The sequence below is a fragment of the Watersipora subatra genome, chromosome 11 (genome assembly GCF_963576615.1).
Source record: "Watersipora subatra chromosome 11, tzWatSuba1.1, whole genome shotgun sequence".
Classification (NCBI taxonomy): domain Eukaryota; kingdom Metazoa; phylum Bryozoa; class Gymnolaemata; order Cheilostomatida; family Watersiporidae; genus Watersipora; species Watersipora subatra.
This window is the reverse complement of record NC_088718.1, coordinates 2999473-3130432: the sequence shown is the minus strand read 5'-3', so window position 1 is coordinate 3130432 and position 130960 is coordinate 2999473. Positions and strand designations below refer to the sequence as shown.

The 130960-nt window shown below is 37.1% G+C and overlaps 7 protein-coding genes across 8 annotated transcripts; 4 read left to right on the top strand and 3 right to left on the bottom strand.

Annotated features, from left to right (window-relative positions):
• Positions 1-9776: 9776 nt before the first annotated feature.
• Positions 9777-50758, bottom strand: LOC137407731 (THO complex subunit 6 homolog). 2 transcript variants are annotated; one of them, XM_068094113.1, is made up of 12 exons: positions 50655-50758; positions 22307-22439; positions 19904-19968; positions 19363-19466; positions 16124-16161; positions 13754-13799; positions 13568-13639; positions 13184-13280; positions 12288-12406; positions 11758-11871; positions 10161-10289; positions 9777-9950 (listed from the first exon to the last, which is right to left on the bottom strand). In XM_068094113.1, exons 2-12 carry the CDS (start codon positions 22420-22422, stop codon positions 9870-9872), a joined length of 981 nt encoding a protein of 326 aa, XP_067950214.1. In that variant the 5' UTR covers positions 22423-22439; positions 50655-50758; the 3' UTR covers positions 9777-9869. The 2 variants fall into 2 exon arrangements, with proteins under 2 accessions (XP_067950214.1, XP_067950213.1); XM_068094112.1 differs by lacking the exon at positions 50655-50758 and adding an exon at positions 50528-50635.
• LOC137408710 (uncharacterized) lies at positions 40143-44428 on the top strand. Its single transcript, XM_068095286.1, has 2 exons — positions 40143-42219; positions 42348-44428. Exons 1-2 carry the CDS (start codon positions 40143-40145, stop codon positions 44426-44428), a joined length of 4158 nt encoding a protein of 1385 aa, XP_067951387.1.
• LOC137408709 (uncharacterized) lies at positions 44878-45681 on the top strand. Its single transcript, XM_068095285.1, has one exon. The coding sequence runs from the start codon at positions 44878-44880 to the stop codon at positions 45679-45681; it is 804 nt and encodes a 267-aa protein (XP_067951386.1).
• An 82-nt stretch (positions 50759-50840) lies between the features above and the next one.
• LOC137407732 (uncharacterized) lies at positions 50841-63730 on the top strand. Its single transcript, XM_068094114.1, has 4 exons — positions 50841-50979; positions 59768-59814; positions 60849-60967; positions 62844-63730. Exons 1-4 carry the CDS (start codon positions 50852-50854, stop codon positions 63327-63329), a joined length of 780 nt encoding a protein of 259 aa, XP_067950215.1. The 5' UTR covers positions 50841-50851; the 3' UTR covers positions 63330-63730.
• Positions 63731-65139: 1409 nt separating this feature from the next.
• Positions 65140-96890, top strand: LOC137407730 (RNA polymerase II-associated protein 1-like). Its single transcript, XM_068094111.1, has 23 exons — positions 65140-65881; positions 66453-66475; positions 67053-67287; positions 67814-67957; positions 68326-68469; positions 69981-70096; positions 72234-72440; positions 75121-75288; positions 76381-76504; positions 76803-76916; positions 77232-77351; positions 78372-78522; positions 80178-80405; positions 81046-81181; positions 82705-82895; positions 83405-83654; positions 84042-84310; positions 85483-85626; positions 86966-87091; positions 87550-87701; positions 89341-89633; positions 94116-94340; positions 96023-96890. The coding sequence occupies exons 1-23, from the start codon at positions 65659-65661 to the stop codon at positions 96146-96148; spliced, it is 3909 nt and encodes a 1302-aa protein (XP_067950212.1). The 5' UTR covers positions 65140-65658; the 3' UTR covers positions 96149-96890.
• A 2521-nt stretch (positions 96891-99411) lies between these two features.
• LOC137408708 (uncharacterized) lies at positions 99412-100203 on the bottom strand. Its single transcript, XM_068095284.1, has one exon. It carries the CDS (start codon positions 100201-100203, stop codon positions 99412-99414), a length of 792 nt encoding a protein of 263 aa, XP_067951385.1.
• A 2089-nt stretch (positions 100204-102292) lies between these two features.
• LOC137408704 (uncharacterized) lies at positions 102293-102775 on the bottom strand. The gene has a single exon (XM_068095280.1). It carries the CDS (start codon positions 102773-102775, stop codon positions 102293-102295), a length of 483 nt encoding a protein of 160 aa, XP_067951381.1.
• Between the last annotated feature and the right edge of the window lie 28185 nt (positions 102776-130960).

Genomic DNA, 130960 nt, shown 5'->3' with positions numbered 1-130960 from the left:
AAGCTTCTACTCGCCTGTTTGCAGGTAATGTAGTTTAATGCCAAACTATAACTCGTTATGCAGATGGTTATGCTTTACAGGATCAATTTTATAAAGTTGCCTATAAATGAGAGCCTACCAACTTCAATTTTCTGTTTCATTTTACACCGCAATTTCCATGAAACGATCAAAAATTTACTTTTCAGTTTTGAGAGTAAGCAAATCAAGTCTACTGTCTCGTTTGCATATGCATGCGTAACTGATTGCTTGTCTTACCAATTATGTAATTGAAATCATACAAAAGGCCATCAGCACTCTAATTAGGCTATTGCAAACGTGTAATGGTTTCTCTGAATTTAGCAAATTTGTGTTTTTATGTTTTATTAGAATTTATGCACTTGAAAATGAAAACCCACAAGTTTCGCTTTGCTCACCCTTAAAATGCTTGACATAAACAATTTTTAATCTCAAAAGTGGTAAACGTATAAAACTTAGCTGATTTCACCAAACGTCAATAAAATTAGTCCATATTTATGGCAAAACGAGTTCATTATACAGTACATATCTAGAAGCAAAGACTTGGCGCCATGAACTTCCATTAACCTCGACCTAGCTATAGCTAACATACATTATAGCAGAGACTTTGCGGGACAATCGATAAACAAAGGCATACCTTAGTTTAACGGACATTTTGCAAAAGTTATTTTGTCGTGAGCCCATTTCTAACAGTCGTGGAGTGGTGTGCCAGGCTTCAATAGAAAAAATCGTGGTGTGGGACTAGTGCTGAACGATAACACGAAATAATTCGATATGACGATATATTTCAGTAGATGATTTTATATTCGGTTAGTTTTCAAGTCGATATGAATATCGAAGACAATATTTTATCGAAATTTCGGCAGAGTTATTTTGCAAAAATGGAATTGTCTATTCTCCTTATTGTAAAGAGGGTACAACTCCTGTTTTTTCAACCGATATCAATCAAAATCCCCTCATTTCGTTCATATTAAAGTCTAACACTACATATCGAGAAAAGACAACTCCAATGTTCGATATTATTCGATATATTTTGAGACCAAATAATCGAATGTACACTGTACATGCAAAGATATCGGGCAGCACTACGTGGGACATCTCGGTCATACCTGCCAACTTTCACGCATTGGACGCGAGACTCACGCAATTACCCCAAAGAAAAAATGAGAATGCGTGAGAAATGTGTGAGATTTTTGCCCCAATTTTCACAATTTTATATATACTATGATTGATACATCAATTGCCCCAAAACCAAATCTCAAGCATTGCCCCACTCTTGGGTTGGCAGACTTGATCTTGGTTACTCTACTTCCCGGTTTACTGAACCATTTTAGTATAACTGTACAGATAAAAATTTAAGAGGCATTCTATATGTTTTATATTGAACACTTTTTCAAAAATTATCTCCGTATAACACGTATTAAATTTTTTTCCTGCTCTTTTCATTACTCAAGCCTGTTTCTGTCATACTGCGTAGGGAGAAATTTGTTATTTATTTAAATTTAATTAACTTATACTGATTAATAGATGAAATGTTTTGTTTTTCTGTTAAAATAATTATTGTAATAGTTGTTTGAAACTTTAATAACAATATAAAATGTATTGTTTTTGTGTTTTTTAGTAAATACTACAATGGTTCTGTGTGTAATGTTTAACCTCTGGACTTTGAGTCCAATTTCTCCCAAGACAAATTTTGATTGCAGACAAAGGGACACTTGTGCCGCACAAAAATCAAACAGTTGCTATGGAGCAAAACTCAGTCAACAAATCAATCAAGGAAGATGGGCGCTACTATAACTTTCCTTGAAATTTTTTTGACAGTATTACGCTGTTGCTGATAATGGGTCCAAGTATCAGTGCTCACAACAAGTAGTGTTAGGATTGTAAGGTCTGCAACTATCTGCAGGTAATTATCTTATAATCGGTGATAACGCAGTAGTGGTTTGTTTCCAAGTGTCTGTGAACTCTATTTTCTTCCAAAGGTCAAAATAACCATTATTCTGTCAAGACTTACTAGCTCAAGCAAAAATAACAATATGCTAGTATACTTACCCCTATTTGTTATGGCCTTACTAGGCTCAATGAGTATTTATCTATTAGGCATGCAGCGGTAGCTCCTTCTGCTGGCAGGGGGGTAAATAAACTCTCTTATCAGGGTTTTATAGCTTCCTGGCTTGCCACCTCTTTGGCTGAATCGTATTTGCTGTGTATTTCCTCGCGAGCTGTTTGCTGCCGGCTCTTTGGTTATCTTAGGCTTCTGTTAGTCTTCTCCTGTCATGGCTCCTTTCTAGTGCTTCCTCTCTGCTGTTTGGCTTGCTGCCAGTTCCCCCTTCCGCTGTTTGGCTACTGCCAGCTTCTCCCTCTCCGCTATCTGGCTGCTGGCAGCTTCTCGCTGCCTTCTCGTCGATTTTGCCCCTCTTTTATACTTGTCCTTGAGTCATTGCCAAAGGTCATTGGTTGGTTGTGTTTTGCATGTGGTTCTTGCATCATTTCTTGCATAATTTTTGTTTCAGATTTGCCGCGATGAGCTAAAATTCCTTACTGATCTTGGATTCCCATGACGAAAAGCGAAAAATATTCCAAGTCTGGCAACAAATTGTACAAAACTGGCCATAACTCAAAAACTAATAGTAGTAGCATTGTGAAATTGATTTTGCAGTGATCCTCTAAGACGCTACTAGCTAGATAATTTATATGAAGCAAGAAAAATGTTATCATTTCATGCCATTCTTTTCGCATTCATTCGTCAATTGTTTTGCATGAAATACAATATCTTAGTTAATGAAAAATTATGCTATATTTTCTACTGCTATACAATACAATATTTTCTAGACTAAAATGATGATTTAAGCTATATCTAAATATACTAAATTAAGTGTTGTAAAAAATTGTCTCGCTGATTACTGTTTGCTGATCTGGCGAATGCTGACTGCTACTTCGCTCCAACAAGTCATAAAGCTAGCTGGCTCCTGTAATATTGGTGATATACCTCGCCTTGTGCTTGACACTGTTTAGAGTTGTTTGCTTCACTGAATATCCATTAGTAATTGTTGTAGCCAGGTGGTGTTGATCTTGTTGTAATTAGGTGGTGTTGGTCAATAATAATCATGATTTAGTAGCAGTTTTGTGCTGTTTTTCATTCATAAGCTCTTCGTTATAATGATCAGACAACTCCCAATCCAGCTGATGTCCCATATATTAACATTGCATCAGCTGTGATGGTTGGACAACTCCCATGTATGATATGTCTAGCAGCATAGCAATTCCCCTAGATTTTTATGTTTGCTTGTTGATGTATCGCTGTTCTTGCTGCAATGTTTTGCAACAGTTGTGGTATTCCGTGATCCCACAATTTATTATTATTTTTGACTTATTGGTCATCTTTCATTTCAAACCCTGACAATACAATAATCATAGGTCTACCTGCTTTTGTCATGCACTAAGACAGTTGGAATATATATATTGTAGAGCATTGATAAACATGATAACTAGTTTGTTACTATCTGTGAAAATTCCATTCTTTAACAAGGATGCATTGCAAAACTGTTTAGTTGACTGAAACCAGCAGATATATGAGGTTACGAAATGTTACGGTAAAACACTACCATTTGCTATATTGTCCTATGTGAACAAATTAATCTGGTAGTGGAAAATCTTACCAAAAAAATCAATGACATGGTACAGTTGTAGCAGTATTCTATGACCCATTCCTTTAATTAGCATATGATTCTGACAGACTTACTGTGAGTCTAATACAATTAGCCCAATAGCTGCCCAACATTTTTTTGTTTCACATCAGGATTATATGTCTTGGTTTGTTAATTAAATGTTTATAGGAATATGTGGAACACAAAGGAGACATCAAAAAACCTTTTAATTGGTCAGTCAAAAAGAAATTTAATCAGTTGGCACATACATGTATATTTAGGCCTATATATTGTACATGCATGTATATCTAATAGATGTACAACGAATAATCAGCTGGTAAAATTTCTAGTAGGCCGAATTTCACAAAAGAAGCCTTAAGCAACAAAGATTTTTCTAGAAGCACTTGAAATTGTTTGTACAAATGTTTTATGATCTACATTTAGTTGGTATGCTTTTCTAAATGTATTAATAGCCTCAATTACAAACAAAGTAGCTGATTGAAAATTAAAACACCATTTCTGTAGCGCACAATACAAACACAAGAATTAAATTTCAGAGTTTAAACTGTTCATCAAAGTCTGCATTTTTCATGTGGCGTATAACTTTTTTATGTATTTTTTGTATGGCACTGTTTGTACACTTTTGGCATCACTAATATCTTTTCATACTATGAATGCAGGACTTTTTAATTATTGAGTTTATAATTTGGGAATAAATGTAACCCCAAAATGGGGCGATCATAAGGGCTAATTTTTGTACTGTTTTATCACCATCCAATCAATCTACCATTTTCGGACTGGCGCATTTTGAAAAGTTGTTGTTTGTGAGCTGCCTCTGCTATGAACTGTTCTTTGTGATACAGGCATTTGTAAGACAAAGTGTTCACAATATCTATACCACACTCAGCTCATCCCAAATCAGATTAAAATATAAAAATAAATCATTGCTTTTAGTCGAGAAGGAAAAGCAACTGCAAAGGGCTTGGTATCTTTGTCAGTATGTACATACGCTTTGTGAAGAATCCTGTTCGACAAGAAAAGTGATCTTTTGAGTATTTTGGGTAATTAAAAATTGTCCAATCCAGCAGTTAATGAGTTGTATGCTCATTAAAAAAATCCTTCAAAAATAGTTCAAGTAGAGAATTATGGATACAAGGATTTTTCTTGCCAGTCATACACACTGTATCCGACAATAACTTTTTATAGTACAGTAATCCCATCTACCTCACAGTGGTATTAGTGGTTACTTCCCAGAGCCATCAAAAAAAAAACTAGAGCTTTTTGAAGTGTGAGCCATTATATTAATATTTCAGAACTCTTGAAGCGCTTTCTACACTTCCACAATTACTAAACATGTAAGGACATGTGAACATGACATACTTCTATGGTACGTTGGAGAAACCAAGAATCGTTGCATTGATGAGAATTCTTCGATAATACATCAACGAGGCAAAGTCAATGCAAAATATTTTTGCGCCAATCAGTGTCAGAATGAAAAAATGCTGGCAAGCGGTTATTGCATCTCTGTAGATGAATGAGAAGGGTCTGTCAAATTCCACTAAATAATTGAAAAGCACTCTCAAGCGGTTTTTGGTAGAGATTATATTTTGTAGCTGATATCAACCAGCTTATTGCTCTGGGACTTTTATATCAATAGACTGTGTGGTCCTACTCATGCCGTAGCTATGAGATTGACAGTGTTTTGCTATATGTATACAAATAAAAGCCTCAGACAACTCGCGATACAGCGAAGCTGTGATAGTTAAAGCCGTCAAGTAGGAGAGTTTACTGTGAATTCAAAGGTGTGTGTAACCTGTAACTAAATGTTCTAATCCTTGAACAACTGTTTTAGTAGCCCTAATGTAGTGTCAGCGAAGGAGGTGTCGGTAGTGTTTTCTTAATATTACAAATGCAAGTAATGCTAGATAACGAAATGATTTACAGTGAGCTTCGCGGGTAGGTTATATAATATTAAACAAACTGAATACAAGATTTATGTCCCAAATTTGCAAAAATACTTGAAAAAGTTTTTAAAGATGTTTATGTTTCCAGCTAAATGAATGGTTATTAGTCTATCCTGATCGTTACCATATCCTCTCAACATATACTAAGTTTTTTAACCTAAGTGTTTTATCACCTATGGAAACCATCCTCTGAACTCGGCAGGTTGTAAAAAGAGTATAGTTTTGATGTGTAAGAGTATGTAGATTATCTGCTACTTGGTAAACACATTCATGACATTAAGAGCTTTAGCTCATGGCAATGGCATATTTCACAAATAAATATATACTAGATTAATGCCCTGCATTGCACGGGTAATAAAAACTGGCTGTAAATATTACATGTACCTTACTTACTACATTACTTTCACACGACACTACCTGCAACTGTTTATAAGATGTTTTTATTACCAGTGCAATGCCGAGCATTCATTCATGAGTGCATGAGCAGTGATGTCATGAGCCGTGAGGCCAGAGTCGTGAGGCCAGCTAGTAATCGCTACATGCGACTCAACGTCATTATGCGTATTTTAATCGATATAATGAATATTTGTACTAGTCTTGAAGGCGTAGTCTAATGGGGAAGATTGATGAGTCTTGAACTGGATGTTCCAAGATCAAATCATCTACGATGAGGATTTTTTGTTACTAAAACTTTATCGCTAACAGACGGAGAAACACTCACACTTATATAATTTATGTAGACTAGATGAATGCCCATCATTGCCCGGGTAACAAAAAAGTCTTTGCGCAGAAACTTATTTTTGTTTATCATATACAACATTCACCATTCTAACTTTTAAAGTTCGTATCATGAGAAAAGTGTTTTTGTTTAGCTAAAGTTAGTTAAGAGAAAAAATGAACAATGGGTACATGGACGTGTGTGCTTAAAAAAGGTTCCTGTCGCAACAGAAGCTTACTGTATTCAAAGTTTTGATGGATGATACTGGTACCTCTTGATACTGGTACAAACGTAAAAAAGAGATACAATCCACCCTCAGATTACAATGGCCCTGTTATACAATTTTTTGGCAATGCAATGTAAAACACGCTGATTTTTCGCCATCTCCATACGAAATATTTTTCACCATCTAAAATCAACAAAAAAATTTCTCAAAATTCAAATTTGGCTGTTGGTGTGCTGATTACATCGGAATAAGAAATACAGTGCACCCTCAGGATACGATTACCTGATATATGATTTTTTCACCTTATGAAGTAGAACATGATGACTTTTTCATCTCACTATACGAATCTTTTTTCGCCATATGAATTCAACAAAATTTTCACTTGAGTTCAAATTTGGCTGTCTGTATGCTTATTATTTTATCAAAATAGCCAAAATGCTGATGCCGCATTTATTCTCATAATGCCTGAAAGGAACACAATGGCCGATTCCTTTGAGTTCAGCAAATCTCGCATGTAAAACGGTCATATTTTCCCTTTAAAACCAGTAGCAAATTTGAAGTTGCGATTCTTTCCTACCGAAGGTGTAGTGGTCAGACAACTTTCATTAACTTGCTAACAAAAATCCGCTTCATTACGAAAACAGCATCGTTCGGATTTTTTCACCAAATTGGGCTGAAAATGCTTTTAAGCAGATCCGCTAAAAGCTATCGCGAAAGCGAAGACAGAAACTGATAGGTGATAAATTTTAGTGATAAAAGTTGAAATTCAGCAAAATAGTTGAAAATGCATGCTAAAGCTTAGCTTTAAGTGTGTGTGTGTTTAGTAAGCTAAACCTATTTGAGGTGAATTCAAAGTTTATGTTATATGTACATCTATCTTGAAGGTTTACTTGCAACAAAATTCACACTACAGTTATTTTGTATCAAAAGATTCACCATGTCTTACCCAGCTGTGTCAGAAGGTGCAAAATATGTGGAAATGTGATTACAAGCTCTTAAAAGCTCAAAAACCAACAGTTAATCGCAGCCATCACAAAAACGCCGTAGATTGAAATCCCTTTTCAAAATGGCTATGGGTTTCTATACCTCTCCAATTTTTGCCCTACCATGCCAACACCGGAATGAATTAAAATCATATGGCAAGGGTCTGCTGTATCGTACTTTCGTTATCTTATACTTTGTCTTAACCGACTAGCGAGAGAATGTGGAGGCAATTCGTACTCCAGATAATACAATATGTCCACATGAAAAGCATTTAGCTTTTACGGATTTGTCGAAACCGGAAATATGCATGTAACGGCACATTTGAAATTGAAACAGCACATTTGAAAATCATAAATTAAAACAGTAAGTAATAGAAAAAAATTAGCTTTTAAAAACATTTCCAAAAACTAACAATTGCAAAAGGTAATGTTAATTAATAACAAAAAGTGCACATTTAGCCAGTGCAATCCTTAAAAAGATATACAGTATGTGGTAAAAGTGATGGGAATGATCATAACGGCGTAGCCTTGTGGTTACACGCTTGTTAGTAGACTGGTGATTTGCATGTTGCCAGTTCAAATCCAGTACAAAGGTGATTTTTGTTGCTAAAACTTTATTGTTATAACTGAACAGACAGACGACGGACAAATTCTGAGATTTATATAGATTAAATATTATAATACTATATAGTTATAATATTGCCCTGCTAGCAGAGCCATATGGCTGTCTGGTGCATGAGTTTGCAGGCGAAGGTTCATATTGCAGTTACTACCTCAATTACTTACAATGACAAGGTTGAAACTAACTTTTTTCGCTAGAACTGGTCAGACAGATAAACTCTGAGATTTAAATATACAGTTGCAGGAAAAAGTGATGTTATCCGCCTAAATGAAACATTCAAACCTCAAACTATGAACTTGTTTCATTCTAATACTTACCATGTCTAAACTATCTCGGCACATAATCATACAAGAATTCATGGTGTTTTATGGGATTTGCTTAACAGCTTAAAAACTTACCAACAAATACTCTAGGTAATTAATCTACAAATAGCTTTAAAAATGCATTTTATAAAACTGAAAAAAAATCGAGTGGAGAAGTTTTGTTAAGAAAATCAGGCAAACAAAGCAATAAAAAGTAGTTTTTATTGTTGTATTGCTTTTTTGTTAAAAATTGGGGCATTAAGTGGTGATTATTGAGTTAACAGAAAACGAGCAGTCTGTAGGCAGAGTTCACAACAGATAAGGAGCCTCACTTACACTACGTAAACCATGAATTATTATAACTTTTTCATGCTTTATGATTTCATGTTTGATAATTTTTTATTATTTTGAACAAGCATTAACCCTTAGAGTTCTTAAATTTTTAATCAGATAACCTGCAGAAACCAAGCAGAGTTAGGAAACCAAGTATTTTTGGCGACCAGTGGAAAGGACAGAACATAAGCGGGTGGAGTTTAGATGAAATCGGACAGAAAATTTGGAAATGCAAAGCATTTATGCATACCAACAGACAGACACAATAACAAGGTGGGATTTACTTATAAAGATTATCATTATTTTTATATTCTGCAATAAAAATGCTATTACTTTAGTTTGATATTTTTGTTTGTTATTTTCCATAGATTGATATATGTTGTAATACCAAACTCAATCTTTACTATAAAAGTCATATCGTCCGTCTATCTGAAGCCATGCCAAGAGCTTTAGGAAAAGAAAAATTCTCTCTGAGAAAATAAAACCTGGATATTCGGTTTCCCAGTGATGTATGCTACCATCTAAGATACTCAACCACGTTTCCGCATTTAAGAATAATTATGCACAGAGTTATTACATATAGCAATCTCTAATGGCATATGGGTCTGCCAGTGTACTAGTTACCTATATAATATATATAATATACCTAGTTACCTAAATATATATAGTCATGTTTACAACCTACATCAATTATTAACAAATGCATTTGTTTTAATACTACATGTTCTGCATTGCCATGATTTAGAAATAAAATAAACTCCAGTTTGTTTTAATTATCAAACCAAACAAAATTTAGGGTCGGACAGTCAACAGCCGCCTTCTCAGGCTCATCTCCGACATTGGCCAGCACTTCTTTTATGACATGAATAAATCACATTTCATTTTACTACACCATCTTATTACCAACAGAATTCACCAAAGTGCCAGCAACAAATCAAAATGGAATTATCTTTCTAGTGGCTAATCTGTGTATTCATCAGCTATATATTGCAAAATATATAATCACTCGACTTTATACAAGAAAAGAATATTTTGGACAAAAGAAGAAATTTCTCAGTCCTATATTTCAAAACTAAATGCTCGATAACCATAGTTAAGACAGGCATCCACTTTACATCCCGTACCGCATGCCGTCAGCATCTGCAAAACAACAACAGAACATCTTTGAGTTGTTAGTAACATTTTTTTGGACTAGAGGTGTTGCACTGCCAGAAGCTGGCATCGCTTCAGTTGCAATGTAAGGGTATTCATTGATGAAACACATGATGCATGCAGGCAATGTCTATTAGTATGTGCAAAAGGCTATCAGCAAACAATAGTAAAGAAATTAAAATATGTTAAAAGTGTCACCTTTTTATCAGCACTCCTATCATTGGTGCTGATGTTATATATGGTATCAGGAGTGACTGGGAGAGATCTCTTGCGCTCTCCATTGACATACCAATGCTCTATATGCTTCCCTGTTCCTCCAGACACAAGCTGCAAGTTAGACTAATATAAATCAAATACCTCTATACATATACATTGTTGTATGGTGGAGTGGTGGGGCCCGGGCTACATTGACATCTGAAGTCAAGGCAGTTGTAAGGTCATGGCAGTTGTATTTGCGTCTACATCATTGAATGATGTGTGGATGTGTATTAGTGCACGATGTTTTATTGCGCGTAATTTATAGGTAAAGCATAGCAAATAACAGAAATACAAACATAAAGCAAAAGGGATTGGCTCGATAGTTCGAGACTAGCAGCAGAACACATCCAGTTTATAGAGTGTGGCAGTTTGTAGAAGAACAGGCACAGTTATAGCATCACACAGATGACCGTTGTACATAATACAAAGTAATGTATACATCGTATAGATCTCTGTATACATTGTTGTATGATGGGGTTATAGTGCCTAGGCTACATTGATGTTTGAGGTCATGACAGTTTCAAAATGTTGAAACCAGGTCATTATGTAATAAAACTAGTATGTATATAACTGAGTGGCGAGAAAGATGACCGTTCTTGCAGATTACCACTCGTAAGTTACTTTCCTTCATACAACATACATATTAGGAACCTATTAGAAGGTAAGTTATTTTTACCTTTATTCATGACCTACTAATACTATTTTATGCTTTTTTCTTCAATTTTGTTACACTGAATATATGACTGTTTTATGAATCATAACTTAATGGATAATATAACATAATAGAATTATAAAAACTTGAAATAGTCCTTTTGCCATCAATTAAAGTTTTAACTAGCATTTTCTAGATTGCTAACTGCAGGCAGCCAAGATATTAATTAATTTCCTCAACTCATTCAGTACAACAGCGCGTGGGATGTTATAAAGTAAGACAACTCCATTGAATAGCGTTTTGCAAAAATTTAAATTTGGGCAAAATTTAATTTTGAAACGATGAGCTTTAAAGTTTGTATAGATATTTCTGTGGCCAAACCAGACTTTCCGCTTTACTATTATATTGTATATTATACTATATATAAATATATATTGTATAATATACAATATATATATATTTAGCACTCATAGTGTCTGATGAGTGCTAAATATTTTAACATCTTTTTAGCATGAAACCTTGAGTAATACAGTTTTTATCAAATTTTATACTGCTCTTCTATTATCTATTTTATATATATATATAGAGTACTTTGTTGGCAATAATTTCTATTATATATATATAATATATATTATATATAATATATAAGTATATATATTATATACTATACGCTTTACTATTATATTGAGTTTTACTATGATAAGTCGAAATTAATTTTTATTCCACTGATTCACATACAAAGTATCGCTGAATTTTATGGCTGAGCCAAGTAAACCATTTGGGCTCTGAATAAGCGCTTTCTAACCAGACAAGCTATTTTTGCGCCAAACACTTTCCAGGTCTATAAAATAACAAAAAGGTAATAAAGCTATCAGATGTACCTACCACGTGGTCAGTGAACAAAATTGCATGCTGTGTAGTTACTCCTGTATCCATAGAAACCAAAGGTGAGAGAGTTCTTAAGGACCAAAGGCTAAGTTTAGGAGCTCCACCACATGCCTAACAAAACAGCAGCATGCAATAAGCCAGATACAACAGCTATAAGCAACTACAAATTCAGCTGAGTAAATGGGTCTGGTGCCCTATAAGTAAAATATGAACAATTTAGAAAAATGGCTGTGAGAAAATGACAAACAATGTTATTATTTTATAATTATAATATTTTATTCTTAATTTCAAGCCTTCTAAAATTCAAAAACTGCAAAAAGTTTCCTGAGAAAAGGAAAAAAACAACAATATCAAGCAAAAACAGGAATGATTACTGATCATAAGTGAATAGCAAAAGGAGAAATATAGAATAGAAAGATCTAAATAGCAAGACAACTTTGCGCTAAAAATAATACTGGAGTGTTTATTTCAAACCTTAACAGCAAAAGCTTGTGAACGTGGGAGGCAGACAACTCCTACAAACTTACCACCATGTCATCCTGAGAGCAGACACAGGCTAACCAGCTACCAATAGACGGTCTATCGAGGCTTTCATCCTTACTAGGAGTCATGACATGCTGTGCTTGAGCCTGACTCACTCTTTTGTCTAATGAATACATGAATCTAAGTGCAATTATCTCCTTCAACTAACATTGTCATTAAAGATGAACTTTCACAACATTTTCGTATAGTTTATCCAAAAATACGTATCGGTATTTCTTATTCATTTACGATTGTTTTTGATGTTTGAGGTGATCTGACTGCTAGGATGTTTTAAGAATAAAATCGAAAAAAATTAATTGCGGTTAAAATGTTCAGATCAAGCGAAGTGTGATTATGATGTCTATAGTTGCGAAGAGACCGACAGAATAAAGACGCATAACGCTGCAACTTGAATGAAATAGCCGATAGCAACTAGTGACATCATTGTGCATTTTTTTTTCTGAGCGTTTCAACTATGATCAAGTTTTGTTGATTTTAATCTTGAAACATCCTGGCAGTCAGATCACCTCAAACATAAAAAACAATCGCAAATGATAAAAAATACTGACACCTAATAAAATCTACTAAAATATTCTGCATGCTCATCTCACCATGGCAAACAATAGCTCATTCGAAAGCCAAGACTCTGATGTATTGAAATATACAATAAAAAAATTATGTAATTTATGTGCTTTAAACCAACAAGATAATACCAAAATATACAATTCGAGTCATAGGGGTGCTTGCTTAACAATCAGACCCTCAAAGCTGACAGACCCAGTTGCTGTGAGTTCATGTCTTGACATTTCCCAAACAGCAGCACAAACTTCATATTCTCATCTAATATTTGCATCAAATACTTCACAATCATCAAGTATGGAAGGACAAAAAGACCCCTTACCCCAAACTCTAACTGTGCCGTCCTCTGAGGCAGAATAAATGAGATTCTCTTGTAGGTTGATTGACTGAATGACATTTGTGTGGCCTGAGAACCTGGTCTAAAAGGAATAGAGTACCAAACTTAGCATTTCTACTAGAGATGCTATTGCAGCCGTTCCAAAACAATTTGTGAGTGGCCATATATTGTTATACGATACCAAATGAGCAGAGTATAAAAGGATCAGCAAAGAACACAAAAACACGTTGAATGATAAATAACAATAAGCAAAGGAAGAAAAATCTGATCTTCTGCTAAAAAGCCTGAAGGCAAGCTTTGGCAAAAAAGTTTTGCAAGATAATGGTGCAAGTTACATAATTATACTTCTCAGTTGCAACAAAAACATACCTGATAAACACCTGTTTCTATGTTCCACTGATGTACCAATCCATCTCCACAGCCTGCATAAAGCCTTGAACTCTATAAGACATAACTCCAAGTTTTTACTGGTTTGAGTGCTATAACAATTGGTTAAGCTAATATATAATATAAAATTACAAAGGAAAGAGGAGTTAGGAGAAAAAAGATGTTTACCTCTTGACAAACAGCGAGGCAGTTCGCTTCAGTTAGGCAACTTCCTCTACAACAGGGAGACATTCCATGAGCATAAATGCTGTAAAGATACTTTTTTTACCGGTATTGGTTAAGAGATAAATTATTATTAAGAGATGATTTAATCTCACTTTGTAAGAGACAGTTTATTATTATTTTTTACGATACCAGATTCTAAAAAATCGCAAACTCACCACAAATTCTTCAGCAGTTAACTTGCACTCTCTAGTCGATAAATTGAGCAGCAGATGACATTATATTTTTATCAGCCAATCAAACAACAGAATAAGTAAATCAGAAGAAACTTGTTAATCAGTATTAAAAGTGGAAATATTTTAAACCGATAATCTTTATTAATAAATCCAACTTTTTCATTGTGTTAGTCTGTGTAAACACTGAATTTTGACATGTTTTGACCTATTTAATGCATAATTCAACCATACGCTTCAAACCTCATAAGCTTCGTGCCTTCCGCCAAAATATTTGGTTACAAGTTTCCATCTGGTTCCTGAGAATCAGCCTCTCACAGACCCACCTGCAGGCAATCTGGTTGACAATGAAAGAGCTCCTGTTCATCACCAGGTCTACCACTGATCACTAACATCACCGGGCTTAATGTTAGTTATTATATAATAATTAATTAAATCAATTAATTAATTTAACTTATATTGTTTATATTGAGACTATTTATGGTATGCATGCATATTATAATTTACATCCAGGATATGTTACGAATGATGTATTTTTGTTGCAAAAAAGAGCCTTATGACAAACTGCAAATCTACATCATATTCCAGCTCCTCTTATTCCAACGAATGATATTTTCTTTCTAAATCTTTGTATCGTCTCACTTTACCTATGCTAAATATTGATTTTACACTAGTTACAGGTTTCAAGACTTTTTAAGGTCTGTGTCCTTTTTTTATGTGACAATTACAGATTTCCAGCTAATTTCAGATCATGATATGAACAAATTGCACATTGCAACTCCTTTAACAATGCTCTATTTAATTAATATCCGTTCTCTTAACAGAGAAAGGTATTTTAAATGCTATAAATCAAACCATTTATTTGATTGACTAACCATTGCCCTTTTTATAATTTTTGTGGGACATAATTTGGAACGATGGCTTTTTGAAATGAAATTATTGCCAATAACATTATAAAACCAAACACTAGTAATTTCTTTTGAAGTTTTTTTATTTGAGAATTAAACCAAGAATGAGCTAGTCATCTTGAAATAGTAGCAGTACTATAAATAGAAATCAACTAGTTAGTCTGAAGTAGAGACGAGGCCTACAAAGTTGTCTTCTCCGGACAAAAAGATAATCTGTGAGCAAACGCTCCTTTCAGATTCGACTTCTTTTGGCCACTAAATGAAAAGAAACTAAACTCAATTTAGTAATTATATCACTAGTGAACAGGCTTGCTTTAATGCATTCATATCTTGTCGCAACTACCAAATGTTAAAAGCAACTGTGTAGAAGTACGGTTTAGCCTGTCAGCAGTATGCAGAATCCTCCTCAATGTATTAGACAGTTGAAGACATTACTAAGATTCTCTAAGAGCAGAAATAGCTGAAGAGTGACATGTTGCGGCAACTGTCCTTGACACAAATTGGATTGAGAAAAGGTTGATACATCAAAAGATCGATAAAAATATAACCGTGGATCGGCATCGTACCTGCCGAAATTGAGAGAAATCAGAATAATGTAATTGTCGTAAACAATTTTAAAATTTTAAATATTGAAATCATGAAAAAATATTGCTCATTAAAGAAATTCAGCCTAATTGTGCCAAAAATTGACTGTAACGTCGCAAAGCAATAAATATGGCCGACATTTCGCCGACACACAGATTGTTGCTACTGACCTTGACACACCATTGGCTTGTCTACCACATATATTAGTTTTATGTTTATCAAAGCACAGAATCAGACATCATGAGTTGGATTAAAAACAATCGACCTTATGAAGTGTCATGCATCAACCGATAATTATCGAAACTTCACATTTCTGCTAGATCGATCTTTTTGTGTCATACATGTGTCATACAGTGGGATACAGGAGCTGAATATTACCAGTAGACAAAAAACCCAGTGCTAGAACCACCACGTCCACCCCCTCAGATGATTCTCGAAACTTTGGAACTCATTCTACTACGGACAACCAGTAGTAGCCAGTCTGCTCAACGGGTGAAGTCATCATGCTGGTCTTGCCAGCTAAGGATTTAGTAACTCACGGTAACAGCAGCAAGACATTTTTTTTAAAACAAAAAATTGCTTCCAGTATCAATCCTTAGAGGTGGATTAGTTTAGTGTGATACAATCCGTAGTATTCATGTGTTACTTACTCTGACGGCATCTTCACAGACCACACTATCTTCGCTGACTACAAGTAGCAGGGTAGACTGTGTACCACAGTTTTTAACAAACAAAGACAGCAAATTGAGTAGTAAAGGGCTAGTAAAAAGGTGAGTGAGCAGAGACACAAGGTAATTTGACAAAGCAATGAGCACACAACTCCTAGTTCACATGTAGATTTGATGCAATACAGACGGTTCCCTACTTACGAACATTCGAGTTACGAACAACGGCACATACGAACGTATGTACCGTTGTTCGTAACTCGAATAACTTTCGAGTTATTTGTTTGAACTTTGTTTGAACTTTACATACGTAGTGTAAAGGGATTTGCCGGCCTTTACTTGGCATGATCTATACTAATAAATAAAGAGAAGAGAGTGCGTGTAGTTTCATTCAGCTTGTAATTAGCGATGGAAATTTCACTAGCCGAAGAGCGTACGGCTATCTGCTCTGCTCAACTAAATGAGCGCACTCATGTATATACAATAATATCAACCGTTCCGGCTAATGGCAAACGGTAAGAACACCGGCTAACAAGGTGAATAAATAGGACCGCTAGCGTGTTGGTATGACAACAATATAAGTGACGATAAGTGATAGTGTTATGACGGTATATCAGATATAACAATAGCATAACGAGTGAAACAACGATATAATAAACGGACAACACATACAAAAAATAAGACATCAATGATAAGTGATAGCATAATGATTAAAACAATGATGTAATAAAAAGGACAAGACATACAATAAATAAGAAATGCAGTGTCATGGCCCATTGCTAGTCTATCATCTTTATTTTCAAGTTTAGTTTTAGGCAATCGAGATATTTTTGAAATAAACTGCTAAGTTTGGGCAAAGTATTTTTAGTAGCATTTCTAATATGTCTACAAGCAATAAAACAAGACTTGGAAACACATATGGAAAGTTCTGGAAGCAGACCATGTTGCTGATTAAAATGTGTTTAAATTTTATTCAAATACTCGAGGGAATATAGGAGACAGTACTATTACATTGTCTAACAGTGTTACATAAAATCTTTCAATTACAGACGGTTCCCTACTTACGAACATTCGAGTTACGAACAACGGTACATACGAACAGGTCTGCGCGTAGGCACTACTCAGAAGCACCACCCAGCATCCACCTTTCTCTGCCCAGTTCGTTGCAGTGCATAGGTGTGTGAACGTATCTCCAGTGCGCAAAGAACTTTTTTATTTTTACTGTACGTATTGTAAAGGGATTTGCCGGCCTTTACTTGGCACGATCTAGACTAATAAATAAGGAGAAGAGAGTGCGTGTAGTTTCATTCAGCTTTTAATTAGCGAAGGAAATTTCACTAGCCGAGAAGCGTACGGCTATCTGCTCTGCTCAACTAAATGAGCAGAGCACGTTAACCGTTCCGGCAAACGGCAAGAACACCGGCTAACAAGGTGAATAAATAGGACCGCTAGTGCGTTGGTATGACAACAATATAAGTGACGATAAGTGATCGTGTTATGACGGTATATCAGATATAACAATAGCATAACGAGCGAAACAACGATATAATAAACGGACAACACATACAAAAAATAAAACAACAACGATAAGTGATAGCATAATGATTAAAACAACAATATAATAAAAAGGAAAACACATACAATAAATAAGAAATGCAGTGTCATGGCCCGGCATCCACCAAAGTATTATCTCCCTTTTATTAAATATTTTTTTCAGTACAAACCAATACAGGTTACTTATACAAGCCTTAAACATACTTATATAAACCTTCAATATACTTATATAGGCCTTAAACATAAATTATAATACAAAATATAGCACTGAAGCAACTTACGAACAAATTCACCTCACGAACAATAGTTCGGAACGTAACTCGTTCGTAGGTTGGGAACCGTCTGTACCACCAATTATAATTCAGGTACTATGGATTCATTTGATATGAACATGAAACCATAGGCCAGTTGAGTCCTGTCACTTTCCTGGATAGACCCAGTCTCTACTCTTACAAATACTATACATTGCTAACTCTTATCACTTTTAACCTGTTACCATACTAAATCTATAGATATAAAAGAACTTGTCACTAAGGCTATATGTTATAAATATGTAACATAGCACAGTAGCAAAAGTTGCATAGTCTATGACTAACAGAGCTGCTAAAAGTAAGTTTCACAGCATGTCCAAAGATACAGGGCTATTTCTCTGATTCCTAAACTAACTTATTTTAAAAATTATTAATCTCTTTCGAATCTCTATCTAATATTATATAATTTCTTTCTAATCTTATTTAATCTCTATCTAATCTTATATAATCCCTATTTAATATTATATAATCCCTATCTAATCTTATATAATTACTGTCTAATCTTATTTAATCACTGTCTAATCTTATTCAATCTTTGTCTAATCTTATATAATCACTGTCTAATCTTATTCAACCTTTATCTAATCTTATATAATCACTGTCTAATCTTATATAATCACTGTCTAATCTTATGTAATCACTGTCTAATCTTATTCAATCTTTATCTAATTTTATTTAATCCATCTAATCTTATATAATTTTGACTAAAGAACAATCATGTTAGAATACACTTGTTTAAAAACATCAGTGTGGTGATCACTGACTCATCATTAGAACGTTATAATGGACTCATAGGAATGCATCAATCACGAATTTTTATAAAACTATGATTAAACTTAGGCATTGTTTTAAAAGTATGTTAACTTTAGTTAACGACGATTAAAGTTGATAAAAATGGTGAACTACGAGAGGTAGCCAATGTAAAATGCACTTAACCTACACAAAAGATAGTATGTTGGCTGCCATTTTTAATACATGCCCTTGCTAACAAATGGTTGTCCCTCAAACAGCGTGTATGATTGGTCAGACCAGAATACAACAGCCAGTTGACCTTCTGACCTCCAGTATTTTGACTACAGAGGTTTTAGCTGAACCATTTAGCCGTTTAATACCTTGAACATTTGTTGAAAAACTAAAACTGTAAGAATAGCAAAAATACTGTTGCCCACATGATCAACAGACGAGTGAGCCACTTTAGCGGTAAAATTAAAACAGAACTTATATCAGCATCTTAATTATTTTATTAAAGTTGTTGAAGCAATTTATATAGAGAAATAAAGAGTAAAACTAGACATGTTACAATCAACTTCGGATATGTTTGAGATTTCAAGTCATCATATTGATCAAGTACAGCCTTACCTCATCTATGATTGTTGTCCATGACCAGCAGGTCAAAGCTTTCTTCCCTCCACATATAAGTTTACCATCATTTGTTAACAGACTATAAATTGCGTAATCACTCGCTAAAAACATAAAGTTAAAGATCAGATCTTAAACAAGAATATGAAAATGAACTATGCTATGATATAACTTTTTCATCTAGTCAATATTTGATCTCTGGTGTACATGAATTCTATCCTCCTATGAGTATGCACACAGCATACTCATACAACATACTATATATACCTACATTGCCAACTGTCAAACATCTGCATGATGACACTATATAATTAAATACGATATCTTATGTTGTTGTTTTACATGTTGTTTATTAATTGGTTAATGGCCTAGAATTGTACAACCATTAATAAGGAGAATGCTATATTATGCAATCAGAATATAATCCCATGTATGAATAGTTGAAAGCTTAATAATCATGTAATGCTTTTTGACTTCAAATAAAGCCCCAGAACGGTCTTTTTTGGATACTAGATAAAGAGAGGCAGTTGTCGATATTTACCTTTAAATGTGTAAAAAGGCTTATAGGATTCCTTCTTGGGATTTGGCACTAATGCAGAGCTCAGCCTATAACACAGATTGTGCTTCCATCAAATGTTTGGCATGCATTAACAACTCATTACAGAAGGATGGTACAACAAAATATCCTTACGATTTAATTTGAGTATGTTGTGTTTGTTATCATTTATTTTATTAATTAAGACAAAATTCAAAGGAAAAAAAATTTACTACAATAATAAAAAATTATGTAATATTGGAAACAAGGTCAAGAGCATAAATAAGAAGCATAAACAAATAATGCAAAGATGAACAGAAAAGTATCCTGGATTTGTGGCTAAACCAAAATCTTAAAAAGTTCAAGCATTGTCAAGAGCGGACAACTGCTATTTACTTGTAAGAAAATTGTGTTGCCTTGAAGAGGCTCCAATGAGATGTCCAAACACTACAATTATCATCTTATGACTAGACATTATAACAGGGTTGCAATTTTTCCTGGAAAAACTCAATATTTTCCAGATGGCCGGGAAAAATTGGGATTTACCGTGAAAATTGGCAAAAACTACAGGTAACAAAAATTATTTTTGTTATCAAAATTACACTAGTCTTTCACAGTATGGTGGACGTAATGCCATTTACAAACAATCGACAATAAAATAAGTTTGTACTTAGGCTGACATGTCACAGAGTTTCACATTAGCAGTATAGTAATGTAATATACGGTATATGTTGCTTGGTAGGCAGAGCACGACTAAAGAAACAACATTCCAAAACCACTCGCACACAAGACAATAATATTGATGTGGTCAAGTTAAACTATCGTCGGATACAACAGCCATGTGTTCAGTTTGTAGCAAAAATGGAGAATAGTTTTGCTGAAGAGGCCATTGATTTTAGTTTTAAGAAAACAGGATGAAACTAATAAATGTTCAGTGGGTTTGAACTGATTCTTACCAGTTGTTTAATGTACCAGATGTTAGTAAAGTGGTGCATCTTTTAGAGGGTGTATTAAGTTATGGTTAAATCAATAGTTACGCGATTCGAGAAATCTTATTAAATATTACTAGTGCCCTGACAGTCCGGTCCGCTGTGAGAAATCGTCAGGTGTGCTGATAAACCACAGAGAATAAGCATAGACTTACGCAAAAGTTTGGATCCACCCCCTATAATTTTCATACATTTGACCTTATTTATGCCAAGCTCAAATGTAATGAATTTTTATACATGTATTCTGAATTTCAAGACTCAATAAGTCTCATATAATCAACTTGCATATAGCAAAGCTATATATCATTTTAATCTTAACATGTTAACAATCCTTATGTTGTATTTTTTGTGAGAGAAAATTTTAAGCCTCCTAATTACATAGTATTCTCACCCAGCGAGATCTAGCCGGTTTTAATGAAACAGCAAAAGTTGATTGGTGTCAACTATTTCTAGCAAGCCATCGATTAAATCCTTTCAAGTTTTTCAAAAGTTTGACATTTTCCTAGCACTTTTTTAACTACTAGCATACTTCCCAAGCAGTATAACTTCAGTCATTTTTGACCGTTTAAGCATTCATTTCTCAAAACAGCATTTAGTGAAAAAGAAAATTTGACACTGCTTAGCAATATAACAGTCAGAATATTGTTTTTAAGGATTAGTAAATAAGAAAAACAGATAGAGTGGATAATATCTTGATATAAATTTTAATTTTAATATTTTATTAATATATTATATTAAAATATTAAAATTTAATGTGTATTAAAATGATACCAAGTTTTTGTATTCTTGTCCTTTTCAAGACAAATTACAACTGATTATATATGGGTAAGATTTTTTATTATGTAAATTGCCGAGTTTCAGAATTTCCTATTAAGATTTGACTGAAAATTTACTGTAACGTGTAATTTTACAACAAGGTTCTACATTTTCACAATTTCCGCATTTTATTCTATCATAAACTGTACATACAATAAAAAAAGAATTGACTTGAAAAAGAAACAAAAAAACTTTTTGCTGGTCGTTGAGGTCGCGATGGTAGTGCATCTCAAAATATTATGCAGTTTTATCGTTGTTGTTGTTCTCTTTATAATGATAAATATATGTTTAAAAATGTTCTTAAATTAAAGTAAAACAACTTTTGTTACAGTTTAAATATAATTGGCAATACATATGTATTTCAAAAACACTAAATTATTGTAGGTGCTTTCATACTTTTGCACATAACTGTATATGCCCAACTATTCTGAAACGTTGAAGAAAAGTGGGTGCTTTGCCTGTGTTGGGCTGGTAAGGCTTATGTCACAAGTTTGAATCCCGTGCGAAGCAATCTTTTACCCTAGCTTCTAACTGTGGCCTCATACAGACGGACATGACTTTTATTACAGCAAAGATTATTGTGGTACATCTGTACTTCACTAACCTATAGACAGAGACAAAGCCAAGGTTGTCACAAACAGCAAGGTAGTTGCCACACTCAGAGAAGCTCTGATCAAAGATAGTGGTGTGTACTTTCTGTATAGGAGTCCTTTCCAACATTTCTGTATTTGCTTAATCTGCAGATAGTATGACATTCTATAACAGGTGAAACCTAAACGTGTGAAGAGTGATGTTAGGTGATTGATATTAGGGGAGGAAAGTTTATAACTGGTAACCTAATCATAAATGGGTTGACTAGTTTGCTTATAAAAGATCCATTTGATATTAGTCTTTACAATAAATTCCATCACCCCATTAGTGTATGCACACTTTAAAAAAGTAACGGCTTGCTGGTTAGGCAGACCATTCCATAATTTCAAGAGCTGCCAACCAAAGGTTTGCAAGGACACCAACAGAATAACAAATAAACCTATAAGTAGTTTTTAAACTCTTTTACAACAATTGAAGTACATAGACTTTTAAATTACAGATCCATTTACAGTACTATACAATAAACGGCTTTACAATCTTCATGGAACATATTTGATTTTGGAGTTATCAGCTCTTACAGGACAATTTTTAAGGTATAAAAACCTTTGTTTGAATTCTTTGGTGGTTCCAACTGGTTCAAATGGGTTTCAAACACTTTTCAATAGTCAATGATTTCTGCCAGCTATATTTTGCATCTGCAACACCAAAGCCTGGTTCCCATATCGATTGCGAAACTCCGGCGGTAACTTGCACAGCAAAATATTTGCGACGTTAGGGTTGGCGGCATATGTTTACATATAAGCTTCATCGCTAAACATAATCGCGTAATCAAATAAAATGTTTGCTCGCTGTGCCGTTTCTATAATGGTGACTTTCACCTGTACAGTGTATTTCGGGAAGGTTTTGCCTGCGGCCTTTTACGAAATTTGAACAGCGCTAAACTATTGCGTTGCCGCCGGCAACTACCGGCGGTCCTCGGCGCGTGTGTTGCCCGTTCCCTGCTAATAGTCTGCGGTGCTATTGCCAGTGCTTTGCGACGTATATGGGAACCAGGCTTTAGGATCTCTTACATACATAACCTCACAAGGCCAGACAACAAAATATTGCTGGCCAGCCATCGGAGGAAGAAAAGGGAAAGCCTCACCCATGCATAAAAAAGTACGAGAGACAGAGCAAGGGAAAGCCTCACATTATACAGCTGATTGTATGCTCACACTCTTGACTGCATCACATATATTTATTGTAAATGTATACTTTATACTTGAACGAAGTGACAGGTCCTAAGTGGAACAGTAAAGGTTCATGGTAGATCCTTTACACGTGAGATTTTAGCTTGATTGCTGACCTAATAAACCTCTACCCTACCTTCTTATTAACCTCATATTCTGCCTCACATATTTTAGTAGCTCATGTCAGCAATACCTCATCATTATAGACAAGGGATAATTTCTAGAGTACTTGTGATAATAATGTGCTGTTTTTCTGACTTGATGATGAACTTTTTAATTTAATAATAATAACAATAATCACTTTTAATATACAGTCAGCAAGCATTGTTTGAATGTACAAATGCACAAAAAGTAAGCCAAAAGAGACAAACTTGAACTCAGTTTTAGCATAAACTAGTTGAATACCCCGCGTTGCCCGGGTAATAAAGTCTTTGGACAGAAAATTTATTTGTTAACATATTACAACATTTGCCATTCTAACTTTGAGTCTGTTAAACAAAACCAAAATGCTTGAATGTGATCAAAATCTTTAGTGTGATGACAGGTCTCTCAATTGAAGTGCAAGTAGCAAATACTTTCGGCTAATTGTTTCGAATTGACAAAGTGGAGTCCTAAATACATCCGTAAGATGCTATGTGCTAACTCTTTTCTATTTTTTTAATCTAACAACTTTGGCTCAATCAAGATACCGGCAGCTTAACCTTTACAAGCAATAAAACAAAGTGTTATCACCCTTGGATGGCAGGTTATGAAATTCTAATGTCTTGTAGCTGCAGTCACCTGTGTGAGTAAATCTGTCTATTTTTCTACTTCATTTGAGTATAACAGTGCAAAAGCGGAGACGCTTTGATAGATCTGTATTTAATCAAATACAGACATATCAAAATTGATAAAATACAGACAACTTGTCGTAGGCACAAAATGATTGATATTTTTTCAACTCAATGCAGAGTAATACATGCATATAATCATAATATAATCATGGTACAAAAATGAATCTTAGGACCCTTGCATGAATATCAAGATAGTTTTAAAGCATCGCAAAAGAAGATAACCTTTCCCTCACTTCATATTTTTGGCAGAATGGTTGATAAATATATATGGCAACAATGACAGCTTTTTAAAAATTTCCTGACCACCTAATTGTGTTTTTTTTTGGAGCATTTTCTGCATACTTTGTATTTGAAAGTATGATTAAAAATTTTAACAATTGTTGCAGTTGAAGAATTTATAAAAATTGTATCTACTGTATTTTATTAGTTCTGTCTATACAAAAGATATTTCCCTGAAATATTCTGCTGTTTTAAATTCATCAAGAGTAATTTGAACAACCTTTTTGCAACCAGCTATAGTTACAGATTTGGCGTTCGATCGCTTTGCAAATTCAACTGCTTAGGAAATTTTGTAGTGACTAGAATGCCAAGATGAGTCGGTTTTCCGTGTTGATCAGGACTTCGTGGTGATTGAAACTCTACGATTAAAATCAACCATCTATATATGACAATTCGTTTAGATAGAAAGCTATACAAATGTGTTTTGCGGTTGTGCAGTTACTGAAAGCAATCTTCCTTATTATACCAATGCATGAGGGTGATAAAACTCAACTGTCAAAATACATAATGTACATTTGTCATGGACTGCTGTTCTTGTTGGTGGGTGTGTACATATAGGCTCATCTCCAATCATAGAAAACCAGCTGTGCTTGATAATTATTTTTTTACATGTCTCACTTCCTTAAACTGGTGATTACGTGACATTAGACAGCTGACATTTGTTGTTGTAGTTGGTAAATAAAATATTGCAGGCTTTACTCTCTGTATAGAAAGTCTGTTACATTGAATTACTGTTCTTTATAAGTATCTTTGCATCGTCAATTGTTTAGTCATATGATTTTTGACGGTTTGCATTCTTAGATTTAGCTGGTTTTATGTGTTGCGATGTTATATAGAAGTATTAGTAAAAGCAGATAGCGTAATGGAGAAATGACTAAACACCGGAAACATGCAATATTACAATGAACATGACACCTAATACATTAGAAGACCAGCAATAAAGACAGTCATCATATACTCATCTACAAGCAGCTTAAAAACCTCTTGTGGAAGGAGCTCATGAGGAAAGAGACATCAATTGACATGCCAGGAAACCATTAAAAGATATCAGACCTGTACCAGACACGACCAAGACAATTGGAGTTAGTCCTAATTTCCAATCATTATACTCTCATGACGTACTTAAGACAAGTTCACTCAATTACTAAACCTCTGCAACATAAAGAACCGAACCTGAGCGCTTAAACACCTTCTCACAGGCTAACGGAGACATCTATAAAAGAGAACAGCTCCAACGACTCAGCATCTGTCTAACGGCCAATCTATTTATTTTTCTCTCCTGAAGAACCTGCTGAGACCTCTTCCGCCTGCTGAGGCTTCCTCCGCCTGCTGAGACGCGTTCCTCTGCAGCCTCCCTTTGTCTCTGGAGCCTCTATCCTTTCCCTACCTATGGAGCCTCCTTCTAAATCGTCAGCTGATTCGCTTACACTTCCCTATCTCAACTACCGAACCTCTATAAATAAAGACTGCCATGACTCTCGTTTGACTATTGAAACTCGCAGCCGTATAGACCGAGCAAGCAAACATGGACGACCGTTCGAGTAATGGTGTAACCTTTATTAGCTACTTTAACCTTTTGTCATAATTGTTTTAGAATTTTGTTAGTTGTGTATTTAATTGTTGGATTTTTAGAATAAAGAAGTACCTTTTAATGGTAAATATCAGTGTTGCTTACAATAGTTTAACACCTTTATGTGTACCTGAACCAGTAATAATCAAATTAGTTCCCATGTGGCAAAGCAAAAGCACACAAACTGAACATAGTCAAAATAGAATGAAATGACAAAGCAAATTCAACACTGATGTTGTGTGTAGATTTGGATTAGTTATGCATAACATAATTTTTCCATGACCATCCAGGCTTGCCAGCTCTCACGCATTGGGCGTGAAACTCATGCAATCACACCAAAGCAAAAATGAAAACGAGTGAGAAATGAATCAGATTTTTGCCCCAAATTTCACAATTTTATATATACCATCATTGATACATCAATTGCCCCAAAACCAAATCTTAAGCATTGCCCCACTCTTAGGTTGGCAGGCCTGTGTCCATCCATAACAACGATGAACACGACTGAACAGTTTCTTAAAATGTAAGGTAGGCTCTAGCATCTAGTAACTTTATGTTAACATTTGACAACTATTGTTAAAAATACTTTTGCAAATTGATTAGGTGTGCTAACATAATAACCAAAAGAGTAAAAATATGCGCGTAAAAGCAACACAAAACAAAAATGGGTTCTCGATATAATTCAAGCGATTAAATATTGTGATGGATTTACTGAGCTGCGCTTTTTCTAATTATCATAAGTGTTCAACTATTCTCGGATTAGCCCAAAGGCCAGCTTGCGCAGAAAGCCCATGGATTAACACCCAGCCCTTGCTATATAAGCAAAGGTGCTCCAGTGTTAAATAGGAGGGGTAAGAATATGCAACAAGAGAAGATACCCTAGTGAGAGAGAACAAAGGGCACAGAGCAAGTGATACAAACTACAAACGAAAGAACTAAGGACTGAGAATTACGTTCTTAATCTATATTAAGAACAGCGTGGAGTAACATTAACCTACCTTTGTGCAGCTTTGTGTATACATATCTTAACATTCTTACATTTACAAGTGTAACTGTTTAAGTATCTATTATTTGTAACTCATTTCAGCATTACGCTTGATTGTAGTGAATTGTATCTAATTGTTCTATCTTTTCATGCTTATAGAGCTTGTGTAAATAAAGAGCCATTATTCACCAGACGCCTTGCTTGCAACAATTACAGTTGTGCATGAGAGCTATTACTCATTCGGTATAAGACAACTTGTACGCAGAACCCACTTGCAAGTGGCTAGTAAGCACTGACTTCCACAATATTGGTGGCATCAGTAGGATATCTGTAATCCTGTTGCTACTGAAAGTTTAGCTGTGCGCACAACCAAGTGACTGTTGAACAGCTCTCTGGAAAGAGATGGCTCAAGGCACAGATAACAGAATGTCTACTAATCCATTCCTGCCGATCAGTAACCCATTCTGGGACATGGCTAATCCATTTAATGATACTGTTGAGAAACAGCCAAAGCAAGTCATGCACTCCGATACATCAGTATACATCGATGGGGCAACCTTCTTTGACGATGTGTACCAGATTTATGTGTTGGAACTGCAGGACAGGCAGGCTGTCAGCTATCGCATATTGTCTCCAGCAGATAGCTGGGCATCAACCAGTACGAACACTAAGGACAGCAGATCTTCTTAAAATTACCCAAATAGAAAATCGGAGCGATGTTAGCTGCGGGACTGCAGAAGCCTACACTGACTGGGATAAGATAGACCTAGCTGCTGTGCTACGTTTAACTTCATTAAAAATGGCCAAACCGACCAAGCTGATAAAAGATCCGTCTGCCAGGATTGCTGCTCTGGAGCAAAGGAGACAAAGCGATAACAAAGCCCATGGCAAACATCAGAGTCAAACGTTGTTTCCGATGAGGAGACTCCTCACATCTAATAAGGAGTCGTACGGTACCAAAGAAATGGTCACAGCCATCCATAGGCCCTAGCCAGGAGAAGCCACAAAGGTTCGCTCCTAAGATTATACGTGAAGTGGTTAAACCTGTGTCCTACACCAGATAAAACAAATCGGATAGACCATGCAATAGTAAAAGAACAAGGGTAAGCAATGCGGACAGTACTGGTAAGTTGCCTCATTCACAACATTTCAATAAGACAACTGTTTCGGTTCCCCTGTCTATCCACAGTTCTTGTCATGTTAAGAGGTCAGCAGATAATCTTTCTGATTACAGTACCAAAGTTGACGCAGAGAAACCCTGCACCAATCTTGCAGCCGCTACCTCGACACTTGATGTTACAGGAACGGTTGAGGAGCGGCTGCATGACAGTTCAGATAAATGGCTACAACCTGCATCAGCAAAGGAGGTTGTGGCTAAACAAGAGCAATGCCAGTCAAGGCCCACACATTGCAAGAGACATCCACGAAATTGTACTGGGCATAACTCTTATGGCAATAGTGGTCCTTTCACAGGGAAAGCACAGCATTGTAGAAACACCAGTAACTCTCGCAAGCATTGGACTTCTAGCACAGTTGATAGCAGCAGATTGTATTCGAGTAGCAAAGCTACTCATACATCTGCAACAGCCTATCAGCTGCATGCTAAAAATATGAAAAGCAACCTCATGACTACAAATACAAACAGGAATCTTGCCTTGATGAAGTTGTCCAAGAAAGGAATGAAATGCAACGCTGCTACATGAAGCTGCTTCTCAAATATGATGACCTGAAGTATCACTTCGACTCGGGCCAAAAGAACACTCTAACAACATCCTAGTTGAACAAGAAATAAGTTGTGCTATGAAGACAACTAAGAATTGTAATCTAAGGTTGCAACAGGGTTGTCACTATTAGAGCTAAATCCATAACTGCCTTATCGACGCTGGTAAGCCAATATTTGGATACTGGCACCGCATCTAGGGGTGGAGAATGTGATGGATTTACTGAGCTGAGCTTATTCTAATTATCATAAGTGTTCAACTATTCTCGGATTAGCCCAAAGGCCAGCTTGCGCAGAAAGCCCATGGATTAACACCCAGCCCTTGCTATATAAGCAAAAGCGCTCCAGTGTTAAACTGGAGGGGTAAGAATATGCAACAAGAGAAGATACCCTAGTGAGAGAGAACAAAGGGCACAAAGCAAGTGATACAGACTACGAACGACAGAACTAAGGACTGAGGGTTACGTTCTTAATGTTCATTAAGAACAGTGTGGTAACATTAACCTACCTTTGTATATCTTTGTAACCTATATATATATATATATATATATATATATATATATATATAGCACTCTGGTGCCAGCACATTGATTTTCTTAAAGTCTGTGAGGCTACCTAGTTGTTTCATGGCAGGAAATCAACTCTCATTGGTAATGGGATTTGTGTCCCTTGCCTAAGCTCTGAGCTGCTAAAAGGATGAGGCTTCAATAGCCGAAACAGTACTGTCTGTAGCATGAGTATATGCTCCCTTACTTCGGTTTGGTTGAGCACTCTATGAGAGGTGTGGCACTATTAGCCTTTGTGCAAAGCTCATCACTTTTGTGATTTGAGCACTCTGGTGCAAGCACATTGATTTTCTTAAAGTCTGTGAGGCAACCTAGTTGTTTCATGGCAGGAAATCAACTCTCATTGGTAATGGGATTTGTGTCCATTGCCTAAGCTCTGAGCTGCACTGATGAGGCTTCAATAGCCGAAACAGTACTGTCTGTAGCATGAGTATATATATATACATGTATATAGGTTACAAAGATATACAAAGGTAGGTTAAGATATATATATATATATATCTTAACATTCTTACATTTACAAGTGTAACTGTTTGAGTATTTATTATTTTTAACTCATTTCAGCATTACACTTGATTGTAGATTCGACTTCCGGTGTCATGGCGACTGGAGGCAAAATACTGTTGGTTTGAGATGTACCAAACTTGGTTCAAATATATCAAATAGGGATAGCCTTTACCCATAGCCTGTAGTCCATTGTTTAATATTTTGTACCCACCAAACTTAGGGAAATAAAATTTACAAAGATTTCACAAACAAACAAAAACGGAAAAAGTGCTGAAGATCTTAACGGCATCACGGAGGAGAAGTGTGCAACTGAGGAAACAGAGTGTAAACTCCAAGGGAAACAGAATAAACCAATACAAATTACAAGCAAGTGGATCACCTGTGATATCTGTAATTTGTGGTACCATGGGCCTTGTCAAGATCTACAGCCTACTGAGGTAACCTTGATCACAAAGCTAGCCACTAAAGGCGTACGTTGGCACTGCACAGAATGTCAAAAAGAGCTCAACAACCCTGCTGAACAAAATAAAGCACAGTCCATAAATGCAAAGACGGCTCAACAAATTGCCAACATGGAAAAATTGGTGCAGTCGCTCACTACAAACAACAACCGCCTAGAAAGTATTAAGATAAAATAGTCTGATGTACTAAAGAAAAACACAGAAAATGTCAACAAAAATACTCACGTTGCCCAACAGGCAAAAACACTTATTGAAAAGAGTCACCAACTCCAAGAAGAAGAAAACAGGAAAAATAATGCCATCGTCACTGGCATTATTGAGCAGGAAAATAAGACAGCAATAGAGCAAATTCAAGAAATAATGAAACTTGACTGCTTAGCCAAGAATAATGTGCCTGCACAGACAATGAGGCTTGGAAAAAAGACAGAACATGCAGAGCAAAAGCGTCCAATAAAAGTGAGATTTGAGGATGAGCGAAGCAAGTAGGAACTTGTTAAAAGGTTTAACAACCACACATTGAGAGAAAAAAATATCTACTGTCAGCTTGATGAAAGTCAAGTTATTAGAAACCAGCAGTTTCAGCTACGACGAGAAATGAAAAAGCTCAGAGAAAATAATGAAAGCAAAAAATACCAAATAGGAAACATGCAAATACAAGAGAAACAGGAATCGGGGGAATGGAAAGTGATGAAACAAGATCAACAAAAGAAGAGTACCGAACTCAAAAATTATTTCTTTCTAATATCAGATCTGCCAAAGGAAAAACAACAGAATTGCAAATTCTAACTACGGATTCTGACATCATATGCCTCTCCGAAACACACCTGGACCATACAATACCCAACAGTAATATTTTACCTATGAAAAACCGAACTATATTCAGACGAGATCGGAATATTCACAGTGGAGGAGTCCTGATTGCTACATGTGAGCAACTGAAACCCAAACTCGTAGATCTGAGTAAATATGATGAAGAAATCATTGCGGTAAAAATACAACCAAAACAGTTATATGCTGCTACTACCGACCCCATGTCCAACTGCAGAACACAGATGTAATTGATGATATTCTTGGAGGGATAGAAAGAGAGTTCCAGGGACACAATATACTATTTGTTGGGGATATGAACTTACCAGGTATTGACTGGACAAAAGAGAAGGTCAAAACATCAGCTCCATTCAAAAGAGTGCAGCAAACCTTTCTTGATGTGTTACACAGCCACCGAATAAAACAATTAATAACTGGTCCTACACATGTACTAGGTAATACTCTAGATTTAGTGTGTACCAATCACCCAACCTACATTCGTAATACTGAAGTTGTAGCACCAGGACTAAGTGATCACTCTTTTATTACTGTGTATCTTCAACAAGAAATCATATCTGCTCTCCCTAGACCACACACTATCAAACAGTATAAGAAAGCAGACGAGGAAGCATTTCAAATAGATATGCAAAACACAAATGAGGAACTTGCTCAATTGACTGACCCTGGCCTAATGTGGGATATCTTTACTAAAAATCTAACCAGAAGTATTGAGCAGTATGTACCAAGAAGGGAGATAAAACCGAGACACCCATCTACACCAGAATGTTTCAGCAAGCGGGCATTAAAACTTCAATATATACAAAGAAATGCATATATAAGGTCTAAGGATACTGGTACAGAATTTGACAGACTCAAACACAAACACGAAGAGAAACTAAAAAGGAGCTAGACGCTATTCGAGAAGCATATTATACAAATAGAATATATCAACCACTAAAAAAAGGAAACTCAAAGCCCTTTTTCAAATTCCTTAGTGCAGACAAGAACCAAAGATCTAGCCAGATAACACTTAGGGATGGTCAGAATATCCTCACAGAAGACCCTGAGCAATGTGCTGAACTACTGAACATTTTCTTCCACAGCCAGTTCCAAGATGGTTATTTAGCCAGAGATTTTAAACGGATAGAGAGTGATGATGACAGTCTAAACATAACAACTGATGGAGTGGCGAAACTCATACGTGACTTACCAAATGGAAAATCACCAGTATCTGATAGAATTAGGAAACCTGATATGCTAATAGACCTGCCAACCACTGCAAAAGAACTAGCACTGATTTACAAAGCTTCCCTAAAATCTGGAAAACTTCCTGAACAGTGGAAATATGCCAATGTAACCCCTGTACATAAAGGGGAGACCCAGAGTTACCTAATAACTACAGGACAATATCACTCACAAGCATACCCTGTAAAATGATGGAACACATAGTGTTGCATTATCTAAACAAGACACTTGATGATGTACTTCATCACCAACAATATGGCTTTAGGAGGGGAGTGTCCTGTCAAACTCAGCTCTGTGCTACATACAACGAACTGGCAAAAGCAGCAAACGATGGCCATACCACTCACGCCAACATGATGGATTTCAAAAAGGCTTTTGAGAAAGTTCCACATCTACTGCTCCTTGAAAAACTACAAAGCATACCAGGGATAAATACACAACTCATTAACTGGATCCACGATTTTCTATCTGACAGGCAACAATCTGTAGTACTCAACGGAAAGAGTTCTCAGAAATGTGCTGTAACATCTGGAGTCCCACAAGGCTCGGTACTGGGATCTAGCCTTTTCCTATGCTACATTAACGATCTACCCAAGAGTTTATCCTGCAATGTTGGCCTTTACGCTGATGACACACTAATTTACCAAGTAGTTAATAGTTCAGGGGATGCCAAATTATTCCAAAATAACATTAACGAAGTGTACAACTGGTCAAAAAAATGGAAAATGCTATTTAATGAGAAAAAGTGCCAAGCAATATGCTTTGATACAATGAGCCAGCAGTTTACGTATAACCTAGGAAACTCGCCTCTTGTCTGGACAGAGGACACAAAATATCTAGGTGTGATCATCCAGTCGGATCTGAAATTCGATCAACACATAAAGAGCAAATGGAGTAAATCAAGGAAGATACTGGGGGGGCATTAAACATCTGATGTATAGCGCCCCAAAGGAGGCTAAACTGCTCGCATACACAAGTCTATGTAGACTAGAGCTGCCCAATGATCATGTTAATTAAACGATTGACGCGATCAATACAAATACACGATTAACTGAGTTGAGCCAATTAATCTTCAAATAAAATGCAACCGAGGTGATGATCATGATGTGGTTCTTTTGTATTGTTTAATATATTGTAAAGGATTTTGCCGGTCTTTACTCAGACACGATCTACGTAGTAATAAATGTTGCATAAATTGTAAGAGAAGTATGGTTTTTCATTTGTTTTATTACGAAGGAAATTAGTTGTGGAACTGCAACCTTTGTGCTCCTAGCGTCAGCGCTCCCATATACGTACATATATTTTCCCGGACCGTATAATGGAACCGGGGTAGGAAACCGTATAAGAATAAAAGATTAATGGAGTCACTAACACATTAGCTTAATTTCGGCCAAACTAAGTATTAGCGATAAGACACATAATAAAGACAGACATAATAGGTAAAATATATATAAAAGTAACTATACGCGAGTAAAACACATAATAAAGACAGACACAATACGCAATATATATATAAGAGTGATTATATGCGAGTAAAAAAACATCAGAAATAAATTCGTAGCCAAGCGCCGCCAAAATATAACATTAACATAGCAGGTTACTACCATTTAATTTATGACAAGCAACACTTTCTTACCAATTATATACAACCACAATAATTTTGCACTTAACTATGAAAACACTAAGTGAGTCACTAACGTAAAACTTGTTTATACAACGACAAAAGTGCCGTGCCGATCTAGTTGTAAGCGACCGTGTAGGTAGTTGTTTGAACATGTTTCTAGGTAAAATCAATAAAATAGCGACTTCAGTATTATTTAATATCTTACGGTCTATTTATTGTTTATATTTAAATTTTTTTTTAGGTAAATTATACACGTATTTTAATTTTTCAAAAAATCCCAATCATATTTAAGCTTTAGAATAATAGTAATATGAGATTGACACTTTATTGGAACATGAAAGCAGAAAAATGTCCTCCGTACTAGCTGACGCATTTTCTGACTATGTTAGAAGCATAAACAAGAAAGTGAAGTGCAATATATGCCAGAAAGAATTTGCCTACCACCACAACGCATCTTCATTAAGATATTATTTAACTAATTCTCACCACCAGCTGTCGCAAACAATAATTGCTACTACTGACTATTGCCACTACTGTCCCCTGTGAGTGGCTATTCTTTAAAGCTGGCAATATTTTATGTCTGAAGAGGGCATATTTTCATTCGGACAATGTGAATAAACTGTGCTGCCTCAACTTTTGGCTGGCTTTATTATAGACTTTCATGGACTATTTTCATACTCATAATAATTAATACATTGTAACGTATGTACATTGTACATAACATGTACTCCTGCTAACAATAATTGTCTCAAATATAATTAATTTGTATGCAGCTGTATTATTTGTTTTCGGATATGCAGGTTTTTACTAGATTAATTCTAAGATTAATCGAAGATTAACTGGTTCATACCAGTTATTAATCGCGATTAATTTTTATAATCGTTGTGCAGCTCTAATGTAGATCAATTCTAGAGTATGCAGATGCAGTCTGGGACCCAACCAATAAAAACACAATCCAATGCATAGAGCTAGTACAAAATGATGCTATACGGTTCATAAGTAACATGAGAGGGTGTGGGAAAGTGTTTCGGAAGCAAGAAACCAGCTAGGTATAAAACCACTGGAAGACAGGCGAAAAAGCCACCGACTCTGTCTGCTCATTAGAATTCTTCAGAATGAAGAAAAACATCATTCCCTCTCTGAAGCATACGATGAAATCAACCAAAACAGAGAAAATATGACGATAACAACAAGAAGAGCCTCCAGGGGAGAACTTACCTCTGTAACAACAAACAAAAATATCTACCACAATAGCTTTTTGCCTCGAACAATTCGAGACATCAGTGTTATAGTATTCATCATATTATAAATTTAGGAGTTGTGTCTCCTTGCCTAGGTTTTAGTTCAATGACGTGAGGATCATGTGACAACGTTATGTCATCAGTTTCCATCTTGAAAATAAAACAATAAGCTTTGTTTTAATCAATCACGCTCTAATAAATACTATATTAATGAAAATCTTATGACACAGCATAACATAACATGGTGTCAGACGGGTGCCAGTGACCTTAATGCCTACAATTGCTTGTGTTTGCCTGGCCTCCGGACGCAAGAAGCTGCACTAAACAGCTAAGTACATCTATTCAGTTGTTACTATAATTTTACTAGTGTGATAGCACTAGTAGCAGTTCATTTCTTGGCTTGGTTTTGAAATGGCTAGTGATGATGAGGAGGAAACTACAGTCGCAGCAGCTCCAGCTAGACTCCCCCACCTATTAAAGTGGACACACCCAAGCCTATGGACTTTGCAAATGCTTCCACAGCATGACCAGAATGGAATAAACGATTCCAACGATACAGAAACATTAGCGGTCTCAAGGCGCAAGAAGTTCAAGTGCAGATTGACACACTGTTGTATATCTTAGGCCCAGAGAGCGAAGACGTATGCACACAGTTGAACATAAAAGAGGAAGGCATAACTCTTGATGCAGTTCTTACAGGTTTCACTGAATATTTTCAACACAGAACAAATGTGCTAAATTATAGAACCCAGTTTTATAATCGTAGACAATCTAATGTAGAATCAGCCGAGGAATATATCAGAAGTATTCATTCTCTCGCTGTGAAATGTAGATTTAACGCTAATCTCACACAAGCAGACATGATCAAGGATAGACTCTTGTCAGGTATGCGTGACACATCATTGAGCGCTGAGTTACAACTGGACGAGGCAGTTACTCTAGACACTGTAACGTCTAAAATGAGAGCAAAGGAAACAATAGAAAAACAAATGAAGAAGAAAGCTCAGGTGGCAGTTATCAAGTCCAGTAGCAAACCATCAGCGCATAACCAGCCCACTGTAAAACGGGATTGCAAATATTGTGGCCGGTCACATTCGCCACGTGCATGCCCAGCCTTTGAAAAAACCTGCAAAATCTGCTCAAAACAAAATCAATTTGCTGTTGTCTGTTAGCAGAGGACGACAAAAGCTGACGAAGTGATCATTGAGGAGCAGGCCGAAGCATGTGATAACTCCGACTTCTGTATCGACACTCGCAATCTCCAAATACATAATGTACGATAGCTGATGAAAAGAACATGATAACTTTAGACGGATTTTCTGTAGATTTAGGTTTAGATAAGGAAATATTAGATGTTAGCAATGAATTGTTTTTGGATTTAGAAGTGAATAGTAAAGTTTTGAGTGCAAAAGTAGACACAGGTGCTCAAGCTAACGTAATATCTCAAACCGAACTTCAGAGGGTTTTGCCTGGGGCCGCAGTTGTGCCTAGTCGGATGCGGTTGACGGCATATTCCAGTCATGTTTTGCCTGTTTTAGGTGTCACAGAAGTACATGCTAAATACAAACAACAGAGCCAGACTATTCTATTTCACGTATTGTAATCGGGCTTTAAAACACACACATTACTGGGCCTACCATCTATTAAACGATTGGGCATAATCAACACGGTCTCTGTGGTTAGTGCTAATCTTAAACCTCAGCCGCAGGATATCACAGGTAAGTGTGACTTAGCTGACGAGTTCACAGATGTTTTCGATGGGTTCGGTAAGTTGGAGATAACTCAAACTATTACGCTTAAACCCGATGCCCAACCGGTTAGTTGTGCACCCAGACCAGTGCCACACGCTCACAGAGGTAAGCTAGAAGCCGAGTTGGATCGTCTTATGCCGCTGGACATTATCTGTAAGCGCATAGAGCCAAGCCCATGGCTGAATCAAATTGTTCCAGTCTTGAAGTCAGATGGATCGCTTAGAATATGTCCAGATCCTCAACATCTAAATGCCTGCACAGTTAGAGACCGGTTTTTGTTACCTACCATTAGTGAAATTTACGCTAGGTTAGCAGGGTCTACTGTGTTTACGACTTTAGACGCACAGGCCGGGTTTCACCAAATACCTATTGATGAGGAGTTGTCTAAGCTTACTGCTTTTCTGACACCTTTTGGTCGCTTCAGATTTAAACGTTTACCCTTTGGCATAACATCAGCCTCCGATTTTTTTCATAAAACAATAGCAGAGTTGGTGGGTGATATGTCAGGAGTTGGGGTATACATTGATGATATCTTAGTACATGCCTCAAGTCAGGTAGAACATGACAAAAAGCTACGTGAAGTTCTAAGTAGGTTCAGAAAAGCAGGTCTAAAGCTGAACATGAAAAAATGCTGTTTCAGTAGGCAATCTGTCAAGTTTCTCGGGCATATAGTGTCAGTCACAGGTATCAGTCCTTCGGAAGAACGAATCCGAGCTATACAGGAAGCGATTACTCTGTCAAGCAAGACAGAGGTAAGATCCTTCCTTGGGATGGTAACCTACCTAGCCAAGTTTTGTCCCAATTTATCAGAACACACCAAGGTGCTGAGGGACTTGTTAAAAGACAGGGTTGAATTTTGTTGGGATGTTGTCCACGATAAGGCCTTTGAAAATGTGAAAAATCTTGTTAGTCATACCCCAGTTCTCGCTCTATTTGATCCAGACAAAGCAGTTGTAGTTAATGTTCCCATAGCCTGGGTGCTGTGCTGTTACAAGATGGGCAACCAATAGAATTTGCCGCGCAATCACTGACGCCTACTCAGTGTCTATATGGGCAGGTAGAAAAAAAATGCTAGCTATTCAATTTGGGTTAACTAGGTTTCACCAGTATGTGTATGGTAGGAACGTTACAGTCGAGTCTGATCACCAGCCACTGGTTAGAACAAACCGAAAACCTCTAAGTGATTTGACCCCCAGGCTACAGCACATGCAAATGCAGCATTACCAATATGAAGTGATTCACGTGCCTGGTAAGCATAAGTACGTTTCAGACTACCTGTCCAGGTCCTGTAGGGCTAGTATTTATTTAGTTGACTTGACATTTGAGGATCCAATGTGTAATAAATATAATATAATTTTGAATCAGCAACACCCATGTTCCACTTATTTCCTAGTTACTAGTAGATTAGCAATATACAATAAATCATGCAAGTTCGTATTGGCTATGGGCTGGGATCAACCACTAATTGGTGTCATTGGAGGCCGGCTGTCAGTGTTGAGTTTAGGACATTGTTCGTTGCCCGGCTGTTTGGCGGTCACGGCTGACAGCCCTTGTGCTGCCTGGACGCGATTGGCCGACTGGAGTGGTACCGTGATCTGTCAGCCAATGAGTCCAGTCCGCACCGTCAATTTTTATTGGCGCACTCACCTTGGCGCGTTCACCTTGGCGCGCTCTGTCAATACCGGTTAGTAGGTTTGAAATATCACTAGAAATCAGTCGGTACAAATTCTACATTTACAATTTTACCTACTTTTCTAAATGTTGCTGCAATTTAAACCTATAAGAGAAGAGAGAATTAAAGGTATGGATTTTATAGCAATATATTATATCAACAGTTGTGTACCTTTTATTACTCATTATTACATATTTTTACCCCATTCAATCTAAAGCATTATGTAATCACAATGTATTACACTATTTTAGATTTCACGGTGTCAATCAATAAACAGCAGTGAAAATTAATAACCTCTCCAAGCTTCGAAATTGCAGTAGCCTACAACAATCTTTGAACAATCTATTAGATCGTAAACTGAACCTCCATTTCCTAAAAGCATGACGAAATTTGCTACAGTGAAATCTTTACTCGCTTAAACACTATGCCCTACGGAGGTTCAAACCATTCTAAGTAAAAGTAAGCTGGACGACACGGAAAGCTAACGTAACAGTCCTGAAAGTTCTTGGCATACAGTTCTGATTGATCGAACTGCCAGATGGCAAAGTCATAAGGAAAGCGTCGTCAATTTCAGCGCTCTCACCTACAGGCCGCAGACTAAGTCAGCATAAACAATAGTCTTTGTATTACACTGGACGTAATCAGTGATACAGACACCCGAACAGCCGTCAAAACTTTAGAATCGTCTTTGTATTACACTGGACGTAACTAGTGATACAGACACACGAACTATCGCCAAAACTTCAGAATCGTCTTCGTATTACACTGGAAGTAGTCAGTGACACAGACGCCACACAGACTTTAATGGTAAAGTTCAAGCAAAGTCCAATCTACCGTCAAAGTGCTCTCAGCATCAGCTAAGTATCTATATAGAATAAGCCTACTAAGTTTATTACGTAGACCAATGACAATTATAACAGGCTGTAGATTTAAACAGACAATTCAATAGTTAGAGCATCGCCTCGTTAGCCAATATAGGGAGTAAAATTACTTGCTGGCCTAAACTTATACCGTAAACATATGGTGATTAAACTGTTATTGTGTATTACCAAGATTTTGTTTTTTGTTTTTTTGACTACACCTTTTTTATCACTGCTTGTAAACTAGCTGGCGTTGACAGAGTGCCCTTGGGTGACAGGTTGGTAGTCGCTGTTTCTGGGCTTGCCTGGCTGGTAGGTTTGGTATTACTTCTGTGGTCCTGTCGTGCCTTGGCGGCGCCGGTGCTGTTGGCTTGTGTCGTGCGGGCGTTTGGGCGTGAGCGTGTTGCATTCTCGGACTGTTCAGCTGGGTCTAGTTACATTAATTGGTGGTTGAGCTCAGCTTATCGTCATTAACAATATCATCGAAATAAGTATAGTCATGACAAAGTTCAATAGCGATAGTGACAGCGAGTCACACAAAATAGGTCCGGTTAGTGGGCCTGCATCAGCAGAACAATTAAGTAGCGCAGTCAGTGCTGAATCTAAGGCCATTGATAGCAATTCTGAGGAAAAACATCAGAGAAAATCAAATCGAGATAAAAAGCTAGCTTTAAAAGCTAAAGAGAACAAAGTTATAGAGTTATCACAACTACTGGTCAAAACCATAAGTAAGCAGTTGGAAGAGAATGAGAATGTTTTGGGAGAAGCTGATGCTCTTCCAGACGATCGTATAGATACATTTATGTCGTTAGTAGAGCAATGTACTATTTCTGTTACTGATATTTTTACCGAAATAAAGGTACTCAGTGATAATAAAGTAAATCCAACCACACAAACTCTGTTTGATCAATTCATTGCCGATATAGAGCTAGTGCAAAACTATTACAGTCAACGCAAAGAATCAGAGCTCAAGCTAGATGAGGAGCTAAAAGAAGCTGAACAAGCTGTAGAAGAAGCCAAGAAGAAATTACAAGAAGAGATGGAAGAGTTGGAAACTCGCATGGCTGCCCGCCGCGAAAGACTACAGGAGAGGTACAAAAGGTTAAACACCGAGCAGACGACACTCACCGGACAAAATTCTTCACAGAATAGTCTACCAGTAATTGCCGCACCTCCCACGAGATTTACAGATCCAGCACAAGCTACTCAATCAACCTCTCCACAGGCTGTTCTTCAACAGCATCCGACATGGCCCAAGAAAACGAGTGACTCTTTTACGAGAGACACAATTCCTGACCGTTTTGATGCAGATTCCAGACAATCAACACAGGGAGACTATCAAGCGTCTCATCTGGCACAGGAAATCACAGAGCATATGCTCGCATCATTACTTGCTCCACCTGAGCCGAATGTGTTCTCGGGAGATCCCTTGGAATACGCTGACTGGCGAGTAGCCTTTGATAGTCTCATAGACTCAAAACGAGGATCTCCCATAGAGAAGCTCCATAGACTAAAGAAATATGTAAGTGGCAATGCCAAAGAAGCCATATGTGGCTACTTCAGACTTCAAACAAAAGGTGCGTATGAAGAAGCCTTAGCTACGTTACACGAGGAGTTTGGTAGGGAGGATCTAGTAGAGAACAGCTTCCGGGACAAATTGGAAGGCTGGCCCAGAATCGCAAATAGAGATCATGACGCCTTAAAGAAATACTCATATTTCCTTAAGCAGTGCCTTGCTGCACAAAGAGTTATGCCTAACCTTCAAGCGCTCAACGACAAACGAGAAAACAAAAAGTACATAAAGGTTTTACCAGCTTGGCTGGTGAACCGCTGGACTTACTACGTCACTGACAAAGAAGAAAAGAAAGGATTTCCACTATTCTCTAAATATGTGGAGTTCATCTCTCATGAAGCAAGGGTGTCAAGTAATAATCTTCGAGACACAGAAGATGCTCAACCTCACCCTAAACCTACTCCTCCAAAAAGAGAGAGGGTTCGCAACTTACGCTTAAGCGCCAGTAAACTGAGTGACTGTACACACTGCCAGAAAGGTACACATCCTGTGGCAGAGTGCAGATCATTGGCAGCTAAAAGTGAACCGGAAAAAGAAAGGTTCATCAAAGAAAACAGGCTATGCTACGGTTGCTTGAAGTCTAATCACCTCAGCAAAGCTTGTCAAAATCGAGCAACTTGCACTAAATGTGGCAAACGTCACCCAACAGTCCTTCATAAAGATTTCCAAACCACGCAAGAAACATCTAGCAAGACCGAGACTGGTGCTTCTCGAACCAAACCGTCGACAAAGAAGCCCAACGGTGAAACCAAAAAAAACGTACACACTGTAAAACAAGAGAAAGGATCTAATCTGCTCAATATGATAGTGCCAGTCTATGTATCATCAGATAAAAATGAACAGCTTGTCTATGCGTTATTAGACACACAGTCTGACGCCAGCTTTATAACTTCTAGTCTGGCTAGTCAAATTGAACCCAGTTACACCACAGAGAAAATCACAATGGCCACACTGCACAGAGAGACAACACAAAGACTTAACCGCTACACCATTAGCGTTAGAGGTTATGGCTTACAAGACGCACAAAGGGTAGAAGTACGAGTTTACGAACAAAGTACAATACCGTGCAATAGAAATCAGATACCCAACAAAAAACATGTATCAGATATTCCACATCTGAAACACTTACAGCAAGAGATTCCCCCAAAAATGGATATACCGTTGGTATTCTTATCGGAGTAGACTGCGCTACAGCCCTTGCACCAAGAGAAGTCATTCTCGGAGAAGAGGGAGAAACATTTGCCATGCGTACAGTGTTTGGGTGGACCCTATGTGGTGAAGTGAAAAAATTTTCAACCAAGCATACAGTACACAGTATCCAATCAACTCAATCAAGCACAGAACGCTGCGAAACAATCAAAGGAGCATTACAGACCGATTTAACATCCCTTGAGATTCTAGAGAAAAGCTACGCTAAAATCGAAAACCCGCTGGAAGATGCTAACTGTCTCACCAACACAAAGATGTCACAGAATGACAAACAGTTTTTACGAATCTTAGAAACAAGAGCTAGAAAATTGGAGAATGGATCGTGGTGCTTTCCGCTGCCATTCAAAGATGAAACGCTGTTGCCTAACAACCGAGCTCAAGCAGAGAAAAGGTTCGAGCAACTAGCAAATAAGCTCAAAGGAGATGCAACATACAAAGAAGAATATGATCAGTTTATGAGAGAAATGATCGATAACGGGCACACTGAACTTGCACCTGATGAACCCGTCAACGGAAAAACATGGTATATCCCTCATTTTGGGGTGCGTCACCCCAGAAAGGATAAATTACGCGCTGTGTTTGATGCCAGCGCAAAGTACAAGGATCAATCGCTTAACGACCAGCTACACACAAGACCCGACATGATGAATAGTCTGGTAGGAATCCTCCTACGATTTAGAACAAAACGAATCGCTATATCATGCGACATCGAAAAAATGTTCTACAATTTCTTTGTAACAACAGACCACCGAGATTTTTTACGTTTCCTGTGGAAGGACGCTAACGATAGTATGGCCAACCCTCAGAAATACAGAATGACTCGACATCTATTTGGTGCAACTTCTTCTCCTGGGGTCGCCACCTTTGCATTACGAAAGATCGAGAAAGAATACAAAGAAGAAATGCCAATAGCTAGTAATTTCATTCTAGAGGACTTTTATGTCGACGACGGCATAACAAGTGTAGACACAGTAGAAGAAGCAGCAAACCTCATTCAAAACGCCATAGAGATATGTAGAAGAGCCAATCTACGCCTTCACAAGTTTCTAACCAACAACCACGAAGTATTAGCCAACATACCAGCATCAGAAAGAGTGAAGGAAGCCCAAAATCTGGATTTATTCAGAGACAAACTGCCCACCAAGAGGACCTTAGGCTTAGAGTGGTCGGTAGAAAATGACACAATACAATTCCAAAACAGCATGAAGTCTATGCCATCTACTAGAAGAGGGATCCTATCGGTCATATCACAACTTTACGACCCATTAGGGTTGCTAGCACCATTCATCCTTAAAGGACGACAAATATCTCAAAAGGCCTGTGGAGAAAAAGGCGAGTGGGACGCAGAAGTTTCGCCAGAACTGAAATCCGATTGGGAAAATTGGAAAAAGGAGCTAAGCAGACTTGAGAGCGTAAAAATAGAAAGATGCGTCGTACCGAAAGAATTTGGCTGCGTGACGCAAACCGAGATACACCACTTCTGTGATGCAAGCCTCAACGGTTACGGAGCCTGTTCGTATGTGAGGCTGGTGAACAACCGCAAGGAAGTCCACACAGCACTGTTGATGGCCAAATCACGAGTGGTTCCTCTCAAGCAAATAACAGTTCCAAGATTGGAGTTGCAGTCCGCCATTGAAACGGTCAAACTTAGCTTCATAATCAAGGCGGAATTGAAAGTTAACATAGACAAAGAATTTTTTTGGTCAGACTCAGCAATAGCTTTGGGCTACATCAAGAATAGTGAGGCTCAGTACCACATGTTTGTAGCAAACAGGGTAGAAGTTATTCGAAAGAATTCTAAAGTCGAACACTGGTCCCACGTACCTGGCAAGGAAAATCCAGCTGACATCTTGTCGAGGGGCGCAAGCCTCCTTGAATTGTTACAGTCTACTTGGTGGTCTGGACCAGAATTTCTGCGTAACTTGGACATCGCAGTGTACCTGGATGATAAGACAGGCAACGAGACCACAGCCGTAAACGATCCCAAAATCAAAAAGCCTTAGAACATTCTTAGCACAAACATCAATGTTGACAGTTTGGCTCCTTGTTTTGAGAGATTCAGTTCTTGGTTGAGACTGGTCAAGGCTATAGCAAATGCAAGAAAGATGCTGAGCGCCAAGAGCTTGAGTAAACCTGAGTTATTGCCAGCAGATACGCTACAGGCCGAAATCATCATAATCAAACTGGCATAATCTCAAGAGTAGAGTGCAGATATAAAACAGCTGTCTAAGTCAAAAGAAGTACACAAAGGGAGCAGCCTTCTAAATCTGAGGCCATATTTGGATGAAGACAGACTATTCTGCGTTGGTGGGAGAGCTAAACACTCTCTAGCGCTGACAGACAATGAAAAACACCCAATACTCATACTGAAAGCATCCGCAATCGCCAAATTACTTGTAACGCACTTCCATAAAAAATACACCATCAAGGACTGACCACTACCGTTGGCGCAATGAGAGGCGCCGGATACTGGATTACGGGTGCAAGTAAACTTGTGGGAAGCGTCATACACAAGTGTGTCCAATGCCAAGCTGCAAGAGGTCCACCAATAACACAACTGATGGGAGATTTACCCCAAACTCGTGTGGAGCCATCCCCACCGTTTACTCACGTCGGAGTAGACTGCTTTGGGCCATACACGGTGAAAGACAGACGTACCGAGCTGAAACGCTGGGGTCTGCTTATAACGTGTATGTACTCCAGAGCGGTGCATATTGAAATATTGGAGGCAATGTTAGCGGACAGTTTCATCAACGCCATAAGACGTTTCATTTGCATAAGAGGAGGCATTAAGACAATCTACTGTGACAATGGTACCAACTTCGTTAGTGCGGACAACGAATTGACAAAAGAATTTGTGACAATGAACTGTACACTGAAGGCGGCATTGAAGGACGAGATGATTGAATTCAAATTTAACGCGCCTGGTGCTAGTCATGCAGGCGGTGCATGGGAGCGCCAAATTCGAACCATAAAAGGAGTGCTCAATGGAATGATAACCACATACAAAGGTAGGATGACCACAGAATCATTAAGAACAGCGTTCTATGAATCAATGAGTACGGTAAACAGTCGTCCACTCACTGTGGACAACCTTTACAAACCAAACGAAATAGTAATCACACCAAATCATCTAATTACGATGAAACCTAGGCAAGCACCATTGCTGCCTGGAGAGTTCGACAAGCAAGGAATCTACGGTAGGAAGCAGTGGAGAAAGGTACAGATGTTTGCCGAGGAATTCTGGACCAAGTGAAAAGCCGGATACATCGCGAATATAACCAAGAGGCAAAAGTGGACACAAGTAAAGCGACAAATACAAGCAGGAGACTTGGTGCTCATCGTTGATGATTTCCAACCGCGCAATCAGTGGCTCAAGGCAATTGTCGAAGACACCATTAATGAAAAGAGCGAGTTACCCAAAAAAGCTAAAGTTAGAGTCGCAAGTCGTTACCTAGACAAATCCGGAAAGAGGCTAGAAAAGGTCACCATACTGGAACGCCCCATACAGAAATTGATTCTGCTCCTTCCGTCTGAATCAGAATAGTCATTTTGTAGCATTACAGTAGAGTACATTGTAGTTAGCATCATATTTTCATAGTAGCTAGTAGTAGTAGTCCAAGTTCGGTTCTGTTTTGTTATGGGTATCGTATCCACATTTTTTTTAATATACATTTTTGTGTATCTTTAGCATTAATATGTTTATCGTTTCATTAATTTTCCGTTATTATAGCAAAATTAGGTGGGAGTGTAATAAATATAATATAATTTTGAATCAGCAACACCCATGTTCCACTTATTTTCTAGTTACTAGTAGATTAGCAATATACAATAAATCATGCAAGTTCGTATTGGCTATGGGCTGGGATCAACCACTAATTGGTGTCATTGGAGGCCGGCTGTCAGTGTTGAGTTTGGGGCATTGTTCGTTGCCCGGCTGTTTGGCGGTCACGGCTGACAGCCCTTGTGCTGCCTGGACGCGATTGGCCGACTGGAGTGGTACCGTGATCTGTCAGCCAATGAGTCCAGTCCGCACCGTCAATTTTTATTGGCGCGCTCACCTTGGCGCGCTCTGTCAATACCGGTTAGTAGGTTTGAAGTATCACTAGAAATCAGTCGGTACAAATTCTACATTTACAATTTTACCTACTTTTCTAAATGTTGCTGCAATTTAAACCTATAAGAGAACAGAGAATTAAAGGTATGGATTTTATAGCAATATATTATATCAACAGTTGTGTACCTTTTATTACTCATTATTACATATTTTTATCCCATTCAATCTAAAGCATTATGTAATCACAATGTATTACACTATTTTAGATTTCACGGTGTCAATCAATAAACAGCAGTGAAAATTAATAGCCTCTCCAAGCTTCGAAATTGCAGTAGCCTACAACAATCTTTGAACAATCTATTAGATCGTAAACTGAACCTCCATTTCCTAAAAGCATGACGAAATTTGCTACACAATGCCACAGACTTGTGCAGTGAGAATTGAGTCAGCAGCTACTAATGAATACATTGAGGCTACAAGTCAGGATGATGTGCTGAGAGTAGTGATGCGGTACGTTAGGTTAGGCTGGCCAAGTAAGAAAAGGCAGTGTCAGGCTTTAGCAAAACCATATTGGCAGTTTAGGCTAGATATTAGTCTATATGAAGGGTTGCTGTTTTACGGTGATCGATTGATAATTCCCTCACAAAAGCAAGCTGAGTTCATTGATCGTTTGCATACCAGCCATCAAGGCATAGCTAGAACTCAACAGCGGGCTAGAACTGCTGTCTTTTGGCCGGGTATGTGTAATAGAATCATGGACAAAGTAGCGTCATGCAGCATTTGTAAGCAACACGACAACGCTCAATGCAATGCACCGTTGATTCCTGCCGAGATTCCCGAGTATCCATGGCAAACTATAGGCAGTGACCTTTTCCAGCTAGGTGAAAGTCATTATATACTCAATGTAGATTACTATTCTAAGTGGGTTACAGTCGCTAAATTAGACGATTTAACAAGCAAAGGTATCATAGCTGAGTTTAAGAAACAGTTTGCAGATTATGGTCAGGTTAGAACCATAAGATCTGATAATGGTCCGCAATATAGCTCTAGAGATTGTAAGGGATTTGCGGCTCAGTATGGCATTAGTCACATCACTTCTTCACCTGGTTATGCAAGGTCTAATGGTCAGGTGGAGAGGGCTGTTCAAATGGTCAAGCGACTCATGACTAAAGCAGTCGAAGATGGTCAGTGTTTCTGGAACGCATTGCAGATGCTGCAAAACACTCCTTTAGCCAGTAATCTGCCTTCTCCAGCTCAGCTATTACAAGGTAGGACTTTATTTGACGGCATTTCCACACAAGCCAAGTGTCTATTCCCTCGGGCTTACAATAGAGAAGAGGTAAGAGCTAATTTTGAAGCAAGACAACGTAATATGAAAGCCAACCATGATTCAAAGAAGACGCCAGAGAGAATAGTGCTTTCTGAGGGCCAGCCAGTGCGTTTTCGATCGCAAAAAGTGGGAGCCTGCAATCATAAAAGAACATCACTCTCAGGCTAGATCTTACTCATTAGAAAACAAAGCCACTGGAATTATCAACCGTAGAAATAGAGTGCACTTAAAGCCAGATCAGTCACAATTTACGGGTGAGTCTGAGGTTGTTAAGGATCCTGGACCGGTCATTGATCCTGGTTCCGAATCTAAACCCATCACAGAGACTGAGTTTAAATCAAGTCATCCCTGCCCATGTTTTGGTACTGTTGTTGATCACAACATGGCTTCGAGTGCTAAATCACCCGTTGGCAGTGGAGATTAGGCTCGAGTTGTGGGGTCACCTGCTGTCCGGCGGACGCGGTGCGGCAGGCCGGTTATGAAGCCTCTGAGGTTTCGTGATGAATTATGAAAATTTGAATCGTGGTAGCATTTATTTTGCATTTGTTGTTTTATAGTTATTTCGGTAGCCTATTAAACCTGGTCGGTTTTGTAAAATGTTTTAGTTTAGATAATAGCTTGAGCAACATCCATATATTAGAAAGAGAGATGTTATATTATTCATCATATGTGACCCCGGCCGTCAGAATGTACAATCGTGCGGTAATCGCATTGTTCACAATAGCACGCTAAGCGTGCTTTACGCTATTATATGACTCACCGTCACTATTTTAGTAAACAGTGGCTAATAGTGCATTCAACCCTGCTCTTTCACGTGGTCTTGTTTATTTTTGTGTCTGACCAATCATAAAGCCAGAGTTGCCATTTAACTATACCCATATCGGTGGTTGCTATGGAATTTTTCATAACCCAAGATCATAAATATAGGCTCTAACTGCGGGTGCACGCATGCATGTGGCTATTTCCTGTTTTAACTCTTCAGGCTAGAACAAAATAGAACCATCGCAAAAATTATGGCTAGTTGATGCTAGATGAGTGTTTCTACTTAGAATCTGAGTCAGCTGCCTCAGATCATAGTGAAAGCGATGATGAGGATTGTGATAATAGGGCAACCTTAGAAATACAGCTGCTTACGCAATATGTGGCTGCTAACGATAATGCGAATGAATTAAATCAAATTACAGAGAATAACGATCAGCCTATCAGTGCTGATAACATTCCCATTCTAGCTGTTGACATCAAACTAATAAGTGGGTTGGGTGCAAATGTATGGAATTATGAGCTAGTTTAATGTAATCTGAACAATTAAGCCTCATTAGAACTGTGTATCAAGAATTACCGAAAGAAACATTGGATATGGTTGTGTTGGGACAAATTGCCACTAGCATAACAAACAAACCCCTCCAATGCGCTACAATAAATCTCTGCAGCGTACTCGTGCTTACACTGTGTGAGTGTTAAACTACATAAAAAGAGCTTTAGATTGAATGGTCACTTGATGAGTTGGGTTGATATTTCCGCATCCTGATGCCCTCTGTTGTCACTTTTCATTGACCTTACCACGACCTTCTATATAGGTGGACAATTCTGAATACACTTCTTTTTTAAGTTATTGGACTGTCATTATATGCAGTCATAGCAATATAGCTTGATGAAAAGTGCCCAGTTTGAAGCATACCCTTTTGCTGAATATCTCCAGGACTGTGAGCTTTTAGCCACATATATTGTTAACCTTACCATGACCTTTGGGAGGTCAACCGTCAATCAAATTGGAATAAAAATGCAACGATCATCTTTTTCAGGGTGTTATGGTGGAGAATGCCAGGTTTCATCAATATAGGTTGAGATTAAGTGGTTGGTTGCTATGGCATTTTGATTTGTAAACAAACACCATGATTTACAGTTCATGAATCACCAACTTTATCCTGCTTAAACTCAAATCAACAGTTTTAGTTCATCACGAGACCTTCTCTACTAAATCTTGCATAACCTGGGCATAAATAACCCGATTTAAAAAAATTAAAATGCATTAAAATCCTCAGAATTTGCTGATTTTAAATCTTTAAATGACTCAAAAATGTGGGTTTAGCACGATTGTACATTCTGACTGCATGGGTCACATATTATAAATTTAGGAGTTGTGTCTCCTTGCCTATGTTTTAGTTCAATGACGTGAGGATCATGTGACGACGTTATGTCATCAGTTTCCATCTTGAAAATAAAACAATAAGCTTTGTTTTAATCAATCACGCTTTAATAAATACTATACTAATGAGAATCTTATGACACAGCATAACATAACAATCAGAGGGCACACAACAAAAACTCAATAATCCTAAGCAGCAGTGTGCTGCTCTCCAAATTATACCCTGACTCAAAACAAACCCAATAAATAGAGGCCTCCCTTTAGATTTAAATTAAATCACTAGGAAGTTCTACCTCGTCTGAGGTAAGAGTAGTGAATTGTATCTAATTGTTCTATCTTTTCATGCTTATAGAGCTTGTGTAAATAAAGAGCTATTATTCACCAGGCGCCTTTCTTGCAATAATTACAGTTGTGCATGAGAGCTATTACTCATTCGGTATAAGACAACTTGTACGCAGAACCCACTTGCAAGTGGCTAGTCAGCGCTGACTTCCACAGCAATATGTGCAAAAATCGTTCAACTCGTCAGCCCACTTTCCAGTGTACTAAGCAAGGTATGTCAATCCTACCTTTTTTGTACTCTAAAATAAGCATACGATCCAATTTTTTATTCGCAAACTTAAAGCGTACGAAATATTTTATTTTGCCGCTGCTTTCAAGGTGTGCCAGTTCTTAACGTTAAAGTGAAAGTAAAACCTTTATACTGTCGTCATGTCCGTCTAAACAGCCTTGACATAGTACGTAAGCAAATAAGAATTATGTTATTTGTTGTGACCACTCGTACATGCGTTGCTCTCTCAGGACTTTGCCTTATTGAAGAGCTCTTGTATATTTCGCTTTTTGCTCATGTGTTGATCAAACTCACCAACTAGAGATCTACGTAATGTTAAAATATGGCGGGCGCACTCACGGATCCGCCTTCGGCAGCTTCGAAGTCTAATGAGGAAAAGCTTTCGGAGGGCATTTTGCTGTTGTTGAAACCTTCAATAGAAAGTTTAGATGATAAAGTTGCCAAATTAAAGTATGGGTATATTAGTCTTACAGTTAATTGTAAATTTGTATGATGCACAGTCATCAGACTGTGCATCATACAAATTTCCTTACTTGGTTTCCGGTTCGCGCGTTTTGGGAGATAGTCGTGCTTTTCAGAGCTCTTCGAAGATTTCTAGATTTCTTTTTACAATTTCTCTCACATACCTTTTATTACCCCTTTTTATTATCCTTTATTTATCCTGATTTATATTTTATACTAACATAACACATTAAGGGTAGCTCGGCCGTTTCAGGCGCTACCAGGTATATGACACTGAGTGGGATCTTTTTAAATTTTAAGTCCCAAGTTTTTAATATTTATTACTAAACTCGGTGATCATCATGGCAGGTGGAAAACACACTGTAAGGAAAAAAGCCATGTCAACATCAGGTCCTGGCTGTGGTTATGCTAATGCAGAGCTGTGTGGCAAGTGTAAAAAAGCCATAGATGAAAGTTCAGGGTCATCCATTGAGTGTGAGATTTGCCATTTTTGGTTCCACGGTTTATGTGTTGATGTCCCTGAGAGTCTCTTGGATCTGTTGAGTACTAAAGGTTTGCACTGGTTCTGTGCAAGGTGTGATATTCATGCTGATAGGCTAGAGCAGATTGAGGTTAAAGTAGATAAAATACATGAACTTATTAGCAATTCAATAGATAGTAAGATCAATAACATTCAGAAAACATACGCTGAGGCAGTCTCCCAATTGGAGACCAACTCAGCAGTCATAGCCAAGGCAGCTAGTACCTCGATCAAAAAAGAGGAAACCGAGTCTAAGAACATTCGCGACAAAAATGTTGTTATCTTTGGTATACAAGAATCCAGTATTGATGAGACCATGGAAAGTGTTAAATCCATATTGGATGAATGTCACCTAACAACCACAGTAAACAAAGATTCTTTGTTCAGACTTGGTCAATATGACCAAAAGGAAAAAACTAATAAGTGTAGGCCCGTGAAACTGTGCACAGAAGGCAAACATAAAAAATGGGACATCTTGAAAGCCATTAATGATTTGAAAAAACCTGGGATCTTTGCTCGACTAGATTTAAATAAATCTGAACAAGAAGAGGATTTTCGTCTTCGACAAGAGCTAAAACAGATCAGGAGCAAAGAACCAACCAAGACTTTCAAAATCAAAAACAAGGAAATCGTGGAAGTAAGAAAATAACTGTAGTGTTAGCGAATTGCAGATCGGTTAAGGGGAAAATAAACGAGATTCAGGTTCTGTCTTACCAGCATGATATTCTTTGTTTAACAGAGACTCACTTGGACAGCTCAATTGATGATAATTTAATACTTTTCCACACTGATAAGCAAATATATAGACAAGATCGAAATCTTCATGGTGGTGGAGTCTTGGTGGCAGTAAATTCGGAGATTGATTCGAGATTGATTCCTTTGAGTTTGTCGATATACCCTGTTGAAGCTGTCGCAGTGCACATACCCAAGCAATCTATTTTTATTCTAGACTTGGTCATCGTATGCGTATATATGCCACCCGGGAACTCATCTAGATCTGTTGAAGGCCTGAATCAGCTTTTTGAGTTTGTTTTTTCACATTTTCCGTTATCACAGATATTAGTCATGGGTGATTTTAATTTTCCCGATATTGATTGGGAGTCTTATTCGACAAAAATAAGCTCAAACAATAAAGGTTGTCATCAAATTTTTTTGAACTGCTTGGCGGAGTATAATCTTAGACAAATGGTCAATAGGCCGACACATTTTAAAGGAAATATTTTAGACTTGGTCTTAACATCGGACTCAGAATTTATTGAAAAAGTTGAGGTTGTGGAACCTGGTCTGAGTGATCATTTTTTAGTAGAAGTTGAGCTCAACATATCAAAAACTGACAAGGTAGCTAGCAAAGATTTTTATTTTGTATATGAAAAAGCAGATACCATGGCAATCAGGAAATTTTTACTTCAAGCTTTGGAAGACATCAAGGACGCGATAAAAACAGGACACAATATTGACCAATTGTGGAATATTTTTGAGAAAGCCGTTAAATCTGCTGTCAGTGATTTTGTTCCTAAAAAGACAATAAAACAACGAAATAACAGGGAACCAGTATGGTTCAACTCTCAGGCACGTAAGGCTGTGTGCAAACAACGAAAACTATACAATAAGTTTAAAAAAACACACTCTCCTGACTTGATGGCCGAATACAAAATTATGAGACGCGAAAATAAAAAGATGTTTCGCAAAATTGAGCAGGATTATTATAATCGAGTTTTGTACGAACCACTCCGGGCTGGCATAAGCAAACCTTTTTTCTCTTTTATGAGGCGCACTCAGGGTCGCAAGAACAGCCCCTCCGCCCTACTAGCTAATATGCAATCAGAGTCGGAGATGGTTAATAATTTTAACATGTTTTTTCAAAGTGTTTTCACAAAGGCAGATGAATTTTTTCCTGAATACGATTTACCGGATACCAGCACCAGTCCAATAATAGTCACTTGTGAGGGCGTGGAGAAAATGATCGTAGGTCTTGTAAAGGGCAAAGCCCCTGGGCCCGACGGCTTAAGAAAAGAGGACTTCATGGTTGACGTCAGCACAGTGTCAGCAATGCTCACACTGGTTTACCAATACTCTTTGAATACCGGAAGTTTACCTTCTGCATGGAAATTAGCCAATGTCACACCAGTTTATAAAAAAGGCGATAAGACTCTCGCCGGAAATTATCGCCCTGTCTCACTAACATCAATAGCGTGCAAGATGCTTGAACACATCATTTTGAGCTATATCAATAAGAGCCTAAATCTTTCCTCGCATCAGCACGGCTTTAGGCATGGACTGTCGTGTACCACTCAACTGGTCACTGTTGTCCATGATCTTATGGATGCAAATAATGAAAATCAGCAAATACACGCTGCAGTTCTTGACTTTTCGAAGGCCTTTGATAAGGTATCACATTCTCTGCTTATAGTTAAACTTTTAGGTGCTGGGGTCCATCATTCGATTGTTTATTGGATTCAAAATTTTTTAAGCAACCGATTTCAAAAAGTTATTATAAACGGTCATGCATCAGCACCCTTAAAAGTCCACTCTGGAGTGCCGCAGGGCTCCGTTTTGGGGCCCACACTCTTTTTAATATATATTGACAATGTCGGATCAGTTTTAAAACACTCCACCATCAGACTGTTTGCTGATGACGCTCTTCTGTACAGTCGAATTGATAATCACCATGATTGCATAAATTTTCAGTCTGACCTCACTGCCTTGGAAAATTGGGCCTCTGAGTCCAAAATGATTTTTAATGTAACAAAGTGTCAAATTGTAAATTTTAATTTCACGTCAGACTCTGGCGTCCCAGCTAAGTACAACCTTTATAATACCAATCTGGAAGTTGTGGATAGCTTTAAATATTTGGGCGTGATTATTACAAATACATTGAGCTGGGACCACCATATAACATCGATTTGTACCAAAGCATTACAAACCTTGGGAATGATAAAACGGGTTCTTTTTAATGCTCCTAATAAAGTAAAGAAAATCGCATATTTGACTTTATGTAGACCCGCCTTGGAGTACGCTTGTGAGGTCTGGGACCCTTTTTTAGTCAAACACATATCTCAAATTGAATTTATACAAAGAAGAGCCGTGAGATTTATATGTAATTTGAAAGGAGTTGCTAGTGTAACGGAAGCTCGAGAGAATATCCAGTTGGAAGTTTTAGAGATCAGAAGAAAACGAGCAAGACTCAACCTTTTAATAAACATTTTATCTAATAGCACACACTCAGCGCTAATTGAAAGTTTTAATTTTTTAATGTCCCAACCACACCAGTATGACACCAGATCATCTCGGTCTAACGCTCCAAAGGCAATCGCCTGCAACACAAACACATATTTTAACAGCTTCATTCCACGAACTTCTCGGGATATTAGATTGGGAGATCATTAGAACAGGAAAGTTTTATTAATTGATGTTTTAAATTCACTTGTTCAAATAGATAAATTTTTATTCTTATACAATCTATGCAAACGGTCTCCACTTCCTCCTTTTGAGGTCTCGAGACTCTTTTTAATCAGAATCAGAATCAGAATCAGACAAAATGTGAAACTGATCGTCTGAAAATATAGATCTGCAAAGATTGTATCATGAGTTTTTAACGTAGTACTAGCCTGCAGTTTTAACGTTCATAATTGAGGTACAGGGAAATTTTTTGCAAAGTTATTTAAGTCCACCAACTTTCATGACTCAGCTTAGTAGAAAACTTGTTGAGTTTTTATCATGCACTCGATCTTTTCTATTGCTCCGTCATTTTTGACAAAGTAATCATGTGCATTTTTGGATGTGTTAGAAACTAGTTGGGAGAAAAATTAAACAGCTATGAATTAATAAAATTGATTATTACAAAGTGTAGTTGTAATTTGATAATTTTTTTAATTAAACAGTGTCATATATAATGTTGGGTGTGAAATATGCGTAAAGTAGCTAACACCTACAGGCTTTGTATTTTATTTATATGTGAAAGTGTAAAAAAGTTTTGATATATGAAGAAATGATGTCCATATTTGGAGACTCATCTTGGTGCTCATGCCATTCTGTTCAAAAAAGATTGGCATTTATCGTAGTCAATGTTGACATTTGATATCTTAATTGCTCATTCATTCTACACATGCTTGAATCAACTATCAGCATACATTCTTATTAAAAAGCAGAATAGTTTTAATATACTTTTAGCATTGAACTACAATTGTTTTACATAATTTTTGCTCAATAAATACCGTAGTACATTGTTTGGCGAATCCATAAGTCGTCTAATGTGATTAAATACATGTAATCTACTTCAATCAGCATAAAAACGAACCATTCCCATGTTTTCATCTGACTTAAAATAAGTGGCTTTCTAGTCAGTTAATTACTATAGAGTGACTTCTTTACTATCAAACCACATACTGTCTAGCAAGTAACTTGCTTGTAAAATTACAACTTTATTTAAGCTAAGCCATTTCATGTAAATTGAATACGAAATAGAACTTTGTAATTCAATGCATTTTTTGTTTTGTACAGTCATAACTTTAGGTGTCGTCAAGTCACACACTTAGTCTACTTACTTGAATTGTTGTTGGTAGCAATGCATACATCATGTAGCAAAAGAATAAAACTAAAGTGGTTATCAACAGATTTTTTCAGGCAGAACTGAGCTGTTGCAGTCGTCAAATACCAATTTTCAAAATAAAAGCAGCTCTTTGTTGATTCATTGACTGAGCTGTAAAGTTGTGCATTAGGCAGCCTGCAGATTGCATTGCGTTATGGCTAAGCCTATGGCATGACGCCAAACAAAAATATGCATGCAATGCAACAATCAGTTTGCTGATCGACAGTTTGCCCTCTTGCTGTTTATGTACAGCAAGAGGGCAAACCTTTAGCTGTCTTTTACATCCTCATATGTACACATAGCTGCTGCAAAGAAGTTGTAATAAGAAAAAGTTATTAAAAAACATGAAGTAATTTATTCAGAATGCCGAGTAATCTATTAGAAGAAGCCATTTGTAAATTATATATTATTACTATACATTGTTAATTATTATTGTTATGTATTTGTAAACTCAAATAACTCATGTAGTGGGGCTCTTGTACTGTAGGTAGTTATTATTCCAATAGATATTAAAAGTGTATGTTTGACATAGAGTGTATACATATCATTGGTTTGCAAAAGCAAATAAAATTGAACAGATCAGCTCCCAGATTTTCTGCATATATCAAAGCTGTTGTATATTAGAGTGAATATTTTTCTTGAGAATCCACTATTTCATTCCAAAGTTTCAAAAATTTATGATAAATATTGTATTAAATAAATAATTACATTAAAACTAGCACATTATATGAAATTATGTAATAACTAAGTTAAATAAATTATATGTAAGGAACTGAATTAATAAATAAATAATCAATAAAAATGGTTTGTATTGTCACTATGCTTTCACATTATAAACTAGCTAATCGAGGTGTAGCCTAGGGGATATTGTAGATGAGCAAAGTGTAGGCAAATGTGGCAATGAAGACACAAAATCTGTTCAAGTGGGGCTACATAAGTCTTGATTTATCACAGCTTATTTATATTTTTTTAATTTTCTCTGTTATTGCTTATTCTTCATTGTCACTCATCAGGCTCTTCTATGCATCACTTTCACATTCCAAAAACTGTATTTATTTTTGTAAAAAATTGATTTAAGAATGTTTGCTCATCCCCACATCCAAAACGACCTGGAAGCATGTATGTACCTAATTTTTGTGTAATAATAATAATAATAGTTTACTTTACTTACTTGAATTGGTGTTGGTAGCAATGCATACATCATGTAGCAAAAGAATAAAACTAAAGTGGTTATCAACAGATTTCCTCAGACAGAACTGATCTGTTGCAGTCGTCAAATACAAATTTCCAAAATAAAAGCAGCTCTTTGTTGATTCATTGACTGAGCTGTAAAGTTGTGCATTAGGCAGCCTGCAGATTGTGTTGCGTTGTGGCTAAGCATATGGCATGACGCCAAACAAAAGTATGCGTGCAATGCAACAATCAGTTTGTTGATCGACAGTTTGCCCTCTTGCTGTTTATGTACAGCTAGAGGGCAAACCTCTAGCTGTCTTTTACGGCCTCATATGTACACATAGCTGCTGCAAAGAAGTTGTAATAAGAAAAAGTTATTAAAAAACATGAAGTAATTTATTCAGAATGCCGAGTAATCTATTAGAAGAGGCCATTTGTAAATTATATTATTACTATACATTAAAAATTATTATTGTTATGTATTTGTAAGCTCAAATAACTCATGCAGTTGGGCTCCTGTACTGTCGGTAGTTATTATTCCAATAGATATTAAGAGTGTATGTTTGACATAGAGTGTATACATATTATTGTTCTGCAGTCAAGACCCGATGCAAAAGCAAATAAAACTGAACAGATCAGCTCCCAAGTTTTCTGCATATATCAAAGCCGTTGTATATTAAAGTAAATATTTTTCTTGAGAATCCATTATTTCATTCCAAAGTTTCGAAAATTTATTATAACTACTATATTAAATAGAAAATTACATTAAAACTAGCGCATTATATGAAATTATGTAAAAACTAAATAAAATAAATTATATGTAAGGAACTTAATTAATAAATAAATAATCAATAAAAATGGTTTGTATTGTCACTAACTATGCTTTCACATTAGAAACAAGCTAATCGAGGTGTAGCCTAGGGGATACTGTAGAAGAGCAGAGGCAGGTAAATGTGGTGACAAAGACACAAAATTGGTTTAACTGAGTATTAATTTATCACAGCTTATTTATATTATTTTGTTTTTATTTTTACTGTTGTTATTGTTTATTCTCTATTGTCACTCATCAGGCTCTTCAATGCATCACTATCACATTCCAAAAACTGTATTTACTTTTGTAAAGAATTGATTTAAGAATGTTTGCGCATCCACACATCCAAAACAATCTGTGAACGCGTATGTACCTAATTTTTGTGCTGTATATCCAACAGAAGCCAGAACTGCTTGGAAATTTATGCGTAGACTTTTGACATTTCAGTAAAAATGTTAAAAATAATTTTCCAAAATTTTTCACGTTCTTTTTAATTTAGTTTCAAATAAATTCAAATATATTGTTAATCTTGGTTAGCGAATCTAAATATTTTTTATTCTTCATTCTGTAAATGCCAGTTTCACCATTATTTTTATTTTAATTAGTTAATCATTATTGACAAAAATAAACTACTGTTTTGTCATTCATGACTTATAAATTTACCCATATATTCGGGACTTGTTGGATGGTAGTTTTCTTTGCCAATGCTATCGATCGATTTTGTAACTTAGCTGTCTATTTATAAAGCTCATTGATCATACACAGATATGTTACAAAAAAAATTTATTTCTTTTTCATCACAACATTTTACTGCATTGTATAATTGATGCTAAAAGAATGAGAGCCAGTATGCTATAATTTCCTCTAAACACAAGTAGGTAAGAATCGTTTTAGATTCACAACTTGTCTGGTAATAATCTTTTTCCCTGCTATTTTTAACTCTTAGTTGTTTGCCATCACTGTTGGTTACCACTCCTATCTTCCTATTCTATCTTCCTTACCCGTGTGAAACACGCTGAATATGCTTGTATATGTTACAAAAGTTCTGTAACATATCCTTGTTTATGTCACAATTGTTTTTCTCTCAGTAGTCACTCTGTTGTATCACCTCTGACTTTGAGTGTTATATTTACACACCTACCAAGATACAAATTAGCCTCATAATAAAAGCACTGCTATGTAGTTTCTGCTTACAAATTTGGGATAAATCTACATTAAAAGATAGTGTAAAGTATACATTTAGACGTACATGTTGTAGTTCCTCATAAACCAATTTATGTGGGAGTTCCTTTAATGTAACAGTTCACATTTTAATACATTGGACAGCGCATAAGGGTAACGCAATCAAATTCTTTATATCCTTCAAACATAATCTTTGGAGGTTAATCAACACACTTTCTAGGCAGTTTTATTTAATTTGTTTAATTTTTTTTCATCAAGGTTCATTTGTTGATTTTAATATATTTGCTTAATTTATGGATGTATGTATATATATATATATATATATATATATACACATCCATTCGAAATAGATTGATAGACACAGGAAAAAAAAGAAAATAAAACGACATCGGCTAAGTTCAAGGCAAAATTCACTACAAGTTGAGATTTGACTGCTCCTTTAAAATCCTAAATTCTTTTGAGTTTAATCTGATTAAATAATTTTAAAGGATTTGCCTTACAGGAGCAGCCAGGCAGAGCTGAATTCAAGCATATCCCATGTTGGTGAAGGTGAGTTAGCGTTCTGCTTTAAAAGACAACACCAGAACTTGGTATCTGATATTGTTGCACAAAAGCATAAGCATTCATTTCAATGAGAAATAGAATATGTTTGAGTTATTCTATGAATGAATACAGCTAAGCTTAAAGAATCAGGTTTAGAGTTGGTGTAATGTATATGTCGGCTAAGCATATAGGTTCACTGTGATCTGGTGTCCACACATCCTAATAAGTTTTATTTTGGTTATACCAGTATGCTTTGCACTCCCATGCACGGTGAGGTATCGTGATGAGTAATAAGTATGTACATAATTAATTTGTGACAAGGTTAGGTGGCTGAGTGGTGTAGGGGTGAGTGCGCCGGTCTTTAACTCGGAGTATCTGAGTTCAATTCCCATGCAGAGCAGTTTTTTTCTAACGCTTTTGGCGTGGCTGCGGACAGACGGACGAACTGTGCTCTTACAGTAAAGATTCCATGCTTCAAATTGATTCAGAGTTGTCCGCTGCCAATGAATAAGCACCTTACCATTTCAACTATTGGGAAAAAGCACTATAGCTCTTTCCAAGATTCGCGATGTATACCTCAGAATGTTTAAAGTAGACTAGCTTTTACGTCACGGTCGCTTTTCAATTCACGTATAATCAACTAGTACTGCAAAGCAAATATTTATTCAGGCTTCCTCATACGAGCAGCCCACTCTTGGCGTGTAAATGTTAATGTAAAGGCAAAAGGTCAAGCAGAAACAGTGGCCGTAAAACGCTTCGCAGCAGCAACCCATGCTGCGAATTCTAGTTGTGCGCTGAAATTTTTTTGCTTCGAATGTGAAGAGCTTACTCGAGTATTATCGATTTTGATCAATCAGCAGTGAGTGTTTCTGTAATGTCGAAGTACGCTCACATCGAATGCCTTCACACAAATTTAGTGAAGCATAATGGCGTTGATTGCGCTCAGATTTTACCGTTTTTGTGATTTGGAGTGAGAGCAACTCCGAACCCATTCAAAGCGTAAAAAGGCTGTGATAGTATTATGATGCTTATCATTGCAGGCCTACGAGGTATTGCTGATCATCTCCCTAATGCATCCAATTTAGATCCACATATTAAAAGACTGACAAATGCTCGACGGAAGGTCAACATGATCAACAGCATTCTTACCAACTGTCAGGTGAGCAATAACTTGTACCAGTTCATAGGTCTGTGATCCTGACTCTTCATCTCTCTCCTATCTCTGACTCTCTGTCACCAATCTCAACCCAGAATAGACTGATAACCCTCCATGTAGGTGAATAATAATATTTGTTTGAGCTATTTTCAGTCACAGCATTTTTATATCAGCGGGTTTAAAGTTAGATAAATGTGTCGACACTTTGCTTCATATAATATAGATTTTTTTCAAGATAAGTTGTTGGTAGTTGTCAACTTTTGCATGTTGACTGTTAATAACTGCTATTATGCTGTACTGTTGTTTGTAATTGTCATCTGCTATGTGCCAGTAGTAGATAACTGAAGGACTGGGCAGCATTTTTTGTAGTTGTCAAGTGCTGTTTGTTGGCAGTTGACAACTCCAATTTTGGGCCTTATTACTGTCAAAGAATCATTCCATCTGATTTGTCAGATTTTAAACCAATTTTGACTTGCAATAAAATTCACATTACAGTTATTTGGTATCAAAATATTCACTATGTCTTACTCTGTTGTGTTGTAGGTGCCAAATACGTGGAAATGTGATTACAAGCCCTTAAAAGCTCAAAAACGAAAAGCCGCCGTAGATTGGAATCTCTTTATTTATCTGACGTTGTCATTACAGTTTGGTTATCGTCTTGTCACGTATGTTCTCACGTGAGTTGAAAGGCCAATGAAAAGCTCACTATAAAACATATCGTAGCACTAGTTTATGACAAACACTTCGGGTTTTACCGAAGTCCCGTATTAAATATAGATGCTCGCTACTTTACAGTTTTGTTTTGGCTTGATCTAATCGTCAAGTCGTAATTTGATCACGTGATCCAATACTTCGCAAATAATTTTTGCAGCACTTTTCGATTATCACAAGTAACCAACAGGCTCGTCATGATTATCAGACAATGATATGTACTCCTTCGAGCTAAGGTTAAAAAGTTTAACGATTTTTTACGGTAAGTTATAAGATATCAGAGCTAAAAGTGACAGCATTACAATGACGATAAAACAGACGCGTAAGAACAATAGACATAGTTTTATTGAATGCGTGAAGTATATTTGTGAAAATATTTCGACGAATGAGGTTGCATGAATGTGTAAACAAAAACCATCCTGTAACAACTACGTCCCATTTGAGCTGTTTTTGAAAGCGAATCCAAACTACGGCAGTCTCGTGTGGCTGCGATTAACTGTTCGTTTTTGAGCTTTTAAGAGCTTGTAATCACATTCCCATATGTTTTGCACCCACAACACAACAGAGTAAGACATGGTGAATCTTATGATACCAAATAACTGTAACGTGAATTTTGTTGCAAGTCAACCTTTAAGAAAGCTTAGTTTGAGTTTCTCTATTTGAGAAGTTTGGAAATCAAATATTGTTATCAGTCAAATTCACAAGACGTGATATCCGTTTGCAAATGACTAACATCTTGTTGGCAAGCTGGTATCCCATTTTAGAATATGAAATGCAAAGTTTGTAGTGACTATCTGGGTTGAAGAATCACACTGAACAAATATTTTTGTTGTTTGTGTATTTATTCATGTGAATGACCTTCACTAAGTTTTTTTTGTCATATAAATTAACACAAAAATCTTTTATTGTTTTAGTTTCTGTACCTTATGATAGTTTATTAAATAAAACGCCATCATTTTGTGGTCTTCACCTCATTCGCCGAATTGAGTGCAAATTCTTCGAACCTGCTGATAGTTCCAATTTGAGTTTTTCTTTCGGTCTGAAAACCTTTCATTATGTAAGAGGCTTTATTGAAGCTGCAGCTTTAGTTAAAAATTGTAGAGTTGGAGATCAACCTTGCATTCATTTTCTTTTACCTTCACAAGAATAAGTGTTTTGTTATTTTTAGGAGAGATTGAGAAAGTTACATGCAAGCATACATAAGGATGGCTATAGGAAAGAGCAGGCATTAAAGCAAAGCCTAGCAAAGAAGCATTCTGTTCAAAAGCAGGAGTCGTCTTCTGTTGAGACTGATGCTAACACAAATTCTTCAAGTGAGTCATCACACTCACAGGAAGTGCCATCGCCTAAGGCTGTTACAGATTCACAGGAAGTGGCCTCTGCAAAGGAAGTAGATACGCAGGAACAGTTGCAGTCAGAAGGAGCAACAACCTCACAAGGGGTGACAACTTCAGAAAAAGATTTGGAGCCTTCTGAAAAAATTGAACAGCCACAACCATTGTCGGCCGAAGTTGAGGTTGCTTTATCTGTTAATGACAAATCAGAACAAGCTGCTGATTCAACTGTCCAATTAAATGAAGCTGAAACGAGCCAATCCTCCCTTGAAACAGAAAAAATAGCAGATGAATCAGTTTCAACTAGCGATGACTTATAGAGATAGGATGCCATGTCATGCTTATAAAAACTATTCATCTGAATTGAAATGATTAGTTATACCTTGATTTTCTCTGGGAAACATTTATTGAATACTCATTTTAGGTTGCTCAGATTTCATTAATTAAATTTCTAAGCTCGTTATCACTGACATTAATCAAGGTAGAAATGCTGAATAGTTTTATAGCCCTGCTTCCTTCTCTGAACGCATTTTGATATCAATCTATCAAATCAACAATAAGATCTCTATTATTGATGTTCTATACAAAGGTAGGACCATAATAGTCTTGCTGCTGCTTAACCCTCTCACTGTTTGCTTTTTGTTATATACGTACGATCTAGAGGTCAAAAACATGACTTGTACGAAATAATATGCATCCAACATAGACGCAACACGATGAAGAGAAGGCTCTATGGTTTAGTTGCCAGTGCAAAATTTGGATTTTGATCGCTATACTAGTGAATCTACATGTAGGTTGGTGAATGCACAACATCACACAACGAATTTGTTAGTCATTGTGGATTTTCAGCACCAGCGCATCCAAAGTTTACTAAGGGCTACCGGAGTTATACTTTCCTTATCGATGGTTTGTGGCAAGAGGGGATTACTTTATACAGAATTATGATTGCTCGTTTCTTAAATGCAAATGGGGTTCTCAATGTGAAGCAATAGATATGCTGCTTGAGCGGTTTTTATAGACTTCATCTAAAATTGACTCAGCAACATCGATTCCATTTCTTCAGCTTGTATCAACATGTTTCTGCACTTGGTTCATATTATTTCACTTTATTTACAGTTTTACTTCAATTTTAAAGTATATTTTTAAAACGCAAAATATGTACGTTTTGATAATGAGTTTCTAATAATTTATCTTTGTATAACTATTGTCTGAATGCTGTCTTACTCTGTGTTACTCTTTTCGTTTGCTTGATATATTCATTTGAGCAAATCCCCTCTTCTCGTTTACGCACGAGGTGCCAACTTCATAATGTTGACATATCTTAGCACGTATTAAATTATCATGCAAACGAAAACGGTGTGCTGGTAGTCTACTCGTTCAAGTTTTGCTGCTGTTGTAGTACAAAGTTGTAGTGATTTCCCCTAGTAAACTATCAGAATTTTAATTAAATCACCAATGGTTTTGAATATATTTCAGGTATTTAAATACCCGAAATATACTATTAAATACTTGAAATACTATACTATTTCGGGTATAATATTTGAATACCCGAAATAATCTGGTAGGGTTTGGGTATTAAAAAACCCAAACCTTGCCAGATTTCTGACTGTTTTGTTCAGGTATTTGACTAATTTACGATTTTGGTACGATAAAACAAGCTACATATACATGTTAATGGAAAATTGAAATGTTTTGCACTCAAGAAAAGTATTGTCATAAAATGGTAAGACAACCAGTTTGAAGTACTTGAAATGTTTCAGGTGAATAAAAGCAAATAGAATTAAAAATTGTAACTTGCAATATCAATTTTATTTCTAACAGCATATCAACATAGAACTGCTACAAAGCTTCTTATTGAAACCAGAATGTTAGCATTCAGTATTTGCAAGTAACAGTTCATAAAGTAGCATTGCTGACAACTAGCATAAATAGAATTGTAAAAGTTAAAAATTTATAACTTTTGCAATTCTATTTGGGCCAGTTTTTGGCAACCTACTTTGCGTACTGTCCACCTTATCATTGCACCAAATAAAATTGCCATTTATGGCCATTTTAGCCGGTGTAATGATAAGAACTGTTTAGGTACCAATTACAAGTACTGCAACATGCAATGCCAACAAAACCAGATCTTTTGCGAAATCCTGTTAAGATTGATAACCAAGTACATGTAAAACCAGGCAATTCAAAATATACTACTGTTTGGTAAACAGGGCTGGTTATCTAGCTTTTAACACAGCGGTGAAAAAAGACAACATGACTAGGCATAGCATGAATATTTGAGTTTTAGAGGCTAGCAGTCATTGATAGCATGCAAATTGAATATATAAATTATTAATTCACTTATAATAGCTTATCTCGTAAAAGCAGATGCTAAATGAGAACATAAATAGATATGATATTGACACCACCCAGAAGATGTTTTACTAATTTATTGAGTAAAAACATATTACAGATTACACAAAACATTACGAAACGCAAATTACATGCCTGTTAACTTAGTGAATGGTTTAATTTTTTAGATAATGATACTTTTGGTATAAAAGTTTTAGTGAATATCGACAGGCTAGGCATCAATCTATTACTTTACTTGGATCAAGTTTGAATATCTCTTTTTTCAACTTTTTTATATTTAGCTCGAACAGTAGCTAAATGTTTGCCAAACGACCTAAGCGTGGAGAGGGTGATGATGACCTTGAGAGGTTTCAAGAAGAGTTTACCAAAGATAGCGGCATACGACCTGCAGCCAAGGTTGTAAGAATCCAACAAAACACGCCAACTCCTGTAGCATCAGCTGCTCCCCATTCTACTGTTACAACCAAAAAACAGACGACTCCAGCTATTGTCAAAGATATTCCTGAGGAACCTACACAAGGTATAAAATTCAGTAAAAAAGTTGAATAATTGCTTATTCAGGGTTAGTGCTATAAAAAATTTTAAAAAATATTTACCAGTAATCTTTATTCAATAATTCAATCACATATTAACCAATTAGTCATTGTTTATCTGACACATACTGGAGCTCTGTGCTGGTCAAATCTTTTGCAGTTTTAAAAATGAGAGTCAAAAACCTCTTTTTGGTTTTCTTTTTGGTTTTCTATTCATCCATTCACTGGTACTTTTAACAAAAGTTAAAGGCCTGTTCTGTCTAATAGCAGGTGGGGAGATTTGACGAGTTAAAGTTTAGAATGGCGCGGTTAAGCTATGAAATTGGTCAATTTTGTTACATCTATTGTTTACAATTGTATCTGTATTTTTGGTTTTTATGAGTAGAATATACATTCTTGGCCCCTGACAGTGGTTAACTTTCTTTAGAGAAAATTATAAATCATTCTTTCTACATACTTGTGAACCAGATTAGTGCACCAGTGTCTTTATCGATTAAAAACTATTGATATAGTCACATGAAAGACTCAGTTATTGTTACAATTTTATATGTATTTTAGATGTGTTGCTGCCCAAAGTTGTGGTGAGTACACATTTAACTGCTGTTGCTGAGCTTATGCACTTTTTGTCCACATTCGTCGTAAAAATAAATCATTCACTATTCGGGTGTCATTTTCAGGGTTTGAGAATTCTTAAAAAATGCTTTGATGAAAATTAATCCACTAGGTGTTCATTTCATTTTTGATATACAGCGTGCCTCGGGTTGTATTGTCCCTGTTATACGATTTTTTTGCCCTATGATGTGGAACACGATTTTTTATTCTCTGCTGTACAACATTTTTTACGCCATATGGTATCAACAACAATTGCTTTCAAAATTCAAATTTTAATGTTTAAGCAACTATAGCTGTATTGGGTTTGCTGCCTTAGATTTCTTGAAGCAGTCTTGATTTAAATTAAAAGCAAACACCACTTCAAAAGTACAATTTAATGTAGCATTGCTCCTTTCTTTATTGACATTAAACTTAATAATAATGAAACCCTATTTTGTGATTTTCTTCTGCTGGTGTTGCATTTCATCTTTCTTCATTTTGTCACTGTAAAATGTACAGTTTTTATGTGTTTAAAATTGTTTTTTGATGTACCAGCTGTTGTTGTAGGAGAGAAGCAATGTTTCTGCATTCCTAAGCAGCGTATCTCCAACACAGTCTACAGACTCTGCAGGATTTCCAACTGTGTACAAACTTCCTGCAGAGCTGATCAACTCTCAGAGTTCAAAACCCTCTGATAAGACAAAGAAGAAGAAGAGTCTGTTTATGCAGCAGATGGAGGCTAAAAATCTTATCAAGAGAAAGGCTTGTGGAAATTTACGCGATGTTTCAGGCAGCTCGTTAGGTAAGACGATTGGATTTGTGGTGTAGTCATACCTAGATATACAAGAAGTTTGAGATACAGTAGACACCCCTACAACGTAAATAATCTATTTAGAAAACGCTTATGTTTTAGGGATTTGTGAACAGTGAGTCATGTGAACAGTAAACTATATGTAAATAGCCTAATCCGTTCCAAGATTGTACGTGACTCACCCGTTTGACCCTTCAAGTAGCACAGAACTAAATCTAGTCTTTCAATTTAATGACTGTACCATAACTGTGGTATTATTAATTTGTATCAACAGCTTTTTCCTCTTTTTTGGTACTTTCACTTGGTTTGTGGTTCAGTATTACAGTAATTTTACGTTAAGTTAAGGGGAGTGCACACCTTCAATGTCAATTTAAATCGATTCTTTTACTTTTTCTACATAGCAAAGTCTATGCAGCAAAAAATCTTGTATGCATCTCAAGTAAAGTAAAAGGAAGATACGTCTTTACTATAATAAAACCAGTGTCTGTTAGTCCTTGGCTTGTAATTTTGCTTTCAGGTGTTGCTGAGGTGGATGCAGTCTCAAACAATGATGGTTTCTCTAGCATGATGACTGAGATATCAACAGAAAATACGAGAAAGCTTGCAGAAATGTCTGCTGGAGATATTCTTGCAGAACAGAAAGAGCTTGTTCAGACCTTGGGTGACTTAATTTGGCTAACCTCAACCAAGTTAACTAAATTGAAATTTGTGTTTAAAGTTTTCAATTTTTGTTCTAGTTAGGGATGCGCATGCGCGCATTCTTGCAGATTTTTGCTCCAGGCATGTGTCTGTTATAATTTCATATTCAGATCTTTGCGCTTGTTTAAAGTAAAAGATTTGTTCGGCCGCTGTTTCTGCTTTATCGTTCATCTTTTTAACTGTAGAACTTTCAGATTAGCCTAGAACATGACTTGAACTTTAAATTTAAAATCAGCATATTTATATATTTATTACCATTTGCTATAGACGTTTATGCAGTTATTCTCAGTTGCCGACATATCAAAGTAACATATCAATGTTTGATTCCAGACCCAAACATCTTGCGATTGCTCAAAGAAAGGAGATCAAAAGTAGCGAATAAGCCAGCAGATTCTCAACCAGAGGATGTAGAGATGGAGTCTGTTGAGCATACTATTAACTCTCAGACCAGCAAGGACACAGTCACTCCTCTCAGTGAGTTTTTTACTCTCACTCAATGAGTCACTTCCGCTCATTTAATGAGTCACTTCTGCTCATTCAATGAGTCGCTTCCTCTCACTCAGTGAGTTGCTTTCTCTCCCTCAGTGAGTTGCTTTCTCCCGCTCAGTGAGTTGCTTCCTCTCATTCAGTGAGTCGCTTCCTCTCACTCTTTGAGTTGCTTCCTCTCACTCAGCGAGTCGCTTCCTCTCACTCAGTGAGTCGCTTTCTCTCACTCAGTGAGTCGCTTCCTCTCACTCAGTGAGTCGCTTCCTCTCACTCAGTGAGTTGCTTCCTCTTACTCAGTGAGTGGCTTCTTCTCACTCAGTGAGTTGCTTCCTCTTACTCAGTGAGTAGCTTCCTCTCACTCAGTGAGTCGCTTTCTCTCCCTCAGTGATTTGCTTTCTCCCGCTCAGTGACTTGATTCCTCTCACTCGATGAGTTGCTTCCTCTCACTCACTGAATTGCTTCCTCTCACTCACTGAATTGCTTCCTCTTACTCAGCCAGTCAGTGTTGTTCCCTCTTCTTCTCGCCATATTTCTGTCTGTCAATTTTATCTTCTTTGTCGTTGTACTTGTTCCTTTTATTGCCTTTAGCAATATTTCATTCTCTCATTGCCCTACCTTTTTCATTTGATTGTTATATCTCCCTATTTATTCTTTTACTCCTTCACTCTCTTCTCGAAATTTTTACAGTCTTTGCTTATGTTTTATGCATCAATGTATCAGAGTTAATATGTGCTTCCAGGTAGTCGGATCTGCTAAGATTTTTATTTTTTGATATACTAGATATACCCTGGATCACTGTTGGGTAATTGGCTAATTTGGTGGACCAATTAGAATACCAAATACTGGAAAATATCATAACCAAATACCAAATAAAATACCGAATACTGGAAATTCTCGAAACCAATTACCAAATCAAATAAATATAGTAATTGGTATTTGAATTTGCAAATAGATCTATTTGAAATAAAATCAATTACCCAACCCTGCCCTTATCACATGATCTGTTGAGAAAGGAACTGTTTAGTATAGTAATAACATTCATATCTACAAAAGTCTCAAAGTTTCTCATCATCTGTCATTATTCAGTGTGTCCAGTTATAGCGATTAGCATGTAGTAGTGAAGAATCTGGATCGCGGAAGATTTGAACTTGAAACTTCCCTCTCACCAGGCAATAGGCTAACCAATTGAGCTACGCAAGATGTAATGAATTCATTGGGTGATATGAGTGGTTATCTAGATTAAAATACGCATAGCTACTCTACGTTACGGCGCAACGTGGCTAAAGCTTGCTCTCACAGCTCATATTAGCAAGTTTGGCATAATGGATACTAGCTTACTCAACTTAGCCAATGGCAACTACATTACCTGCCACTGTTTATAAGCTGTTTTTTGATACTCGTGCAACACCGGGCATTCACCTAGTATAAAGCGTTTAACTTCATAATATTGTATTTTTGTTGATGGCTCAAATCACTCTCTAATATGTTATTTATACCAGAGTCTGAGGATTTACCCTTCAAACCTGATAATAACTGGTTGCACATGCAGGAGGTGGAGCACAACAAGTTGCAATGGCTAAAACCTCTGGATGAGAAGAAAGGAGCAGCAGATAAGGTGCGTCTAAAGTGTCCAGGCCCAATGCTAGTCTATCATCTTTCTTTTCAATTTTAGTTTTAGGCAATCGAGATATTCTTGAAATAAACTGCTAAGTTTGGGCAAAGTGTTTCTAGTAGTATTTCTAATATGTTTACAAACAATAAAACAAGACTTGGAAACACATATGGAAATTTCTGGAAGCAGACCATGTTGCCGATTGAAATGTGTTTAAGTTTTATTTAAATACTCGAGGGAATATAGGAGACAGACATATTATATTACAGTTTATAATATTACATTATTATAATACAGTATTATATTTTCTAACAGTGTTACATCTTTCAATTACAATAGATGCTCCATTGCAATGTAAATAATCTGTTCTGACAATGTTTATGTAATAGGGATTTTACTGTAAGACGAACAGTAAAATTCATGTAAATTGTTTGATCTGTCTCAAGATCATCCTAAACTGATGATTTACTATCTACACATGTTCAGTTCTGCTTACATAGTGGATATAGCGACAAAGTAAAAAATGTTTGATGTTTGCATATTTATACTGCAACTAAATATTGAATTTGCAAAAAGCAGCATTTGCATATGCTGCTTTTTATAATGTCGGCCCAGATTTGATAAAAACAAAATGAAAATCGTATAGTAATAACTTGGCTGACATTGGAACTGTTACAGCAGTGATGTAATATACAGTATAATAGTAAATATAATTTATAATAGTGATATATTATTACTCATAATGAGGCAACGGCAACTGCTTGGAATTATATAGCAATGTAAATCTGCAATAGTAGGTTTGATGTCAGCGTGCCTGTAGCTATACTGTCAGTAGGATATGTTTTCATGACAACTATTAGGCATCAAGAAAGTTTTTCTCTGCTGACTTGATGGTTGTTTACATAGCTATGATCACGACAAGAATGTCATCGACCTTCACTTCTTGTGCGCATGAGGACATCACTCCTGATTAAAGTGAAGTTGTCCTTCCTAAACATTTAAAAAAAGTAGATTTAGTAGCTGCTGGACTTCTTTTTAAGTTTCCCATTTGAAATAGTTGCTAGTACACAGAACTGTGTATTATTGTATTTATATTATGTTATATATATATGTAATACTTTATCTGATATATAATAATTTATGAGTATTGCATATATACTGTGTATGTACTGTGGTTATAACTGTGAGAATTTTAGAGTTCTCATGTTACTGAAATATATATTCATGAGCAAATTTAAAACAGCAAATAAGCAATGCAATTGTATAAACAATAGCTAAAGTTTTGAGAGACGATAACTCTATGGCTTGCAGAGTAAATATTTTCATGGCTCATACAGGTAGCTCACTTTAATATTAAGGAAAAGTTTACTTGGTGTAACATACAGTCTGCTTCATCTTTAAACCTTAAAAGTAGCCTATCTAGCCCGACTTTAGGTTCAATACCGAACAGTCAATTGCAATTCATTTTTCTAAAATATACATAAGCCTATGTATGAGCAAATTTAAAACAGCAAATAAGCAATGCAGTTATAAACAATAACTAAAGTTTTGAGGGAAGATAACTTTATGGCTTGCCGAGTAAATATTATCACGGTTCATACATGCTCATACATGCTACCTCTAAAGTTAAAGAAAAATAACTCTATGGCTCATACAGGCAGTTCACTCTAACATTGTAAAAAAGATTAAGGAAAAATTTACTCTGTGTAACATACAGCCTGCCTCTTCTTTGAACCTTTATAGTAGCCTGTCGACCCCGACTTTATGTTCAATGGACTGTTCAATACTGAACAGCCCATTGCAATTCCTACTTCTACTGAAAACTTTTTTATGACGCCTGATGACTGTCAAACTGTCTAGCCTAAGGCTGCCTGCTACAGGTAATACGATATCTCATAGATCATCTCTTACAGCCTGCTATAAGATGGTACTATATAAAATACCTGGCAGAAGAGATCATAGCTGGTCTCTTTCAACCTCTCAATGTTACAGTATATATTACAGTTCCTGAAAGTCACGATTGTTCATCTTCCAACAGTCATTATTGTTAATCAGTAATCTGTATCTAAATCTATACCTATGGTGATTAAGTCCTCTTTAATAATCTCCTTAGTTGACTACATTTAATTTACTTTTGTAGAAAAACAAACTCTCAGCGAGATTTGATTTCAACGGAGACTTGATAAACCCAGATGTTGATATTGACACACGGTCTGGTCTACACCATCACGGTGAGGAGCCAGGCAGCGCAGGATACACACTCGAGGAACTCTACATTCTCGTCAGAAGTCTCAATCTTTCACAGAAAACTTTTGCTCTTTCCATTATCTCCTCTATTCTCCAAAAGGTATTAGCTTGTTTTGATGCAGCGTGTGCTCTATTTACAGCGGAGCTTACCACATAATGAATAGTATAGCATTTCTGTTATACCTTACTAGTACCCTGGCGGTCCCACATGCTGTGAGAGATATGTAATAACTATGTGCACAATTATTCTAGGATATGGAAATGTGGTTGAGTGGTGCAGGGGTTAGAGTGTTGGTCAAGTAAGCTGAATATCTGAGTTCAATTTCTGTTTGCTGCAGTTCTTTTTCCTAACACTCTTAGTGGGGCTTCAGACTGACGGACATGCCTCTTATTATATGCATAGAATGTCTGGCGTTGTACGGGTATTAAAATCAGCTCATAAACAGTAGTAGCAATGCCACACTTATAAACTCAGCTTATAAATAATGCCATTTGCCATTAGCCTGGCACATCGCCAGTGGCTAATTTAAGTAAGCTCTTACTAATATGTACATATAATGCCGGTGCGCTGTAATGAAGAGCGGTAGCGTATTTTCACCCACATAGTGACATATCGCCTAATGAATCCATCAATCTCGCGTAGTTAAATTGGTAAGGCGTTTGCCTGGCGAACGGGATGTTCCGAGAGCACATCTTCCGCGATACGGATTCTTCATTCTAAGATTTCAATAGCTGTAAGTGGACATACGGAATTACACAAATACACACAAACTTTGAGATGTATATATATATATAGACTAGCCGGATGCCCGGCGTTGCCCGGGTATTAAAAATCAGCTTATTAACAATGAGAAGTAATTTAGTTGCCTGCCACTTGCTTTTAGCCTGGCACCCTGCCAATGAATAATTTGAGTAAGCTTACTAATAAGAGCTAACTATTTGCTCTCACGATTGAGCATGTATAAAATTATGCAGCCGCTATCCATGATGTTGCGTCGTAACGGAAAGTGGTAGCATATTTGCACCCATATAAAGACATATATCACCTAGCAAACCATCAAACTCATGCGGCTTAATTTGTCAAGTATCAAACTGGTGAAAGGGAGGGTCTGAGATCAAATCTTCTGCAATACAGATTCTTTATTCCAAGATTTGGATAGCTGTAGCTGGACATACACAGACACGGATGGAGGGAGAGATACACTAACTGAGATTTCACATATATAGATTGACTGTTGTATTTGTGTATTGTGAGTTTCTTACCATTATACATTTTTATTGTTTATTTTAAGCATGTTTTTGTAAGCTTAACATTTGTTTGAGTGCTAGCGGTATGGCTTATATAGTGAACTCATTGTAAAAATAGGCTATAAATCAAACCTAAATAAATGGCTATTTACAAAATGAAACATGTCTAAACAGCATTAAGCATACAAACAATAGTCTGCATGTAAAAACAAACAAAATTGTGGGTTTTATTTGCTGCACTAACACATGACTACTGGAAAAAAAACTATCATTTCAGAGTTTGCAGCAGATATGCCTTCTCAGTCATAAGCAGGCTTCAAGTTCTTGGTCACAACAGCGCATTCAGCGGCTGCTATAAGATAAGCCAGTATCACACCAGCTATGGTTGAGGCCACTAAATCACACTCTATTTTAAAAGAGGTGCTAAAGGTTGACTTGCAACAAAATTCACATTACAGTTATTTGATATTAAAAAGTTCGCCATGTCTTACTCTGCTGTATTGTAGGTGCAAAATACGTGGAAATGTGATTACAAGCTTTTAAAAGCTCAAAAACGAACAATTAAAAAACAGCTGTAGGTTGGAATCCCTTTATTTTAATGACGTACTCAACGCGATGTGGTTATTGTTTTGACACAAGATGTCATCACGTGAAATGAAAAGCCAATAAAAGGCTCAATATAAAACGTCTCGTAGCACTAGTTTATGACAAACGCTTTGAGTTCTACTGGAAAGCCCGTATCAAATGTAAATGCTTGCTACTTTACAGTTTCGTTTCAGCTTGGTGGTCTAATCATCTAGTCATAATCTGATCATGTAACACATATTTCCGGCAAACGGCACGAACAATGTCTGCAGCATTTTTCGACTATCACAGGTGACCAACAGGCTTGTCATGTTTATCAGAGGATGATATGCACTCCTTCGAGCTAAGGTTAAAAAATTAAACGAGTTTTTACGGTAGGTTTTGAAATATGAGTGCTCAATGTGACAGCATTACCATGATGATGAAACAGATGCGTAAGGACAATAGACATGGTTTTATTGAATGCGTGAAGTATATTTATTAAAATATTTCGACGAATGGGGTTGCATGAAAGTGTAAACAGAAACCATCTTGTTTAACTATGTCCCATTCGAACTGTTTTGGAAAGGGATTCCAATCTACGGCGTTTTTGTGATGGCGGCGATTAACTGTTCGTTTTTGAGCTTTTAAGAGCTTGTAATCACACTTCCACATACTTTGCACCTACAACACAGCAGAGCAAAACATGGTAAATCTTTTGATACCAAATAACTGTAATGTAAGTTTTGTTGGAAGTAAATCTTGAAGGCCGTTCTCCATAACATATCTTCACTCTTACTGTAATAACCAGTTCATTCATTGGGTGAGTGCAAGAGCACGAGATCGAATTGGAGTTATCTTATCAGCTTGGGAAATGTAGATATTAAACTATCATTTCAAACATGAATGTTTTAGATAAACCAAACATCTATGACTATATACATGTGTGAGCGCTATGTCTGTTGCAGGCAAAACGAGGTGACTATCTCTACCTGCTCAACAGCTCTATAACCAAGTCCCTCTTGGAGGCTGATATAGTTCTTCTGCTGAGATACGCTTTAGATGAGAAATCAGACCTTGTCATGTCTGCTGCTGTAACTGCCTGGCACAGCCTTCTCTGTTCATCACACGACCAGGTGGGCTATTCCTGCATCAGACTTCTTTGATCTCCTATAGTCTCTGTATGATGCTGGTCCTTGTTCTAATAGACAATTAGAAGTATCTTGCATAAAGGTGTAATAGTCTCATAACTAATATGTAGTAAGTAGTATTACATAAATTTTGGTATAAATAATTGTTCTACATAATTAATAAATAGTCTCATATGAAACACCAGAAGCCAAATGGTAACATGGAGGGTCAGTCACTTTTACATCAGTGATGACTCTACTAGAATGTATAGGTCACAGGTCAAAGGTCACAGACAACTGTCCTGTTGCCTTGTATTAGACTAATGTCATTGTTATTTTCCTCCTTTTATAGCTTCATCATATAAAATTACTTACAAGAAAATTGTTTCAATGGAAATTCAAAATTTTTAATAAAATATCAAATCACGTAAGTTTCTTTTTTAACCTGTTTTTTAGTCTCAAGAAGGTTTTTTTTTAGTTTTAGAACTTTTTTCCATCATGCGGGTTGAATGTTCTGCATTTTTATTTTAAATATTTGTTAGCACCCTGGCAGTCAAATGTACTTCAGATCGTCAGAGAGGTTATCTGTGCTACTAAAGCACAGATATTAACTATCTGCGCAGTTATTCAGAAACACCACATGGAGGGCAACTAGCTCAGCACTTAGAGTGTTAGGCTGCCAAGGTGAATGTCACAGGTTTGAATCTCATGCTAAGCAATTTTAATCCCATCCTTTAACCTCGGCCCCAGATGGACGGACAGACAGATGGATGGACACAGCTCCTAGTCTAGTTAAGGTTCATTGCTCTAAAAACAAGTAACAGTAATGCGTAGGTATTTCACAGCACCTAGTTTATTATGCTAAAACTCACAAGAAACCATCTACGGACACATGAACTTGGTCATCATTTATCTGATCAAATGAGCAGAAACATTGACTAGGCCTCCAAAAAAAGTTAATACTTATGTCAACTGTGTGCATGCAGTCTACTGTTCGCAAAGCACATAAGACGATACCTCCTCAATTAATGAACACAATAAAGAGTAAGACAACTCTCGTTTTGTGTTTATACATAAGTGTATTGATTTGTTGGTTAGGAAGCGCTGAAGCAGCTCACCTGTTCTCTCTATGGACACATAATTCCTAAACTGTCTCCTGTTGACCCAGCACCGCCTGAGACAGAAGAAGAAGAGGTCGAGAGGGAGGAGGAGCAGTATATAGGTGGCTATCTTTGTGTTTAACAATAACTTATTGTAATCAGCATATTGTAGCGGTCGTATACTAAGTATAATATAGGTCATATACTAATTATATAAATGATATAGTAATTATACAGGTCATATACTAATTATATAGGTCAAATATTAATTGTATAGGTTTTATATAGGTCATATAGTAATAATAATTATTGGTCATTATTATTAGGTCATATACTGATTATATTACTGATTGTATGGCATAGTCATGTAGCAGTTGATGGTTTTATGTTTGTAACACTTGCCCAACTCTGGATTGATAGAGGTATTGAAGAGGGACGTCATCTCTGGCCTCCTTCTTATGGATTTCGTACCTAGACTGAGGTACATACTTGAGGTTGTAAAGCCCCAGCGAATCGTATGCTCACAGATCTTCGGTAGGCATATAAGCAGTATGTTTTGGTGTTTTTCATTTCATTTGTAACAGTTCAACCTAATAGCGTCTTGCAAATCATGGAAATGCGAATAGATACTATTGCAGTGTTTTAAACTCATAATTCTGCTGGAAAATTTCAATTAGTTTTTGTAATTACTTGTTTGCTAGTGCAGCATATACAACTAGCCATATGCATACTTCATCCCAAAAACATACCTACTACAATAGTTTAATTGTAGTTGGAGTTGTCTAATAATGATATCTGAGAAGACAACTCCATTCATATATGATCGTGTTGATATGATACATTTTGAAGAGATCTTATGCCGTATGATAATGACATCACCTCAAGTGGCTTATGAAGTTTATCGCACTCCTCGTTTGGTTGGAGTCATATTTGAGCTGTTCCTTCCCATGTCTCTCAACCCACCAACAGGTGAGTGTTTATAAATACCTAAACAAGGCTGATGACTAGGACAACCCAATGCTAAAAAGGGAAATTTTTGTGCTGTAATTACTGCTTAATACCCATATTTGACCATTTTTAAAGTTTTATAGAAAAAATGATTTTTTTTCAAGCCAATAAAGTCAAAACAGGGCTTTTCATGTAAAAATGTAAAATTTCTATTTTTAGCATCTAATTTTTAGAATAATAAAATTCAAGTCGTTCTTTTTTTTCATCTTTCATAAAATCCAACTTTTTTTCTTAGTACATCAAAAAGTGATTTCCAATTATGTACTCTGCTCATTGTTGTTCTGCTTTCAGCTTGATGCATTCATCTTTTTTCACTTAGTATTCCTCCAATGATCACTAAAGATGGGAATTTTTGATGTTGATAAGTCTACATATTTGTGTGAAATATAATGCATTTAAGCTATGAATTTTTATTAATATTGCTCTTTAATATTTACCTGTTAGTAATTTTTAGGTCAAAATTAGCTATTTTTAGGCAAAAAGTCAATCCTTTTAGGTCACACTCAACAAGTTCTTAGGTCAAGATTTGGGTCAAAAGCCTTAATGGTGACTATTGTGTCAAGTTGTTATTAACTGATCCATAAGATAGATTGATTTCCATTAGATTGGTGGCAGCTTTTGTACTGTAATACAGCTTATAGTTTGAGTGAGCTTCAGCACAGCAACAATTGAACTTTGTATGTCTATGCAGTAGTCTTATTGACATGTTAGCAGAGGGGAAGGCACAAAGACTTGATAGACACGCTTGCATACATTTCTGCTATTTTGTGGTTTTCATATGAAGTTCAATCTAAACACATGTTCTTTTAGCTGCCAAATCCAACATCAGCTCTTGTGCATCTTATGACGTCACAGAATTATTAGGCCTTCTTATTGTGATGAACTTCTGAAAAACAAATTAATTAAAAATATATAAATTAAATATTAAATAAATTATGTTTTATTATCTTATCTGCTACATCCTATTTTGCAAATACCAAGCTGACAGAGATGAACATGGCAGATCAATGACAGAGGCGATGAGGTGCATTCGTTATCTCTGTGCATCTGGAAAAAATATGGCTGCAGAGCTGATTGCCTCACACTCGCTCATGGATGTTATTATAAGATATGTCTCCTCAGATGACAAGAGGTCTGTATTAGAGTTCATCTTAACAACCTTGACCACAAATTCTCTTCATTTGCTAATACTGTAGTTGCCCTAAAAACGTAAACAATCCATTCTAGATACGTTTACCTTATAGGGATTTTGTATCATACGAACAGTAAAATACATGTAAATAACTTGAACCATTCCAAGATCTTCTCAAGCTCAATTCACTGGCACTTCAAAATGAAAACATACTAAACATAACTTTTTTTATTTAATGACTGCACAGTAACTGTGATATTATTGGTTTGTATCGACAACTTTTCATTTTTTCATATAGCTTACACTTGGTCTAGGGTCTGTGATTACAGTAAGTTGACGTTAAGTTAAGGTGAGCGCACACCTTCAATGTCAATTTAAATCAATTTTTTTCCTTTGTTTCTAGACAGCAAGCTCTTTGCTGCAAATAAAAAATATATAGTGTATGCTTAAAATACAGTAAAATACAATAACTACCTCCATACATCGTTTTCTCTTCTAAGTGTGGCAAGAGAAAAAATGATACTTCTAAGGCTAACTATTGAACTCTCATTATTCAAATAGAATTTGAGAACCTGCACTGATTTGACACTTTACCTTAGATGGAATTTCTTACTACGCAAAAAACTTTGACGTCATAAAAACTTTGACAGACGTCATAAACAATTTGAAGATGTGATCTTGTTTTTGAGAGTTTATTGCACAACAGCTCCATAACCAACAATGTGGTGCCTTAACCATTGTGTGTGTCTGAGAAAGAGAAAGAGAGGGAGAGAGGGAGAGAGGGAGAGAGGGAGAGAGGGAGAGAGGGAGAGAGGGAGAGAGAGAGCTCAAACCTTTGGATTCTGCGTCATTTCAACACTTGTTTTGTTAACTATATTTTGATTATTTCATTGTTGGTATTGTCCGTTCCATAAGGAGTTTTCCTAACCAATGTCGAAAGGGAAAATGTTTTACATTACAAATCACTGGTGTAAATTAATGAATTGGAAACCATTTAATTTCCAGATGACGTTTTTACAAATACACTGGCTGCTGTTTATTATTTAAAAATTCCCAAAAGAACATGATAATTAGTGCCATATTTTGTTAGAACTGACAAGATTGATTTCACTACTGTTTCAGCATATAGTGTTTCTAAAAATAGCTCCAGCTTGGATATTCCCATCTTCATGTCAACCCAATGAGAAACGTAACGCATTACGCAATGCCATACTGCCTTGCCATTGAAAGTCAGTTATCGCTAGGCTTTGATAGAACAACTAACAACAATCATTTATTATATATGCGCTATCAAAAAGTGACTAAATTGAATATTTTTGTGGTATAATCCGACTGGTATCCCAGCTGTCCAGTGTGCTGTAAGGGATCATCAGACGTGCCAACAATTGAATATGTGCCCAATTATTTGGAAATGTGTATCGGAAAGCCGTCAATTTAGTGCAGGTGTTAGCATGCCAGGCTATTAAGCCAAATGTCATGAGTTCAAATTTTGTAATAAGCAATTTTTTTCCTATTTCTAATCATTGCTTCAGACAGACGGATGGACACAGCTCTTACTATAGTAAAGATTTTAGTGAGCAGTAGCATAATTTTTAGTGCTAACACTTTTCTTTTCACTCCAGTGGTTGTTGAAGACAGTCAATAAAATGTTTCAGCGAGTTTGGTGATGGCTATATAGAACTTATGGTGGAATGTCTGCTCACTTGGAGGTCTCTAGTCCTCTATGGTCTAGCCCTAAATCACTATCATGTAGTACGGGCCAGTCTTGTTACCAGACTACAGCATGAAAAGAACCCAGCAATAGCATCATCACTCATATGTCTCCTGGCAGCATTTCTTTCTGCTGCCGCTACAGAAGCACCAGCCAAATCTGTTCGATTTAGGTAAAGTTTTATAAATATGCAATGATATATTTATTTTAGTAAATTTATGTATTGAGCTGAACAAGTATTGTAGAGTAGCTGAGTTTGTTCATTTTGTGAGTGCTTTCTTGATGTCTTGGCGTATAAATCAGTCAGTTGTCCTCATGATACAATCTCGTTTTAAAAAAATTGCTTGTGTTCACTATAAAGAAGCTCTTCTACCACCCGCAAGCTTTTTCAATTGACCTTGATTATTGCTGCAAGACATGACGGCTAACAATCTGACCTATTTACAATTTTGTAAATAGGTCATATCGTTAGCTTTCACTTCTTGCAGCAATAGTCAAGGTCAATCAAAAAAGTTTGTGACTGGTGGAAGAGTTACTTTGTAGTAAACACAGGCGATTTCTAGTGTTTTTTTTATTTACTTTTATTCTAACAAGTTGTTACAACTAATCGATGTAGAGCCAGTCTATATATACAGGCTGTGTTACGAGTTTGCTCTGTTCAAAGACTCCTTTACTTTTTCCTTTTTATTGTTTTCTTTTACAGACAAAGCTGTAAACTGCAAACATGTTGTAAGCCGAGCAAAGATATTACACAAGCTTTTAAGGTATTTTATATGTGAAACTCTATCGCAAAGCATTGTTTAACATTGTAGTGATTTACCTGCTGGAGGGGACGTATCAGACCAGCCCATCCAGTTGAAGTGGACTCATGTGGCCGGGCTCATTGACTCTGTCTACGGGTTGTGCCTCAGTAAACTCTCGAATTTCATTGACCATTTTGCCTCCGAGGTACTCACAGTTTGTTCTTTATTTAACATGGGTACGCTCTTCACTCCCCACTCAACTGCTTCAACTAGTTTGTTGTACGGGAAGGTTCAAACTTTACTTTGACTTACTTTGCATCAAATAGAAAATTTCAAAAAATCCAAATCGCAAGAGTGATTGAAATAATTGCATTTGACCACAGTTATCGATGATGACAATCTGTTTATTATAATAAAAGATTATGTATTAAAATTAAATTATGTGTAACTTATATTATATTAAATTATATCGCAAATTATATCTGGTGCATTAATTATAAAATTTCAAAAAATTCAATTTACAAGATCGATTAAAATAATTGCATTTTAACACAGTTATTGATGATTTAAATCTGGTGCATATCATTGTCACCTACTATACTGCTCAAATAAAATAGTCTAGTATGATGTACTTATCATAGTTACCGTTTGCATGACCAATGCTGCTGTGGTGTGAATTCGTGACAGCGCACACCATATTATTTAGTATGCCCTCACATCTTTTTGTTATTGCTGATCCTATTCATGTTTATATTCATTTTAGTCACTTACCTCAGTCGCTTACCTCAGTCACTTACTAAGGTCACTTACTATGGTCACTTACCTCAGTCACTTACCTCAGTCACTTACTATGGTCACTTACCTTAGTCACTTACTATGGTCACTTACCTTAGTCACTTACCTTAGTCATTTACCTCAGTCACTTACCTTAGTCATTTACCTCAGTCACTTACCTTAGTCATTTATTTCAATCACTTACCTTAGTCACTTACTATGGTCACTGACTACGGTCACTTGCGGAGCTATAATTTAAATATTGTTATAATTGAGGTAAAGTTTTAAAATTTTCTCTTTCAGTAATTCCTATTAGTAGCAGCACCCTTTTAGTGCCACTCTATTAGTAGTAGCACCCTTTTAGTAACACCCTATTAGTAGTAACACCCTTTTAGTAACACCCCCTTAATAACAGCATCCTTTTAATACCACCCTATTAGTAGCAGCATCCTTTTAGTAACAACCTATTAGTAGTAGCACCCTTTTAGTGACACCCCTTAATAGCAGCATCTTTTTAATACCACCCTATAAGTAGCAGCATCCTTTTAATTACGTCCTATTAGTGGCAGCATCCTTTTAGTACCACCCTATTAATAGTAGCACAATTTTCGTAACACCCTATTAATAGCAGCATCTTTTTAATACCACCTTATTAGTAGCAGCATCCTTTTAATAACATCCTATTAGTAATAGCACCCTTTTAGTACCACTCAAGGTCATTGCCGCTGGGATTCACAGGCATTCCTCTGTACTTATGAGTTGTTTCCAATTGAACCATAGACCCAGCTAATAGCAAACATATTTTGTTTTCTGAAGTGTAATCTACATTGAACATTAGTACTATAGTCTTTCAAATTTTCTTCCTCAGTTCTGCTGAAAGTCTATGCAAAGGCTTTTGATTGCAGCAAGTCAGGTCATCAGAATATATTTTAGAAATATCCTGCTTTATTTTAGCCAACGAGTTTCGACTTGGATGGCCTGATCAGCTCTATTGAGTTCGTATCTCTCTATCTCACTTATGCAAGGTCTCAGCCTGTGAACCTAGAATGTGCTGTCACACCTCATGTTATTGCGCAAGATGTGGTGGGGCTAGTGGGTCGACTCCTTGTTTCTACAGCTTTTAGCAGACTTCTCTCTGGTGTCAGGTAACTCTTAAGAATACATTATTAACTTACTGCTTATAACAACTAAGTTTTAAGAAAGATTTTGTTGCTAATCAATATAAATTGGAGTTGTTTCACCACAGGTTAATACACACAGACTTATTCAGCTGTAAATCTTCATGGACGGTAACACAAAAACTCAATTAAATTTGATAGATTTTCCAATTTAGTTGCCAGTTCATATTTATTCACATAGACTCGGTTCTAATATTGTTGATTTATTCTAAAAAATTTGTTTGTTGTTAAAATCCAAATTGTGCATGCTTGTAGAGCAGACAACTCTCAAACTATAGTTTTATTGTTTGAAGCATCTACTGTGCTAAAATTTTAGATGAGTGCAATACAAGAATTTGTTAGTAGTTAGTCACAGTAAGTCACAAAAACCCATATGCTTTCAACTCAACTTTCATTTGTTCCTAGTCTGTCTTTAGATTACTTGTAGCTACAAATCATTGCCTGCTGTCTTTATTTTAATGATGTTTGCTTTGTAGAGAATTGTGTGTCCTCACTAGAGAGGGAGGCTACATAAGCAGTGAGGCGGTTCCTAGCCTGCCTTCCCTCTGTACTGTAGAGAAGCCTGTCAATTCTGCAGACATACATCTCAACCTCGGGGGCTCTCAACAGCCTCCCCTACGTGTCTCTCCATTTGCCCATACTGATGTGAGGCAGTGCCTGCTAGTTAAGGCATTGCTACAGCTTCTCTCTTGTGTTCTCAAGGTCGACCCTGCTCATGTGCAGTCAGTGAGTATGCTTGGTCAGTCCTTGCCTTAATCAAGCGTGTCAGTCTCTCCTACATCCTCACCCTCTCTCTCCATCGCTTTTCTTTCTTTTTCTCTCTCTTTTTTCCTCCTCTATCTCCCTTTTCTTTTCTAAAACCTCCTTTCTCTTCTCATTTTCTCCTCTTTTGCTCCCTTTCTTCTCTTCTTTCCAATCCCTTTCTTTCTCTCTCTCCTCCCTTCTTTTTTCTCTCTCCCTCCTTTCTTTCCTCCCCATCTCTGTCTCTCCATCACTTTTCCCTTTTCTCCTCTCTCTCTTCTTCACTCTTCTTTCCCTTCTCTTCTTTACTTTTTTCCTTTCCCTCTAGTATCAATATTTAAATTTTACTTTTCATTGGCATGTTCTCTGCAGATCTGTGTACAATTACTGGGACACACGGAGGTCTTGACCTATATCAAACGAGTGAGCCAATCCTCTTCAGCCAACTGTGAAAACTTGCTCTGTTTTGTTGACTGTGTCACACTGATTGACATCTGTCAGCTGGCTGCATCTGTTCCTACATCTTACGCTAAAGACTATCACAGATGTGCTCTATCACTCGTACCTCGCTGTACGGGTTTTGTACTCGCTGATCTATACATACTTCTTAACCGAGTAGCTTTCGACCCAACACTCTTCAGGTGGGCCTTAGTCTATTCACCGAAATGTTGGCAATAATCAGCTTGGCTTGATAGGAAACAAAGAGTGCTTCAAAATGAAAATACAGTAATATGGTTAGATTTTGGCTGTTCCAAATGTTTGGTGAGATAAGTATGAGGCCGCATGTGCTTGCTGTTATATTTGGTATTTGCTCGGGTAAACCATTGTATGACATTATACATATGAAGTCAAGCTGTTCGGACATTTTCTACTTATGTTAAAACCGTCATATCTTGGAGCAAATACTTCTATAAGAATACACTGTAATTTGTTTAATTGGCTCTAGAGTATAAAAATATGAGATAACTTCAGAATAAATACTGAAGATTGATTAAATACTTACATTGAAAATCTACACGCTTGCTGCCGGCTATCTGATTGAAAACGAATGAGATCCCGGGCAATGCCAAGTTAAATGCCAGTATAGAATATAATAATATAATATAATCCATTTAATATAATATGTTATAACATAATTTAATAATATAATACATAATATAATTACATATAATCAATTTATATATATTATATAAATTGATATATAAACACAAATCTTTTTTTAAACACAAATCTGATTGATAATTAATAAAATACTGGTCATCGACGGGTTTTTTCTATTATTTTACTTTTGAGACACACAAACATTAGTCCAGGCTCAGCAATCTTTAGGGCTCAGAGGTGTAGGTAGTGAAAGAAGTATGTCGCATAACTTACCTCAACTCGTAGATGAAGTTTAATTCACCCTATTTTATATTCTTTCATTATTCACATATTTCCTAGCATTTTATTTTGAAGTTTCATTAATGCTTTATTTGTACTTACAAAACTGTTTCCAAAAACGTTTGACATGAGAAATTTCTTTGGGTGTCGAGCTAAACATTCGCTTGAATTTCATGAAAATTTTTAGCAGAGATTTGACTATAGTTTTATTGGCTTGTGGAATTATTGTTCAGAAAGAAAGATTCAAAGCTCTCAGTTGCTGCTGATAAGGAGTTGCAAGTTCAAGCGTAAATGCTGTCTGATTTATTCTTTGATAAAAGTTGTAATTGTTACGATATGTGCATCACAGCTGTTAGAAATTGTTGATTTAAAGGTTCTCGCTGTTTACCTGCAGTAGAGATCAGCTGTACGAGTTCAAGCGGTCTGTGTTTAGGTCGTGTGAGCCGCGAACGTCACCACCTGACCCTGGTGAGACGGGCGATGAGCTGATCATTATGTGTCTAAAGTCGCTCTCCTCTATAGCCAACACTTACATCTCCCTCAGTTTGCCTCTCGGAGACCAACTAAAAAAGTCAAGGTTTGTCTTGCTTACATTTATAACCTATAGAGCTAGCCTTATTAGCACGGCAAAGATGTCTTTATGCAATTCAACATGTACTTGGTGCTTTTTAATTCTTTTTAGAATTTTTGTTTACTTTTTGTGACTGTGTTAACACTATTTTAATCGATGAATCATATGTTAAAATAGCTAGTCAAACACAGTGTAATGCGTTTTACAAAGCTTTTACAAAGGCTACGAAAAATTGTCTGTAGATCGATTGGCAACGGCATGTTTCTTTTGATAGTTTGGAAGATACCAAAATTGCAAGATTTTAATGCCTGAAATATCGTGTCTTTTCTAGCCGTGGTTTAAAATATAAACTGCCTCATCAAATGCATGCAAAAGATTCACTAAAAATATTCATTACAAGGGTGATTGTTGGAAAATTTTTCACTTATCCCAGCACTTTTAATTTTTAGCAGTAAACAATAACACTTTAACACTTGTGGATTTATCATGAATTTTCCACTCACTATTTGCTTTCTTACTAGTTGCTCTGAATAACTGATTTAACACCACCTTTACCTCCATGACCTTCTTTACATCCATGACCTACTTTACCTCCATGACCTACTTTACCTCCATGACCTACTTTACTTTCATGACATACTTTACATCCATGACCTACTTTACCTCCATGACCTACTTTACTTTCATGACATACTTCATCTCCATCACCTACTTTGCCTCCATGACGTTCTTTGCCTTCATGACCTACTTTACCTCGATGACCTACTTTACATCCGTGACCTACTTCTTTTAAAAAATCACCGAAGGTACTTGCCCTTGAAAATTAATTGTTTTAGTTTAGAAATAAACTCACAGCCTTCAGCACTGTTATTCATGCCTAGATTAGTTTCTTCCCATTGTGATGAATAACTAGGTGGTTTATTATCACCTCCAGCTATATTTACTTAACCTTAGCAAAGTGATGCGGCTGCAAAGTATCACAGGCGTTGCTAAAGCTCTGAGATTGTTAATTGTCAAACATGTTATATGCCTCCACGTGTAGAGACCTTGTCTTTGCTGTATCAAGACATGGCTTTTCATTCCTATGTTTTGGATTACAACTTCAATGTGATTCCAAAGATTTTTAACAGCCTATGAATGTTACAACGCATAGAAATGTGTTATATTCTCTAGCATTATGCACTCCATTTTGTTTTATTATCATGATTGTTCTCGATGCTGCTATCCTATCTTGAAGTACCTTCTTTCCTTCTGCAGTAGACAGTTTATCTACTTAGTAAGTGGTAGTTCCTTTATTTCACATGGATAAGATACATGGAGCATAACTCCTCATTCTCTGATATAGGAACCTTAGGGATCGGAATGTAGTTCAGATTAACAGCATGCAGGTAGGACACAACACATCAGATCTCTTACCTACTGATTGGCCTTTCCTTCCCATAATGCATTTATACCAAACATCAACATCCAGGTAAGTGAGAATGTCCTGTTTGATTGCCTAACCATCTATTGAGAATATCTAACTATCATACGCTAGAGATTTAATTAGATCTGGTAGTTGCGAAGAGGGTTGTCTGCTCTTTGCAGTCAACTCCTGTATGTAGTTATGCTAAACATTGTATTACAACTATGATAGGTAAGAATACTGTTTTAGTGTATGTTTCTGCATTGTACTTCTCTGTTACAAGTTCTCAGACTAACTAAAAGCATATGTAAAAGGCATAGCCATGCAGTTTCATCACTTTTCCTTGTACAGGTGTATAATCCTAACTGTAGCAAGACAGGTGATTGAAGATGTTGAGAAACAATTTGAAAACAAGGTTGATTGTTAATTAACCAGAGAAACCTATAAAACAATTGTTGCTGTTTCCTGTTCCGCTAATCAAAGCCTGTATAGCTGAAGATTTTGCTGAATGTATTCATTTTTAGAAAACCTGACACTAAGCTGCCGCCAGATACGTACCTGCTAGTGAAGAACTCGTTGCAGTTTGTCTATCTGCTGGAAAAGTATCACCCTAACATCATCAACTCCATTGGGATTCATGCTAAGATAGCGAGAGTCATGTGCTCTTTTTTACTCGGTAAACCTTTTATTTGATTACTAGTAGTTGTGTATTTCCAAATGTGCAACCCTCTTTGTTCCACATTTCAATTAGTCTCTCATATTTCTGTTGTAAGCTACTCAATAATGCTATTGACGAAGCTAATCTAATAACAGATGAATTTTAATGGTGTTCACATTGCTGCTTCGCTATTGTTATGACTTTATCGGTGGTCACATTCGCTGTTTCCATGTCGTGGTTTGTCCACAAGTTCGTGTCATTTGCAAGAAATGGCAAAAAACCGCAAGTCAAGCGATTTTTGTTACGGACAGATTTTCATTGTTTCATGCTTGTGAAAAATGGAAATGGTATTTGTAAAAGTACCGCGAGACAATGCCTTGTAAGCGATTCCATTATAAACATTTTCCAGACTTCATTCGTTCCTATTTCGAAAGTGTGTTGCTAATCAAGACAGGAGCGCACTGCTATAACTTCTTGTGCAGAATTCATTATCATTTTAGCAAAGCGCCCTCGTTAATCAGCAACATACGAATGTCCGTTAAAATACTCATAGCGTAGTAACTCCATGTGTGCACTACTCTTGATCCGCATCACGGAAACATAATGATTGACACCAACTTGAATAAGCTACTGTTTATTACCATCGAAAGTTTACTGATTATTTGCTGCTAGTTAATCAATTCAACTATACCAATTCAACTATATCAATTCAATTCATTTTATACTGGGCTCCTGCCTAGTTTAGTGCCAACATTTCACCATCTATATTTGTACTAGCTGTGCTACCCGGCATTGCCCGGGTAATAGAAAAGTCTTTGGACAGAAAATTGATTTGTATTTAACATATAACAACATTTGCCATTTTAACTTTCAAACTACATATCATGAGAAAAATGTTTTGTTTTATAAACAATGTGAAGTAGTGAGAGCTGCTCTCTATTAGCTAGTGCATTTAATAATGTGAGCAACAGCTGCTCATGACGTTATGCTATGACCCATGTTGTACGCAAATATGTTGGGTATTTGCTCACATATACCGACTTATATGCTAGGTAGCAATTCAATTTCTGTGGTCTAGTGGATAGCGCATCGGTCTGGTGAATGGTAGGGTCCGAGATCAAATCTTCTTCGGTACGGAATCTTTATCTCAAGATATTAAGATCTATAGCCGGAATGCATACACACATACTTTGAGAAATATATATATAGATAAATCTCAGTGTAACCTGTTAACCTGGGTGCTAACAAAGCACCCACGATAATCCGCAACATGCGAATGTCCATTGAGACACTTATCGCTAATGTGTAATTCAATGTGTACACAACTCCAAATCTGCATCATGTGCACAGTGAAAACATAGTTTATGTAGGTTGGATCAAGAAAGCATATCCTGTAGCTGGAGGTTACGTATGATTTCATGGCAAAAGTTTGTTATTCTTCTATACATATAGTAGAGCTACTTGTGTAACTACAGCACAAATAGTGCATTTCTGTTAGAGCTAATAATCTATACCAAAGTTGTCCTCTCTTGTTGGATACCTAACTCTTAGTTCTCCTGTTAGCTCTCATTGCATTGCAAGTCATTTAATGTTGTTTCTAGAATAATATTGTATTATTCCAAATTATCTTAGATTTATTCCTGTTTTCACTTTGCAGACACTGACCTCTTCCTAGAAGCTGACATGCAGTCGGTGCTACTGCGTCTTTTGGCATCCTACTGTCAGCATATCTCTCGAATTAATTTCAGTCAACCCATACCAGGCCTTATTTCCTTTACTGATCTATACGCTGACTTCGTTCAGCAGTTTGAAGCTGTGTCCTTTGGCAATAACACTTTTGCTCAGTATCTTGTTCTACCCATGATGCAATCTCAGCTCGTCGACTTCAGGAAGTTGGTTTGGACAGAGCATGCCCGATCATTGAGATGTATTTATCTCAAGCCTCAAGAGGTAGGAGATATTATATTCTATATTATATGTATAAAATATATATAAACTGAATATATGTAATTATATTATATGTATTAAATTATATTATTAATAAATTATATTATAACATATGATATTAAATTTATAATATATATAAATTATATGTAATTATATTATGTGTTATATAATATATTATATTAAATGAATTATATTATATATTATTATATTCTATACTGGCATTAAATCTGGCATTGCCCAAGATCTCATTTGTTTTTAATCAGATAGCCGGCAGCAAGTGTGTAGATTTTCAATGTACGCTTCCAGGACAGCAAATACAGAAACACGTTCATTGAAGGAAATTGTACTTAATGCGTGTGAAGGTGCTTTCTTGAGTTTCTTATCAGATAAATTATCTTAAGATAGGTATCTTTCATTTTCAATAAGATAGTCTGCAGGTGGGTGTTTAAGAGGCAGGTTCTCAGGAACTAGACAAAGTTTTGAAAGCAAATATGTTTGCCAACCTGGTAGAAGTGACAGAGTATATGTATGTCAAGTTTGGATGAAATCAGCCAAAAAAATGTGGAAACCCATAGCATTTACACAGACTAACAGACAGACAAAGACAAGGTGGATTTATTAATAGAGATATATGCCCTTTCCTACACAGTTTCAGAGTCTCTCTTTAACTCTTGTCAATACCTCTAAAAATATGACAATGAGTTTGCACTTGCAAGACAGTTCATTCCTAACCAGGGGATTATAAGAACACACATACTGCACGTGTATACTTATCGCAATTAACTGATAAAAATGACTATGAAATCGTTTAGACTGAAGGTGTTAAACTTGGGTAGATGTTCCTACTATCCACAAATTTATTTCTACAAGTTTTTATACAGTTATTTGAAGTTTCTCTTCAATCTTATTCAAGTCTGCCAGAAGCCAAAAGGTAAATCTTTTGTCTCATTAAAACCACAAAAAACTTACCAACAGAACAAAGAGTTATTTATTGCTGAGCTGTAAATATCTCTATTCTGAGTGTACTAGAAAAGTTCACTCGGACATAACAACATTGTAATAGGTTTGCCCAATCAAACTAAAATGTGAATTTGATTTGTCAAATTTAGTTGCCCTTTACTCGCCACAATTTTTATATTGTTGTCAAAAAAATCTAAGCAGATTAGTTATTTCTTATAGCTCTTTATTTAATTTATTAAATTAAAATTATTTATTCAGTTTATCTCTTTGTAGCCAAGGACTAATGCTGACCTCTTTATAACCCTTACTCTGTGATTTCTTATTATTTTTGTTTACAAATTTGCCATGTTTATAGATTAACTTTATTTATACTGGTAAATGCTGTTGAAAGCAAGTTAGACCATGAGACAAAAATAGAATTCAAATAAAATAAAGAATAGTAAATGAATTATTTGTATTGAAAGAAAAAGCTAATTTTGCATAACACTGTTCTATAATGTAGATTGGTAAGACGTAAAATTCCCCCCTAAAATTCCAAAATTCCCCCTGATTAAGAACCACTGATATATATAGATGTACATATAGATTCAGGTTTTACATAGTTTTATATATTACATTGTAATACAATATGTAACCACTTGAAAGATCTGTAGTTTGTTTTAGCTCTGTAAAGAATTAAGCAAAACAGAATGTATGCATATGCTAATACTAGAAAATAAAATAAAGGATATTTAAACAAAATTATGTGTAATGGAAGGAAAAGCTCTTTTTGCGCAACACTGTTCTATAATGTAGATTTATCTTCTCCCTGGGTTTGACTGCAAAGATTGATATGAACTTTATTACCATCAGTCAATGCTGTTCAAATCAAATTATACCATGAGACAAAAATAGAATTAAAATAAAATAGAACTTTTTGCATAACGCTGTTCTATACAGGGCTGGGGCCACTTGTAATGCAAGTGGATTTCGCACTGCATTTCCACTTCCACTAGTGTAATGCATAGTGGAATGCATGTATGTTTGGCTAGTGGATAGTGCGAAATAGTGAAGTGCAAAATTATATGAAAAGTGCATAGTGCGAAATAGTGAAGTGCAAAATTACACAGATAGTAGATAGTGCAAAAAAGTGCAATGCGAAATTAAATGAAAGTGGATAGTGTAGAAAAGTGCAGTGCAAAGTTTATAGACAGCGGATAGTGCAGTGCAACACTCCATGACTACTGGATAGTACACAATAGTCGAATGCTAGCATTGATAAAAATGTATAGTTGTGATAACCTGGAGTGATGCGATGTGTGAACAGTGGATGTAGCAAGGAATACATGACATGCAAAATATATGAATATGTGTTAGTTTGACATAGTAGAAGGAAAAGTTATACATGCTGCAAGAAATACAACTGGAGGCCTAAATGATTGGGTTTCAGTGTGTTGAGCAAAATGGAGTGTCAGTTAAGCTAAGTGTCAGTTTTTGAATCAGTTTCAGCTATCTTTTCTATTATTAAAGAGTTTTTGTTAATCATGATAGTCCAAAAATGGCAAATTGCGCAACCATGTCTTTAAAAAAAAGTGTCAAGTGGTTTGATATCCACACCGAATATTTGTGTCAGCTTCAATGTTAAGTGTATAGTGGATCTGATGTAAACTAATAAAGTGCAAAGTGCAGTGCAAGTGGATGAAGTCAACCAAAAAGATGAAAGTGTTAGTACAAGTGGATAAACATCACTATCATAATGTACAAAGTGCAGTGCAAGTGGACTTAGTGTTAACAGGAAGTGTGAAGTGTAAAGTGCAAGTGGATTCAATACTGACAAAAAGTGCATAGTGCAGCGCAAGTGGATTAACTTCAACCATAAAGTGCAAAGTATAAAGTGCAAGTGGATTTCATGCTTAGAGAAAGTGTAAAATGCAAGTGTTTGATTCTGTCCTAATAGTGCAAAGTGCAAGTGCATAAAGCTCTACCTAAAATGCATTGGGCAAGTGCGTAGTGCAAAACCATGGCTGGCAGTGCACTTTAGTGCATTGCGTCCAATATTTGCTAGTGGCCCCAGCCCTGGTTTTATAATGTGGATTGGTAAGATGTCGATGTCTGGTATGAGGTGTAATGGGTTTTTGAAGAAGTATGAATGTAAGGGATGGTCAGGCAGATTGGAAATACGGTTGGAGTAGTTTTAACAGCAAATATCTAAAAACATATACCGTAAAACCTCTATTTGAACGCCACCTTCATTTGAACGCCACCACTATTTGACCACCAGTATATAGAAGGATTGAAAAATAGACAGCCACCCTTTAATTGAACGTCACCTTTATTTGACTGCCATTTTGACATTCTTTGATCTTGACGAATCCATAATAGAAAATGATCAATAGAAAAATGTGTACAAAATTGTACTAAGAATGACACAGTTACATCAATAACAATTAATTCTTTTATTGTTTCTGTTCATATTGAAGTCCGTTTTCTAACTCCAAAGCTTTACGGGCTTTTTGTTAAAACTTTGAAAGTAACACCAACAGTAATTAACTGTATAAGGCTAATAGTAGTTCCTGGTTTAGTGGTGCACAAAAATAATTAGGTCAGAAGACAATGTGGAAGGTGTTAAACAGCCAAAAGCAGATGAAATAGTTACCAATGAAAGCAACGATCAGAACGCAACTAGCTGAGCAAATGATGCAAATGCAATGTATTTTGGTTTCACAAATGTTAATTTTTGTTTCTGCGTGTATCATAAGTATGGATCATTTATGTCACTTGTTATTGAATGTATATTTTGTAGCATTTGATATATTATCATTATATAACTTATAAATTTGCACATTTATATCATATTATTTGATAAAATCTTTGTAGTTATCTTTACTCGGCTTACACTGGATCGACGCCCATAACTCCTCTTCTATTGCACATAAAAAGCTAGTTCTGGCTGCAAACTGTAGTAAACATATCAATGAGTGCAATGAGTTTTTATGCAACATTGTTAAATATAAAATAAGAATATGTTTTCAAATTTAGAATGAATTAAAAATCGAAAGTACCAACAAATTGCAAAGAAGGACACAGGTTATATAATATCATCACAGGTCAATTACAAGCAATAGATATCAACTGGTAGAGATATTTCTCGGTTTCTCAATGCATATTTATTAAGAGATCTTTGTCAATTTATAGGTAAGGCAGCAGATTTATTGCATTCAAAAGGTTTAATATCGCTCCACCGGAAAAAGAGGGCAAAAAATAGGCGACATTCGCATCACCTGTAATAGGGCTAAATTTATCTTCCCAAAATTCTGATGAACCATTTGAAAAGTACCCCGCCAGCCTCTATTTGAACGCCCTACCTTTATTTGACTGCCACTATAGGGAACAAGTTGAAAAATAGAGTGCCATAGTGTTCATATAGAGGTTTTACGGTATAACAAATATCGGTATATTTTATTTCCTCAAGCAGAAGACAACTCTTCGTGTTAACCAGATCTGATTTAGCTGGAGTAGAGCTAATTGTTACACTATTTGCTGCAGCTGGCCTTTCCGATAGATGAACTGCTATACCCAGAGGAGACAAATTCTACCATTATAATGCACATGTGTCGACATTTACTATGTCGCACAGTGACACTGCAGCGAAACCACCTGCTGTATGTTGTCGCTGTGCACCATGTCAACAGGTTCATGTTCACCACCGATGGCAACTCTATGGACGTGAAGCAGACTCTGCTTAGATCAGCCCAGCAATGTACAGATGAGGTCAGTCTGCACTGAATAGATATGGATGTTTAGGTGTTGGCGTAGGTCAAACAATCTTAATTTAATTCCAGTTTTTAACTAAATACTTGAATTTACTTTTTATTGTCTTTATTTTTGGTTGCTGAATCATTATTATTACATTATTATTAGTAAAGATACTTTTTTGACAAAACATTTTGCACACATTGTGTCAAAAGAATGAAATTATTGTTCTTGGGAATAGTCCAGTAAAGTTGCAGTCAAGTTAGTTGAGTGAGTGAATATTAGTTGTAACTAATCTTTATATCGGTTGTTAACTGTTGTCAACTGAGTACAATACCAAGTCATTATTATAACGTTGTAACTATTCCTAGTAGTTTATTCAGATTTGATCACTTACTGATTGTTGCAATTCTCACCAATCTTTCTTCTATTTAAATATATATTTCTTAAAGTATGTCCTATGTCTGTCTGCATTCTGGCTATAGCTATTATTAGAATAGCCTAGGTGGGCAACAATGCTGACGCATAGTCATTGCCTACCGGCATTTAAAGCTTACTAACTAGGTTAGTGGAATTTTCCATTGGCAATGCACCAGGCCAGTTGGCAATAGCCTGCCACTTGCTGGAGAGTTGCCTGCCAGCAAGTGGTAAGCAAATCTCATCACTTCTCATTGTTTATAAGCTGATTTTTAATACCCGGGCAACGCCGGGATGCACAGCTAGTAATTATATAATTTTTTTTTTTGTTCGTCGTCTACACAAACTAGCTTTTAATTAGAAAATCTGTCAGAAATTTTGCATACGGTTTTCTTTGAAACTCTCCCAGGTTTAGGCCTAAAACAAATTTAGGTCACCACCCCGAAGAGGCATAGATGCCGAGAAACACTGGTGAATGAAAATGACGCTAGATGCAATTTTGTAATGAAGCAATTAAAGTGGTGGCGAGTTTCGGGCTTCAACCCATTATACCGTTTATTATAGACTGACACTCTAACCAACTCAACTAATCAAACACCTTCTAAAGCCTCAGAATAATTGTGCCAATATCTATAAATTTCAGTGTTTGTTTGTCGTTTGTCTAGCTATTATTAGCGATCAAGTTTAAGAAACGAAAAACCCGCTTCACACTGGAATTTAATTTGGAAACCCTGGTTCTGCAGACAGACGAGCTATCCACTACGCCACACAGACTAATTGCCGTGTTATGGAATCTTTGTGCACACAGTTATTACACCTGCCAATCTTTAATTGCAATTTGTTAAAATACCCACGATTCAGCTAGCACGCTTGAACTAATTTACTAGAAGAAAAATTTGTTTCCAGACTTCCCAAAACGCTATATATGTTTATATAGCATAAACCTAATTAAACTTATAGCACACTCAGAAATAAACAAACACCTTCATTTATAAGTTGAAATGGTGAATGTTGTATATGGTGATAAAAATAAATGTTTTTTGCAAAACATTTTTATTTCCTGTGCCTTGCCGGGAATTTAACTAGTCAGAAATAATTACTACATATTTATGTCTTCTGTTTTGTTATTTGTTTAAAAGTTCTAGAATAAACAAATACAAAGTATAAATTGAAGTTCTATTTTGCACCCGGCAACACGGGGTGTTAAACTGGGTCTCATTGGTCCTTAGGTCTCCTCGTTAAACTAAATTTTATGCTAACTGAAAGCTTGTGTTTACTTGCAGTCATTAAAGCAACACTTAATATTCTACAAGGAGTACAAGCTGAGTAATCAAGCTTCAGAGGGCTGTCAAATAGTCTCTTACAGCCAGCTACCTGCCAGCCGTTGTCAAACACTCAAGTCTCTCTGATTCAGGCCATGCCTGTCAAAATAAAAAAACTCAACAAAATATCATGTATGCTGGATCTACACACCGCTCTGAGAAACACACCGATTAATATCAGCCTAGACTGTCTACAAAAAATCTATAAAAAATTCTATAAAAAATCAGCAGTTCCACTGTTTGCAGAATGTTTTACACCAAAATACTTGATTTGATCTAAAAGTGGGTCAGAAAATATATGTATTCGCTTTTTTAGATTGACTGTTTTGCTATTTTTTCACAATAGTGGCCTATAACATGCTTAAGTAAGAACTTTTAACAATTCACACTTCTTAAAGTGTAAATTAATTGTATTAAATTTATGTCACCATCAGACAGCATTTCGTTTTTTTTCAAGAATATCACATATTATACAAATTTTGGGTAATTTATATTGTATTATAAGAAGCTGGTGTGAACAAAATAAACACAGCTTGAAAAATTAACAAGAAGCAATTAAATATTGTCACATAATCTGTCTCTAACCAACCATTGTGTCATTCTATTATTTATATAGCCAGGACTGATAAGTAGATGGTAATTATGACATGTAGTTTGTAGTGGTCCATGTCGAAGAGATTTTGAAAATATTCATTTTCAGAAAGTTGTTTCAAGGGAGAAATGTTAAGATTCAATTGATTAATATACATACAGTTTACAATAAAAATTTATTGGTTTTTCGTTTTAAATGGTAATTGATTTTTTATCAATTTAATAATCAATTTTTTATAATAGCGAAATGAATGTTTATTGTGCTGTGTGTAATGGTTAACCTCTGGACCTTGCCTTCAATTTCTTCCAAGACAAATTTTTACCTCAGACAAGGCGGCACCGTTTGCTCCAAAAATTAAACTGTTGCTACCAGGTAAAGCTGATCCAGTGAATCCATCATGGTTATAACAGTGCTGTTATTAGGCCCAAATTATGTAATATCTCGTGGTTAAATCTTTCTATATCAGTATTGTGCTATTCCATAGTAAGCCTAGGTTAAAATATTTAATGCAATCAAGGTTAGATCCTAAGATTCGGCACTCTTTGGAAGCTAATGATCTTTTATGATCTACAAATACTAGTGTTTATCAACATTTCTATATCTCTATTAGCCATGAAGACGTTACAGTTATGGCCCTATGAATGACAGAATTTTTCTTTAGCAGACTAAGCAAAGATAACACTGTTTTATATACATGTACTTAACCCTAGTCTCTAGTAAGTCTTGTTTATGGTTTGTTTGCTAGGAGTGTGGTGCTAGGGCTGTTATAGGCCAAGGAGGGGTTGGAGCTTTGTATAGCCTCTATCTTCCTAAGACCCTTATGACTTATTGGCTTGTTACCTTTTTGGATTAATTGAATGGCTCTTTGACTGATCATCTGCTGCAGGCTTCTCTAACATTCTTTGGCTGATGTAAAACATTGGCATCTTGTTTGTATCATTGGTTAGACAACTCCTGTGAAAGTCTTTTATAATGCACAGCTTTTGTTTGAAATACACCACAAATTTTGGCAGCTGATATATTATGTGTAGAGTATTTGATACGATCACATGTCGTAGGCTTCTGTGATGTTGGTATGGTTTGGGTAGTGGTACAAATTTATCTGTTTCCAGTTTGTCAATCATCAACTTTTTTAATTAGGTTTTCAACTCTGACTGTCGTACTGTTATGTGTGGTACTTAAGGAGTTTACTTACTTTAACACTGCACTAACCGTTGTATAAATGAGTATTGATGTGAAGAAGAATCCTCCGTCTTTCGTTATACTTCCTTATATCCTCCCCATACTGCCTTATACTATTTAATCTACTAGCTTTACCCACTAGCCTTATTCGCTAGCTTTATCCTGCTTTATTCACTCGCCGTAGTTGCCAAAACCACCTGTACTACTTTGAGCTCAGACACCAATCTAGCCTGAGCCTAACAAATACATGATACAACACTAACATCAATGATTAGCAACTACTATGTCTTGCCAATGATATACAACTCCCCACAAAGATAGGTGACGGGCATCATGTGGGTGGGATTTAATGATTGAGCTCTGTTGGGATGAACCTAAACATGGCACCAGAACAAAGAAATATGCTGAATAACGTAACTGCCCTCCCAGAGACAACGTGCAGTTTTTAATGGGTGTCATTTGTTAGATAATTTTATTTGCTGTTATAGACGTGGACACCGTAAAACTACAAATTATAATATGAAACATAAAGATAAAATAAAGCAAACAAAAATGCTACACTATATGATAACAAGAATACATATAATATCAATATGACATCAAATGTTTATAACAATATTTAAAGAATCTTTTAAAAAGTCAAATATTGAATAAAAACATAAATTTATAATGAGTACATACCTGTATCACCTTATCCAGGGGAGTTAGAATGTGGTTGAGTAAATATGTATAGGTATGTCTCTATGGGTGAATATTAAAAACAGTAATAGTAAGTGAACAGAAACAGAAATTCTGTACAAACTCATTCTCTGAGGTGTTAGACTGAAATGCCAAGAAAGATAAAACCTATGCTAAAAACTAAAAGGAAAGTGGTGATTCAAAGTATATTGCAATTGTGAGGACACGGTCAGCAGTTTGGCAAAGTAATAAACTTTATTTGGTTGTGGTAGCTGTTCAGGTGTAGAAGGCTCACTAATGTTTTTGTAATATGGGAATATATGGCGATTTTAAAAACAAGATGATTAAAGCAGTGGGCACATTGGGTCATGACCTGACTGGCAGCGATGTGACAATGGACATGCGGCCATCAATGGCAAGATAAAATTTTACAATGAACAAAGAACCTTACACTCTCACCTAAAATTTCATCTTTATTTTAGCAAAGGTTATTATTCTGTCAGCTTTTAGTTATTTTCACCATCTATGAGTGTGATGACCTTTGCGACAGGTCGGACTAGATATTTACCAGAGTGGTGAGGGTTGTTACGGTTGCCTAAGAGTATTCTTACAGATCTAATGTGCCCATCAGTTGAGCTAATGAATTCCGTGATTTTACCTCTAATCCACTGATTTCTATGTGCATTATCGTTTTTGGTGGTGACAATGTTGCCAATCTTTGCATCAGATTTTCCTGTAACCCATTTTTGGCGGGCCTGAAGGTAAGTCAGATATTCATTTCACCAACGTTTCCAAAATTCGTTGGCTAGAGACTGAACTAACCGTCATTGCTTTCGGCTGTATATATCAGCAACACTAAACTCGCTAGGTGGAGGCAGTATGATGTTTGACTTCCTGGTCAGTAATTATTAGGAGAAAGTGGTATGTCTTCCTTTGTGACAACGGAAAAAGGTCGTGAATTTATGATGGCCAAAGTTTCATAGAGTAGCGTTCGAAGCGCACTTGTGTCCAACCTCCCACCGTGACTTCTCACTGATGATTGTAGGACATTTTTGGCAGTTTTTATCATCCGCTCCCAAGCACCACCCATGTGGCTAGCATTGGGAGGGTTTAACTTAAATTCTAGGAGTCCTGCTCTGCTCAATTCTGGAATGGCACCGATAAAATTTGTACTCTGGTAACACCAGATTTCCCGGATAGGACCACGAATAGCCATGACATGGCGAATGCCATTAATAAATGCTGAGGTCGTTAAGTCATCCAGTAACTCAATGTGAAACACTCGGCTGGCAAGGCAGGTAATCATCAGGCCGTACCTCTTTAGCTTTGTTCTCCTGTCTTTTACTAAGAATGGTCCGAAGCAGTCGACTCCACAATAGCTAAAAGGGGGCAAAGACTCGGACCTTTCTTGTGGTAGAGAGGACATCTGGGGAATAACTGGTTTAGCCCGATGTAGCCGGCAGATCACACATTTGTGAATTAAAAAAGCGATTAAAGCTTTGGCTCCAACAATCCAGTAGCCTGAAGATCTCATTTTATCAAGAGTGTGACCTCTTCCCAGATGGGCTACTTGCTCATGAGAATGTTGAAGAATGATTCGAGTGAAGTGGCTATCCTTTGGAAGGATTAATGGGTGCTTCTGTTTGTAATCTAGGCTGGTAATATGTTTGAAGCGACCTCTAACTCTCATAACTCCACTTTCATCAAGAAAGAGATTCAAGTTGAAAATCTTACTGCCTTACTTATTTGCTTTTGAGTCAGCATGGATCCAAGTTTAGGGAAATTTTCCTGTTGAGAAGATTTGACAAGGTAGGTGAATGCTGCATTGAGATCAATTGACTTCCTTTTCAAAGAGTTTTGTTTGCTGAAGAAAACATTGGTTATCTTAACAGCTTTTGTTCAGGAGGAACAGACATGAAGCGCTTGATAGAGCATCCTGTGAGGAGGGTTATGCGCATTAGTTGTCAATGACTTGACCTCGGGGTCCTCACAGCTAACTTGAGGTGTCACTTGCTGAGGAATGACCAGCGGCTCATGGTGGAGAAATTCTGGGCCAGTGAACAAAGTGCATGAGGGTTTCGTTAACTGGCGTACTGTAAGCCCTCTAGAGGCATGGTCAGCAGGGTTGATGGATGTAGGTATATAGAATCATATTTCTACATCAGTGAGTTCCCTTATCTGCTGAATCCGGTTGGTAACATAGACATAGATTTTTTTAGAAGTGTTTTTGAAATATCCCAAAACGATTTGGGAATCTGTCCAGAATACCTTTTGAAACCTCCATATCTAGTTCTAATTTGATGAGCATAGCTGTCTGGGCTGCTGTTACAGCAGCCTGGAGTTCTAGACGAGGGATAGTAGTAGGCTTAAGAGGTGCTATGCGAGCTTTGCTCATGAGAAGAGAGCAATAGACTCGGTCGCTTGCATTCACAAAACAAAGGTAGCTTACTGATCTGCAACCAGGAGTACTTGCATCGCAGAAGTGATGAATCTCTGCAGTTTTGATTACACCAAAGTTGGTTAGCTTGTAACACCTACTGATGTTTACAGTTGACAGGTCCGGCAATGAAGATTTCCAGTCATTTCACCGTGTCAATATTTCATCGTTCAAAGGAGTATTCTAACCTGCTGACATCTTACACATGTCTTGGACGATGTTCTTTCCTTGAAGAATGAATGATGACAGGTAGCCAAGAGGAACGTAGATGGATGCAATCGTGGATAGTACACCTCTACGGGTGTTGAGTCCTGCTTTTAGATCTGAACTGAATTGAAAACTATCCGCTTTCAGTGACCAGATGAGTCCCGATGTCCTCTCAAGAGGCTGGGAAGTTATATCTGGTTCTAGTAGTTGAATGTCTTGTAGGTTCCTCTCAGACTCTGGGAGAGCTTGGAGAAAGTCGGCAGAGTTTAAGGAAAATTTGTGCAACCTCAGATTCCCTTCTTTTCAGATGGCTATGGCGTCATGTACTATTGCTTTAGCTGCCTCACTGTCATGCACACTGGTAAGGCCATCATCGACATAAAAGTCTTTCTTTATGCAATGCTTGGCGGAATCATTCTCTTTAAGAGTCATGTTGCATAAGGCCCTTAAGCCAAATGTGGCACAGGCTGGAGAAAAGGAAGCTCCAAAAAGATGCACCTTCATTCTATAAAATACAATGTCACCTTGAGAGTCAAACCACAAGAACCTTAGGAAGTCTCTGTGTCTGTCAATGACACGGAACTGATGGAACATACGACTGATGTCACATTCCAGTTCTATAAGTTCTTTATGAAACCTCAAAAGAATGCCTATCAGGCTGTTAAGTTGATCTGGTCCTTGAAGAAGGTGGTCATTGAGACACATGCCTCCCACCTTGGCTGACCCATCAAAAACGACCCTGATCTTGTCAGGCTTCTTCGGATGGTACACACCAAAGTGGGGAACGTACCATGACTTTGGATTCTCTACTTCAGATTCAGGGACCAGCTCAGCATCGCCTTGTGAAATGATGTCTTTCATGAAAGCGTTATTATGTTCCTTGAATGTTGGGTTGGTGAACTTTTTCTGAAGCAACTTGAATCGATTCATTGCTATGGATTTCGAATTGTTGTGCCTGCTAGGTTCACAATTCATTGGTAATGGTATAGTGATGTAACCATCAGTGTCTTTGTGAATTTGTTCTTTCATTGTCTTTAGGAAGCTTATATTCTCAATTGAGAGTGTTTTAGTTTCATCTGAAATTGTGCTTTCAAAGTCTGAGCTTAATATTTTAAGTACCCTCTTTTCAAGATCGTCATTGTGTTTCAGGTTTCACCTTGAATGTAATGTTTGATCTGCTGAATGGAGCAGCAACAGCTCTATTCACTACGGCATCCACATGGTTAGCTACGACCTTTTGGTTAGTTTCTGATGTGATATTACCCATGAGTGTCCATCCTAAATCGGTCAGTCTTGCAAAGGGCTCGCGATCACCCTTTGCAATGTCATGCCTAGAAATGAACACTTGAGGTAGATTACTACCAATAAGAAGCATGAGTTCTAACTTGTTGCCTTCCTCTACAGATATCAGTTTCTTGGCCAAGTGTTGCAGATGAGGCCAGTCTTGAACGGACATGGCACTGGGAATATCATTAGCATTATTTGGTATCTTGGATTGTCTGATGCATGTTGGTAGCTTGAGAACCTTTTGTCTGCGGTAACCGTGTACCAGGAGCCCAGGTGCAGCTTCCTTTACAGACTTCGTTCCTTCTGTGTTTGTTAGCGTACTTATGTTCATGTTCTGTTTGACTGTCTTGGCATGTAACTTGTTGAGAGTGTTTTGTGTGATAAAGGTGTGACTAGATCTGGAGTCTAGAAGAGCATAGACCAGGATTTCATTTTGAGGATAATCTAATGTGGAAATGTAGACGGGTATGGTCCACGACATAACTTGCGCTGGTTTGTGCATTTTGTCAGTGCATTGGCGCGCAGCAGCTTTCTCTTCATTACTGATTTTGCTTTGCTTTGAATGGTTTTGATTGCCAGACGCGTGGTTTTGCATTTCTGAAGCAGATTCGGCTGCATCATTTGTGTACATATAATGCTCGTGAAACATTGTGAGATGTTGTTTTTCACAGTTACCCTAGGACACTTAAGTATTCGCGGCATCTAACTTTCGCGTTTTCGCGGAGTCATCATCACGCAAAAAATTCATGCGCGAAACTAAACTATCATAACGAACTAGCGAAAATTCGAAATTAAATAGCTATGTTCTACACAGGCCTGTATTCACTGGTTGCAAGTTGGGGGGGCTAATGTTAGACGACTAGTTACGAACATCTGGGGTGTGGAGAAGGAGGGGGGGGGGGTGCTGTAAGCTCCCAACAGGTTTCTCTTATGTAAGGCCTCAGCCGGGCCTCTCACGTGAAGTTTTAAAAATTTTTATTGGCAAGTATCAACATTTTTCTATTTTTTGAGATTTGCTTTGTTTTAGCTGATGTGACTGACAAAACGTTTTAAAATTAAAACAGGCAAAACTTGTATGCAGTTAAAAAGCTCAGAAAGAAGACATCTTTTTTTTTTAAGCGTTTTAACAAAGATCATTTTTGCCGATTTTATTTCAAGTTCATTAAGTAGGATATGGGCAAGCAGATGTTTGCTAAAACTTGATATTTTGCAAACCTTTATAAAAGTCGTTAACAAGAATATTTTGCCGCAGATGAAGATAATAATGACGCCTAAGAACTACTAAAAGTTGATGTTTGTATCTATGGTTTCATATAAAGTGATATTCTACAGCGATAAAAACCTTTCTATAGCCGTTGGACTATGAAATTCCTAAAAAGTTGGGGCGTCTTAGCCGGCCAGCTGTCCAAGGGAAGACGGCCCTGTAGTTCATTGATATCCACAACAAAATCGTGATATTAGAAATGCAGATAATTTTGTGTGTGATTGAGCTCATCGGGAAATTTCTAGTAAATTCGTTAATACACCGAATGAGCAGCATGGCAAAGCAAATTAAGATAACAAGTTTTTTTGGAAAAGCCAAGACAAACGAAGAAGATGATGATATCAGTTTAGTCACCGAATTTGTAACTGATGAGGATGAAAGTCTGGTAGGTGAAGTCATACAATTAAATAATACTTATTGTAGTGATGAATTTTACTGCCAACCAAAAACGATAACAACCCTCACCAGGTCCAACCATGTTATACAGTTCTGGTTGTGATGTTGGTTGTTATCTATTTTCTTTTTTATGAGACATGTACTGTATTTGATTTTTTTTTAATTTGAAATATTGTGAACTCAAAACGTGCCATGGCCATCGCTTGCTATAAATACTAGAGATCTAATATTGGTACCATATCGATCACGACGGAAAGGACCGAGACGTCATTGATAGTCCAAGAAACAAATGGCAGCAAGCGATCACGTTGAATTATCGATTTCTGCCATACATTTATACCTGCGGGTTACAAATACAAACTAGTCGCAAATATAAAAACTTTTTTTACTAGAGGACTGGACCTGAGGAATCTAATTTGTTTGTTCCACGGTATTTATTTTCACATCACTATATTTTCGCACTCATCAGAGCTGCGAAATTAAGTTGCAGCGAAATTTTACTCTGTGTGCTACTCACGAAACTAAATACTAGCGAAATATAAGTGTCCTAGGGTAGTCTTTTTGCATTTTACTGGATGTTTACATTCTTTCATTTTGTGGTTTGGCTTTGCACACGCAAAGCAGAGTTTATGTTCATGAAATAGCTTTTCAATATCACCGTGTGGTAGCTTGCTTAATTTGAAGCATTCACATATGGTATGGTTGTCTTTTCTGCAACATAAGCATGGATACTTTATGCGTTTGGGTTGATTTTTGTTTTCAGTGGATTTTGTGGCACTTGCTGGGTTTCTAAAGGTTTTGCTCTCACATGTTGTAGAGTCTTTTGTTTCACTTGCTAGAAGCATAGTTGCCCTTTTCTCTGGCTTTTTGGCCTGATTATCTTTCTTGATCTTGCCAGACTTTTATTTCTGGTTCTGAAGGGTTTTTGTCAGAGGGTTTTTGGCAACATCACATTCATCTGACAAGAATGTTATGAAGTCTTTCAAAGGAGGAGGTTTCCCATAATGTTTCTCGAGTTTGGTAACCTTTGTTGCCCACTTTTGTGCGGTCTGATGTGGGAGTTTGAGGATCAACTGCTTATTTGCAGCCTTTGAGTTCAAGTCTAACTCGGTAGAAATACAGCCAACAACAGACTCAAGAAAGTCTACAAAATCCTCTAGTTTCTCACCATGACCTGACTTGATTGCTGGCCAGCTAGTTAACTTTTTTTCATAGGCTTCAGCAATTATTTCAGGTCTTCCAAATCTCTTATCAAGCTTTGCCCAAGCGGCTTGGTAGGGATCCTCTGTTTTATGCCGCCAGTAACCCTCTACTGTTTTCAACGCTCTGCTATCTACGTACTGGTGCAGCTTTAGCCACTTTTGACCTTGTGTTACCTTTGAGAGGTCAAATGCTTCCTCAAATGCCGCCTTCTAGTCATGGTACTGGAGAGCGTCACCATGAAACATTGGGGATTCTGATGGGCCTTGGCGTACAGTATTTATGGCATCTGCTAAAGTTTCAGCGATTACCTCATGGTTAGAACTCATTGTGACTGGTGTGAGGGTAGCTGGTTGGATTGACTGGTGTCTAGTATCATTACTATGGGGCGTGTCTGCAATAACACCTGGAAGCTTTAGCAAAAGAGTGTATGTCATGTTATGCATTCTTTGCTGTGGTGCACTCATTCGGAATGAATCTGTCACGACTTGGCCTTAGGAGCTCTTCAGATTTGAAATGATAATTTTGTGGGTTTGAAGGGGGCACTGGCTGTTGCTCAGATACATATCTAAGAACGTGTGCACTGACAGGCGAAACTGAAGCTCGTTTATGTGACTGCGTAACTGGATGTGATGCTGCAGCATTCCCAGTTGAAACGGCGATGGGTTGATTGTCTATTGAGGTCGGGTGAACTAATGATGCAACACCAACTTCTTTAAGCGCTTGTGTTATCATAAGCTGCTTTGCCTCTCCGGCCTCTATTTCAGCTTGCATTTTGCGTTGCTGAATGGCTTGCGACATTTGCTGTGCTTTCATTTCCAGCTCTTGCATTTCTCTTGCAGCTGCCAACCTTTTCTTCATAGCAGCAAGGTTAGCAGCTGTTTCAAGTTGTATACGACGCATGCTGGAGCTCGCCCTAGAGCTCACAGAATTGTATGACTTAGACTTGGATTTCAAAATGTGTGTTTGAGTGGTTGAAGGCGCAGGCTCAGTAATTGAGAGTTCATGACTATGAGAAGCTAGTTGGTTAGCTGGTGATTGAAGTGAGTGAGGACTGCTGATAGTTGGAATGTCAACCAATAAACCAAGTGATTCAACACTCTCACTCCTTACACATTGTTTGCTCATTCATTCCAAAACTTGAGCAGCTAGATGTTCAATATTTGCTAATACTTGGTCTACTTGATTAACTAATGTTCTATCTGGCTCGATCTCTTTTAAGCCTGGTTTCCATATGACAGCACAAGACGCGCAACAAGGCGCACGACATCGTGCGTAGACCAATTGTGATATGGAAACGTCAACGCACGACGGTCGCGCGACATGCGTACGCTGATCGCAAGTATCCAACAGAATGGATCCTTGCGATGGGTGCGTGCGATTATATATCCCACAATACACCGCTAGACCTTTTCAACATATCCCACAATTCCAGCGAAGGGCTTTGTTCCGAAGAAATCGGTCTCCCGTTCGAAAGAGTAAGTCTGATTTTTATATGACAGCGTAATTTCGCAACGGAGGTCTGTTTTTCTGAAGAAATATGTCTCTCCTACGAAAAAGTAAGGAAAATATCTACCCTGTCTAATGCAAGCATGGAGCTTACGCGTGATATGGAAACACTGCCTTGCGGCCCAAGAAATGCATTGCGCACGATCACTGGGCCGCGCGCGATCATTGCGCTGTCATATGGAAACCAGGCTTTAGCATGCTCCGCCACTGATCAGTTGTTTGTGGTTTTTCTTTCTTGTTCTAATTGTGCTTGGCATTCTGCCAATTGGCCATAACTCAAGTGTTCTGATACAAGATCTTTACTAGCGATTTGTGGAAGGAACTGCAATTCTCAGTGATTTGAAGTATCTGTTTAGCAACGTTACCTATCGCAGTCCTACTAAACTTCTGAGGTTCAACTTCAGTTTCAACATTTTCAATATTCATTTCTGGTTGAATTGTGCAATCAAAGTCTTCAGTAATTTTAGCAGCACTTGCACCTGTGGTTTGTTCAAGTACTAGCTCTATGCTATGAAAGTCTTCATTGTGATCAGATAAACTACCTTTCTTAGACATGGTTAAATTAGGATTCAGTCAACTGACTGGTCAGTGTTGCAAATGAGCAATTTAAATAAGTTGCAAAGAGAAGACAATTGCAAATCTGAGTAAGGTTTAAGGTTTCAGTGCACAAGGTGATTATGTAAACAGGGCTAAACGATTTACATCCTTATCCACTGTCAATATTTTCTGCAAGGCTGTATACCCTCATGCACGCCGCCAAGTACCCCTTGAAAGCAATTCGGCTTTGCTAATGAAATGAAAACATATATCTTAACCAGAGCTTATCCAATTTGAGTTAAATATTTGCTTGACCTTTGATGTCGTCGCAATTGCAATTGCTCTGTTACAACTGTTCAAAATTCAAATTTTTGTATACAAATATAAGGTAAAGACAAGATTTTCTCCAACTATTCAAATTGAGTATTCAAACTCAAATTAAACAAGTTTCTGTAAGCAATTATACCTATTTATAAAGTTAAAATTCTGAGTAAAGGAATCAAACAGTGTTAAACAACTTATCTAATTAGAAGGAGATGTGGCTACTGGCTCTGTCTCTAAGCTCTTGCCTTTTGGCTGCTGGCTTATGTTCCGACTAACTTGGGCACTATCTTTTCTTCTTTGCGTTAGACATTGGATACTGTGGCGTAGGATTCTCGTGTACTTCTAGTGCTAGTTGTTGTAGACTTATTATAGGCTCAGCTGCAGAGTGTTCGATTTGATTTTGAGTATAGGAGGTCTGACTTTTGGTAGTTGAAATGTCTGTTTATCTTGTGATTTACTTCCTTCACACGTAATGTTAGTGGCAGATAGTTGTGTATGGAATTGTCTGTATTTGATGATTTGTTGATTTCTATTTTTGGTTAAAATAATCCGTTGATAAATGTCCGCATATCTGTATAACTTTATTGTTGTTCAGAAGTAGAAAGATTCTTTTTGGTTGACAAAATCTTATTCTTGACTTCATACAGCAGTGTTTCACTGAGAGTCAGTTTTACTAGGCAGCGCTTCACAAGGGAAGAGTTTTACTGTAACTGCCTTCCCAGAGACATTGTGGAGACATTTGTTAGATAATTTTATTTGCTGTTACAGACGTGGACACTGGTTTAAAACTCCACGTTGTCTCTGGGAGGGCAGTTAGAAAGCCCCTTGTAAATTTACAAATATCATGAACAATAGTGGTTATTTTACTGATCTGCTGGTTTCATTTTATTGTCAAATACATATACTTGCCCAATGTTGTCACCGTTATGGTCAGTCAGTTGCCATTCACAAGCATTCGTGATATTAATAGTCACCATTGTGAAATGACCGAAATTTGGTTTTAGATTAAGATTTTCAATATGGAAACTACAGCTTTGCCTGCTGACCCATCTTATTGACCAGGTCAAACAATGTGACAACGATGAAAGACTTTGTCATTTTATATTAAGGGTGGCAAAATATTAATAAAAAAATAGGGAAAAAAGGACGTCGTTCAGGTGATTTCGGGTAAATTAAATTTAACTTTAAGCATATACTACGACCCCTAACAATCTCAAAAGTGGTAAAAATAGGTAATTTGAAATGTTTTATTTTTCATGGATTTGATCTTTTGGTTAGGTATTACCCCTACACTGTAGAAATGCAAGGTTTGCTATTGTGAACCGCGGGGGGGGGTCTACTGACTGAATAAGCTAATGACATGATAAGGCAACGCGACAGCCCCGCGAGAACTGTGTTAGCTCCAAATCCAGGCTAGAACAATCCTAACAGAGCTCGATCATTAAACCCACCCACATGATGCCCATAACCTATCCTGTGGGGGTTGTATATTATTGGTCTCGCTTTATCCAGATTATGCTTTTATGATTAATGTCTGCAAGGCAAACCGCCTTGTTTTGTTATGGTTGTTGAGAGTTTAATTTATAGGACTTGACCCAGATCTTCAGTAGAAGTCTAACTATGCTGGATCTCAGATGTTAATGTAGCAATAGAAATATTCTTTATTCTTATGAACCAAAACGTAATACACAGTAGCAAAATTCTAAAATAAAGTAAAGATAACAAGAAGTAGTAAAAGATAAGTAAAAAATATACCCTTTTGCCCTTTGTATCTGCTCGGAAGCTCAGTCTTGTACATACTACAAGGAGTCAATGTCAAAAGAGGATGAACTACGAGGATGAAAAGAGAAATTGTTCTCTTTTATAGGCATTTGGTTAGCCTGAGGGTAGGTGTATAAGTGTTCAGGTTTGTGTCTTTAGCTTATGGAGGTTGACCATTGAGGGAGCACTGTCTTTGGAAGAACGCTGTCCTAGTCGGGCGGATGCTGTAGTTGTGTAAACTGCCTCTGTTGGCGCTTGTGTATGTCAGGGAAATTCATTAGATTAAGGAGATGATATACCTAAGTTATTTTATCAATGTCCGGTGTTAGCTGGCAGGAGAATGGATTTCAGCTTCTCTTGGTGGTTTTTCTGATATGCGATTAGCTCATCTTCCGTGGTTGCTATCTGTACGTTCCGTTGTGTGCATTGTATGTACATTGTATATGTTCTTGGGCTTACTCCATTTCCTGTCGGTATCGAGTTTTAGTGACAAGTCAATATAACATTTCTCCCATTGTTAACGAACGATATGTTCTCATGTCGTTGTAGGCATTCTATAGTGAGGTTGGCGCTGGTGTAAGGGTAAAAAGGAAAAAATATATAATAGAAACTAGCTGTGCTACCCTGCACTGTCCGGGTAATAAAAAGGTCATTGATCAGAAAATTTATTTGTGTTTAACATATAACATTTGCCATTCTAACTTTCAAACTACATATCACAAGAAAAAAATTTTGTGTAATTGAAATAAATTAAGAGAAAAAATAAAAACAACTGTAAAGGTTTTCAAACTTTGTCAAACAACTATTAAACTTCATATCATGAGGTAAATATTTCGTACAGATGAAATACATTAAAAAAAAATAAAACAACAATAAAAAGGTTTAGATGTATACTAAATGTGAAATAATTAGCAAGTAAATTAAGTCTGAATTAGCTAAATTAAGTCAGTTTTACTACAATTATAATAAACGATGATTTGGTTTGGATGATTTGATACAATTAATAGAAACTGAGAAAAAAACTAAAAGTCCCGAATATGTTAAATTAATGGTAATAATTCTTGCATAGAAGTGTGTGTGTGTATAAAAAGGTTAGGTACTGTTCCACCAGAAGCTATCTATTAAAACTTTTAATATGATGATATGGAGACAATATAATTGTCCCTGCGAGAAAAATTGGCCTTGACCCTAGATATAGTAATCAAACTTTACAAAAAAAATTTCTTAACAAGGGCGTCGTAATGCTTTGCCGCATTGGTAAAATAATCAGCGAGGCTATAGCTGGAATGACAGATCCACAGACATGCTTGGAGAAATATATCCATAGAAGCGGCAGTTAAAGATAGTGGCTAAATAGTAATAATCTAAAAACCATATACCAGTATTAGTAAAATTAAATAAAAAGTTTAATAAAAGTTGACTACAATTGATATAATCAAAACCATGAATTACAATCCAAAACCATAATATAAAGCATTACAAAAAACGTTTTTTTAATTTTCAAAGCAATAAGCCTATTTGAAGAGTAGCAGAAGGATATGGTTGCTAATTGGCCGTGTAGTTTTAGGCAAGTGTCAATTGTCATGATTGTCAATTGCCCTTGGCAAAGTAAACAGTAGAGCTGGCACAGGTAGCTCGTCCGATCTTGACCCAACGGGTCAGAGGTGCCCGGGTCGGGCCACCCAACCCTCGAGTTTTCCTATACAAAAACACGGGTAGGTTTATGGCTAAACAAGAGTGATTGTATACCGCTTGTATGTATGTATGCGCTCTAAATGCGATTGAAATAGAGTCGCGCTTAGTCCTAGACCGGTAGCACCAGGTGAAATAAAACAAGGTGAGTCAATACTATCTTTTTTACGTCTGCGACAATAGTCTTTGGACTATAAGTTTCACAACGTTTTTCAGCAAGAAATAATCAACATGTCGGTGGTCTGGAAGTTCGTGAAGAAGCCAGTCCCGAAAGGGAAAGACCAAGTTATTTGTACAATATGCGAAAGCACGTTAAGCTTTAAAGAAGGGTCCACCTCAATACTATTGAGGCATTTGCAACAAAGACATCCTGAGGAACTTGAAAGCGCGTCTAAGAACCTTCAATCTAGCGATGAACAGAAAAATAATAAGGAAGAAGGTAAACAACCGACTAGCTGCTTTTATGAGTGAAAATCAAAATTGTCAGCAAGCAGACCATGGGTGATAGGTATTACGAAGAATATCATCAAGATGCTCACAGTAGACTTGCAGCCTCTTAGTTTCACAGAGAACAAGGGATTCAGAGACCTGGTGGCATCGTTGGATAACAGGTAAACAGTACTTTCCAGAGGTACAATAAGAAACATTCTTCTCTCAAAAGCTTGTCATATTGCCAAGCAGAAACTCATATCAAAAATCAAGAACCATATGAAACCATCTCCATCAATCAGTATAACAACTGATGCTTGGACATCGAAAAACAATAACAATTTCATAACTTACACTCTACACTTAATAGATGAGACATTTGTGATGTCTAGCTATGTGCTTGCCACCCGGAGATTTGACAAAAGCCACACTGGTGTAAACTTGCTATCACATCTTAAAGCCCTTCTAGCTGAATACAGCCTTGTAGACCAGCCTATGGAACAAACAATAGCAAGAGATAACATGGAGGAGAATGACACAAAAGGAAGATGATGATTGTGATTTAACAAGTGAGTCAAGTAACAATGAAAGCAGTGATACTGATGACAGTGACAATGATGAGGACCTCAATTTCGTGAAGTAACATTTGAGATAAATGTATCCCAGGATGCCAGCAAACATATTTATATCACTACAGATAATGCTAGCAATATTGTGAAGGACTGAACACTTACGCTCATTAGAGTGACACCATCAATTAATATCTGTGTCCTATTATTATAACCTTATACACCTTTGTCGTCTTTGTTAAATTAGTTAGTCTTGTGGTTATGTATCAGTTTTTGGTTTCCCAGGCTATGTTTCCGGCAGCCAGTCGCCATCTTGGACGCATGTAGTCACCATCTTGGACGCATGTAGAGTCGCATATTATTTTTTCTTTACATGTCTTATGCTAATAAAGCTATAACTGGACTTACATGCATATTATTACATAAAAGATATAACATGGTGTCAGGAGTGGGTATGAACCCACCCACACATGTGTGGTTTGAAATTAAATGCAAAGAAATGTCAATTTAGGGCTCAAAGTGTGAAATTCTTGGGTAATATTTTGGCCAAAGATGGTATCCGGCCATCTCCAGACAAAGTTCGAGCAATACAGAACGCTAAGACGCCCAGCAATAAGTCAAAAATTCGCTCATTTCTGGGTTTGGTGACGTACCTGGCTAAGTTTTGTCCAAATCTTTCACAGTGCACAAATCCCTTACGGCAATTGGTTAAAAATGGGGTGGATTTTTGTTGGGAGTCTGCTCAGGAGCATGCATTTCAAAAGGTGAAAAGTTTGGTCACAAATGCACCAGTATTGGCACTCGATGATCCTAAAGTTGATGTGACTGTGAATGTAGATGCAAACTCGCACAGTTTAGGTGCAGTACTCATGCAAAAGGGACAGCCAATAGAATTTGCAGCACAATCGCTAACTCCGACACAATGTTTGTATGCTCAAGTGGAAAAAGAAATGCTAGCCATTCAGTTCGGGCTTACACGTTTCCATCAGTATGTATATGGGCGAGAAGTGATTGTCGAATCTGATCATCAACCTTTATTTAAAATTAGCAAGAAGCCCCTCAGTGACTTAACACCCAGACTTCAACGAATGCGCATGCAAATTCAGCACTACCAATACCAAGTAGTACATGTACCAGGCAAGCAAATGTTTGTGTCAGATTACCTCTCATTACCTCTCAGATTACCGTCATTGCTTTCGGCTGTATATATCAGCAACACTAAACTCGCTAGGTGGAGGCAGTATGATGTTTGACTTCCTGGTCAGTAATTATTAGGAGAAAGTGGTATGTCTTCCTTTGTGACAACGGAAAAAGGTCGTGAATTTATGATGGCCAAAGTTTCATAGAGTAGCGTTCGAAGCGCACTTGTGTCCAACCTCCCACCGTGACTTCTCACTGATGATGAGAAGTTCTACTTCATGCGTCTTGCAAGGCAAAAACGCATGAAGTAGACTTGAATTTAGATGATCCCATGCCTCAAATCTGTGCGCTCAGAGTTTGTGATGCAACTGCTGTTGATGCTTACAAAGAAGCTACTGCTAGTGATGATACATTGAAAATAGTAATGCACTATACCAAGACAGGCTGGCCAAACTAGAAGCGATTGTGTTATGCATTGGCTAAACCTTACTGGAAATTTCAAAGTGAAATCAGTGAGTGCAATGATTTGCTGTTTTATGGTAGCTGGCTTGTTGTCCCTTATGAAAAGCAACAGGAGGTACTTGATCAGCTGCATGCTAGTCATTTGGGTATTACAAAAATGCAGCAGCGTGCAAGAGTAGCTGTGTTTTGGCCTGGCATGAACCAAAGAATAGAAGACAAGATCAGTTCATGTGGCGTATGCAAAGCTCATGAGAAATCCCAGGTTAGTGCACCTCTCATACCTAGTTAAATTCCAGATTACCCTTGGCAAATCATAGGCAGTGATCTTTTCCAGTTTGATGGTGGCCACTACTTCCTGAATGTAGATTACTACTCAAAATGGGTAAATGTCACAAAATTGGGTGAGTTGTCAAGTAAAGCGCTAATAGAGGAATTCAAAAACAGTTTGCAGATTACAAAAGGCCAAACATCATTCGATCAGATAATGGACCGCAGTACAGTTCATGTGAATTCCAACAATTTGTCAAGCGATATGCGATAGATCATGTAACTTCCTCACCTGGATATCCTAGATCAAACGGGCAGGTCGAACGGTCAGTTCAGACTGTTAAACAGTTGATGCTTAAAGCAAAGGAAGATGGAAAATGTTTTTAGAATTCCCTACAGCTTTGGCGCAATACCCCTCTAGCAGGAGACCTGCCATTACCTGCCCAATTGTTGCAGGGTAGGTCAATGTTTGATGGCATTCCAATACAAAAGCACTGCCTATTTCCTCGGGCCTATGATAGCAATCAGGTTAGAGCAAAGTTAGTGCAGAGACAATGTGCAATGAAAAACTATCATGATGTGAAAACAGTGCCGGAACGTGAGATACTGACAGAAGGGCAGCAGGTAAGATTTAAGTTTTTAAAGGGTAACTGGGAGAAGGCAGTGGTGATAGGACACCATGACAGCAACAGGTCATACTCCATAAAGAATCCAGCAACAGGTATGGTCATAAGACGTAATATAGAACAGTTAAAGCCTGATAATTCTATGCCTAGCTCTGTTACTTTAGTTCAGTCAAATTCATTAGAACCTAGTCAGGTAGGTAATCAGACCACAGAGACTAGCCCAAAAATGATACCAATACAAAACATTTCACCAAAACCTGTTCCCCTTCCAGTTGCTGGAGGGCCTAGTCCTGGTGATGCTACCTCTCCCACACCGCAACAGACCACTACCAGTGCGCGGACTCCAGTGCGACGCCCCCGATTAGGCAGAACAATAAGGCTTCCCGTTACGTATAGAGATGAGTGACATTAAGAAAAAATAAAAAAAATAAAAACATGGATTGTGTTTTATACGCCAGAATTTCATGGCATTTTCCTAGATTGTTTCTAGTTTCATAGGTCTTTTTATAGATCGCTTTATCACTCATGTTACAGCATTTCCTTTTCAATTTTAATGCGTTATTATTTTATCTTGCTTGCTTGCTCTCATAATACTCATTACTATATATATTATGCGACTACTCACGATCAAAATTACTTATAGCTGTTTGTGAACCTGAGCACCTGTGCTTTTATTGGTAACATTTTGGGTTTAATTTATGTTCACGAAAGGGAGATGTTATATTAGTTAGTCTTGTGGTTATGTATCAGTTTTTTGGTTTCCCAGGCTATGTTTCCGGCAGCCAGTCGCCATCTTGGACGCATGTAGAGTCGCCATCTTGGACGCATGTAGAGTCGCATATTATTTTTTCGTTACATGTCTTATGCCAATAAAGCTATAACTGGACTTACATGCATATTATTACATAAAAGATATAACAGTCTTGTCTTTGTTATGTAATCCTTTTGTATATAAGCCTGTTACACATGCATGCCTTAATCAAACCATGTATTATTATATAAGATTCATTGCACTCCTTTTATGGGCAAGAGTAGAGTGGTAGGCGGAGAGTGCCAGTATATAAGCAGGGGCACAAGTCACATCAGTGGGATTGTTGAGAGCTTTATGCTATTGTACACATGTTCACGCTTATAGATAATAAATAGACTGAAACCTTACTCACACGAACTGATTGTATTTACGCCTGCCTGGGTGGCTTAAAAGTGACATATCAGCCAGGATTGGTTTGACTCCAGATAGAACTGCCTGAGAGAAACTTAGGGAAGGCTAGGGGTTGGTCTACGCTACGACTAGACCTGATCGGATATGCAATAGCATAGGAGGTCAGGCCCTAGAGCGAGCTATTCCGGGACCTAGACTAGCCAATGATAGGGGCTCAGAAGGCAGGCTGCGTTGGGGTTCAGAGTGAGCCTGAGTGCTGGGTAATTGCACGGACTGATCTGACCATCGTGTCAGGCAGGCCCAGCAAAGGGAAGACCCAGAGTTCAGGCTGCATCTGCCTGTTAGTACAGTAAAGCTGGCTCAGCTACCGGGGCCAGGCCTTTACAATACATCAAAAGCCATAGCTGATGTGATTTCAACCATGTTCGCTGCTCCGCTCACACAATCAACCTCAGTGTGTAGAAGGGTTTGAAAGTCTTGGACAAATCACTCAAGCATGTGAGACGTATTACCAAATTCTATTGCAAATCACCAAAGCTACAATATCCTTACAGGTAAGACTTCCATTCAACCATTCATTGTATTCTATGATTCAACCCCATCATAAGTCATGATCCATAAAACCTTTAGGCCAACTTTCTTTGAATTTACATTGATGGATGATACTGATTAACAATATGATTCTATCCAATCCATCTTGATTACAATATTTGTTTTGATACGACTTATAAGAACAGCTCAAGAAAAATGGCAAACTAGCATGAAACCTCTCTTGGATGTGAAAACAAGATGGAACTCGACATTTGATACGTTAGATAGATCTAGATTACTAAATACAAGTGTCTACTGCTCTCTCACTCAACTGAAGGTTAGTCACTCTTGAGTTTGATCATATCTCATGTTTTCCTGTTTCAGAGCAAGATCCTGTGGACAATCAGCAAATTAAAGTTGTGCTCATTCGATTTTTTGAACATTTTCCAGGTCCGTTTTAAGTAGAGTGGCCCAAGTGGATTCTTTTAAACTGTAACACATTTGTTTGTTTCATCACAGAACAAGATGTTAAATCAACATAGAGGTATAGACATGAATATAATAGATGAGATGTGTGAAGGTCTTCGTCCATTCAAAGAAGTCACTGTGATAATGAGCACAGAGTCAGTCATCAATATCACTAGTACGACCACTGTTACACTCACTTCTGCAGCAGGTGAAGCCAGTAACTGGGGATACAAGAGTTGTACACCAAGTGAAAGCAACTATATATCTTGAACTTGAAACAAGGTGAGTGAAGCAATTGAATAGAAACCAACAAAAAAGAATAGTTAATATTAATTTACTGGTAGCCTGAAATCAATCAGCATAGTGTAATAGTTGGGTGCGATGTAGTTGTTAGACTACCAACTATCGTCGAATCGAATAAGAGATGAGCTTGTGGATCATTATCAAACTTTATTGTATTATGCTCTCCTAGCTCGCTTACTAATTTACGCACACTAATGATTCTCATACACAGCCATATATACTATTTACAAAACAATAGGAGTCCCAGAATCGAGTGGTTACGATATCAATTAATTAAATAGAAAAAGCTTTGTTCATACAGGAAGCAAGATACAAAGACACTTGAAGGGATAAGAAGGATGACCGTGCCAGACCATAATTAACATATCGATATAACAGATTCGATTGTAAGAACATGAAGGAAACCCCTTGTTGACTTCCCCCAATTATTCCATAAACATTGTGCCACCTGTTGATCATTGTCTTCATTGGAACATTTAGGTGGTGGCAGTCTAACCAGATGTCTCTGATGGATCTATTGTGTGGTAATATCCAACTGGATTTTCGAAATGAGTCTAATGAGTCAAATACATGTCTGTATTTTATGTGAACAATATGAGTGTCGTAAGATAGAAAAAATAAAGTGCTATAAGATTGTATTCGACCTAAATCTTACAATAGCCTTAGAATGGAAACATTGGAAAAGCTTTGCCACCAACCTCTAGCACCAAAGAAATAAACAATCTATTGAATCAGATTTAAAAGAAATATTTCACCCAGTTACTAACAAACTTCAAACTAGGTATTAATCCAGTTTGTTTGTTCTTTTGTTTGTTAGGCTAGTTTGCATTGCAAGTAAGCATTTTGTTAATATTTGAAGATATAAAGAGAACACTGACTTCTACGATAAATGTACCTTCCTAGACCCTTGAGTTAAACTTATGCCATACTTGTTTACTGATGAAAGAACAAAGTTGATTGATGAAATTTGTAGAGATCTACTGGCCCTGATGAGGCATGATCAACCATGTGAGAGTGATACTGATAGCCAGCCCTCAACATCCAAGGAGCATGGTGAGCCAGCAAAGCCTGCCTTCCTGCAGTCACTGCTTGGAAAATGGTGTAATATTCCTGCCAGCCTTCATGTTCTTTTATCTTAGGTTATTGATGTCACAACATTAGGCTGTAATAGAACTATTTATTAACCTTAAATGAATAAAAAGTCGCACGTGCTGACCCGGTCCGACTCGATCTTAGCCCTCATTACTGACCCTGAGTCTGGCCCGACCCTGCATTCCTTGGTCTCGTTCCAGCTCTAATAAACGGGTCCTCCCATTCATGTATGTCAGTATGTATGGGTAATAGTCGGCGGGCTGTAGTGGTCAGTGTAATGGTCAAAGCAGGAAGCTAAATCTTGAAACAGAAACTTCATATAACATTATTGTAAAAACTGGCATGCCTCTGTAATTCTAAAATCACAAAAGTACATGTTACAGCATGTGTGGCTGAGCTGTGTGTAAGCCATTTTCATTCTCCACTATCAGAGCTACCTACAAGAAGAAGAAAATTGTTCAAGCATCTGTGTTTATCACTAACCTGTCCTATCCTAAAAAAGTCGCAATATAAATTAGAAGTTTTAAAGCGAGTTTGTTTTTGGTAGGTGCTGTTTCTATTAACAGCAGGGCCTATCCTAAAAAATTCAAAAGTCGGTTTTCATTACATGCAGTGAGGCACACCACTTATTTTCTACAGTGGCTTCATCAATTTCTATCTCAAGGTTAAACTGTCAAGGGTATGACTCATTATTATAGCTAGTTAACCACTTAGCTTGGGTTGTCAAAAAACCATTACAGCACTCTGTACCTGTCAAGGTATTGTAAATGTTCAAGTGTGGCAAAATGCATAGTCTCATCAACCATAAATAACCAAGCATAAATAATTGCTGGTAACAGCAGGTTATAAATACAATGACTTTTTTGTTATTAATACTCAACAGCATTTCAAGAGAATGGCTACGCAGTCATATATTGATGCCGTAGTAGCAGAGCTATTGACATTCGTAAGGTGAGTTACTACATCAATTAGGCCCGGGTTATTGAGTATCAAGAAATTTACCATTATGAATGTGTACTGAACCATTTGCATATCGGCTTTTTGCTATATAGTATCTGCATCTGTAGGCTCAATGTGATAGCGCAAAGAGAACTGTCTTCCAGGAGGCATGAACTCTCTACCTCGTTGGAGGTTGGTACTCAAACAGATGGAGGTCACGAGGGGATTATCCCTCCTACATCCAGGAGGGTGACCAGGGTGCTGCCTCTACATATCACCCGTCGAACAACAATGGGGGCTTGCTCCTGTAGATGGTCCCAGCTCAAGCTAGGTGAACGACGTGGATCATTGTGCCGTGTGCATGTGGGAGTCCTTGACCTTCTCCTTGTGTCCGCATGAGCAACTGAATGTTAGTTTTGTGCTGTTTATCTTTCAGGCCACAACAGTCCATACCTGCTCTACCAGCAAGAGAAGAGTCCTCGGAAAATGAGGGGTGGGATGAGATGGAGGAGTGCAGGGCTGAATGCCTGACACGCATCCAGCGGGGCTACATCCTTTGCCGGCATGGGGCCAGATCTGCGTTAACTGCAACCAGTTCACTACAAGAGATCTGTGGTGTAAGGGTGCCCATGGAAAATAAAATTTTTTTACAATCATTGCAAATCTGTATCTTCTAAACATCGAGTCATAGTTGTGAGGTTGTCCTTAGTCGAGAATAACAGGGCAGTGGAGGGTGGCTGTAATTAGTTCTTGAGTGCCGCTCTTCCGATGGATGTTGACTGTGCAGGTGTAGGTTTGTTTGATCCCAGTAGATATATCCTGTAATTATTCATGTCGCTGTCATGTCTAATCAATCAAACATTTCCCGGTAAAGGGTAGCTTTGAGAACAAATTAGAAAATTGTTCTAAATAATTCACGATTTTTTTTCTTCTTTCTGCTTTAGCCTTTATTTACTAAAAGCTTTGAGAGTTTGAATTTAGTTTATCAACATGGCGACTTCTAAGAAAACTCCATGAAATAATTCTGATACAGCAAGTACTAGTACCAGCATTACTAAGAGATTCACAGCTGACAGCGACTTTTTAGATTTAGTAGCCAGTGATGACAGTGAATCAGGTTCAGATTGTGATTGGAATGACTTTACATCTGGAAGTGATAGTGATGAAAAGGCTGGTAGCAGTAACAATGATGAGATGGGTGAGGGTGATGCCAGTGCCTGGAAGGATATTACCAACGTGAAGAGAGATAAATCTCCTAAAATTCATCAGTTTGTAGGAGTGACAGGCCCATTATTTACTCCAATAGATGCTCAACCGATAGAGTATTTTCAAAAGTTTTTAGAGCCTGTCAATCCAGGAGGTGCATCTTTGGGGGAGCTCTTTGTTACAGAGACTAACCAGTACCACAAGTACTACTTGAAGAAAAATCCGCTGCTAAAACCTCACTTGAAAGTGCGTCAACAAAAAAATGCTGTGCCACAAATGAAGGCATTTATCGGAGTTCTTCTGAACATGTGTATAAATAGAAAGCATACCACTGCATCTTACTGGGACAGCACCAACTGGTTGCAAGACTCCCTCATGTTTAGAAATGTGTTTATCTCGAGCACATTCAAATTGCTGACAGCTTGGGCCTTGCCAACACTAGAATAGAGAAACACAGCCAGCTACTGACTTCATTTAGCGGGCATCCTATTAAAGTAATAGGAAAAGTATCACTCATGCTTGAGCATAAACTGACTTTTTCTATACATGATTTCATAGTAGTTGAGCAGGGTGAGACAACTCTTTTAGGCCTTCCTAGTTGCATTGCTATGAATTTGCTAAAAACTGCATGTGCTGTAACTAATAACTCTGTTGTATCTGAGTTTAATGATGTTTTTGAGGGATTGGGCAAATTGCCTAGTATGCATGCCTTGAGGCTCAAGGAGGGTAGCAAACCAGTAATACAGAGCCCTAGAAGGGTTCCCTTTAGATTGCGAGATGCTTTAAGACGCACTCTTAACCTGATGGAATCCAAAGGTACCATAGTCAAAGTTAAAACTCCTACAGATTGGGTCCACCCCATTGTGAATGTACTGAAGCCTGATGGATCGTTGCGTGTTTGCCTGGACCCTACTGAGCTAAATAAGTGCATTAAGCGAGAGCATTTTGCTTTGCCGACAGCGACCGAGATATTTTCAAAATTGTCACAGTCGAGGGTTTTTTCCTCATTAGATGCGACACAGGGGTTTTTGCAGCTTGAACTAGATCAAGAGAGCAGTTTTTTGACAACATTTGCTACTCCTTTTGGGAGATACCGGTTTTTGAGATTGCCATTTGGAATAAGCTCTGCGCCTGAGGTTTTTCACAGAACAATCAGTGAAATATTTTCTGACATTGACGAAATAGAGACACTTGTAGATGACTTGTTAATTCATGCGCCTACAAAAGCTGAACATGACGTCATACTTAGGAAAGTGCTAGCTAAGTGCCAAGAAGCCAATCTTAAACTCAATTTGGCTAAGTGTAAATTTGAGCAGCCTGAGCTTAAATATTTAGGGCATATAATAGGACAGGGTTTCATAAGACCTGACCCAGCCAAAATCCAATCAATAATGGACATGCCAATTCCACAGTGTGCTGAAGAGCTGCGTAGGTTGTTAGGAATGGTGACTTACTTGAGCAAGTTTTGTTCTAACTTGGCGGTGGTTACAGCTCCGCTTAGAAATCTAACAAGAAAGGGTGTACAGTGGGTTTGGACAACCGAGAATGAAAAATCACTCACGCAGCTAAAGTTAATCACTAGCAGTGGTCAGTTACTCAAAATGTTTGATCCTAAGCAGCCAATCACCCTCAGTGTTGATAGCTCACAGAATGGCATTGGAGCAACCATATTACAGAATGGGCAGCCTGTAGAATTTGCTAGCTGTAGTCTGTCTCGCGCTCAGAAGGCTTACGCGCAAATTGAAAAGGTGTTTTTAGCCATACAGTATGGTCTGAATAGATTTCACCAGTACGTTTATGAACAGAAAACTGTTGTTGAAACAGATCATTTGCCATTGCTGGGTATCAAAAACAAAAGGCTGAATGACCTCACACCGCGGTTACAAAGAATGAGACTTAGGACACAGTTTTATGACTATGACTTGATTCATAAACCTGGGAGCCTAATGTTTATTGCAGATACATTAAGTAGGGCTCACCTCAGTGACCGGTATCCAGACAGCGCAAGCTTAGTCAACAAAGATCATGAGCAAATACATGCCGTAACCACTGGTATTTTATCAAGCAATACACATCGTGAGAAATTTATCAAAGCCACAATTGATGATCCTACACTTGATACACTGAAGTCATACATACTAAATGGTTGGCCAGGAAGCCGACAAGCATGTTTAGAACCTGTAAAGCCATTCTGGAATGTAGGGCAAGATTTGAGTGTACACAAAGAGCTTGTGCTCAAAGGAAGTCATATAGTGGTGCCAATATCACTTAGGAAAAACATTATCAATGACATACACAAAGCACATCTTGGAGTTTCCAAGTGCATTGAACGAGCCAAAAATTCAGTTTATTGGCCAGGCTACGTTGGAAACATCACAGATTTGGTTGATGCTTGTGAGATATGCAAAGAAACTTCTAGGGCGAACAACAAAACAGCGCTTGAACCTTATGACATTCCCGACTACCCTATGCAGACGGTTAGCATGGACATATTCCAATTAGGTAGTACTGAATATTTAGTCACTGTTGATAGTTATTCGAAATGGCCAACTTGTCATGCATTAAAAACTTCAACGTCTAAACAGATCATAGAGTTGCTGAAGCAGCATTTTCTTGATTTCGGTCGGCCGGAAACTTTAGTTTCTGACAATGCATTATACTTTACCTCGTTAGAATTCAAATCTTTAACTAAGGCCTATGACTAGGATCATATAACTGTCAGCCCTCATTTTTCTAGATCAAATGGATTGGCTGAACGTATGATACAGACTGTGAAAGCCAGTTTAACCAAAGCTCGTCAATCTGACCAAACACTCAGTGATGTCATTAGTGTTCTCAGATCTACACCATTGGGAGGTGGCCTTCCGTCCCCTTCAGTGCTACTTCAAAATAGAAATCTCAAATTTACCTTGCACATGCTACCTAAGCAGCTACATTCACAACATGTCGACCAAGACAAAATTCGAGAAATATTCAGAAAGCGGCAAGCACAATCTCAGTTTTGCAATAGTGCGAATAGTATGCCTCACAATTTTATAGCAGGAACAGATGTGTGGGTAAAAATGGGTCATAGAAATTGGGTTAGCTGGGTGGTTCTAAAACACGCTGACACTCCTTAGAGTTTTCTAGTACAATTAGCTGATGGCAGGGTTTTTAGAAAAACCAATAATTCCTAATAGTTAGGAAAATTGCTCTCACAGCAGAAAAATCGAGTCACGAGCAGCCCAGTAGTTCTTTGATTCGTAATCCTCCTTCGACCAGCGCGCCACCTTCAATTGGTATTCTACCCTCAGAGCAGTCAAATGAACAAACAGCAGCTCCTTGCGCAGCACGTGGGGCAGCAGTTAGAGGTCCAGTGGAAAATGATAGTCTCTCCGGCTTCAGCACAGTCACCAGGGGTGGTAGGGTTTCAAAACCACCAAAAAGACATGGCGCAAATATTTATGATAAAAACTAACCATGACTAGGGAACCTTTGGAAAGTTTTTGCCCAGTTGCTTGCTTTTATATAAACTCTTTTAACCTTGTCGTACTTATACAGCATGTTTTATATAATTGTTATATCATTTTATACCTTGCATTTTTATATCATTGCAACTACACCTTACTCATCTATGTGGGTGAGCGGTGTTGGCAAGCAGCATTTCATTGTCTTTTGTTAGAAGAAAACTATATGTTAGGATGTTCCCATATCACAGCCTGTCTTAATGTAGCTCTGGTAAAGTAATTATGTCTCCATACCCATGAGTGTCATACATTACTGAAGTTCAGTCGTTGTCTTGCTATCTAACTATACACACATACTTTACACAAACACTGTCTTCTCTCTCTGCACATTCAATATAGCTAACAGCATAACAATTACATAATTTTTTTATTATATATTTTAATACATCAGAGTCTTGGCTTTCGAATGAGCCTATATTCAATACACAAAGAACAATAGAACTATGAAAAACAGGGTGTCAAAAGTATGTCCTGCAAAAAAAAACACTTGGTTCAGGTTCTCAAAATGTGATGTCACAATTATTATTTAGCCTTAGGTAATCGATCCCTTTCGCTGCCAATGAGGCTACGCTTTTCTGTGACAATGGGTGCTGTTGAACCCAGAGAGCGCTAATAATAAACTGAGATTCTAGATAATCAACAATGCCCGCGATCGCGCAAACGTCCGGCCAACACAAACACATGTTCTGGGTTAATTAATTATGCTTCAATAAATGTACTGTTGTTGATAAAGGTAATGAAATCACATCAATTAAATTGTGACCTGCGCTTGCGTGGCCCTAGGACTACATGTCAATCGCACTTTCGCGAGATCACGCAATGCTTGAAACTAGTTAGTCTCAGTCGCGACCCTCAAAATCACAATAAAATGAGAGAGCTAGTGCACAATATCATCGGGAAAACATAGTATGGTGCTTGGAATTTGAGTTATTTATCATAGAAATAATCTGTACATGGAGAACTAATGACAATGATTCCTTTGTCATCTTCATTCGTTCTCTGGAGTTGTCCTATCTTCGCTTGACACTAGCGTCACTATCGTAGTTGATAAATATAAGCGGTAAGCAATAAAATAGGCAGTAAGAGCAAACAACACCGCATAAGAAAATTGTGACGTCACAATTACCGAGCGTATGCCGGTAAACATTTCTGCAGTTGAGCTCTGGGAAAATCCTATAAACACTAACCAATGTCTGTCTCACCATGGCAAACAATAGCTCATTCGAAAGCCAAGACTCTGATGTATTGAAATATACAATAAAAAAATTATGTAATTTATGTGCTTTAAAAAAATTGATTTTCCGGTAAATTAATTCGCCCACGGGGTCTGATATAGTCCTAAAAATTCGTCTGCGAAAGGGTTAATTGTTTGATTCTATTCTGAAATGGGATAAGGAACTTATTTTTAATAAAAAAAAATCATTATTTATTTTCATTTTACTGGGGTGCCCAAAGTTGCACAATGGATACAACAGCATTTTTGGGTAACTTTGGCCGCTTTTGAAATCTGAATGTATATTTGAATTTTAGTACATGGCCTTGGCTAGCAAGCATACATTGGAGAAACAAGAGAAATTGGCTTAGTGGTAGCACCTCTCACAACTTTAGATTGATTTGGCTTGACAATGCCTAGGGTTAATAACCAAAAAAATGGCAGCAGACGCTATGGCTCCGCATTGCAAGATGATTTAAACAAGGCCTCGGAGAAGATTGCTCGAGGAAAGTCACAGAGAGAAGTTGCTAAAAAGTACAACATATCTAGAGGGACACTTTAAAACAAGCTATTTAAGAGCCGTTCCAAGAGCTAGGGTCCCCCTACAGCAGCTACTCTCCGAAGCTGAAGAGCTAGAGATGATTAAACATCTGAAAACCATGGTGGAATGGAGGTATCCCATGTATAAAAAAGGTTGGTGTGAAAAATTATAATAGCCGAATGGGCCATCAATAATAATTTTTATTTAACTTGCTTTCTTGTTTTACCAACTGTCGTTTGGTCTGTTGTTATTTTAGAGCTCAAGAGTGTTTGTGAGAACCTACCTAGACAACGCTGCAAAGCAAGTACGTCAATTAAGTGATAACCTACCAGGTGTAGTAGACTGGGAAGGTGTATTTATGAAGTGTCATAAAAAGGACTGTCAAACAGAATGTGTCAAAAGATCACTTTTAAGCGAGTTGGCGTAAGTAGAGATCAAATCAAGAAATATTTTGCAAACCTCGAAAGCAGTCTGAAAGATGTTTCCCTATCAAATATTGTGAACTATGATGAGACCAACTTAACCGACGATCCTGGTAGAAAGCTATGCATATTCAGAAGAGGTTCAAAATTTCCTGAGCGTGCTATGCACCATAGCAAAACCTCCACTAGCCGGTTTCCTGGTGCTGCATCCGGGGTTTTACTGCCTGTGTATGTTGTTTACAAAGCCAAACATTTGCGGAATACATGAACAGAAGGAGGGGCCCACCAAAAACTAGATACCGGAGAAGTAAACCTGACCTACTTCTTGTTATTAAAGATGAGCTGAGTGAAAACTTGAAATCTGGTTTTCTCACAGCCAGAATAGCGCCTTTTGACTCTGGTCCTGTTCCGCAGTGGTTAGCCACTAATGAAAGTGAAGATGCTGATGCATCAAACGTGTCAGAGGCAGTGGTAGACTATCTCCAAAACCTTCGCTATGGTACCACCCCATAAACTAGGGCACCAAGAAACAAAAGAGCAAATTAACAGTCAAACCAGGTAAAATTGTTGCTACGCATATTTCGGATTTTGAAAATGAAACAGAAACAGAGGTTACCCTAGCATTGTCGAAGTCAGACACAGAGACTCCTACGGCGTCTGTTGCAAGCACAGAAAATGAAGATCGGGTTAATAATGATGCAATCGATTAAAGGCGATTATTTGTTGATGTCATATAAAAATGTTTCAAAACCCGGTGTAAACAAAAATTATGTTGGCAAAGTTGAGGAGATTGTAGATAGAAGATAAGAGATGATGTACATAAGAAAAGTTACCAGAACTCTGGGAAAGTTCACTTTTCCACCGATTGCTGACACAGACATTATATATGATGAAAAAGTTCTTCTCAAGTTAAAACCTTCAATAGTGACGTGGTTGATTGTGGTAGTGAATGCTTTGGATTTTGTATTCAGTGAGCCAAAATGTTGGCAGCAGACCAATGACATTAGTTCTGTATTATATTACAGTGCATTGTATGTCATTTGCCTTATTTCACATAAATATATAGTACAAGTACATGTTCAACAGTTTCAAGGATTTTTAAAAACTTTGATGGCGGCCAAAGTAATCGTGTTTGCACAATGGTATTGGGCGGTGGGTTAAACAGCTTGCCGGCCAAAGTGACCCCACAGCCAGGGTAACTTATGCCACCCTCTATTTTTTTAAATCAAAGGAAAGAATATAAATTAGCTTTTGACAAAGCTGCTCTCAAATCATGGTGATTCGAATATTTGAAACAAATCATATTGTACTGATTTGACACAAATGGTGACTTGATTTGAAAAGTTTGGGAAATAACTTGATTTGAAGTTTCGGGTTGATTTGAAGATTTGATTTGAAAAATAAATCAAATCACACCGCTATCTAGAGCCTTGTTCTCTGTAACTGATCAAAATATTTTTTAAGTTTACGAAATTCGCCCAAACTTTGGCAAGAAATGCGCACCATTGATACCGAGGCTAAGTGCACGCGCGGGTTTCCCTCTACAGAAAAAGGAAAATGAGTAAGTATAATGTATTAATTATATTACATACATAATTTTAACATTACCATTAATGTATACATTATTATATTATTAATTATATTATATGTACAATAATATAATATAATTAATAATAATGTATACAAAGCCACTTACTAGGTGAAGTCTAATATTTAAAATGAGAGTTCCTAAAGAGCACACTTTACACTTGAATGAAGTGTACCTGCACATTATGTGGTATACATGAGTATATTTTCTATTGAAGAATTGTTCGAGGCTGCGTGGCAAGACAGCCATAGTTACTGACGATGCCAACATGGATTCAAATGATCTAGATCTACCTGGTATGTCTGTCTCAGGCCACTTTTGATAGTGATAATAAATTTTTGCATGTTACTCATATACAATACTCTCTCATCTCATGTGTGTTACTACACCACAATTACATAACTTCATCACTCATTTTAGAATCTAGTCAACGCTGTCAATTACGATCAAAGTCACCTATCCAGGCGTCAGGATCTCATTCTCAGGAATCATTCTCGACGGTCATAAGAATTCCCAAAAAGCCAAATAGAGAACAAAAGATACCAGATGTAAGATATGCTCTGTTCGGGTTCTTGTGTCTTTCTTTGATACTTTCTTTGATACTTAGATCCAGCTTGTCACCATGGCCCTTTGAATCAAATCAGCTCCACTCAGTGTTCATATTCAAAACATTAAACAAGGAAACCTCAGGCACGCTGATTGTGAGATGTTAGATTGTGACACCTTGGCATAAGGAAAACTGATTATAGGTCACTTACCCCCTGGCCACTTACTCTCTGGCCATATACCCCCGGTCATTTACCCCCCCCCCTAGGCTATATACCCCAGGTCAATTACCCCCACATAACACATAATACAGTTTAACTTAAATCAGTTATTTTTTGGTTTAAATCACATGAACCATTTGCTAACTTGTCATGGTTTAATTAGTAGTTAATAATGAATAATTAAAAAGACACTTAAAAATAAATGTATTTATTTATAAACTAATCACGAAATTGTATTTTAATACAAACAGACAGTAATTTACATGAATTTGCAAAACGTGTAATGTATGGACATTTATTTTTAGACAATCATGAAGTTAAATTTGAATATCGCGTGCTATACAACTTCAAAATTCAATAATTGATCTATTATCATGGTGTGCAACTATTGTCTGTAGTCTTTGCGATATAGCTCAATATTTTGGCTTTTGTGTTGGTGCTGGCTCACCAGCTATCATTTGGGTGATTGCGACTTCATTTAGTGCTTGCTCTCTACGAAATGTGATCAAGAAATGCCAGAAGTTAAGATGGTAGGCACTGCTGTTTGCTTGCATGTGTCTGTGCCATCCTTCAACACTGTTTGTGCGAGAAAAATTGTTAACAACTCTTTCGTGAATACTCCACATTGTGTGAGGAAATCTCAGTTCACGTCGACCTCTACGTTGTTGTCGCCCAATGTACGTGTCTTCACAATAGTCCACAACTGGTTGGGCGACTTCAGGTAGGTTATCTGAAAACGTCTCAAATGATTCCACGATGTCATTCACAGGCTGTCATAGAGCAGATACACATATTTATATCTACATCGTTCTGGTATTGAACCTGGAGACCTTCATTTTGAACTTTCTTGTAGATTGCCTGTGATAGATGATAAAAGCATCCTTGTATTGTAATATCGGGAAATAGTGTGAAGCGCATTTTAATTAGTATTTTCAAAGTCTATCATTATGGACGTGGGAGATATTCCAGGTTCAATGCATTCACCTGTCTAAAGAGATTTTCGTATGTTGTTTGCTGTTTGTTGGGTAGTAGAGCATACACACAGGGTAAAATACAATCTGCAGTAAGTGCATGGATTGTGAATAACTGATAGAAGACACTTGGGACAACCTTGAATGTACCTTCACAGAACCAGTGAGATGAAGTTTCGAAAACCTGGAGATTTCTATGTGTCGAAAAGAGCAGTATAGGGTTTTCATCATCACCTCCATCATACAATAGAAAATGTTACTTTGATACTAAAATGTTACTTTGTATTCTTCAGGAATGACAATCTCCTTAAGGGTCTGGGAAAATGGGTGTGGGTTGCCCGCATGCTAGCAATATCTGCGTATTCCTCTGCGTATAGTGCGAATGGCTGGGATATGTGTAGATGCTTGCTCGGATATATTTTCAAGTTCTTGAGTGATAATTTGTTGGGCAGTTTTCTCAGCGTCTAGTGCACGTCTTTTAACTGACTGACGCAGTTTCAGAGCCTCTGAACGACCAATAGAAATGGCGTGTGTTTGTGTGTTCGTTGGTCTTCTAAATAACTTCTTCACCTTTCACTTTCAATTTAGCTTTGCATTGTTTATCATTCCGTCTTATTTCATACTCATATGACACAACTCTATTTGCTAAATTTTTCTGCTTTACATATACGAATCCTTCATACACTAACATCGAATCTCCTTTAGTACTAGTGAAGTGAAATTATATCGATAGGACAACTCTCGATAGAGGAGCTGCCTGGAGAGCTAAAGATGATAACAATCAAATAGATGAAGACCGTGCGGCTGTCTACTGGAAATCACCCTTTAACAAACAATTGTGTAGTAGTAATGATAGGATAGGACTGCTGGATGGTACTGTTCGACCTAGACTACCATATAGTATCAGCTGATTATTTTTATTGTAATAGTATAGCTGTAAGTACCTTTTATAATTATTTGTAATCTGGCGATGGCAATTTCTTTACGCATTACTCTTGTATTTAACGCATGATATCCACTTGTATTTAATCTACATTTATCCACCCGGACTGAAGAGCTCAAGACCAGATATACAGAGACGCACGATTCCTAAATCACTTTATATTTTGATCACGCAGCTTACACCGACGTTATCACAACTGCTACACATCATATTTTTACTGCATAACTATGGTCGTACCTATATAACATTGTTATTATCATTACTGCAATTGTGTTACTCATAATATTATAATAATAATATTGTGTTACTTAAATATTATCTCACTTCTATACAAAACACTGCCTACACTTGCTGGCAAATTTCCGTGAAGGTTGCAGCAAAATCTTTGAATTTTAACAAATTCCCTTTATTGGTGGCAGCCTCATGGGATAATGATATCACGAACACACACCGAAAATGGCTGAAGGAGAGGAGAATAAGGAAATACTAAAGTACTTAAAACAACAAGCAGAGAAAAATGCCCAACCAAAAGGACAACAAATAGAAGCACCAACGTATGATGGAGCAACAGATGTTCGTAGCACGGAAGTTCATAGAAAGTTTCGAGAAAATAGCTCAACACAACAAATGCAGCGAAGAGGAAACTAACTTATGTTTTAAACTGGCATTGAAAGGAGACGCTGCAAAA

What these genes read in the sequence shown, in the direction of transcription:
- LOC137407731 (XM_068094113.1), bottom strand. Translation starts at nt 22,422, where the DNA reads ATGTTGGAAAGGACTCCTATACAGAAAGTACACACCACTATCTTTGAT. An exon ending in CGGCACAGTTAGAGTTTGGG is followed by an intron (nt 12,407 to 13,183) that starts GTAAGGGGTCTT and finishes TGTATTCATTAG; the next exon opens with ACAAAAGAGTGAGTCAGGCT. An exon ending in ATAGGAGTGCTGATAAAAAG is followed by an intron (nt 9,951 to 10,160) that starts GTGACACTTTTA and finishes GTTGTTTTGCAG; the next exon opens with ATGCTGACGGCATGCGGTAC.
- LOC137408710 (XM_068095286.1), top strand. Translation starts at nt 40,143, where the DNA reads ATGACAAAGTTCAATAGCGATAGTGACAGCGAGTCACACAAAATAGGT. An exon ending in CTACACCATTAGCGTTAGAG is followed by an intron (nt 42,220 to 42,347) that starts GTTATGGCTTAC and finishes AAACACTTACAG; the next exon opens with CAAGAGATTCCCCCAAAAAT.
- LOC137408709 (XM_068095285.1), top strand. Translation starts at nt 44,878, where the DNA reads ATGAGAGGCGCCGGATACTGGATTACGGGTGCAAGTAAACTTGTGGGA.
- LOC137407732 (XM_068094114.1), top strand. Translation starts at nt 50,852, where the DNA reads ATGGCGGGCGCACTCACGGATCCGCCTTCGGCAGCTTCGAAGTCTAAT. An exon ending in CATATCCCATGTTGGTGAAG is followed by an intron (nt 59,815 to 60,848) that starts GTGAGTTAGCGT and finishes TTATCATTGCAG; the next exon opens with GCCTACGAGGTATTGCTGAT. An exon ending in GCATTCTTACCAACTGTCAG is followed by an intron (nt 60,968 to 62,843) that starts GTGAGCAATAAC and finishes TGTTATTTTTAG; the next exon opens with GAGAGATTGAGAAAGTTACA.
- LOC137407730 (XM_068094111.1), top strand. Translation starts at nt 65,659, where the DNA reads ATGTTTGCCAAACGACCTAAGCGTGGAGAGGGTGATGATGACCTTGAG. An exon ending in GGAGGAGGAGCAGTATATAG is followed by an intron (nt 76,505 to 76,802) that starts GTGGCTATCTTT and finishes CTGGATTGATAG; the next exon opens with AGGTATTGAAGAGGGACGTC. An exon ending in TTCGACCCAACACTCTTCAG is followed by an intron (nt 84,311 to 85,482) that starts GTGGGCCTTAGT and finishes GTCTGTGTTTAG; the next exon opens with GTCGTGTGAGCCGCGAACGT.
- LOC137408708 (XM_068095284.1), bottom strand. Translation starts at nt 100,203, where the DNA reads ATGAGAGTTAGAGGTCGCTTCAAACATATTACCAGCCTAGATTACAAA.
- LOC137408704 (XM_068095280.1), bottom strand. Translation starts at nt 102,775, where the DNA reads ATGAACATAAGTACGCTAACAAACACAGAAGGAACGAAGTCTGTAAAG.